At 38.5% G+C, this 136,015-nt stretch overlaps 1 protein-coding gene across 1 annotated transcript; it reads right to left on the reverse strand.

The window, feature by feature from the left end:
• Positions 1-2,846: 2,846 nt before the first annotated feature.
• On the reverse strand, positions 2,847-106,272 carry BLNK (B cell linker). Its single transcript, XM_072869794.1, has 25 exons — positions 106,171-106,272; positions 101,250-101,312; positions 74,409-74,455; positions 34,293-34,358; positions 28,453-28,509; positions 26,352-26,401; positions 25,329-25,369; positions 24,284-24,440; positions 22,886-23,055; positions 22,306-22,387; positions 21,488-21,568; positions 20,012-20,037; positions 19,424-19,452; positions 19,021-19,116; positions 18,196-18,238; positions 15,744-15,771; positions 15,368-15,440; positions 14,738-14,768; positions 13,645-13,687; positions 12,787-12,865; positions 12,300-12,331; positions 9,208-9,287; positions 5,475-5,558; positions 4,301-4,456; positions 2,847-2,984 (listed from the first exon to the last, which is right to left on the reverse strand). Exons 1-25 carry the CDS (start codon positions 106,243-106,245, stop codon positions 2,865-2,867), a joined length of 1,809 nt encoding a protein of 602 aa, XP_072725895.1. The 5' UTR covers positions 106,246-106,272; the 3' UTR covers positions 2,847-2,864.
• Positions 106,273-136,015: the final 29,743 nt, after the last annotated feature.

The raw sequence follows: 136,015 nt of genomic DNA on the forward strand, positions 1-136,015 counted from the left end.
AGGAGAGGTGTGTTGCTATGTCTGTCAGAGGTCAGACTTGACATAAGTGCGACCTGGTGGAAACAGCTGGCAGCATGAAGTAGTGGCAGCTGCTGGCACTGCAACAGTTGTAAGATAAAAGTTTCAGGTATAGGATTGCACCAAGTTACCATTTCCTAGATTCTGTATTGGCTGCTGAATCAATAGAGTCAGGATTTTTAACATAGCATGCTCCATCCTGAGTGCTAATTTATTTTATATCCTTGCAAAATGCAAGCTTGTATTTTCCCTTGGTCAAACCTTTCTCTTCTCCAGCTAAAATTGTGTTTCAAAATGTGTCTATACCACAGTCTGCCCAAGCTATAAAAGATCTAGCTTGGGTATGGAAAGCAGAGTAACTAGTCTGCTTCCTGTATAAAACTGAGTATAGTAAAATAGGTGATCACATACTGGTGTGTTTGGTTTTTTTCCCTTATGGAGCGTTATTTTGTGCCTGGGGTGTTCTCATCTCAGGATGAATGGATTATTTTGTGGAAGGTGGTGTTGCCTATCAAATCCCTGCTTCATTTTGTTGTTGAAACTGTAAGGTACCCCTGTAATGATGTAGAACATGGCTAAAAAGAAAAGGGTTTAGGGATGAAAGTAGTTCAATGTTTATCTAGAGCATATTTGTTATTTGTAGATCAGCCACGAAGTTACATGTAATACTGAGCACTTAGAGCTGAGGGGCAGGAGCAGCAGTGCTTTGAGTATAGAAAGGGCTCAGTATTGCTAATTACCTTAAAAACCTGATACTTAGTCTCTCACATGGAAGCCTATAGCTATGCTTGAGTTTCCCTTTTTCATGCCTTTTTCTTCCCCAGTTCTAGAATGATGGTGATACTACACATTCAACTCAGAAAGAAACGTTTGAAGAACCTACACGCTTTTGTGAGGAGCAACATATAAAGGTTAACAAGAAACAGACAGTTGTGTTAAGAACAAGGTTTAAATACTGTGTAGTACATGAGTGAATAAGGCAAGGACTCTACATGAATGCAAAGAAAGCTAAATACTGAATGGCTGCTTTTTCACGGATTATTTTCCATTGGGAGTATTGCTTGAAATAGTAACCTTCTAGAGTGATGTTTCATGTAACTAAATATCAGAGTACACATATAGGAGTAAATTAAGCTTGCAGAGACTAATAAGTTTTGTGGCCTTGACTTGGCAGTCTTAATGTTCTAAACATTACACTAGTACTAAGCATAGTATCAATACTAATTAATACCAACTGAACAATATATTAATAAACATAGCATTTCTGTAGTACTGTGAACAGTCTGTCATAGGCAGGCTTGTGTAAAGTCTGTATACGTTGTTTCTTACTCGCCAGTGTCTCATTTGCTTCACATCTGGGGTAAGCATTATCTGTGTTGCAGAGGCAAGAAACAGACGCAGCAAGGTAGGTGGTGAACATCATCATATTAGTAAGCAGTTCTTTCTAGAAGACAGGTGCATTACTTGTAGAAGTAATTGATCCAAACCACAAGGATGTAGTTGCAGAATACAGCTACAACATAGCTCTAAGTGACTTGCTGAGACTTTGCAAGTCTTGGCTCAGTCTTGCTGTAAATGCCTTGCAGATAATCCTAGAGAACACTGCCTAATCTGGAACAAAAAGAACAAAGCATGTGTGTGTAGAGTGTCAGTTTTGGAAAAATACCTTTAAGAGGGATTAGTTTTCAGGTCCAGTGGAATCAAACATCTCTAGAACTAATTAACAACTGTTCCTAAAAGCTTTTCATTGGTGCAATTTATACATTCATCAATTTAATTTTCACCACTTTAACCTTTGTGGAAATTACTTTGTTCGCAATAATGCAGTAAGTAAATGACTGTGATAGAACAGGCTTGAAAAAAGAAAGGGTGGGGTTTTTTGGTGTGTCTGTAAACAGTAATTCTGCAAGAATTGAGTGGGTAGTTGGTTTAGCAATGAAGCGACGTGCTTGGGTCACCAACAGTAGGCAATTTGAAGACAAAAGATTTGAGAGCTATTAAGCCAAATACATATGCTAAAGCTGTAAAAAGCAATAGTTTTCGTAACAACAGAACTTGCGAAGGAGCACATACAAAGATATACATTAAAACATCAACAATACTGATTGATGCTTTCTTGCTGGAAGGAATGCTAAGAAATGTGATCCAGCAATGCTTCCATACACTATTGACTTTACAGTATTTTAAATTTTATTTGTACATTTGAAAACACAAATATTAATGAAACAGTAAAGCCGAAGAAAAGGACAACACATGTCCATTAATCTAAAACATTCAGACAGCTTTATTGCCACTAATCACATGAAGTACAGTCCTATTTTCAGCTTGTACACAGCGGTACATTAGGTCGAGTTGCTCTAGCTTCTGGGGCTGTGCACAATTTCACAAAGAAATTGCTGAAAGCAGTGATCTGTGGTAAACATAACAAATGGCAAGAGTGGGTATTCACTGTGAGAATGAATATTCTCTGTGGGAGAATACACTGTGGGTGTTCTCATTTTTAAAGTGAAAATGTCCTACAGGAAATCTATCTTTAAATAGCAATCAAAGGACCAGGCTGTGGTATGCAGTTGTTCTTCATGTGACTTTGAATACCCGTGTTGTCAGAGATGGAAATCGCAGACTAAAGTATATCTGCTTTGGCTTCTTGTGTTAAATACAAGTGCTTTTCTGATAAAAGTGACATGGGGTTGAACTTTATGAACTGCATCTCTTACTACTCAGTAGGTGCTCTTAAAGAGTATTTTCCATCGTTTTGGATTTTCTTCTTTTAATACCCAATCCACATGTTTTGAAATGTTGAAAGAAGTGATTAAAAAAGTCTTCATTTTAGCAGTTTGGTTTGATTAAGAAACTCTTACAATGTGTTTCAGTTTCGTTGAGTCTTTTGTGTTGTTTTGGCTGTCAATTAGAACCAGGGAGGTGTGCTGATGATTCTCCACTATTTCAGCAACACTGTCAAAGCGCTGGATAGAGAAAACAAAAATTAATTAGTGCTGACTTTCTTTAATGCTCTAATATTGACAGTAATCACTGCATCATCTTTTTCTCTTTGCTTCTCCCACCATTGAAGAGGGTGAAGCTATGACTGTTACCAAGTGAGATGCTCTGCTTTTTAGCAAGAGCATTGATCCTGCTCTTAGTCCTGATTCTAGTAATAGACAGATTAAATTTGGGTAGTGGAAGATACTATGGCCACTAGCTGTCTCGTCTCATGCTCCTTTCCATTTGTGATTGCCACCTGCACAAACTGAACCACAGAGGTTGTTACATGGCATTAATACCGCTTTCAGTTTACCTTAATATATACCAGGCTGCAGACTGTGGCAGTTTGGAAGCTGCTTCATCTATGGCTCAGCCACCTCAGTTAGAGGGAAAGCGATCTCCAGCAGTAATATGGTACAGACAGCCAATAAGAACTGTTTTAGTTACGTGATTTTAATGTTTGTCACTGTAAATTAATATCCAGAATCTGCTAGGTCTGTTGCTTTTCCTTTTGGTGTTTGGTCAAATACAGACTTTGGACTATCTTTCTCTTTTTCTCCTGGGGTCATTTTTGACCCTTTGTTGAAGGCCAGATGAGCTCCATGCTATTATTTATTCTGTAACCTCAAAACCATTGCCTGGGAGGCAGATAATTAGGCTAAGGCAAGCCTACTTTTACATCCCTGTAAAGCCTACTCTGTGCAGGGATAACAAACAGTTTTTATTGGTATTTGGGTTCCAAGTTTCTGTTTTGCTGTCAGAATAATTATCTGTGTGGTATAATAGCCAACCAGTGATTTTTGCACCATGGAACTGGAGTTTAACATTTTCTTTATGTGAAAATAGGATTAAAAGTACTGTCATTCTCATTTTTGATAGAGTTTTTTTGTTGGGGTTTTTTTTGTTGTTGGGGTGGTTTTTTTTTTTTTGAGTGTGGCTGTTCTTCCTCTACGATTTTCCAAGAAACTTAACTAGTCTTAGGTAGAAGGTGAATAGAGGACTATAAACAGCTGGAGAATTTATCTAGCAGCTGCAGCTCTGATCCTGATAACTTTTCAAAACAGTTCTATGAGTATGTTTTAAACTTGATCTGTGGTTTTAATTACAGTATGCAGGAGCTGATGTTACACTGGTTTCTCTAGCTTGATAGATCAGTCATTACATAGGGTATACTTTTATCTTGATACATGAAGAATCCTTTCGGTCATAGTGCAGTATATCTTAATCCTTGCTTATTAAAGGTATATTACTGAAAACTGTTAGAAAATGCCCCCCCCCCGCCCCCCTATCATCTCACCTCTTCACCAGTTTTTTCTCTGCCCAGTGCATATTGTCTTGTTGATTCAATAAATCGTATAGGAATGTTGTATACTCTTCTGTTGTAAAACACAACCAGTGTGTATGGTTGCCGTGAATCCTGTCCGGAACTCTTTCTTATTAGAAAAGATCCATCCTAAAGAGAGAATAGTAGTAAGTGTATTCAGCTTATTTTTTCCAACAGCTTAGTTTGGTTTTAGCTTAATGTTTTCATCTATATTAGCATTAAACCCTTTTCTCCCATTAGAAAAACTGTACAGCAGGAGATGGGAAGTACGATGTATTCCTGCTGTCTAACAGTAGCTTACAAAGGTGTCATTTAAGAGTCACCTTTGCTGCTGCCTGTTCTCTCTCAACCAGAGAAAGAAGAAATAAACATGCAGTGGCAGCAGTCTGTTGGGGTCCACAGATTATTAGGAAGTGAAGTTACTATCAGTGGCAGTAGGTAGGCAAGAAAGCAGTGAGAGGTGGAGATACTGTTTGTCCAGAACTGTAAAAAGCACTCTGATAAAGATGAGCACCTACAGCTACTGACACTGTAGCCCAGTGCTTGCTAGCTGGCAGTAGGCTACACTGGTGATAACCCCACTGCTCCGCCCCTTTATCCTGCTTTGTGGAGTTTGGCAAGAGTGGAAATGTACCTGATGCTGAGGATGCAACTCTACGTGTTACTATTCCCTTCTGTGACACTAGCTTTTGTACGCAGAATAGTTGAGAGAACTCAAATCCTCCAAATACCTAAATGCATAGTGTTGCTATTTCAAAATACATAGCAGCATCAGCCTTTCCAAATAGTAGCTGTTTTTACATGAACCATTGGACAGTGGTAGTGATGATGTAAAAAGTCACGGGGCTTTGCCTTCCATTTTAATGGGTGCACATGAGCTATCAGATCTTCCTTAGCTCTCTAGTCTGTAATAGCTTTCTCTGCAGTGCACCAGTCTGAGTTAGACTAATGCAACTTCGTCTTGGGATGGAAACCATAGTTAAATAGTTTCACCACAATAATTTCATGTTTGACAGTATTGCATGGCACAGTATTCTGACCTGTTCAGAATACAACTGATGTTCTTAGATATTTCTGGTTGTCTTTTGATTTTTTTTTTTAATTTGAAGTTTTTTTGTAAAATAGACATTCTTTAAAAGTGACCTACCTTGTTTGATCGGTACAACACATCTTCTGCTGTTTTCCTATCACAGGTAGCAGCATACCATGCTTTACTATGAACACCAGCATCCTAGAAAGAGAGAAACAGTGTTTCACCTGTAAAATAATAATGATAATAATAAAGAATATGGCTATAGGGGAGTTAATACTAAATAATGACAGCTGTGAAGAACTCAAATGCAGAACACTTTAGAAAACACAGAGTTTAGAAAATTCTTTGCCAGGAGCTCACTGTTTTTGTTGGATGGAGGTAGGACAAAGAAAAAGTAGTGTGTCAAAACAGTGGTAACAGATGCGTGATAGGAGGCTGATATATGACAGAAGAGAGAAAGATACCTTGAGGAAAGTAGTCAGGTTCAACTGGAGGACAGTTTGGCATTTTTAAAGCAGGAAGCTATTCTAGTAGAATTTAAAGAGGGTATACAGGAAATGTTGAGGAATAAATTGACCATTAAAATTTAAATGCTGCTCGGCTGTGGGCTAGCCAATGAAATGTCCAGATTTGGTAGGCAGCTAAGCTTTGGGAATGAAGTTTCCCATATACTTAATGCTATTTGTGAACATGATCATGATTGCCTCCATCTGGATAGCATGGAGACTGGATAAGTGCATGTTTTGCTCTTTTTGTTGTTATTAAATAAGGACAAATGGATGGAGTCCTACAAAACAGAGGAATAATTAATGTCTTTCCTCTACTAATACAGCAGTTCAGCCCCTGGTGCTTTCACCTGAGACATGAGATAGGGATTCAGTTCCAGTCCTCTGTTGGACTGAGTCTGAATGTATCCTTACATTTGAAACAGTGCTCTATCTAAAAGGCATAAAACCATGTTTACTGTGGAGAAGGATTACATCTGTGACAGAATACAAGAACGGCTTATATTTTATAATGTATCTCTTTGGTGCCTCCTTTTTGTATGTTATCCCCTGTGAGCACCTCACCAAGATCATCCTTCTTCTCTCCATTCTGTTAAATTCTTGGCAGTGTTCTGTACAGTAAATGAACTTAACCTGTTCTTCCAGTGGAAAACATGGGACAGAGGACTTCATGGATGGGGGCATAGGTGCAGACCCAAAGATACAAGAAAGATTGGCACCTTAAAGATAGGTGGATTCTGTTTTAGAAGATAAAAGCTCTCATAGCAAAGGAAGTGCAAAGATAAAAAGATGTGAGGAGGTGGTGGCAGTTGGGAGTGAGTGGTACGAGACTGTAATTTTAGTAAGAGAAGAAGTGGTAGAAAACTGAGTAGTAAGATGATGCAGGATTGAGCGTACATTTGGGAACAGGAGTGGGGTTTAGGGGAAAGGTATGGGGGATTTTAGAGAAGTATGAAAAGAAGTGATACTCAAGGGAAGGACAGGATGTGGGATTAGAAGCAACATGAGACCTATGCATTATCAGACTTCAATAGCTAGACGATTAACTAGCAGGTTATAAAACCAGCAATCATAAGAAGTGAGCTCTTGCCGAGGAGGTTTATGCAAAAGCTAACTCAAGTGAGTGGAGAGGCTATATAAATAGTGCTGAGAGTATTTCCTAATGAATACTTCTGGGTATTAACCTTCCTGGTAATTTGAACAGTTTTGTTCTAACTTTACAGTAACAACTTTAATGATAAAATTCATTTTCACACAGCTTTGTCACCTCTGTACAAAACAGATTAAAGATGAAGTTGCACGTTATGGCTGAGCTGGTCTGGCTGGCTTATTGCTGCCAAAAAGGGAATGTCTTGGCTTCTCACTTGTGCTCATTTTGTGGCTCATCTGATCCCACAGTGAGATAATTCACTTTAGTAATCTCGCAGAAAAAAATTTGTTATCTTTTTTGTTTTGTCTTGTTTTGTGTTTGACTGACAGGTTGGTTTTCTGTCAGTTTAATGAGGTGGCTCAGCCCACTGCAGGATCAGAGGAACACCAGAGAAGCCTGTGGCTGGGAGGGGAGTTGACAGTGAGGAGAGAGCAGAGCCTCCATTTTAGGGGCATTGCACTAAATTCTTAGATTGGCTCAAGCCATAACATATAGCTTTGCCTCCAAAGTTCTTCCATGTATTTCTCTAGTCACACTGCTCATTGGAAGAAGAAAGGATGACAGGAACTGCAAGTACGCAAGGTACTTGGCCACTTAGAGAATAAGTCCAGTAAACCAATCTTTGTTCAACAAAACAAGGAGTCAACTGCCCCCAGACCTTTCTTCCAGCACTATCTGTGGCCTATAATATGGAAGCAGAGACCTGCTGCCAAAGTTTGGATGGGAACCAAACAAATAATGAACCTATGGGCATGAATCATGTCTGCGAGCCCCTGTATTGTGCAGGATGCTACAGCAAGTGATACCACTGTACATAATTGGTGGGAAAAACAACACTAACAGTTAATATATTGTCTTAAAAAAAACAACAAAAAAACCAAAACAAAACCAAAATGGACGTTTTATTAAGCTCTGGTTTTGCCCGTGGCTGTTACATAAAGGCTGCAAATGTAATTGCTACAAGATGTTTATTTACTGTCTGCTGGATTGTTTATTTGAAAGCAATTTTTATAATAAATATACAGTATGACATACTGTTAAAATGCTTCCAGAACTTCAAATCCTTTGTGTTCTTCACTGTTGTATTATCTTTGTCATGTCAGGCTTTAGAACATTTAATGTTATTGGCTCTGCATAATAGAGCCTTTGTTTTGCACTCAACAGAACTATTTTTACCTTGTTTGTGACTACTAGGCTAATAAGAATGGCTTCCTGCATTTTGTAGTCTCCCTTAATCCAAAATAAGAGTAAGGGGAATAGCACTGAAATGAAAATAACTTTGCATTTGCTTGGATTATTCAAAGCTTAATGTTGCAACAAAACACAGAAAAAAGAATTTGTCATAAAACTGACACCATTAACTGTAATGAGAAGAGGTCTGTTTAAAGGAACAGACAGGAGTAGGACTTGGGAGAGACTAAAACTGATGGGGAGACTAAAACTAAAAGTGTAGGGGGAGGTATCACAGCATCCTCCGAGAGGGGCAGCAGTGACTTTCTTCTCGGTTCTTAAAACTTTGCTGACACCCCAAACTGCAATAAATAGGACAATGTTCATAAAAGTGATTCTACCCTCTGCATCCTGCTGTGTTGCGTCAGTCAGCAGAGCATCCCTGTTTCCTCCTACAAATTTCTAGGATTTCTTGGCACATCACATCAGTGCAGGCTAATGCTAATAGCTGCAGATAGCTTTATTGTATCTTGCTTGGTGCACGTTTTTTTTTTCAGGACACAGTATGTACAGCTGTAAGTTAGAAAAAAGTAGGCAATTAAAAACTCTTTATAGCTATCTATCTCAAAGACTGGACTTAAGTACATCACCACAGATTTCCTTGTTTCAAATGATGTGGAAGTATTATGAACTGGGGAGTCAGGAAGACCTGAAACTAAGAAGCTTTTTCAGGTTTTGTTTAAAGTGACGGGTAGAGTGCCAAGGTTTGGTATAATCCTATTCACATACTTTTCTACAGTTTGTTAAAGCTCTCCTAGACTATATGTTCTAAGCATTTTTTGGTATAAAAGCTAACATTCAGATTATTTGTGCTACGGAAAATCTTCACTGCAAAAGGGGAAATGGATGCCCTCCACAAAAGGAGTATGATTTTTATTTAGAAAGTGGGTAGGGGCAGCAATACTACTTTAAAGTAAAGGATAAGAAGATTTCTGTAATGTGAATTTAGCTAATGTTATACCTGGTCTGCAGTACTTGGCATAGACGAAATGCTGCTGTGAGGGGAAGTACCCAGAGAACGGTTTGCAGCTTCTGGCACTTCTAGAAAAGAGAAAGAACAACATGTGTAAGTTTTCAAAGTATATTTGTTATGCTGTGAGAAATTGATTTGTTACAAGGACTTTGGAAGATCTGGAAACGCATGACCTTTGATATCACTCCAGAAAGCAAGCTACTGTAAATGGATGGGCCCTATATAAGTGCGTGGGACACTTGCCTGCTCAAAAGAGAAGCCTTGCTTATAAAGAGAGAAACAGTTTGCTTAACAACAGTTTGGTTAATAGCCAGAGCTAGACTTAACATGCAAGAAAAAAACCCCACCACCCCCTAAGTGAATCAATGTAGCAATAGATAAAGAAAATGCAGGAACACAATGCAAAAAGCACTAGGTGCCCTGTGAGAAGTAGTCATTTAGGTGAGGGAGTCAGGAAAACAAATGTAGCTCAGAGATAATTTTTCACTAATTTAGTCCAACTGAAATGTTTGTGTATGTGTGCAAGAAGTCTAGGCAGCTAAACAGAGAAGCAGAACTAGTAGGAAAGATTATGAAGCTTAATTATAATTGTAATAACAAAGCATAGTAGAAAATACCTATTGGGGCTGAAATACAGATGTTGAAGAGTTTAAGAAATTAGAAGGGAAATGGTTGAGTAGTGTTGCATAGTAATGATATGATAGTAATACGGGAAATAAGTATAGATAATTGTTTTCTGGTAAAACAATCTTGGTCAAAGATAGTAATAGGTGTCTGCTATAGATACTTGTGATCAGAGTTGGGTACAGATCAATATCATTATACTACAGAAGATGATTGTAGAAAGTTGAGTGTTACTTATTTTGTTATTATGGGAGGTTTTATTTCTTGTTTGCTTTACTTATTGGGGAAAAAAAATGCTACTAGGTTTGTTAGCACTCACCTATTCCTGGACATGATACTTTGCAGACTGCTTTATCAAATCTTCACCAATATAATTCTGATTTAGATTTTGGTTTCAGAAAGCGATAAGAATGTTATAGAGGAGGTCATACAGTGACTCAGAATTAAAAAACTCAATTGGACTGGAGAGCTCAAAGACACCTGTGTGAAGTCGGTTTAGAAGTTCTTTTGTAGTAAAGATGCAGCTGTCTGGAAGCTGCATTCCACGTACAGGGGAGACATTGTAAGGAGCGGTTCCAGCTCTTAATGAATGAATAATCACCTTAAGAAGGCTATTCAATATTAAGAATTTTGGGTTTTCTGTCAAATTTTGACTGACCAGCTGCAAAAGCTACAGCTGAAAAGTATGTTGTATGAATAAAGTAAGAATTGCCAGAATTCAGCCTGAATTAGACTTTACAAACAGAAATTAAAATAAGCAATAAGAGATTCCTTAGCTGTGTAAAAAGGAAAGAGAAATGGGGCTGTCTGCAGTAAGAATTTTATTGATTTTAAAGATAATCTAGGTACTAAACCAATAGTAGTTCTGGTACAGAAATGGAAATTTCCACAACCAAATTGGAAGCAAAACTCAAATAGCTTAGTACAATTGAACTGGTGGGCCCAGATAATCTTTATCCCAGAAATGTTAAAAACTGGCACATGAAATTACAAGGCTGGTAACAATTATTTTAAATAAATGTCAAGTCAGGGTGGTACCACTTGATTAAAGAATACCAAACATAATTGCTACAGTTAAAGTGGAAAAAGTGACCTGAGCAACTACAGGCCTTTTAGTCTGAATCCGCAGAGAATTTGAAGGAAAGAACATTAAGATTTGGAGGCAAAGGTACAACTAGCAAGAGAAAAATCTGAAATTTACCCAAGTAGATAAAATGTTATAGCTCTTTCATAAAATAAGAGAGTTCTACAAAAAGGGAATATGGTCCTGTACTTACTCTGGACTTCAGTAGAGCATTTGATACTGTGCCGTATGGGAAATTAGAACTTTTTATGAAGAAGATGAAAGTTAGCACTAGGCTTGTATGGTGACAAGGAAGAGATGGCAGGTTATGCTGAAAGGACATCAGCGATTGGGACCAACTGTATCTGTAATTAAGTTGTTATTGGACCTGGCACAGAATAAGAGCGTGTTACAGAAAGTTTACTAATCAGAGCATCATTTAGCACCAGATGACCTCGAAGAATAGTTACACTTTAGGGATTAGTAAGAATTTATGCTACAAGTTGAAGCACATCAGTTGTGTGACAGGAGCAGACAAACTTGAGAGCATCAGTCTATCACATGAATATAAACTATTATTATACTTCCACACCACAGGAGATATAATTGCAACATACATCAAGCAAACACTTCCAGGAAATAGAGAGAAGTACTAATAACAGCATATAAAGTTTAAGCTACACCACATGCAGATTTCTATGTTCAATTCTCATCCATTTGCAGTGTGAAAGATATATTCCGACTGAAATATGTGCAGAAAAGGGCTTGTTGGAAGGTCAGACAAGTGTCTGCTAACAAGAGACTAGAAAAATGTTGGATCTAATTTACAATTCTGTGCAAAGAGAGTTCATATACATATTACCTAATTTGTTTTTAACTGTGAACTGAAACAAAGTTCCTCTTTGAAAGTATTACTTACAAAAGAGCTTTAGTGTTTGCCATTATAAAAATACCTCCCCCCCCTGCCCCCCCCCGTAGAGAAAGAATAAATTGCTGGATGCAATAATAATCTGTCTGGCTTCTAGGCAACAGAAGCCTGGAACAGCCCAGAAGTGTCATATTTAGGGTTCTTCTGTGGCAAGGAAGATTGATGGAATCTTTATTATGATAGGAACTGACCCAAACTGCCTTTGGTAGAAATTTCCAGTAGTCACAAATGGGAATGAAGCACCCAGTTTCCATCGATTTATACAATAATTCTGACACACTCCCTTAATTTTACTAGCTGAGCTAAGCCCCTGGATACTTGATTTCCTCTTTGTATGCATTACAGAGACAAATGTTAATTCCAAACTAATGAATATGTATGGCATCTTGAAATAATCTTAATTCAAAGATTAATTTGAAATTACAAGTTAATCACATTTTAATTCAAAATCTGAATTATACTTACTTGGCAGAATGGAGGACTTTTGGAGCAAAGGCCTGAAATAAACATCAAGAGATTACAGAAAGGTCTGAGGAGATCTACCCAGTTCTGAAAATACTAAAATTGTGTATTTGAAGCACGCAGTGGTTGAATGTGTTCCATCTCACCCATTTGTCCATTGCGAAATAAGGGCCAGATACAGGTATTTAAAAAAAAAATCATATCCCACTAGCACTGACAATTAGGAATTTAAACATCTGGTTTAAATCTCCACCACCTAATTAGAGAGTATATCCTCCCATGCTTTTTGGTGGTGGTTATAGTATTTGGACACAGTTGCCATGTTTTATTTTTTGCTACTGTGAGGTCTCAAGAAACATGACTTTCAAAAAGCAACAGAAGGCTACAGAGAAAACAGTGCTCCCCTTTGAACTTCTCACAGCTGTGTTCAGACCAAGCAGTAGGAGCTGGTGCATTGAAATATTCAAGAGATGATGAAAAGAGATTTTACTTTTGGGCACCACTTGGAAGGGGTGGAAGCGGAAGCTCTTGGCTGGAACCTCGTCGTCGTTCTGCTGCTGTAGGTTTTTCTGTAGTTTGGGAAAAGAAATTGTAGCGTCAAGATTTCTTCAGAAATCTATTGTCCAAGATAAGAGAGTCCCAGTAGTTGAAGGAGGGTTTCTTTTATTATTATAACTTTCGGGGTTTTTCCTTACATGGCAGCTTGCCATCCTGCTGCTTTATTAACTAGTGGCATACCACCAACTTTCTAGGCAAATAGCTGCGCTGTGAGTGCCTGCAGGAGCTCAGTGGGAGACTTGCCTTCTGAGAGGCGAGCTGTGGGACACAGGGGAGGACGCTGGGGCAGGCTGCCTACAAGAGCTCAGCCGGAGGAGGTGCGGCTGGCTGGCTGCATCTTACCCTTGCGGTAGACAGCAGCTCCTGCTGAGTTTGTGCCTGGAGGAGCTGCCGCCTCGCACGGAGGCGAGACGCGTTTTCTGCCTGTGCGAGGGACTGGCTCTTGCCAGGAGCCAGCTCCGTGTGAGGTGGTTCTTGCAGAGTTCAGAATGATGCGCTCACGCTTCGCCTCCCTTCTCCCCTTTGAGGGCTCTATGGCGCATTGCTGGTCCATTATGTCGTACGTTACCCTGCCAGTAACCTCAATAGTTTTACTGTGACTGCTTTTAGAGAACAATGATATTCAGTGCAGCTAAGGCTGGCCAGATCCAGTTCGAAACTGCTAAAACCAACCCCCCCTCAAAAACCTAGAATAAGTTGAATGTGGTGTTGTTTGTTTCATGTTTTTAATAAAAAGAAAATTAAATTCTGATAAGTGTTAACTTTTTCCACAGTAGTGGAGATAACTTACCTTCATTTGCAGTTAAGGTCTCTCTGGAGGGTAAACATGGCTTCTGCAATAAAACAGAAGGAAACCAAATACTAAATGGCATGTCACTTGTACAGCAAATGTTTATCTTTTTATACTTTTTGTGAACTAGTTTACATTTAGAATTGACAGCATCCCAGAGGGATTAGGAGGTAGGGACGTGGCCATTCTGTGACGAGCCTCTAGTTGTATGACCTTGAAGCTTGGGATTTTGCAAAGTAGATTTGGAAAGAATCCCAGTTTGTGTGTATAAATAGATGGACAAAAGTAAAATCTAGAGATGCATGCTTTTTTTTTTTTTAACTCCCATCAGTAAGTTTGTGGTGTAAAAATTGGTTCATTTTTATCTCAAGTCCAAAAGTGAAGAGTCCATCCCAAATACTTGCGAATCAAAATTTGAGTATTTTCATCTTTGTCAAGCTATGCTCACAAATGTCTGAACATATTTCTTGTTACTGGAAGTTAAACTGTCAGTTTAGCTCACAGTAAGAACTCGCCCAATCTTCCAGTTTCATTTTTTTTTTTTTTCATTTTGAAACAATGATAATAAACTGTCCGTTTCAAAACATTTTTCAAATTAGTTTCTTTGAAAATTTCAACCAGTTCTCTCACTTTCTCCCACAAGAGGTTTTGGGATATTTTTCTAATGATGAAATACTTACTGAAAAACCTCTGACAAATTCTGGTAAAATCCCGCATCTTTCTTGAGCTATCACTCTTACAATAAAATTCACATTCCCCATATGCAGCCCTGTATATTTCAGGGAATACTTCTGAATGGCCTGCGTTCCCATTTATTTCCTATTTTATTCAGGTCTTGCACTGTGTTTATTGTTACATCCCAGAGTATTGAATCCAAACATCCCTTTAATCAAAATATTTTTCTACTTGAACTTTCTCACTGCTGCTTAGTTCATATAACTGCACCTAAATGTTTCCTTTCTTTATAACTCTTTCCCCTATTCTTTTTATACATTTATGTTGTAGCCAAACTCATGATAAAATTCAGTTTTACAATAAATTAAAAGTCATCTGTAAAATTATAATTTGATTATGCAATTACAAGTCAACTTACTGGTGAACTTACTGCATTAGAAGTTTTCTTTCTGCAGATTGGAGGAAAAAGAAAAAAAAGAGTATGGTTATTTAGCAGATACATGAATTCATTTAGCAACTAAGCATCAGGTTCACTGATTGCAAGAGATTTCTGGCCAAGATGGGATGCATCTCCTTAGTGGATAGCTGCAGCAGTTGGGGGGGAGGGGGATAAAAAAAGAATAAGGGTATCAGATGTAATGTGGGTACTCAGGAAAGGTACTTCCTTCCTGATACGCAAGGAAGCTGCGCTCTGTCCAGTGCTTAAGATGACAACTTGGGTGGGGCAGAAGAATTTTAACACAACTTTCTGCATTTATAGGCATGCACATGCAATTGCTGCAGTATGTGACTAAATTAAGCATGCCAGCCAGCACCTGCCATCAGTGGCAGGCAGTGAAGGGCAGTGGCACTGGCATGCAAGCAGTATTCCTCCAGAAATAATGAAAGAATAGCTTGCCTTTACCTAGTCAGCATATCTTTCATGAACAGCAATAAAAATTACTCCTGAATTCTGATTGCCATAGGCAAGGATAGGAGTTAGCTCCTAATACACCTAGTAATTAACCCCATCCCTATCAAAGAAGTAGTTTTATTATTTTTTACTCACAGGCCCCTTGGTAACGGAGACGGAGCTGCTCCAGTAGGAAATCTGGATTCTTGTGTGTTACTGAAGCTATGATCTAGAGATGCAAACGACATATTTAGTATGCAATATTAGCTGTATCTGAACAGAGGGTTTTCCTCACTGCCATTTCAGTGTTAATGTAATAAAAGTAAAAAATATCCGTTGGTTTAATTTTTGTCTTGACATGTTTTCACTCTGATTATACTAGAAAACAGTTCAGTTCCATTTCTTGCTTATTGCTGACTTACAGATAAAATTTACACTGACACACTCCACTACATACTATATTAAGGTCACCAGTGACATATTGACAATAAATTCCGCTCATATTGCCATGTTTTCAGTACAGAATACTTACTTTCTTCATTATTGTTTGCTTCATGGTCCTGTAATGGAAAAATGTTAGATTTGATGAGAAGCAATTAAAAAAGGAATTATTATTAAATAGGAAGTGCATAAATAATCTGGTCTTGGTAATCTGTATTAATGTTTAAAGACATATTTGTACAAAATGCATTTAATATCCAGGATATTTTTCATCAGCTTTTATTACAGCATTTGAAAAATTTTAGCAAACATCGATCTAATTTTGAACATCGTAAGAACCTTGGGATTGCTTGTAGTATTGAGAAAATCGGCCCTGAATTTTGCAGCAAGACCTTTTGGTTCATGTTTCATTTCCGAGCTGGAAAGCAGAAATTTTGCAGCAGTTTTGAATATATTAAGAACACATTTTCCACTAAACAGAGGATACCGAGTAGATTGTCTTTCCCAGCTTCTTTTGGAGATGCTTTATTTTGGCTCCCACTTCTTGTCTTTTAGGGAATCAGACTTCCATATGATAGGTACCTTTCAAAGAGGCACCAGTTATTAATTTGTCCATCTCCATCTACCAGGTTAATGACTTTTTGCTAATCTTGGTTACAAATGCATCCCTTCTCTGGTTGGAGAGGTGTAATCCCTTATTCAACAGCTGAGGGAATGAGATGTGGAGAAATTTTTCTCCCAGTCAGCCCAGGCCTTTGAGAGGAGCAAGGGTTACAGTTCTGTTAACATGATCGGTGCTGGTGAGTGTTGAGAATGGATTGAACGGGAGCAGTTAACAGATGTTTCAGTTATTGTTTTGCTTTGTCAGTGTGCACAGTCAGGGATGGAAAGGCACAGCACCGGACAAGTATCATGCTTATTACCATGTTCTTCTTTAAAACTGTAAGGGCTGGCCACTTACACAACAAGCAAAGACCCCAAAATTTGGACTACACTGGGCAATTCTTTCCTAGGCTGACTCTTGTGCCAAACTGGGTAACTGCAAGTACCCAGGAGCTGAATACACCCACAGTACAGATGAGTGTTTGGGAGCTCCATCCTTGGTGCTGCAACTAGCTTCATGTGTGGCCCCAGCAAAACAATAGTCTCCCGATTCTCTGCAAAGCTACGATGATATCCATCTTCAAGGTAAGCTCTGAGAATGAATTAGTGGAGAGGTTTCAGCTGCAGTATGGCACTGGAGTATATTCTGAAGCAGGAGTATTCTTGTTAGTGCTGATCAGAGAGTGGAATTTCTGTCCGACATTCTCCGTTCAGAAGGATTTATTTTCTAATCTTATATTGGTAAGAAAAGCTGAGAAATCAAACCATTTCATAAAAGAGAAATCCTGGACTTGACACAACTCAGGAATTGTTCAGCATCTTACAGGATACAGATCTAAATTGGAAGAACATTGTGATGAGGTGGAAGGGAAACCAAAATGCTGTTGCTGCTGTATGTAGAGGTGTGCAGTCGTGTGTGTCCGTCCCGTCCCCCCCCCCAGCAATACTTGGTATATCTAGAAATTTAAGGATTGAAAGTAAGATTATAAGATGTTCTTAAACCACCTGCATTATGTTACCGTAGCATCTAATGGTATGGTATGACCCCAAATTCCTAATTTTACGCATCTAATTTCTCTATGTAGTTATTGGTAGACTGATTATTACTTTAAGGGCAATTCAGAGCACTGGGCTGGGACAGAGTTTGATGCACATAGCTTTTGGCACAGATGCTGATGCAGTTACTGTCACCTTGTTTCTTGGTAGTTTGCTCCTCATGCGCACCCTCTCTTGTGCTGGCACAACTGTTAGTAGAGCTATGGTGCAGAAAAATTTATGGAACTAATCTGGCTGAAAAAGAACATTTTATACATTTGCTTTTGTCCATTTGCTGCAGATAGACAAGTTTCCAAGTAGTTTGCTTCAGAAAACCTTTGTTCCAGCACAGTGGAAGGGACAGACTGGGGACAAGAATAGAGGAAGAAGAGGAATGACTTAAACACAGCCTTAGGAACCCAAAGCTTGTAATTACTCCTTCATGGACTGCACTTTCTAGTGATACTGGTTACTCAGACTACCCAGTCTGACATTTTAGAAGGATTCAATTTTCAGAAAGTATTAATCATTCATTGTCTGAAAGGAATGAGGCTCAAGGAAGGTGTTTCAGATTGGGCAAAATAGCCCATTGCTACTGCAAATAAAGTTCCTGGAGTTCAACTGTGTTTTTTTAGTACAAGAAATTATTTTTGTGGACCGAGACATATATCCCTTAAAACATTTGAAGTTTTTCTTGGATCAGTACAGATTTCCAATGTACCTCTTTTGTCCAAAAGATTAATAGTCACAATTACAATATTAGATCAATCTGACATTCAGAGTTATCTGTTTCTTTTACTTAATCCAGATAATAAAAAGCATCCATCCATCTCTATGTATATATATAAAACACAGAACAGCCGCAGTTTAACACATTATTTTATAGTGGCACATTAATTACTCACTGCTTTTGGATGAAGACGATTTCTGGGAAGAGGCAAAATATTTCTGGAAAATATACACAATAAGTTAAGATGAGTAGGATTTACTTATTTAAATTGCTTGGCTCAGATATGCGTTTCAAGATCTAGAGAGGAGGAAGTCTGCAGTAAATGGATTTAATTGCAGCAATGCACCGCTGCAGCGGTTGTGGTGATGGCCCTCAGTGTGGAAGTATTCTAGAAGAGCTCCTGTCCTGGACCTCAGGTCCCCTGCAGCTGTGCACAGGACCTCACCAAACACCATAACACACACAATGTTGTGGATGCCACCTGCTCTTCCCAGGGCATATGACCTATTTTGTAGAGCGATGTCCTAGAGATGAGACAGTGGTTACGAAGCAACTTCCTACACTTCTGGGGACACAGGAGTGAAACAGGCTGCATACTCAAGTTTCCTTTGCCTCTTTTCCTCCAGAGACTTGGAATATAAATCATGGATTTACTGGGTCCAGCTTCTTTACAAGCAATCCTGTGCTCCATCCCCTGCAAAAACATGTCATTTGCAAGGGTGCAGAGATGGGTAATAGGACTTTAAACTGGCTTGCAGAGATGTTTTACCCCTGCACTGGATCCCTAAAGGGATATTAAAGAAAAAAGTACCCATTTGGCAAACTGGCTTGAATACAGAAGTTCACAGGGAAATTAGAACCTTCATTCTTACCTTGTCCCAGCATCCCTAGCTATTTGTGTGTCCTGGCAATTGCGTATTGTCTGAAGGCTACACAATAGAGAGGAGAAAATTTTGTCTCTGCTAATATTTCCTATTGATATAAGTTGCTGTTGACTTACCTGGAAGTATCCAGCTTAGGTGACTCTCTAGTCATGTTGTGCATGTGGGATTGCTCCGTATTCTGAGCAGGCATAGATGGAAGTGGCTTAGTGAACCTATTAATAAAACATGAATTAAGGAAAATTATATTTAACAACAGTGAATACAAAGGCAAACTCTCTTTCTCCTCCTCTACCCCCTCGAAATTCTAAAAAGTACCCTTAAGAGGTATTTCTTTTAATATGTGTTATTGAAATTAACATAGAAATGGATGACAATCTTTGTGTAGGTAATCTAAACAGAGAGAATTACTATATGTATATCTTCTAGAGAAAGAATTATCAAACATATAATATCTAGATGAGATAATATATTTTCGGACAAGTTTTAAGTAATGCACAAACATTCATAGCAATGGGTTACCTGGTTACCGGTGGTGGTGATGGTTTTTCCTGTAAGAGAAAATGCACTGAATTATTTGGTCACTTTTTGATTTCATAAAATACATTTGTATGGTCCTATTTATGTTATCACAGCAGTATCTTATCTTTGCATTGTGGTATAGATTTCTAGTAGAACTCTGCCTGGTAATCTGCACTAGGATGGGAGAGAAAAGAAGTCACCACCAGTAAATCTGTGAAGCCCTGAGCACACTGCTTTGGCCATATGTCATGTCAGTACCAGCAAGTGGGAAGAAAATGACTGTGTCAGAACTGTCACTGCTCCTTTGCTGCAGTTCTGCTTCTGGAAAGCATTCCCTTAGGCTGCTGCCTCCCAGACCAGATCACTATCGCACATGACTGGGAAATTTCAGCCCCTTCCCATTTACTCTGTTCTGCAGACCTTTTAAATTGGTTTGCCACCTTTTCTGTGAAGAAGCATCAGAAAGTTTTAAGTGCAGACAGAGATTTGTTCCCATTTCTCCCCTTTGAAAGACTGATCATCTTTTTTTACAATCACATTTGTGCCCTACCTGAGGGCAATGCAAGTCAAACTATAGAAAGGCCTTACCTCTTCTTCAGGAACCTCGTAGACTTCTGTAGGGCAGGGAGGAAAAAATGTGTTCTTTGGTTAGCAAAAATGTACTGCATGTTACCAGAAAAACTGATCAGGATTTGTATCAATTGTACTTCTGCCTCTGGAGAAATAACTTGGAGAATCTGCTCAGAGCTTGATTCTGCTTCCAAAACACTGGGGTAGCTACACACCAGTCTTCTAGTGGGAACTTTGGGAAAAGTCCCAGAAGTCTGATGAACAGCCATTGTATTAATGAACCTTCCCCCCCCCCAAATTTTTTGTTGTTCTCCCCGCACCCCCCCCCCCCCTCAAAGCAAGATGAATGCTTGTGTTATGCAAACCTGGGACAGTTTGGAAAAGATGTGTTATCACACCTGCGGTAGCATTTAGCCTTTCCTTGACTCTCAGGGAGGAAGAGATCAGGTGAATCAAATACAAGCTGGCTCATTTGCATGGCCAGTGTCCATCCCTGAGCTCTGTCCCATAGGCATATTTTAATTCACAGATACTAAAAACCAAAACCACCAGCATCCTTATCTATGTTCAGTTTCTTCAATGAAAATTGAATTATATTTCAACAAATTTCGTGTCAGACTTCATTGCTTTTATTGCGCTGAAAAATGTCCGAGTTCCCACCAGGGGGAGATGTTTTATTTTTTTTTTAGTAACATCTGTCAAGGAGCTGGTTGTTGCTTGACACTGATTTACAGAAAGGCTAAGATTGAAAAGGGCGTTTTAAAATGTCTGAAAAGTAAGTCACAAAATCCTAAGTCATAGAGAAAAAAAAACTTTTGTAGTTTACGACTTGAAAGCTAAAGACATTGCTAATGAATATGCAAAGACTTTTAAAGAACTGTGTGATCAATCTGTAAAGGTTACATTCCAAGCAATTAATGACATGACAAGGATGCAAAACAACTCGGAATTAGCACAGCTAAGAAAGATTAAGAAAATGTATGTGCACTTACAAAAGCAAATATGATGATTCTTATTTGCTTCTGCTTTTTTTTCTTTTTCCAAATAAATTGCTCTTTATAGAACTTAAATGGGAACACTGTTATCACAGGACATGCAAAACATCAGCCTATACGGAATTTCTTTAAGGTTCAATCTTGATGTGGTTTTAAAGTATTGAGTCTTGATTCCTGTAGTGAAATGGGATTACTAACATACTGAGTCCTATAATTGTTTTTGCTGTATTGATCCATTTGTGTTCCTCTGCTAGAGCAAAAGACTAAAAATAAATTGGCTTGGAGCAAATAACTTGTTCTAGTTTTATTCATGCTTAAAACATATTTACTATTCAAGCTAGGCAAAACAACTGCCACAGCACAGAAAAACCTAAAGGGGAACACATTTTTGTTTTACTGAAGTATGGCATATCGTTTGTGTTGTGAATACATCAAGCGTAATTTAATATCCCTCAGTCTTAGGTTATTTTATTTTAACAGTGATACAAACTCTACATACCTTGCATATCAGAAGTAAGAGAAGGCTTTGGAGAAGTAGGGGGGGCTGACTTCGTTGTCTTCATAAATCTGTTCACAGGAGCTAAAAACATATTTTATTCATATACATATATGCTTGTGCATGTGTATACACACACACATATTTATAGATATACACACATGTATTAAAAAACTAACAATGTAACATTTATACAGTAAGAATAAATATTAAATAGGTCCAAGTGATAGCCTTTTTGTGTGACCTTGAACAAATCAACTGAGGCAGAAAGCAGCTCTCATTTTAAAAGGGAAACATTATTCAGTGTTCATGCCTTGCTGAATAGGTTTGATAATGTCAGTAATGTCAGAGACCAGAACTACATACTCTTCTCTGTTTACTTTTCACCTTTGGACTGTAATAATTTCACTCTCCAGCTAAATATACTTCAAATAGTGAGGTAAAAAAAAGAATCAAAGTCTGTCTTTATTTGCTGAAAATCTAAAAAGGCTTGTACTTCTCCTGAGGCACTTCAGCAAACAGAGAATTCTAATGCTGTGGCTCCCTTGGATGAGGAGGGAGATCACATACCATGAAAAGCTTCCTGGTCGTACAAGGGCTAGACTTTGAAACAGCTGAGCAAGAGAGGCAGGAATTAAACACGGCTTTCGATAAAGTTAAAAATAATCTTCCTTGGCCTTGTCATGGGCCAAAGGAGCCAATTGCCTTTTTGCAGGCTATTTGCCTTTTTGAACCCTAGAAACAGACATTAAGTTGATCCATTTTTTCCACTGCTGTTCCTAAAAAGGCAATAATTATTAGCTTAAATGACTAAAACTCACATCTTGTAGGTAGTGACATGCTGCTTTCTGTGGGTTCAATATAGTTATCGTCGTCATTGTCCACTGGCACAATGTAGTTATCCTGTGAGAAATGCAGGACAAAAATCTACCAGTTAAACCTCTATCATAACAACAAACTGTTGGGATTGAAGCCCTGGCAGCTGCTTACAATAGTTGCTATTTCACAGTGACTGCTATTTCAGAAATTTATCATCCTGTGCGGATGGGATTCTCCAAGACTGAAAACCCTTTACCAAATTATTCCAGTTCTGGACTGGTGGATAAAAGCCCTCCCTTCCCTTTGGTCCTGGGGTAGCCTTTGAGGTTACGCTCTCCCCACTGCCTGCAGCTTGTTATGGATGAGCAGAAACTATTCTGTGGCCTAAAGAGCCTCCTGAGGTAGGCAGATATCCCCTAGAATCAGCATGGTACTCGCAGGTCACTGCTTGTGATGTACAAATGATTTGTACCATAGAGGCTAAGAAAGAGACCAGGCCATGGCACTGCTGTGTAGCCTTATGATTGGTACGGGGTCATCAGTCATTTAAACTGTCAAAACAAGTATATCTATAAACATTACCTCATCATCACTACACTCCTTAGGCTTCGGTGGTACTTTTGGTTTTGCAGCAGGAGACGGCAAAGGCAGGGAAGGCATGGATGGTTTCTTTGGTCTGGACATGGCTGGACTGGGTGTACTTGGGAGAGGTTTGTTGATGGGAGGAAGCTGCTGGTGACTGGTGCGATTGTCTTTTAATACGGAAGAAAACAACAATTGTAGTAAAAATTACACATTAGCCTCTGGATCGTCTTCAACTACCTGTGCAAACAAGTCTTTACTGTGGCTGCAGCTCAGGTCAAAAGGCAGACCTGAGTATATGCTGATCCTGATCTTGAGACTTGTGTGTAAACTGGTCCTATTTCGTCACTCAAGGTAGCAACCTAGTCCTCTATATCAGGCTGCAGAGGGTGCTTAGACGCTGACTGTTGTACAAACAACTGTTTAACTCCTTGGGGAAAAGGTGGTGGCTGGGTGGGATAGTCCGTTAGTTAGTATGACCTGTACCAGTATGAACTTTGGTGATAGGAAGTGAGAAAGAACATATCTGACGTATGAGAAAAACAACTGTTACAGTACAAAGGGTGGGACTAAAACACAAATTATGCCAGGTCCTCTGGGGTGTCATTTTAAAAATTCCTCCCCTTTTCAAAGAACACGTAGGTGAAGTGCTGATAAAATTCTATGAGTACATATGTGGCATTTTAACACTTTGATGATTATTCTATAACCAGTAACAGTCTCGTATCATACAAAACCGAAAGCAGGCATCATGCCAGTATTTCTTTTCTCCATGGCCCAAATCTTCATCTAACTGAAGCTAACTTTCATTCACTTCAGTGCAATCTGCCCATGGTTGAAGAGGATCAGAACAGGAAGAAAAAACACCTTTATGCTGGACTGATGTAAATAAAAATCTCGATCCTGTCCTGTTTTTCAGGATATTTAATCTCCTCAGTATCAATCTTGAAGGACAATATGAAGTGAATATTTGGGCTACTTTGTCCTCTGTTTTACTGCTTTTTGAATAATGGTTTGAGATACAGAAAAGATTAAGAAGGAATCTGTCTAGTCTTATGTGCTTAATCTTCAATATGAATTCCTGCATGAAATTATGCAGATGAATCTGGAACCAAATTAGTGATATCTCCCATACCTTTGCTTGAATTTTGTAGTTAATGGATTCTATCAAAGTCTCTAGGACACATTATATTAAAATTCTAAACATTGCTAGCAGCAATACTAACCTGCTTCATGCTGTAATAACGAATCATACCCCTGAAAGCTGAAGACCTGATTGTCAGAATTAAAAGCAAACTCTTGAGGAAAGCACAGGTTAGTCCATTTGAGGCCACTTCTTTTTTGGTGCTGATTAATAAGCAATTATCAAGCTGACATAGCCAACTAGTCCATAACTACCTGCGTATTCACCCCTAGAAATAGGGAATGCGGAGGGAATCTTCTTTTTCTCCTGCTCACTTGGAGGCGGCTCATAGCTGTCATCAGGATTCTCTTCACTGGGGACCATGTACATCTCTGAGTCAGAGTGGTCATCCGGATTTTCATAATCACTGTCCTAGAAAGACAGAACTTCCCATTTCTCATCTCATAACATACTTACAGCTTCATAGCAGTGTACAACACAAATATCCTTGCAGGAGTACAATTAACTAAATTACAAGAATGCATCCTTGAAAGGACACGTAACATTCCCTTTCAGTGCTCCCTCTCTAAACAAATAGGCACTCCTGCCTGCCTACCCTTCTGCTCCTCCCAGGAGCTTCCTGCTCCCTGTCTCCTTGCTATCTCCAAGGAGTCTTTTCACATCAAGAGTTCAAGAGTTCAAAAGTTCTTCAAATTATGGACCAACAGCTTGTTTTCCTTCAGAGGACAGTTCCAACTGTGACTCCTGATGTGTCCTGTCACTTCCTCTCCATTTCCTATTAAAAGGGTACTCAGCAGCTAACTCCAGAAGGAAACTAGTCACCTCAGGCTGACGGTTGTACCCTATGGCAATTACTTTACATGGCTGATGACCGCGACTTACGTCATTCTAATGTTCTCTCAAATCTTATCAGAAATTTTTCATTTTTAGGAAGAAGTGGCTTTCCCCTCCTCATCTCTCCCACCCTCCCTCCCCCAAATAGATCTTACTGGTTTCTGAAATTACTATTCAGTTTGAGAAGTCCCTCAAATTGATGCCATGCGCTTACTTATCCAAAAAGCTTAGCATCCATGGCTACCACTAGCAGTGCTTCTGAGTGTACTTCCAAGTTGAATGTAAAAAAAATTGAGGTAGCTAAAAATGAGTGGCTACTTGTAAATAATGCTGATGTAACAAATAAGGTAACATTTCAGTAGTATAAGTTCAACCATAAGTAGATGATTCAAAAATAAACTTCTTATTGCTTGTGCTGAACTTGTTGCTACAGTAACCTCCTACTACCCCAAAATATGTACTTACAAAATCATCTGACCATTGTTCCTCTTCATTGTCTGCATGTTCTAAACCAAACAGAGTTATTTAAGGAGATGGAATAGTGAACATAAATGTTTATCTTAACTATAGATTGAAAAAAAATCTATTATATTCAGTTAAAAAAAGAGTGGTCAAAATTTGCTAAACGGTTCAGAGCAACACATCTGGTTTGGATTGAATAGTAAATTAAATGCTTGCTTGCTTGTTTTTGATAAGTTGTTTCAGAGCTGTTGGAAAAGCATTAGAAAATGGCAAACTGCACATGGTCTGAACAGCAGAGCATGCACTTTACCCAGTGTCCTGCTAATGCATCTAATTTTTAAGTAGGAGTAACAATGTCTATGTAATGGATCTCTCGCTGACCTCTGGGCCTTGCACTTTCTTGTTTCTCAGTTAAAGCTCCAAGACAAGCACACTAATTACAAGTGTTTACGTTAAACGTGTAACAATTATCTGATAACTTCCAAACTCTGTCCTCTTTGCTTCAGTTTTCATATTGCTGTTTTCTTAACAAGATAGCTGTTAACTTGCAAAAATGGGCATGAACTAGTTTGCAGGCAGTGCTGTATCATAAGCAAATATAGTTCTACCTCCAAGATAATTCATGACGTTATCACTGTCACATTACTAGTATTAAGATTCTGAATCTGTGATGATCCATTTGTTCAATTTTTTTCCCCGATTTACTTTCACGTCACAATTTCTGGCAGAGAGGACTGGGTGCGAATTCTCCTCCATTTTTAGAGCAGCCTACATGCAGACCCCTGGTAAATACTGATTTTGAAAGAGTAGCTACTTGCTACTCTTTCTTCATACTGGGACAACTTGCCATGTTTTGCTTGCCTCTCATTTCAGAGGTGTGAACTACCTTCAGAGTTGTTGATAATGGTATACTATTCTCTCATTAAAAACAAATTATGAGGAAAAGTATAGCTGAAATACTGTTAGGCGTATAGGTATCAAATATACACAAACATGCAGTTTAAACTTACATTAATACAGCCTTACCTGAAGCATAATCCCTTTGTGGTAGACTTGGTGGAGGTTTTTTTTTTAGCCTGTAAACGATAATTATTACATTTATGATCTAATAAGTAACATTCACTAGAAGGGAGCATTAGCCAGACACAAAAAAGCTGATAACAAAAAGATACCTGCAGCTGAAGAAATACAGATTACCATCACAGATGCTTAGCAAATAGCTGCAGGAGAATGCTTTGAAAAGCTAGAAACAGATAAGAAATTAGAATCTGATCTGAGGTTTGGTTTTTGGTTTGTTTTTTTTTTTGCTAAGAACATATTTTGAAAGAACAGCTTCCCTGCCCACCCACCCTCCTCTTCATTTCCAATGCAGAAACAGATAACATAGGGGTCAGAGATAAATGCACATTTCTCTGAAGATGAAAATCTGTTCAGTCTCACAGAGACTTTGTTAAGACTATGGCATAAGAAAGTGGTGCAGCATTCTCCAGCGGTATTTTTATAACTATCATTTTGCATGCACTTTATGTTCTGACTAATGTTTAAATGTATACCAGATCTCTTGGGGACAGATTCTGTTCCCACTTACTATTATTTTATGGTGTTATGCCCCTTTTTTGGTAAATACTGTTATAACGGTATTTGTAATATCAAGTGAATCAAAAGAGAATTCGTAGAAATATGGAAAGGATCTTTGTGGCTATACATATGTATATGCATGTATATATATATTTAGCAAACAGGAGTATACATATATGTAATATAAGTGTATACACATATATGTGTGTACTCCTGTTCATACATAAATACATGTGTACTCCTGTTTGCTAAATTGCAGCTGTCCAGAGAAGACACTGAATTACAGTCAGTTGATATATCAATTATTTCATTACCCTGTAAAAAAAGAGAAGAATTTGGGTTTAAAGTCAAAATGAATGGTGCATGTGTGACATCAGAGGCCAGACCGATGGATCTGAAGAGGAAAACACACCTTTGCTTTTTGTAGCCATATAAAACATTAACACAATTTACATTAAAATGACTCTTCAAAGTGACTTTTGAACATTGTCTGACAGCTTGCCTGTGGCACTGATGGGACTTCACCATGGACCTGAACATTTGTCCACTGAATTGATGGCTTTACTGATTCTTCAATCAGGTCCTAACAAATTCATTTGCAAAAATAAGCAAATTATTTACCAAAAAATTGTCCATTATGAATTTAAAAAGTTTTCTTGTGATCTCTGAGCAATAGTGATGTCTACAAATTTTGCTTTACTGCAAGAATTTGACACTTAGTATTTAGGTCCCAAGCATGCTGCTTAGGTATCATTGTTCAGGCACCTATGTAACTCACGGTGGTGGCATGCTGGCATTAACACATCAATTTACAAACTCTTCCCATCTGTTTTGAGAAATGGTTTGGCTACTTTTGAGTTGAATTCATGGAATTCTGTTGTTCAGATAGTCACAAAAAAAAAAGCACATGCATGAATCAATGAATAAATGGTGCAGGCATTCCTAAAGCTCAAAAAAAACCCCAAAAAGCCAAACCAAAACCAATCTAGGCACATTAGTTTTGAAGTGTTTACCTGCTTTGTTCATTACTAACAACACTAATGATGGATAGCTGCCTCCTCTGAGTCTTTAACTTCCTGCAGCGTAATATAACTCAGTGTACAAACAGTAAATTAAAAAGCATTCTCAACAGCCCTGCTGTTGGTTCTGTCCAGGTTAGCACAGGCATGTTAGAAAGAAAAACCCAGGGCCACTGCCAGGGCAGATCTCAGGTCTTAGGAAGGGTAGACCAAAATCTATTAATGTACTTTGCAACATGTCTATCACGAGTTGTTCAGAGATGGTGGAGACTTGGAAAATAGTGGAACTGAGGCAATAGTAAGAGGCTGCCTGGGTCACAGTGTAAAGTATATGGCTTAAGCCACATTATACATTTCGAAGCTACTAAGCAGAAGACTTCAGTACTTTGTCCCAGGCCCTGTAAATCCTGGCAGTGGCCCCGACAGAAAATGTAAATATGTTATGTTATAACGAAAGCATACGAAGCACAGAACAGAGGTCTGTGTCTAAGCAGCCTATCATGCCATTGTGCAGCTCTGAAATAGCATACCGATCCCAAGTATCTTTCCCAGTTTTGCAAATTAAGGCCACTTGTTCATTTTGGAACCTGAATATCAATAGAAGAAAAGAAATAATGTTTCTGTCACAGAGCTGAAACAGTTCATGGCCACATCTATATTTGCTAGAATCTCTTCAAATACGTTATTTATTCTAAAATTCAAATCCACTTAAAAAAATAAGTCTCACTGTACTGGTATGATTTACTGAGTGCCGGAACTGAAATCCAGGCTCTTTTGAAGTCAATTGGAGCTTCACTTTGCAAGAGCCAGAACTTGACCCAATGTGCAAACCACAATGCAAGCTCAAAAGACATAACTCCTGTGCCAAGGAGTGGTTACCTAGCTATTTCAGATTCTGACATAATTATCCACATAGATGCTTGCAGAGGGACAATTGACTCCGTCCTGTTCCCCTGAAGTTAATGAAAAAGGACTGAAAGAATCAAATGCCATCCAACTGAGCATACATATTTCAGTGGAAGACAGAATGATTTCCTAACATATCTTTTAACAGAGTTATATAAAATTATAGCAAATGCAATTTCCAAGTAAAATATTCTAGTGCTACTCTGCTTGGGACTTAAGTTACAGGTGGTGAAGTATCTCTGTGTTAGCTGTGACAGAACACAACTAAATAATTCAAGTTTCCATTTACTTTAATGGGACTAGTATTTTTCTAAAATTTAATAGAAAATAAGTAACATTCTGGACACTTTGAAACATCCCTGAGAAATTTCAGTTCTAAAGGACTCAATAAAATCCAAGTACATTTTTGAGAGTATGTTTACAGGTTTTAAAAGCAACAACACACATCCTACTATATACATTTAGCTTCAACAGATAACCAGGTAGCATTTGAGACATTTCACGTAATGGGGTCTAGATGCTGCTCACACAAGAGCAGAATGCAATGTACAGAAATTCACAATAACTTTTAGGAGAATAAACTATTTCATTTTAAAAAACAATATATTCTCAGATTTCCCCTCTATAGCACGCTGAGGTTGATCCAACAAAGCATTTAGGCACGTGCTTAACTTTTCTCATGTAAGGACTCCTGTAGGAATTGCAATCATTAATCACATGCTTTGAGATCATAGCACATTTTTGTGTTTTCCTGCACTAAATGGAGAATTTTTAAATAAACTGCAGCAGAGGTCTGGGTTTTCTGCTCTAGCGACACTTGTTTACAGGCTACACCCAGAAAAGTAACCAAACATACGTAGCAGTAGCCCTTTACACGTAGCACTTAATTCTCCTACAGATGCGTTTCCTCACTAGTGTTTCTGCTCACTCTCCCAGCATTTAACATGTGTCTAAAACCTCTTTGTTTTCAAGAGTCTTTCACTTTTTCTGTTGTTAATTCTGTACAAAGTCCACTCCTTTCTTAGGAACCATTTTAACTTAATAGGTTTTACAAAAATTATATTGACATCTTTACCGAGTTGAATATTTATAGTATGTATTAGTCCTAAGTGCACTAGATCTTCACACTTGTGATTAAAAGATAATTAATTGAACTTTGCCAAAAACTTTTTCAGAGTTCCAAACAGGTACAATCCATCTGACAGATAAACTTTTCCTGAGCTATATTCTCATGACCTAGTGGAATAGTTTGTTATAGCATTGGAAGTATCTGGCGATTGTACAAAAAATTAATCTGAAACTTTTTTTTTTTAAAGTGTTACTCCTACTCTTTTGCACATTTTCTTTACAATGTGCTGTGGCAGTGAAATGGCATACAGTTGTGATTTATTAATCTTTACTTTGATGAAATATTGTTATATTAGTAAAAATCCTGGCATTCAAAATGTTCAATTCAGCTACATTTTGAAATTCGTGTTTCTTCAGAGCACAGTTAAAATTAGGTATTATTCTTTTCTAGGTATTATACTTTTCCCTGGTTTCTCTTTCTAAGTGTGGTACAGCTTGATTTTAGTACTTTTCTCTCACTGTTTAGTCCATAAAATACCACTTTTCCCTCTGCCAAGGGTTTTATCATGGATGTCTTCTAGTTGCAGCTATGAAGGTTGAAGAGACATTTAGTGACACAACTCCATTTTTCTGCCGGAAGTTACCGCCTAAGTTATAAATAGTATAGGAAAATGGACCAGACAAATCTGAAGTAAAAACTTACCCAACTAAAAAGCTGGGTAAAGCAGATGAGACCAAGATGCATTTTCTTTCAATTTTTCAGGTCACGTGGCAAATGTGATTTCAAGAAATGCACATATATGGATTGTGTGCAGTTAGACGAATAACTACAAGTGCATGATTTTTGACGGCTTTGCAAAGGAAGTTTTGATAGGTTGTTATATTGCAACAAGGTGAGTAACCTGAACTTCTAGTTTCTTATTCAACACAGTAGGTCAGCACATATCAAAACTTTAGGGTGGAATCCTGACTTTGCTGTACATGCAGTATGGCTTTTAGCATCAACTTCAATGGAGCTAGGATTCCACTGAACAAAGCCTAGAGGCTTAAAACTTATGATTTACAGATGAGTGCTATGTCTTTATAGTGTTTTTCAAGCACAGGCAACCATCCTGCAGAGTGAAACCTATGATTTCTCTCTTACTTCCCTGTTCTGTATTACCAAGGATGTGAATATGAAAAAATGCCCCCAGCTCTCATTGTTTATACAACTTTGGCTATACCTATTGCTTCTACACCTGCGTACATAATCCTCTTTGACATCATGAGCTGCACAGCAGCTGGGACTCCAGTATTGTAAACAGTTTTGCATGTGATTAAGGGCAAGCAGGTGAATGGTAGCTTGCAGTGAGCAGTATTTTTACTGTCAGAAAATTTTGAGTCAGAATGGGGAATAAACAGGAACTTTTAAGCAATGAAGAAACCATCTGTAGTTTTCTTTCCTGTTACCACCACTGTTCAGACTGCTTTCTGCAGACCTTCAAGACACACATGGACGGTAGACATATCCCTCCCCACCTGCACCCCACAGATGAACTAGATTGGAGAGCAAGACACTTGATGCAAAAACATCTCTTACTTTTCTGCATAATCAAAAGCCAATCCAGATTTTAGAAGTGTCTTGACAAATACTGTTAAGAAGTCAATGTATTTCATAAGTATTAGATCATTCTTTCAATTTCAGTAGTAGAGGCTTACAGTACACGTGTGACAACTTTAGGCTTGGGATAAGCAAGTACACTATTTGACTTCTCTAAAATTATTTCTAGTTATAATAGGTTTGAATTTGAGCCAAAATGATGGTTTTTTTTCCAGCATATAGACAAATTCCAAATCTGTGCTACATAAAGCCAATTTTAATACAATTTTTCATGCTTCAGTCATGTTTAGATCCTTGACATTTAATAAAATAATCCTATAACTGAAATGGAGGAAGTGATCAACTGGATAACCGCATTTTTTAGAAAAAGCATCTACTAAAATCAAACAAAAAGCCCCCAAAGGGCACATTCAGAGGAATACAGCCAGTTCTAATTCTGCAAAGCTTAGCATCTCTTGTACATATGCTGATCAGTGTTGTCAACTCATGCTTTTATTACAAGTCTCATTATGTACTGGGTTCAAGATTCGAGTTCTGAAGTCATGTGCAAATATGAGAATTTTTTCTTCAATTTTTGAAAAAATAAGAGTTTCTGATCTTCATAATTGCAGAAGAGATTAATATGACTCAGATGAACCACAGAAGTATCAGAAAGATTATAATACATATTTTTTTTTACATCTCAATTTGTATTCTAATAGTTGGGGGAGGTGAAATGTGAGCTTTGTGCTGCAGTCATACATTAAGAGAGGTTTTATGAGCCTGCTCTTTTTTGTGGATTTTTTTTTAATCTTGAGAGAATCAAAGAATTTCAGTGTTATAGCAGCAAACTTGTATCTGACATTTAACAATGGCACCTCTGACCTTCCCAGCTTCAGCTACATTTAGTTCTTGTTATTTTTCCCTTGTCTGTCCTTCGCCTCTTACTCTCAGAGAAGGACACACAGTCAGAGCAATACTGATTAACAGCAGAATTCATGTGCAGGCAACTATGGGAGACAATTTCTTGCCTCAAATTATAAATTTGAGATGCTTCTATTGTTTCTGCCATCTGCATTCCTCTCCAAGGCATTTGAACTGAACCCACTGCAACATTATTAATATTAACTACACTTAAACTACTACTATGAAGTAGGAAGCCACCCTTTATTACAAAGCAACAGCAAAACCCCCCCCCCAATCCCTCTCACCTGCCTCCCCTCCAAAAACCCACCGAAAGCCTTTATAGCCTAGAAGCTCTTCCCTGTAAGCAGGTCCCAGGTGAAACTGAGTTTTTTGCAGACAGATCTCTGAACACAGTGGTGGTCTATTTACATACATACTGTGTTATAAACAAAAACATGCTTAGATTAAATTAAAGATCCAAGTAGTTGAAAGAGTCATTTTAAGGGAAAATTTTCTTTTGTGCTTGTGTGGAAATAACAAGTACATATACCACGTGACTGTGATTTACTGTGAATTGCAGCAGTGCTAGGGTGAAAGAGGATGAGTAAAGGAAAAAAGTGATCTGAAGAATCTATCTGATATATCAGGTGTTACCATCAGAGCCTGCTCAAGGTTTGTGGACAGAAACACAGCTGTGATAAAGAGGCCACAAAGGAGGGCTTGCAACCTAAGGTTACTCCTCCTGCCTGGGGAACGGGTGAGCCAGGTGGTCGCTGCTGCTCCTAGAAGTGTATCCCTCTCCTCTGCCAGGGACAGCAGCTGCCCCACAAACACCAGCCCCACCTGGGCTGGCAGCAGGGGCAGTAGCTGTAGCCAGCCTGGCTTTCTGGAGCCCTTGCATAGCCAAACCATGCAGAGCCCTACCATTTCTCCCAGCAGCCTACTGACCGCTTCGTATATACCTAGAGTTAGCTCTTGTTAAAACCATACTTTTTGTTTTCCTTGCACTGAACCTTCATGGTCGCTCTTTAAGAACAATTTTAAACAATGTTTATACGTGCCTTTTATGTACGAGAGCTGTATTTCTAGAATTTAATATGGTTGTCCTGGAAACACTGCAGATACTGTGTACTAATTAACTTCTAAAAGTACTTAGTACTTTTGTTGTCAGTGACCCGTGTAAAGACAGACATCTGAATGAGAAAATCGCATCCAAATGGAAGTTCAGTGGAAATGAGCTATTGCATAAAGAAAAAGTGTGCTAAATAGCTAATTGGTTTAAATAGATGTTTGACTGGAAACAGTGAATGGTGTATTCATTTGACAAGGATACAGAATTACTGGAATTTCTTTCTGTGTATAAATACACATGAATATTTTATGATACTCATATGCACGTGACATCAATATGCACACTGTTTAGCACTTCTTACTGGAATAAGGATGTTAGGTAATACTGGGGTTTGTTTTATCGGACTGAAACACAGGAGGACTTAGCATTTTTATGGGAATCCTAACTATGATGTCTGACCAGTTGGTTCAAGGTGGAGCTCAAATTAAAACTTAATTGCAGCAGGTAGCCTAAACAGTGGCCTGAGGAGAAAGGCACACACCCAAACAACAAGCAATGACCATTCCCAAAGAACATGTACGAAAAATGCATTTTACCCAAATACTGTTTTTCAAGGCTACAAACACAACCTCCCGTTGGAGGCCAGTTCTGCAACTACTTTGTGATACTCTTAATACTGATGACAAGTCTGCATGTCACAGTCTGGACTGAAGCTCTTTACATACGCTGAAGAATATCCCTCTAAAATAACATGGTCCCATCACTAAAGTACTATACACTATGCTAGCAATCTGAACTTCCCCAAATGGATAAAACTAGGATTGGCATTTCAAACTTACTTTTTGAACTTGTTTATTATCCCACTTTCATTTTTCTTCATGTCATGCACCATCTTTTGAAGCTTCCTGTAAGATATTAAACAAAGCCAGCATTAAAATTACCATGTGGTTGAACACCCATTTATATAAATTAAGAAAAATACAGGAAATGCATTTCCAGTAATATTTCACACATCAAAAATGCTTAATGTATGTTCAGTAAGTAGTTCAGTTGCTAAATCATTTGTGTATGAAGTTTCCCTCCCTTTTTAACAGAGCTCTTTGGCATGATTTGTGTTATCCTTCTCCTTAATACAATTAAGTGCAGTTTAAACAATCAATTTAAGAGTAAGTGCATCAGGAAAGAACATCATTGCCTAAATTAATAGTTTAGAATATTTCAATGTTAACATTTTGTTCAGAACTGACTTTAGAACACTCCACAGCTATAATGGGAATGCCCTCCGATTTCTGACATTCCACGAGTCGTTTTATGAGTGGACAGTTTACCTCATTCCCATAGCATTTGCAGTTATAATAGGAGGTGGAAAAATTACACATTCCCGGGCCCAGGCCATCTAAGAAACCATTAGAGTATCTGTGACTCTGAGCTGTAAAAACTCGTGATCTCAGGACTCCAATTACATGGACTGATATCTGGAACCAAAGATTGTTTTTATTCATCAGCTGCACTGATCTCATTAAAATTTTACTTGTAATCAAGGCAATTTAAGTTCAATATCTCATGTTCCACTTAACAGGTATCATTTTGAATCCCACCTCGCTTCTCATTTAAAAATCCACACCACTAAAGTCAAGTCAGTATCAGGTGAAACCTGTTAGAAGTCTGGTCATGCTAGAAACTTCTATAGAATGCATATATATTTTTAGTTTCTTCTCACAGTGTATGTTCTTCCTGTTCACCTAAACTAAATATCTTTTATTAGACCCGAGCTGAAAATGTTATCACAACCAATAAAATAAATCAATAATTTTTTTCAAAAAGGGCTTATAAAAATTTTGCCTTCCATTCTTCATTGTAAGTTGTCTATGTCATTCCACGTTTTAGTCCTGCCTACCTCATCTCTGATGCATGATCAGGCTACCAAAAGACTCTTGGAAGCTTTGCTTAGAAAGACAAATATAAACAAAATATTATTTCCCTTTTTTAAAGCTTTCTTTAAAATTTAAACCTTATTATGCAGAAGGTTGAGTAACATATAGAGCTTTGCTAAAAAGAACTATCTTCCAGCTTCATCATTAGTAATTACAGCTGCCTCTTAAAATTAAAATAACTTTTTCAAAGGAAATTGGAATTAGATGAAAATTAGCTAAACAAAATCAGGAAATAACTGCACTAACATTATGTGATTATTTGCAGTCTGTAGTTCAGGCTGAGCAGACATGTCGCCACTCAAGGCATCAGGTAGCGGTAGACTATTAGGCTTGTGCTGAGGAACCTTCCTACCTCTGCTACTGATTTTAGAGCAATTGTGGTAGTTGGTGACAATTAATCCCACTTTATGAGACTTGCTTAAAAAGGACAGCTAAATAACCAAGTACTTGTCAGTTTTTGGAATCCTGAAATAAATAACAAAGCTTAATTTTAGTCTTAACAATGTTTATTAACAGAACAGAAAAAGCGGATCCTTTCATTATGTTGGCTGGAATTGAAGGATATTCCACATATTCAGCAGCCCTGTAATACAACATGGAGTATCTTGCTCTGACAGGCTAGAGGTCATGGGTCTGATACTTAAAGAATATTCCTAGAGCCTAAATCTTTGCCCAATTTTACTTAAAAAACAATTCAACCTATTCTTTTCAGGTTCTCAACTCAGCAAAAAAAGAATCATGAGAATAACTGACAAATAATTCACAAGCACATCTTTAACTTTTGCTCAAAACTCATACTATTAATTTGCAGCAAAAGGATAGTGTTACCTGCTGATATAAAAAAAATTACTTATAGATGTAAGAAGCAGGTGCACAGCCAAATGTTTAGAGATTTCCTGCAACAATGCACTACGACTATGAGAATAGCTTGGATTATTATCTAAGATAACCAGATACATTAAATCTGCAAATCTGTGGTGAAGATCTCAGAAGAACTTCTGCTTTTCTGTGGGGTTTGGTTTTTTTTTTTTTTCCCCTAATAGATTCAGCTTCTGGTTATGCTTGAAACATCACAAATAGCCATCTTCTGCAGTTTACTGTTTCTGTCTTGTGCCCCAGCTGGCACCTGCCAGGGTCTATAAATGAAAAGTAATGAGGAATGAAAAGAATGAGAGGAGATTTAAATGGTTTACTTCTAGTTTGGGGAGAATGGTTGTTTGCAAGCGTTTTTGTCCTTTTCAAAAAGGCTTGCCAGCCTTTAATTAGAAATGCATGTAAGTATCAGTTATTTTTCTTCCAGTATTGTTTGATAGAGATAGGACCCAAACAAACAAAAAAAATATAATCTAATTGTAGATTTAGATCTGAATATTGCTTATTGCTCATCTCTGACATTCATATATCTTTACAATGGTAAAATTATGGCTTTATTTTGAAAAAAGGTGTTTCATTTTTCACATGACTGATTTTATTTTATACTGTCACTTTGGTCTCTAACCCCCACTCCACCCCCCAAAACCCACCCCAAAATGAGTAACTATGAGTACCCAGAACAGTTTGCTTTTCATTTGATCATGTTTAGGTGAACTGATTAGACTATCATGGGTGTTCCATGTGCACTGAATAAGGCTATAGTTTAAAAGAGCATTTTAATACATATTTCCATTTAAAAAAAAATGCATTTAGATTAGAGATAATCGCATGTGCCCTCACTGGTGTGATCAGTTATTTTTCCCATGCAGATGAACTGAAATAAAAATATTCCTATTTCTGCATAATCAAATTTCCTAAAAACCTCTGCCTCTTATTCCTCATTCTTTTTCTGAAGCCACTTCATTTTCCAATTACAAATTGTGATAAATTAGGGAGTATCGAATATGTATTTGTGTAAATTTTTTAATTTTTAAAGTTACATAGCTCTTGCAGGAGTTGCTAGAGTATTTAGTTTGTTGCTTCTGGACAACTTAACTTGCATCAAGCCTGTGAGAGTAAGCAGATAACCAATACTGTGTAGTGGTAAGTGCAGGAAGTCATCAAGCATGGATGACCTTCACTTCAAGTGGAATGCCCTTTGACCCATGAAGTTGAACATGCTGCAAAAACCAGTCTGTTCAGTTAGCTAGAGGCTGAGATTTCTTGAGATGCAAGCTGATAGAATAGGCTACAACTGACAAGTTTTACGAAGAGCTGTCTATCTGACTTGTGATTTCAGAGAGACGGTAGACAAGATGAGACAGATAGATCTTTTCAGCAACAGACAGCTATTTTGAGATCCGGTTTAATTGTGACAGGTATAGACTGGATGGGACCCTTTGATCAGGAACTCACTGCACACAGAACAGATTTTCAGACTTCTGCAGATAAGAAGTTCGGAAGTCTTGGCTCTAGGTGCTTCTAAAAAGTTTTTCGTTTCTAACAAATACATTAGAAATTCTACATGTTGGAGGGAATGACAAAAAAAGACTGTTCAGTGAATCCTAAAAGGAAACACTTTCTAGCCCTGTGTTGCTATTTTTCATACGTTATCAATTTTGACCTCCAGCAAATCAGCATTACCGGACCTATTGACAAAGGGGTCACTAGCTGTGATACATATGTAAAGGAAGGCAGAAAGGTTTACCACTGCAAATACAATATACCCTGAAAGAAGGATTTGCTGTGTCACAAAACACCTAGCTGTGCTTCAAGGACTGGCAGGGCTGCCTTGAGATAAAACAAAATGAAACAAAACCACCCTCTCTTTGATCTGGTCACAGCTCAGCGTATGAGGAATGTGTGTCAAGTCAAGGGCGATGGCTGGGCCCGGCCTGTGACACATCCCCACTCCCAAACATCAGCTGGAAGCTTCTGGTGCTTTTGCATACAAGCTATCCCACAAAAGCTTTCCGAAGTTAAAATAATTTTTAAAAAGAGAAAAATATAAATAACGTGAAGAAGAATAAAGTGTGTAATAAGCTTTCAACTCAGATGTCCGATAAGGTACAGAGTCCCCAGACTTGAGAAAGAGGAGTCTGTCTTAATTTCAGACCAATCTGTGTCATAAGGAATTCTCCCACTATTTAGACTAATTTTTGAGAAATTGTATTTATCAGTATTATAAATCTGTGAAGGCATTTACAAATACATATTACGCAAATATGTATATTATGGCTCAGGGCAGGCGGCATGAACGGCTCCTCAGTGGCCACGGCCTCCCCCTGCTCCTGGGAGCAGAGAGGGATCTCCCGTGTGCACGCACAGCGCGGTTCACCAACCTGTGCTCAGCGAATCCAGTACTTTGGACCATCTGCACACGCTCTGCTTACCAGTATTTTAGCTGTACAGCTGCCTACGTCACGTGGCGAGGGCCAGCCCACAGCAAGTGACACTCCTCTGCCGTAAGAATCTATTACATGGTCTCTGGGGTGGGAAGACTGGGCACAGTTGCTTCAGCACATCTGGCTGTGAGCACTGGGCACAGTTGCTTCAGCACATCTGGCTGTGAGCACAGATGTGTGCGCTTGCAGTTGGGAGTGGTGCTGATCATGTTTTTGGAAACAAGGCTGACTGCAGCGTGAGTAGGGAGTGGTGGCAAAACAAAAACCAGTTTTAAATGAATCACAGGAAGTTTTCTGTATTACAAGCATACTTATTTCTGTTTATCTGGAGGACTAGAATTATACCTCCTTAAATTTCTGGTGCTTACAGGACTGTCTGAATTATCTGTTGTGCCTCTTGAAAAACCCCTAGCTGCGCTCTGGGACTGGCTTCTTTAGTAAAAGAAGAGCAGAATTTTGAACAGCATATATTCAGACAGAAGGTCTGCAAGGGAAGCTTTGTAAGCAGTATTGACACATTCAGTATTAAGTGACCTGCATATTCCTTCTCCTCCTCCTAACATCAGTTAGATCTTTTACTGATAAAGTTGAACTGGTTTCAAAATAATAACAATTAAAGAAAAAAATCATCACCCTGTAAATCAGTTAGCTTGCACTCCAGTTTCAGTTCTTACACCTTTTTGGGTACACCTGTTTCTCACTGACAGGGCACCCTGTAGTTCTGTGTCTAGAAAGTCCCATTTTCTGAAGATCATTACTACCTCCATTCACTTAAAGACCGTAGGTAGGTGTAGCCCTCATTTTTGTCTTGAGAAAGGCAGCATAACAGATCATGTAAAAACAAAAAGCAGTTATTTCCTGTTTTTCAGGCAAATTCAAATGCTTAGCATTGGAAACCTAGAATAGGATTTAGTAAGTACAAATTGAGACTTAAAACAAACGCACTTCCCAAAAAACCGACCTGCTTCAGCTATAAAGTTTTACAGAAAAGAACCACAAAAAAGAAAACAAAGTGAGGTACAGTACAATGGAATTTGGAGAATAAAAGCTAAGTTATTAGAAGGTGAAAAACAAAAATTAAAGAGCAGAAAATTAAAAATTACTACAGCTACCTCTGTTATTTAAAAAAAACCACCACACATTAGAACATGAAACTAAAGAAGGAACAGCATGCGCAGCCCCCTCCTTTACTGCTTCTCACAGCACAATTACTCCACCACCTTCTCCCCAGCTGGTCTTTACTTTGTGTTTCTATTAGCTTTTAGTTTTATAAACAGGTGTGCAGGGGACCAAATTAAGAAAGAAAGTTATTGTTTCTGGACAAAGGGGAAGACTCCTGCTTGCTGGGGGGGTTGGGGGGAAACCTGCTCACCTAGAAGGGGATTTGTAAAAGTACCGCTTGAGATTTTGAAAAGCTTGAAGCTCTTATCTTGGACTATCTTCTCAAACTAAATTAACAAACAAGTACCACCTTTCTTATAATAGGCTTCCATTAACACAGTGCTCCTGACACAGTCTTTGTGGAAGAACATGGATCTCAGTGAACGGGGTGAGTGTCTTCATAAGATGTAATTTTGTATTACTTCCCAGTTTTGTGCATCGAAACCAAACCAATTAATTATATACAACAACCCCCCCCACCTTCCACCACCCTTCCAATTGCTCGGTAGAAAGCAAAAGGAAATTCCCACATACAGAAAACACCTAATTCCTCTCGTTAGGCCTCCTTCAGATCTCCACATGCATGCACCCCTAAATCATATGCTACCTGGAACAGTGAGAGTGGAATTCCCTTGCAAGGAAACGCAGGCTGGCATCAGCTGGCTGCATTGGAGCTGGTGTTTCCGATGGCTGTTAGGTGTGTATAACGCATAAAGACATAGCTGAATTCTTGCGGTGCAATCAGATAAACTGCTTCAGTTGCTGCTGGTCTAGGATAGGGGGTTACCGCCCCTCATCCACTCTGGGGGCTTATCGCAGCCCACCCCCTGCAATGCCTTTCATGATGGGAGAGGAAGAAGTTTGGAGCTGGAGGTGGTAACCTGTGACACCAAACCTTCAGTCCAAGGCACTGAGCCTTTGATCTTTATCTGCAAAGCTATCTATCTCAAAGCTGTGAAGAAAAGTTGAAAGATGCTTGCTTATGGGGAGAAGTCAATTATAGACATCTATCTGAGGGGGCAAAGGAACAACGAATTTTCTTCTGCTGCGTTCATGAGATGCACAAGAGGAAATGACTATAAATAGTTTAGTTCTGTCAAGAGTGGTGATTTTTTTAAGTCTGAATAACATCCTATTCTGCTCACTTTTCAATCATCCACTATTTTGTCTAAAGGCAAAACCCATAATTAGAGCAGGTATGTGTTTACATGGTACACACAGAAGCACAGAAAGGCTAAATATTGATTATACTTTTCATCTTCATATGCCCTCTACGTAATCTTCAGAAAGAAGCTGTCAATCTCTCTTGTACTAGTAAGTACTAACATAGACAGAGTAAATGAAAATATGTGTCATGTAAAGGCATACTACATCTTTGATACAAATCAGACCTAACATGAAATTAAACAGTATAATTACTTTGAGGTGACTGGGAACTCTGCGCATTGAAAGAACCTACGCAGATTCGTCGCTGGGGCTGAGACAACTAAAGCCCTATCAATGACACCAACTGCTTGGTGCAACTGCTTCCTCATTTTAGATCAAGGCTGAGGCTTGTTCTGAGTATATGTAGACAGTGTATTGTTACCTAAGATTTCATGTGTTTAAGTTGTACAGTATTTTTTGCCATTACTTTTTTCTTTTATTTAGCAGAAAGGAAGAGTAGGCCTGGTTCCTGTTATCTTTCTCTACTACTATTGGGGACTTCACAGCTGTTTTTGAGTATCAGAAAGCAGTGATGGCCAGACACTTTTTAGTACAACTTTAAAAAATACAGGTATTTAATAACAGCTGAAGGCATTTCAGGTTGGGACACCCCTTCCCTCTCTTCCAGCTTGCTCTTCCCTTTATCCCAACTGAATAATAGTGATACTGTAAGTAGTACAGAAAATAATTAGCTATTATGATATGCTAAGCGAGTATTGCATGTCACTTCTTGACACAAAAAGTTAAAAGATATTTTCTGTTCTGTAACTGACGTGCTCTGTTCTGAGTCTTTTTGGTTAACTGATCCCTTTATGCACCAGCTGTCTGGATATGAGCTGATGCATTAAAAAACAAAAAACCCACACAGAAGCTACATTCACAAGGCTTACTCCATTTTTCTGGAAGGTTTGCAAGCAGCAGAAGGAAACTAAACACATTAGGTTACTCTAAAATACAGTTCCAGTTAAAACTAACTGAGCGCTGTACCTCCCTGAAGGACTAGTACCCTACAGCCTGGTAGGTGAAAGAGAGCAAGGACCAAAATTTAAGAGAGTAAAGTGGTTTTTATATTTCACCAAAAAGAGGAAGCGCAAAGTCATTGCAGGGAAGTAAATGAAGACAGGACTTGGTATGGACCCAGAAAATTACCACCTGTCAGTGGTAACATTACTTTTAATCACAATTCTACAAGCATTTTTTGAAAGGTGAGATAACGTTTGTCATCCCTGCAGGCATGTAGATTGAAAGACTAGTACAGGCACATGAAAAACATGCAAGTGAATGAAAAAGTAAGAAAACTGAGTGAATTGAACACAAAAAGATGAAGGCTTAATTTTGATTTGGTGTTCCAACAGAGCAAGTTCTGCTGGTTTTCCTTCTCTTTTACCTCTTCCACAAATTTCAAATCTGCCATTTTAGTTCTGGTCACCTGTTGAAGGACATTGAAAAAGTCTACGTCTAACTATGTAATGGGCTTGACCAAGATTTAGCCAGATGTTTAAGCACACGTCTAACTTCAACCACCTTAAAGTTGTAAAGTAAGTACTTAAATTTTGTGTTAAGGTCTTGCTAATGTGGGCACGTAAGCACTGACACGAGATGAGTAAGTTTACTTTGTGATCTGAGTGCAGTCTTCATCAGTGTCTTTGTGTCATTGATGATTGCTAATAAAATACATTTCTAATGTAGTGATTTTAATCCAGTAAGTTCATGGACTGTGAAAGGATTAAAAAAAAAAAAAGGTGTGCTTTTTCAATGGGCTGGAAAACTTTGTGGGCTGAACAGTTTGAAGGCAAGGTGCTGCGTGCACTAGAGAAAAGGGAGGCTTTTCTAAACAGCTTCTTAACTCCTCCTTAAACCAAAACTGCATTTATATGCATAACGGTCTGCATTTGCTCTACCAAATAGTGCTCTGACAGCCAAATAAAACAGAGCAGAGCTTCTAGATATGGCATTAAATTTTAAACACTCCCATTAGCCTACTCCTAGAGACAAAATAACCCCAGATATCTTAATGCTGCCCAATATTCACAAGTCACTAAGGCTGGTTCCAAGACAGTAGCTTTTACGTATATAGGTTCTAGATACACTGAGTAGATGTAAGAAGTTAAGAGAATCACTAATTTTAGGACTTTTATAAATGTGCATTGCTTTTTGTAGAGCCAAAATTTGTCTTTAAAAAGTATTGCATTATTGGTTCTGTTCATACTTGCTCAGCATGAATAAGAGTAAAGGAAAAACCCCCATAAATAGACTTTCAGCATGGTTTTTAAACTGTCCTTTATGGCCCAGTACTTCCTTTTCCATTCTCTGACAAGATTTTTCCCTCTCTCAGGCAGTTTCTCTACAGGAATGCCCAAGTTACAAGGAGATGGGAACTCTCTCTTGTTCCTCTCTAAAGCATACCTTTTTTTGACTTTCAATTTTTTTCTTACCTATTAGCAACTGAAGTGCAGCAACTAGTTTCCTCTGTGTATTTTTGCTCAAGTCATGTAATGCTTATAGCAAAAATTGCAGATGTTGTATTTTACGCCTTTAGCATTAAATTATTATAAATTACTAAACTGAATGCTTTTAGCATTAAATTCCCTTTAGCTGAAGTGATTTTACCACCTGTTTAGAATCAAAATGATAGGTGTACAGGGAAATGGACACATTTTTGACACATCTGATGAAGACTAACACTGCTGTACTTGGGCTGAAAGTGTTTTTGCTCAAGTTACAGAAGCATCATATCCACCATAGATGTGGGGTGGCACTGGCAGGGATCTAATAGAGGTTACTTACAGATCTATCAGTTTTGTTTATTTTGTACTGAAGTCTATCAAGTTTTGTTAGAACTTAGAAGTATTTTGGTCCCTATGGTTATACGGCCACTTTAATGGAGCCCACACGGGCTGCCACTGAAAGGGGAAATTCTGCTCTTCTCTGCCCTCACTGCTTACCTATCTATGATGAATCACAGAACTTCCAGATGGGAAGCTAACTTCTTTTTTCTTTTGCCAATTTAGATATCAGCAGGATCAGATCCAGCTTCATCACATGGTCATGGGAACCCCAGTGCCAGCGTGAGGGTGGAGACGAGTGGCAGGGTGAGCAGGGCCATTGGGAGGGTGGAAGAAAGGGACCTACTCATTTGGCAGCAGCTCAGACTTATGCCAAGTTAAATTGGCCATGTAACTACAGCTTCAGTAGCACTTGGCTGGCTCTGTGCCTCTTGCAGAGATGCCTATAGTGTCTATATTTTAAGCCACAAAGGAATCATTTAGCCATATAGTATAGCCACTTTTATTAATAGCCTACTTCACCCAGTTGCCCTTGCATTAAGCCTGAAAAATATATACGCATGTTTTTCATATTATTGCCTCAGGATGCATTATTTTAATTCCTTCTAAAGTATTTACTGTGTAGTATATATTTTATGTTGAGGTCATAAACCTGTAGCATTGCATGTCTGTCTTTGCTTATGTCTGGAAAATGAACTTGTCCAAAATGTATATACTAACAGATTAAGATAAAGATGCTAACAGCATTTCCAAGCTTCTTCTACCCCTCAGTCATTTACTATGGCTGTCAGAAAACAAACTTTTTTTACACAGTATGTGAAGTCCTTTCACAGTCGACCAAAAATCTAAGATGGTTTCCTACAGCTAAATGAGAAAATACTGTCACTTTCAGCCATTGTTTTCCATCAGTTTTCCAATTCTCTTGTCTGCTGAGCACATAAAACCAGTGACATTTGCTTTCTAAAAGAAGTATTTGCTTATCTATCGTATTGTAACAGGCTTTAGGGTACTTAGACTATAAAAGATGTTATATAAAACTAGAATCAGTCCTCTAATGCAGCAGTCATTTTAAAAACCACATGAAATATATAAGAAAAAACCTACATAGTGAGCAGATATGTTCTTTCTTTTCTAATGATAAGGGACTTATAAATCATCTGCAAAAGATGATTTAGCCATCTGAAGATGGCTAAAAATTATTTTTAACTGATTCCTGCAGTCAGCCTCCACCTATGAAAGAAGTAGTGTTGAGGCATTTCCATTAAATACATCAAATAGAATGGGTCACAAATTTCCCTCATTGCAGTGTGCATACAGTAAGTGTACTAGAATGGAGAAGCACAGTTTAATCCTGAACTATACTGGTCCATCAAACTAAAAGGAAACATTCAAATTTTTTAAATGTCAAAAATCTCAGTTAATGTAACATTGTGAATGTTAAGTAAAATGATCTGAACCCTGCAAGTTGTCATTTTTTCAGTTTCTGTTCTGCAGAGAATTGAAATCTTATTTTTTCCTCTAGGTTTGGTCACAATGCTGGAACTGCCTGCAGTGTTGAAACTCCAGATTTCACTCATCCTTTAAACAGAAAGCAAAAACAATGGAATTCTTAGGATATTTTAAAATGTTCCATTTATATCGTCTGGCCTGTCACAACCCTGAAGATGGTTAGTCAGGATTTTTGATCAGGTTAAATGGTTTTCCAAAAGTAAATTCACCAAAAGCAGAACTAAAGCTTGATTCCATTACTCTTGATTAACTTTTCCAACTGTTGACTTACAGGAGCTTTGCTTCCAAAGCCTATCAGACATCTCTCAGAGAGGTAATCAAATAGCAGAGGTATTTTCCAAGGTGAGAAAGGAAGCCACTAAAACCAATACTTATTTTCAAATAAAGAGGCATTTATAGCAATTTCTACCAATGTGGGAACTCTTTTTACCCCTTTTTGATAATCTAATGTTGTTTTCCAACACTGTTATGGCTGACACAAGCCATAACAGTATGGAGGCCTTTTTTTGCAACATTTTATGATTGTTATATTTGCCTTCCAAAAGAAAAGCACCTATTCCATTATAATGTAGTGTGGTGTATGTAGGTTTTGAATGATTCTGTAAAAACCAAAACTATTCTGTTCTGGGATCAACATATCACTGGGTACCTGCAATGTCATATTATTATTTAATATCTAGCATTCTGCACAGCTGCATGTGGTATAGTTTTAAACTAATGGTGAAAAATGGTTATGCCAAGTTTGCTGGAATGTTTTATTTTTTCCATGGCCAAGAAAATTAATTTATTGGGTTATTTGCTTGGCTATTCGTCATTTATTATTTGACTTAAAAAAAAAAAAAAAGGCAAGTCTTTAGATCCAATCTGTATTACCAGCTTTTGCTGAAAAACTGACAGTCACAGGCCCAAGACAATGTCATTTGTGATCGCTATAGTTGGCAAATGCTCCTACTGTGGACAGGTTTTTTGGCAAAACTACAATGTCACTAGAAGACCTAATTTTATTTGGAAGAGTGTGCATACCAGGCAGCGGCGGAATAAGCTATGCCAGTGATTGAACAATTTTGCTAGCACCAGTAGAATGAAACTATAGGTACTATATCAGCATAGCTGATCTTGTGATCAGACGATACACTTACACTGCTACCTACATACAGAGATTAAACCAGGGCTTTTCACCACAGTTTCAATATTACACCACATAATTTTGTTCACATTGCCATATTTTCATTTAAAACATAGGTAGATCACAGTCACACTTTTAACACGTTTTTCTATAAACGGCATCATAGGCAAGAAATTCTGTATAAGAATAATTTATTATGTGGCCATTTAGGTTTTTAAAAAAAAAGTGTTGGGGGTTGTTTTTGTGTTTGTTTGTTTGTTTGAGGTTTTTTTAGGGCAGCTTGGAGATTGGTCCAGGCAGGCTGACATAGCTGGAAAGAAGGATGACAAGAAAAAAAAAAGAAACTTTACAGTGATTGTTAGAATGAAATGCTTGTGCAGAGAGAAGGGAAGAAGGAGGACAAATATAGATGGGGTGGAGGCTATGCTATGCTGAAGCAAGGTCAGAGGGAGAAGCAACAGGAGGATTCGACTGGAGAAGTCACATTGGGGGTGAAAGAAGGGATTTTCACAGCAGTATTTGGGGAAGTTTGCATTTCGTATCTCATTCCATTCCAAAGTCCAGAGGTGAGAGAGATTAATGAACTGTTTAAGCTGACAGAAAGCTAGAGGAAACAGAGATTATACAGCTTTATCATTTAATCACATTCCTGTGCTTTGTATGGCAAACTGGACCTAACAATCCTACAGAAGGAACTTCTGTTTGTACTCAATCAGCATGGCAAATGTAGCTGGTGACCTCCTTTTCCCCCGTGCCTGTGAAATTCAACTGTAAAGAGTGCATGTGACCTTCCATTCAGCCTACATTTTGTTGGGCTAAAATGTGGGTGTGCCACAAAAGCTGCTGTCTTGACAAAGTGTTACTGCGCAGTGGAAAGTTGTCAGGAGAAACTGGGAGCTGAGACAGAAGGCTGCTGGAGGTGGCAATGGGTGGTGTCCCAGAAGACCTTCATGGCTGTTACGTCCTTAGGGCCTGAGCATGGAGGCAGATTAGACTTTTGCTAGAAAGAGGAGAAGAACAGAGCAGGTAGAAGAGCAGAAGTGAAGGGGCCATGACGTGTGAAGAAGAGATAGCGATGAGCAACTAGAAGGGGTTGGTCTGGAAAAGTCTCGTATGTGGAACAGTTCTGATATGGGCCTTTAGACCACTGGGCAGTGTACAAGTAACTGGGCATTTGCATAACCTTTCCTCCAAAGTCTATATAACTAAAAAGGGGAAAAGATGTTAAAGTTGGATGTGGACTTTGGTGCCCAGTTCTGTCATGGGGAGCATTCTCTAGCTTACTTTGAAATTCCAGTTTCTTTCCCGCTTGAGTTTATTTTTGTTCTTTTGTCTTGTTCAAGTCCATTGATGCAATAAACTATGTTAAAATTTGATTTGAAAAAGTAGATTAAGTTTCTAAGTCTGTTTGCTATAATTAACTATTAACAGGAATTAGTAGAACTACTGTAATAAAGTATTTTCTTACAGTGCAAAACTAATGTTCAGATATGCCCCATTCATTTTCTCAAAAAGTAAATATTCCCTATGATAAAACATCCTATATCTAGAAGGTATCAGTTTACAGTTAAATATATTTTCACTCCCAAATGAATTCGTTTTCTGCTTATATACTTTCAAGAGAAAACAGCCCCAGAAAATCCTCTGGTAAATAAAAGACCTAGCAGTTACAGTCAAGCTATCTCTATCAGTAGAAAATTAGTGAAGACCATAAATAGCTTCAAATTTGACAGACATTAACAGACATTCAGGTCTTAAGGAAACTCCTCTTGATTTTAATAGAATCAGGGCTTAAACCCTTCTGTTTAGCAAGGGATGTTAAAACAAAATACTGCAAATAAACTGACACACTTGTCCAACCTGAGAAAAAAAGTCAGTTGCTTTTTTTCACTTGCTTTTCATTTGGGAGTTATGGTTGGAGATAGTGATTTTAAGCTTATATTGTGGGGGAAGAACTGCTGCAAATTAATGAAATAATCTGAAATGAACGTGAAACTGTGCTCTTGGAAAAGTCTGTTTGCAATCTGGAAGTTGCTGGCTGCATGACCTTAGGCAAGTGAAAGCAAGTGGTAGTTTACTTCTGGTTCGTGCCATGGTTTGCCTGTCACTGCAGTGGGGATGGAATGATGCCTTTGAAAAGGACTTTGTGATACACAGCTAAAGACAGCTATGAGCAGAGGGTCATTATTAAGGTTTGTGTTCATAATAAAAAAATGCAGCAAGTCTGAAGAGATGCTGTAACAAGAGTCATATATCGCAGCTAGAAGTTATTTAAAGACCAGGAATCACAGGCTCATAGTCTAAGGAACCTGAACCACAAAAGAGTCTGCAAGTTGAGTGCTGTATCTTTTGAGTTGCTAACTTCCTGTTACCTTTGCTGCCTACCATCCCTGATTATGAGTGCATCTATTTATGTACTCATTTGCACCACAAATTTTTTTCTTGAAGTTCAGGCTGAAATCAAGGCACACTAGAGCCTGCCATGGCAGCATGGCTATTGCTCATGTATTCACTCCACACTTTAGAAAACCATTCAAAGTACCAAATTATTTGTATTCACCACATAAATTAATTTTTCTCATGATAAATAACCAAGCCTTGGAATTAATTTTTCCTGACTATGTGGAAGCAATTAGAACACACAATGTACTCTGAGGGAATACTTGTACAACACTGTGCGTAACTTAAACACTATATAAAAATAATACTGGAATTCCATGAAATTCCAGCATTCCTATCCAACTGATATTAAAGTTAATTGAGTGACTTAACTGCAAACAATGTCCATACCACAACATGGTAGTTAAAGAGGCACATAAGAACACTTATAGTTCCTATTGTTGCAATAATCAAACAAATGGAATATGTTAAGAATTCAGATCTGACATAAGACTTGCTAATGCAACAAAAAGCTAGGTCTGGTAGGCTCAAATATACCCATGGAGAATAGATGAGCTTAGCAAAACCACATAATATCTAGTTTTTCAGGTCTACACTTAAAAAAAATCAAAAGCTCTACTCTCAGACACTGACTCAACAGCAGTGCTACTTTAATTTTTGCTGCTACAAAGCAGAAATTTTAAGAAAGCTGTCTTTAGAAAAATGTGAACTATAATTACACGAATTGAAACTATGTTTGGTAGGAATATTTCTTGGCATTGCATCTTGGCATATGGAGGAAGGTAACATTCAGTACAAACTCTGAACCATCTATGTGTCTTCCGTGTAGATAGGAGGCTATATTAGGCAGTCAACTGCACTGTCAACAAGTCACGTAGCGCAAGGGGGTAGTTGGCTGTTTCAAAGAAGGAAGAAAAGGCTGCCGCCATGTTATGCTGATCTCCTCCTATATTTGCACATCTCTCCTAAATTTATACTATGAATATGTACTCATGGAAAGTTCTGCCTTAAGTTTTTAAAATCCTGATACTGTAGTAAGACCATGTAGCCAAATACCCAGGCTTCTGCCTAAGGACGTATTTTGACATGCTCAAATTGAAGCATGCAAGCACTTCCACTGCGTGTAGTGAAAACACTCACACGTTTGAGAAATGTGTGTGCCTATGTTCCTTGCACAACTAGGGTGAATTGGCCATGAGGAGGAGAGAAAAAGTAGCATTTAATACTTCAAGGTAACACAGGAAAGCAGAGCTACTTCCTCCTCTTCCTTATTTTACAACAATATTAAAACTTTGGACAAGATAAAGCGTGTCAGCCAGTGTAAAAATGCAGCAGGGGTGCGACGGCTGCCTCTCTGGTTTAGGGCTTTTGAATTGGTTCACAAACAAGTTGTGGACCATTATAACCCTCACATGTAGACCCCCTCTGTGTACTTGAAAGTAATCCTGCTTTAATCGTTTGCAAAGGTGCAGAAGATGCATCCCAGCTACAATTTTATCACAGCAGAGTGTGTTTTATTTCTTTATGTACCAGTAACAGTCTTGATGGCATCAAGCCTTCCATCGTATCACTCAGCGTATTATCTGGAGATAGTTAGTGCAGACCAACATCGAGCCTGACAGCATTTAGACCATTTTAGACTATTTAAGGTGATGAATTGCAGACAATGAGGAAATTCACTGTCTTCTTCCCCTTGTCCATTTAACCTTCCACAGAGTTCTTGCCTGGGCTGTAAGGTGCAGCCTGCAGCCTGCTAGGCTTTTATTAGGTGTGCCTGGCTGAGGAATATAAGGGTCACTGCAGCTCTTCAAGTACACCCCCCCCACCTCCCTGCCAATCTTTCAACAGTATGGAAAGAGTAGATATCAAGAAACACCATTCCATCAAAATTAGCTTTACAAGGAATTATTCCGGTTTGCATGAATGCTTCTGGGGAGGGGGAGAGAGACTTGAGAATGGTTTATAAATTAGTATCCGAGTGCTTAAGTATGAGTTATTTTAGGAAAAAATATTTTTCAGTATTTTATTCTTATTTTTCAGGGGAAGAAAAAGTTTCTATGCCACTTGAATCTGAAACAGGACTTCTTTTAACTATTCAGAAAAAAAAAAAAGTCACAATGAAAGAGCCTTGAGGTGCCAACTCCACCAGCACACCAATCGAGTCACACTAAAAATACTTCAGTAATGGTCAGCTTCTGTTTTTTTCCTCTCAAACCCTGTATTTAACATTGTTCTCCTTCACTTAGGAACATTTCCCGTTTTCCAGTTCCCTCTATTCTACCAGTTCTTTCGAAGATTAGGAAATACTACAGAACTTAACTGCAAAAGCCATCTTCATAGGACGCTCTGATTAAGCCATTAAGCAATGAATTAAATTTTTCTCATTTGCATAAGGCTCATACATCTTAGTGAGTCAAAGACTATTTTCTCACAGCTTTGAAAACAGACACTTCAAAAATACTCTTTTCACTGCAGATGAAGCAGACGCATGTTCTGCTTTGAAATCTGTGCCCGATTAATTGCTCCAGACCTGTATTTACCCTCCGCGCTTCCCTGTACCGCCCGGCGAACAGCACTACCCAAACTTCTGCCAGCTTCCTCGTGCCTCCGAGCTTCCCGATCCCCCCAGCGCCAGTGCGGAACGCGGCCCCGTCACCCCTCCCCGCCCCGCTCCCTGCCCGCAGGAGCCCCCGCGCGGCCCCGCTCCCCCCTCGCGGAGGAGACCGAGAGCGGGCCAGACCCTACCTCAACTTCTCCCCGGCCGGCACGGTCAGCTTGTTCAGCCTGTCCATGCTCCGCGCTGCGCCGGCACCCGCCGGGACACGCTGCGCTCCTCCCGCCGCGGCACCTGCGGCGCGGCCGCTTCCTCCCGCCGGGCACGGCACCGCACGGCTCCCTCCCGGTGCCGTGACTCGGAGCGCGGCGGAAGCTTGTCTGCCGGTAATGCCTCCGCTGGGCCCAATCGCGGCCGCTGCCGTGCCGGGCCGTTGACGCCTCTCTCCGTCCCAGCCGCAGGCGCTAGCAGAGGAGGGACCCGGTGCTCGGGGCTCCCGGCCCGGCCCCGCCGCCCGCCCCCGCCCCGCCCGGCGGCGCGCACAGGTGGTTGCGGAACCGGGAGCCGAGGTGGAGCCTTTGGAAATGGAATCGCGAGGCCTCGCTAATCCGCTCCTCCCTTTAGACCTTTCCGAGTGCCTTAGGGAGGCACTGGCTTGGAGAAAGGTGAGCCAGCAGTTCGGATCCCCTGCTTTGCAGCGGGTTAGATTTAGATGAAGCTTCAGTGGGCAGTGGCGGGGCCAGGTAACCCGCTCTCAGCTGCCTGTCCAGCCCCAGGTGACCTCGCAGGCTGCGGGGACCGATGCAGGCGCTTGGCTCCCTGCTCCTCTGCGCTTCCTGGTGAAGATGTGCCAGGTAGCAACGTGCTGCCGTGGGAACTTTTCCCTTCCCAGAGGTTCTCCAGCAAAGCTAGAGAAAACTATCCTCCTATCCTCATCCTTCTGAATATAACTGTATGGAAAACAAGTTTCCTCACCCTGTTTCTTAAACTAAGGCAGGAGCAAACCCTGATCCTTCCAGGGACCTGGGATGAGGCCATTCCCACCCAAGATGTAGGCAGCTGATCTGTGTTTTATGGCTTGGATATGTCTGAGCCTGGGATCTTTTTGCTTAGTCTTGGGGTCAACCATTTTTTCCTCTTTAAAAATAAACTTTATAGGCAGCTGGTTGCTTCTGAGGGGCAATGGAAGCAGATATTCATGTTCAGCCTTTATCTTGAAGTGCTGATTAATTTGAATTCTGCACCTTTGGAGGATGACTCATGTTTCTCTCTTTCTGTATCTTTGGCCTGTCTGCAGCTTAGTTTATAAGCTAAGGCTGCCCTAGGCAGAAAACCTACTCATTCTTTTTTAAAAAATGTATGTCTGCATCATGTTAATATGTTTTGATAAATACAGTATGTTTTGAGGACACCCAAAGTTATTTCTTGGGGAGATTCTCATTGCCACTTAGACTAGATTTTCACGTGGATGTGTCTCCTCCCCAGATTGTACCGACTGTAGTTTTTTCTTGTGAAAAATGTATGAAACAGATTTTCCTGGTTAGTGCAGGTGACTGCGGAAACAGCCTGCCATGAGATTTGTGGCTTTGATAACAGTATTGCTCTGATCTTGGCATGGCTGGTGTTTTTGGTCTCTGAGCTGTCAACATGGAAATCACTTGATATTTGCATACAGTATTTCTCTATGGAGGGCCCATAGTGAACAAATTGCCTTTTTTGGGATATCTTACAAAGTTTGTGGACTTTAAGGAATAACATAATAATGTTGAATGTCATTTACTACACAAAACTTTGGAGTTCGACCCTGCATTGTATCAGGTTATGAACTGGACACCTTTGCAATTTTACTCCCTAAAAGTTATTTTAAAAATTAAATTAATTTTGAATTAGTTAAAATTAACACTCTGGCAATCTGAAGAAGCGGGTGTAAATAAACCACAGTGTTGCTTTACTTTTTGCTTATGTAATCTTCCCGCTACATCTAAACATGTATCAGAATACGGGATTTGCTCAGTAGGGTCATGCAGTGATTTCTCTTACGCAACAACTGCCTCTTGCCTGACCGTCGCAGAAATCCCAGACCATTTCCCTTTGAGATCTTTGGTGGCAGCCTGTCATTTGCACTGCTGTTCTGGTTTCGCCTTGTTTCTTCCTGACTCAACAGCTTACAGGTTTAGTTGTAATGCTCTGCAGTGCCTGGTGCGGAGGGCTTTCACACCTGTCCTCCCAGCGCTGTCACCTTGCTGCTCCCAGGAAGGGGCCGCTGCTGATGCCTTGTGCTCAGGGCAGTCCCTGAGTCCCCTGCACTCAGGGCTTGGTGACAGTGCGGCTCACGCAGGCTCTCTCATCCCTGTGATCTGCTGGCCCACGTGTTTGTGTAGCCGTGCAGTGAAATGGATTGGGAAAGGTGTCCACTACAAACGATCTAGCAAAAAGTCACAAAAAAGGAGGTTTTAACTGCATCGGTTCCTTGACTTGATTTGGCATACAGATGTTTGTGAGGGTGCAGCACTGGGTGGGAGGGCTAGGGTGTGTGACTGCTTAGGCTGGTACTGCTGCCAATAAGTTACTCCTAAGAAAGTCTCCATTGCACAAGACCTGTTCATGAGATTTTTGTGGCATCTGCTGTGGGGTCTGTCCACGGGTCACACCTCAGCCTGCTTGCTTCTTCCATGCACACACATGGCCGAATACATAGCCCTGCTTCACTTGAATATCTACAAGCAGTTTGTAGCTTGTAGATATTCAAAACCCAAAAAACCCCAAACCCTTTCCTACTACTCCATTAGGGCTTGTTTTTACCTGTCTGGAAAGCAGTACAGGCAAAGGAGGTAAATGCTCGTCCTCATAGCCCTGGCCCTCTGAATGCTTACACAGGGCATATCTTACTTCCCTTTATATCCACTCCTACCAAGACACACTAGCACTGGGAATTTTGCTTGGGGAGAAAAGAATCCTGGCCTAGAATTAGCAGAGGTCACTAGTACCAGGGGATGTGGCCTAGGCTGGCTCTCTTTGCTCATGCAGAACATGGGCAAAGAATAAATGAGCCCCTTCCTCCCCCAAAAGCACATACAGGACCCAGTATCCCACAGTTACTTAAACCCAAGGCATCTGAGAGAGTGGTTTCTCCTGGCCACCTTTGAATATGATGTTCCTGGGAAACTAATGGGGAGTCAAGCGCAGGCAAAGTCCTGAAATTAAAAGAAGGAAGCCACCCTCCCCCAAATGTCAAACAAAGCTTTCTAGTTACAGTGAAATTCCTCCTCTTCCCCATTTTAAATCTGTACGTGCATCAAAAGCATCTGGATCTAAACACTGTAGCCTCGCCAGAAAATAACTACAGCCTGCTTAGCTCTTCCTGGTCTGCCTCCAAATCAGCCTATCTGGCCATCTACCCTGGTGTTGAGAAAGCTTGGTTGGGTGCAACAAGATAGGACAACCACTAGAGAAAAACCTTAAATGAAGAAGAACATGCCCAGGCCACTCCAAACAGCCCTAGGCCTCTTTTTTTTGCCCAGTAGGTGGTTTCAGAGTCCAAACTTCTGGCTTGTATTGGGACTGATCCTGTCTGTGGTTGAGAGGTTTTTGTCCATAGGGAGAGGAGCAAACCACAGTTTGCAGCTGGCGAGGAGGCCCTGCAGACCTGCACCAGGGACGAGGCAGTTGAGTGGCAGCAGTTCTTCCATCCCTCCAGCATCACTCATCACCCCAAAACGGTGTCTCTGGGGGCCCGGGCTGGAGGTGGGGCCAGGGCCTCGCTAACCCCCGCTCCAGGAAACACGCTGCCTTCCTCTTCAGGAGCCCCAGGAGGGCCTGGAGGCGGTGGCATGTTTGAGCCATGCAGTGAACATAATGTCATGCTATTTTTGTAGTTGTAAGCCCAGCAACTGTCCCTCTTTGACCTAATATGCTCATTTGGAAAATGCCAGAAGAGGAACCGGGATTTGTTTCACCACATGGGTGTCATCTTGACCATAGTGGTGGTTAACGCGAAGCCCTCCTCCTCAGCCACGAGTGCCATTCTTAGCAGAGGGGGATTTGTTTCGAGGGATGCCTGTGCCACCTCCATGCTCCCTGGCACATGTGGGGCCAACGGGGACAGTGTGGGATGCACGGTCACCGGCTGGCAAGTGCTGCTGCCCGCTGAGACGTGGCCTGGCAGCCTGGACCAGCCTGCGCTGCCCAGCTGAGGGACAGGTCCCAGCGGTCTGGGGCGTAATGGTGTCCCAGGAGAATATATCTTGATGCCTTGGATGAGGCTTTTTGCAGAGGTGTTCCCACAGTACTGGTCTTCTGGAGCATCATAATTCAAGCCCTTAACCTAAATGGTATTTTCTTATCTAATGTTTTAAGAACCCACATTCACACAGACTCTGCCATTTCTGTGATTATGTAGATAGTCACTAACTTTATTTTCCTGTATATGGCTACAAAAGATACAGGATAAATTCCTGGATAGGAATCCTGGATAGGATAAGGATAAATACTTAACACAGGTAACACAGGATTTGCCATCCTTGGCAGAATGGTTCACAGAATATGCATGCTTTTTTATTTTTATTTTTGGTGCTCAAAATGCCATTGGTATTTTGGAAAAGACCTGCTAAATGCTTGGACAGATTTTCTCAATGCCACTGACTGTTGCAACATAATTTCCTCATCACTGCAAGTGTTGTGGCTTAGTCTCGGTTTGTCTCTCTGATCCTCTCCCAATATGACTGTGTAATTCTCCATTTATGCTCATAAATAAAAAGATTTTAAAAAGCAACTTCTTTATCTTGTATGTTCAGAAACTAAAATTATTTTTTACCCCCTCTGCTATTTTCTGCTGTTTATTTCCTGCAGGCTCATTCCTTGCATATGCTGCCTCACTCTGGCAGCGTGTTCTGGTTTCTATTTAAGAGCTGTGAGGTCATCGAGACATGGTCAAAACCAAACTTGGTGGAACAAACTCTGCCCAAGACTGTGAGTATTCTACCTTCATTTGGTCAAAATTTGCTGTGAATTGCCAGATATTTCCTGTTTATTCAGGGCTCCAGTTTTCTATACCCTGTTGTTAAGATCATTTATGGTTTGACTTTGCTCCTCTGAGTAGATAGAAAACTCCTGTAGCACAGAAACAAGGGATCGGAAGATTTGTCTGAAGCGTTTTAGTCCTTGGTAAGTGGTGTTCCTAGATTGGAACAAGCATCTTCATACAGAGCCAGTCGTTGTAGAGGAACCATTAGGCAAAATCCAGAGTTTGACTGCTATCACTGACAAGACTGATGGTTTTTCTTGGCTGAAGGTTTCTCTCGGACTCCTTTGATGACTGCTTTTTCCATTTTCCACTGAAGTTAATGCGCTCTAGTTTAATACCTTCAGTACATGGTTTGTATGATGATTTTTGGGTTTGTCAGGGTGAAGCTACTAATATCACTAATATTCGTATTACAATGTTAAATATTATATAAAATATCAGCTGTACATATCTTCCTTTTAAATTCATAAGCTTTGATGCTAACACCTCTTTATGGAGACCATTCATGCCATTGTGTTAATGTGGATTACAGATAATGACTATGTTCAGTCTAGGGAACCTAGGGGCCTGTTTCAGTTCCTGATCTGGCTTGGCAGCCGAAGCCACATCCTGACTGCATAGCGGGGTGAGGCTCAGCGATGCAACAGCATCTGCGCATAGCCTCCTCTGCATGACAAGAGACCCTGGGAATGTGTCCCAGGCAGGAGCTGTGGCACGCAGGAGAGGCGGGCAACCAAGCTGCAGGAAAGAGTGTGAAAAGGCCAAGCCAGTGTGTAGGTACAGCCTTGGCTCTCAGTTGCCATTTCTGAACTTCTAGGATCTCACATAGTTGAAATAAAAAGCAGAGAATTGTAGACTGTATCATGTAGCATAAAAATTTAGCAATGAGAAGGTGAATAAAAAGAACTGTAAATAGCTTAGTTTAAAACATCAATTTACAGTAAATCTTTTTAATGTTTATTTTCATTTTTAATGCTTTGAGGAGACAGTGCTGCATCAAAGGATCTCAATGAACTATGCATGACTATTTCAAGAGGAAGCTATTTTTTACAGATTACATTAATGCTCATAGATACAGTCTAGTGCCTTCAATGTATATAAAACAGCTGAGAAACCTGATTTGAAGTAAGCAATCGGTTTGCTAACCAGGTTTCAATTTTATTCATAACATGACCATATAAGACTTACTTTTTCTCTCAGTCATGCTACCCATTTCTTAACCCCTTCTCAATTAGCAAAATTTTGTCTCCAACATTTATAGAGAAGATTGTGCCAAAATTTTTTCTTAGAAGTACTCAGGAGTCAAGGATGCAACTGTTCTTTATAGGAAAGAATTCTTCAAGTGGCTTTTATGTACAACCTGCCTTGCCAAGTAGCTAGCGTATTTTTTCATTTTGACTTCCCCACTTCTGGGAAATGTGGGGAACCACAAGATATTGCACATTCAAAAGATAGCTTTGTGAGCTTTTGCTTGGCTTTTCCTTCAGGAAGTCATGACAAAAGAGCAGCAAAGTAAGCTCTCCTGAGCAATGTGTAAAATGATTGAACATTCACTTCAAAATATCTGATTTTGCAGTCTGATTTTACTGTCTGGAGGTTATAGTATGTCACCTAGCTCAGAGGTACTTCTTCTCCCTGCCTATATCTACATGGTGTCTTAAATCTCTCTCAGACTCTGATAATTGCTTCAAAGAGAGTATTTATTCATACGTAGAGGTCTCTCTTTAAAATTTGAGTCTACTGCTTGAGCTCTGACTTCGTGCTACTGCTGGGATAGCGGTAAAGGTGAGAGCTCCAACCATGGAAGCAGTGTAATGTGAATGTAAATGTAGCCGGTCAGTAGCAGGAATTTGGCTTGATCAGTCTGTGTTCGCATGAAAGTCAGTAAATGATTGCTACAGTTCTGTTTTTCAAGGCTGTGGAAGTCTACTGAAAATAGCCCAAATTGATTCCACCTACATCTGAATTGGGAAACAGCCCAAATTCATACTACCTGAATCTGAACTGGAATCTGTATCCATGTTGCAGGCTTGAATTTTTTCCTAAAGGCCTGCTATGTTAAAGTATTTTGTATATATTTGATCTCTTCTGCTTTCAGAATATCCGTAGGAAGACGTGCCAGCAAGAAGCTGTGGGGATGAAGAGCGGAGGGGAAACAGAGGGTTAGCAGTAGACTGTCACATGCTGTCCGGGAGGGTTTTGTGCTTGATCATATGGGTCTGAATGCAAATTTGCGGGACTTGGTACCAGGCCAAAAGAACACTCAAACTCTATTGTTTAAAACTATGCCGATTTAGACATAGTTTTGTTTCCCCTTGATTTCTATTTCGGTTGACACACTGCCTACTTAACTTACCATTCAGTGTCCCATAGCTGGTATTTGGAAACCATGAGTTTATGGAACATGATTTCTCATGACATTCTCTGTATTTGCTACTTACTGGTTGCTATAAAGAGGTGAAACACTGCTGCTTCATGTTTAAAATAATACATCTCTGTTTTTTCCAAGCATTGCTCTCAGACTCTCATTAACTAGTCTATTTGAATGGGTTTTTTCCATTTCCAGGATGCATATAAGCTGTTTTAAACTAGAAAACACTATTTGTACAGGAAAAGTTACATGTGGGCATTTAGTTGTATCTTAGCAGATGAGAGGAAGGTACTTTTCTGTCCCAAGTATTTTTAAATAATACTAATTTTTAGAAGTTTTAGTCTCCTCACTGTGGGTCTAATGGCTCAATGCCACAGTGTTAATTTTGGAAGACTCCTAGCAACTGCCCTAGAAATCTTAAAGCTTTAATCTGTTATTACTTTGGATACTAAATGGCATATTTAAAGTTGTTCATATAGTAGTAATAGTAGGAGATACATTTGAAAATGCAACTCTAAATTTAGTTGAATGGGATTTGGGTTTGTCTTTAGACTCACTGGAGGAAACAGGCCGTATGTGTAGGTACTGCAGGGTAGGCAAAGATGTGAAAACAGTAAATTTAGTAGGATTTTCTCATGAAGGGGCTTCTGAGCAAACTCATTTTAGCACCTGCAGAGAAAACGTGTTTTATTTCTCTGGGGACAAACCCACTGTGTAAAAAGCTGCACTTCTGCTTTTCAGTTTTACTGTCATCTGTTCCACATGCACACAGAAACACAAAATTTGCTCCTTCAGACAGACGAATTATTTAATGTTAAACTGAAAGCGTTTGAGGTCAGATTGCCTTGGAGGCAGTCACCTGTGTTGGAGCCAACCGACAGCTACAGTGACTCTGAAGAACAGTGCTGCTGCTCGGTCTGCAAATCTTATCCCCTTCCAGCAGTCAAGAGTGACTGCGACAGAGATACTTGTAACTGGCCAGCTTTAATCTAGCTCTGATCCTAACCACGGAAGGGAGGGACAGGGGCACAGGCTTCTTTGCAGGCTGGCAAGCCACTCTTGTTTCTGACTTTTCTCTGGGGCTTGTATACCCTGCTCTCCATCCTCCTCATCTCTTGCTGCAACTGGATTAAATCTTGGACAAGTTTGCTTCCCTGTCCATCCTCCTGTTTGGGGTGTGGATTTACCCTGGAGGGTACCCAAGAGGCCTTAGTGGGAGTGCTTAGCAGAGTGGGTTATTCGGCTCTGGCCCTGAGAATGACACTTGCACGGGGCAGGGGAGGGTGGGGGGGGGAAGCATTTTGTGTCCTTCCTTTCTGCGTGTGCCTGCTGAGCATCCATCAGAATTCAGACGCAGATAGCGAGTGGTCTAAATATGTTTGTGTCCCTGCTGACAAAATCGCTGTGTATACTTAGACAAAAGGTTGCACAAAGTTTTGAAATTTCAAAATTAAAGGGATGTCGTAAAAGGAGGTTATTTTTGTATAGCCCTGATAATGTTTACAGTTATCATGATGCCTTCAGTACCTGGAAAATGCTGAAAAAACAGTCATTTTTAAACCACTTCTTTTCTCCACTGGCCTGTTATGTATGACAGGAACCAAGGAAAATGGTTGGTGCATCTTTTCTCTGGCACAATTTGATAATCTACACTGCTTCACTGACCATAATAATTGCTGTCTGAGCATTTTCCTGTTCCTGCTTAGGAACAGGGAAATACTTTTGTCTGTAGTCTTTTCTGTTTTCATGTGTTTCCAGCTTCTTAAGACTGCTCTATTCTGTTTCTTGGATAACTGGAATTGCCTAACGCTATGTTCTGGGAGCAGAAATGTCACTGAACAGAAAAAGTTCCAAATGTCCTTCTCACCCAGAAGTATAGCGGATTTGAAATATCACCTTCAGAAAAAGACAGTGAAGTGATCAAGGAGATGGGGGACTTTCTAAAGAAAGAAATTATTATCTTATTAATTAAAAAAGTAGCAAACTACTATTTGAAATAATAACAAGATAACATTTTATGACCAAAGGTGCTATATGGCTGTGAAATGAGGTAAAGAGTTTCATGGAATACTCTCTTCTGTGGAGAAAAATTGCTCAGACTTGTAACTATAGCCATGAAATTTTTCTGTTGTCTAAGACTGCAATTTTTGTGAATTGTTGCAAAGAATATGTTTACACAGTCAGTAACTTTAATTGCATTAAGACTACAAAACTGTAACAGATGAATAGGAGTGCCACACTATATCAGAGTGGGTTATTATTTTTTATATATCCTATTTTGAAGCATTTATTGCTGTAGTACAGCATTTTAAAAAGTTATTTCATGAGTTTGTGGTCATAAGAGCCTGCATCTTTCTACTCTCAGAGTATATTGGGAGAAAAAAATTCTACATTTACAGAATCACAGAATCACAGAATCGTATAGGTTGGAAAAGACCTTTAAGATCATTGAGTCCAACCGTAAACCTAACACTACCAAGACCACCACTACACCATGTCCCTAAGCACCTCATCCAAACGTCTTTTAAATACCTCCAGGGATGGTGACTCAACCACTTCCCTGGGCAGCCTGTTCCAATGCTTGATAACCCTTTCAGTGAAGTAAAATTTCCTAATATCCAGTCTAAACCTCCGCTGGCGCAACTTGAGGCCATTTCCTCTCATCCTATCACTAGTTACCTGGGAGAAGAGACTGACACCCACCTCGCTACAACCTCCTTTTAGTATCAAGCACTGGGTTTCAGAATAACTATTTCTACTTTTTTTTGTAATCCCTTCAGATTTAAAATATAAAGGGAACTCAGGGAGAAGAGAAAGAAGAAAGAAAATTTGATAGAAGTCTACATGTAAAGAAACGCATATATGTAAATTTGAATATTCATTGTATTGCAGTAGCACATAGTAGTCCTATTCATAAACAATTATCCCTTTTCATTATATGTTGTTCTAATAGAATACAAGAAGAAGGTCACTGCATTGAGGAAATTACAATCTAAAATATTTTGTCATTAAAGAAAGTTTCTGACTGGTAGTTTAGGATTAATATACATAGATGATAGTCTTATGAGATTTTTAATTTCTGGACGCTAGTGGGTTTTACCAACATCCGCAGCATGGACTTTGATACTTAAACCTTCTCTGTGTTGTAGAGATCTGCCTGGGGTTATGTTATACATTTGAAATTGTCCTGTTTGTTATTGCCACAATAATGTTGAGTCAGGAATATGTTGATAAACAGACTGATGAGTGAAGACTAGATTGCTATGTTCTATTTGTAATTTGAAACTGTTGACAAGGTATATATTATTTGTATAGCTTTTGCTATAAAATGTTCATATTAGTTAGCAAATAGGAAGACAATAGGGATACAATAGAGTCTTCCAGGGAGAAATTATTGGTTTTTAAGGTATCTCTTCCTTAAGGGTTTTGATTTCTTTCAAGCTTAAGCCTTCCTTGAGGTCAGTTAACTCATCATTCTGTTCACAGGAGAATTTCCCCTTTGATGAAGAAGACTCCTCAAAGTATCATGAACTTCTAAAGAAATTGTAGATTTCTATTAATATTCTCATTCCTGGTGGAACTGATACCACCAACACTTTCCTGAAACAAAGTTCACAGCGTAAATTTATTTGTTTCAGCATGGTCCAGTGGGGTGTTGTACCAGCTCAGCGCGTGATGTACTGTTCATACGCATGCATACGGAGGCACCCACCCACACCCATTTGCTCATTTTTGTCTTCCTTAGGCACCTGATGCAGGCTAATGTCACAAATGTCATGTGAATTAGACCTTTGATCTGACCCAGGATTGCTTTACTTTAAGTAAGACAATCCTCAGGAATATTAGAGTAGAAAGAAATGCCATAATAAAGGAGCAAAATTTTGAGCTTGGTATAGAATAAATTCTAAGCCTGCCCAGGTATCTGCTGGAGCTACACCATGGGGCTGTGTTTCAAAATGTTCTTGGGTCATTGGTTGTGAATGAACAACACTTCAAATCTGTACAGAAAACGGGGCTTTCCCAGAAACTGGTGTTCCATCCTGTGGATTCTGCAAGGTACATGATAGGTATAGATAGATACTGATATGTTGGTTTTGACTTAGGCTGGTTCTGGACCATTTACGTCTTTAATCCTGAAGAATTTATTCCCGTTATTCATTGTGGTTAACAGAGGATCTGATACTATATTCACCTTGATGATGGTAGAGAACTGTTGCTGGAAAGACGTCATCTGTAAGGGCTCTGGTCTGTGATCTGAAATTAGCTACATTTGTTATTTTCAGTGTTTTCTTAGAGCCACTTCTGTTGTTGTTGTTGTTAAAGCTAAAAACCAATAAAGTACCAATGTGATGAAGGTGTATCATACATGTTTAGTACTGCTTTTGGCTAAAAGCTGAAATTGTTGAAATTTTGGTTTTATCTGTAATTTTCAATAAATCCCTGGAAAAGGATTAGCTAGCAGAGAATACCTGTAAGACTATACATGTGAATCATACTTCTATTTCTTTAAAAAGACAAAATAATGACAGGAAATATTTGACTTCAGATTTTTTTTTCAGAGTATATCTAAATCTATCTATTTGTGGGCTATATGTGAACAAAACCCATCTAGTTATGAATAATTTCTTAAACATTATTTGTACCAGCAATATAAAAGGAATATAGCTGGTAGTTCATGCTGACATTTCAAGCAATACAGACAATGCTTTTACTTCTGTAATCTTGAACTGTAATATCTATTCATTAAAGCGACAGCATGGATATGCTTTATATTCCCCTGTATTTCTTCAGAATATTATTGCTTGAGCCAGAGGAATGAGATAAGGAAGATAAATACTGATAAAGATAATTAATTATATCAGCCAGATCAGGGATTTAGAAAAGGATCTGATTACTTTTATGAAATGTATGGTAAGGCAAATTAACTGAAATGGTAAGATATTTTTAGGTTATTGTCTGTATTCTGAGAGCTTTGTAAATAATAAAAAGCCATGAAACTGGGCAGTGAGGAACTAAATAGGAGAAATGACAGAGCTGTGGTAGCAGGTGTCTGGGGAAACTGAAGTGCCAGAACTGTGAAGAAGAAACTGAGACTTAATGCTCTGTCAAGAATATCGTTGGAGAGTACCTAAAATGTGCAATGGCAGTGGGTGGAGGAGAATGGAAAACAGGAAAGCTAGTATAAGAACTATAAAATACATAAAAGCTCTTTTTTTCCCCTCAGAACTCTTGACTATTGGGAACAGAAGGAGGTTGTCAGACTTTGAAAAATCAGGCATTGCTTGTGGAATAATAAAGTAAAATATTTTTTAAAACAGCTCAGGCAATACTGTGCCATTATAGTTTTTAACCGCAGTCTCAGCCCAGACCAAGACAGCTTTGGGCAGGGAGACTGAACTGCCTCCCTGCTCTGGAGAATGTCCTTTCATCCCTCTGTCCTCCAGAAGGTTGATAAAGTAACCTGCGAGAGGTGGTCTGAGTAGTCCTAAACTGTAACATGCTGCAAGGAAGCTGCATATACTGCTGTTAGCGTGGCAAGAGATTGTCTGGCCTGAAAACACGTCACCTCTTCAAGAATTCAGAGCATATCTGAATTTTACTTCTAAGAATTGTACGCAAACATCAAGATTGTAAAGTCAAAGTGTGTTTACACTGTGCGGTGGAGCACGGTGCCAGAGCTGGTGACAACTGAGCAGTCTCTGGAACAAGATGTAGCAGAGCTGCACCTCGAGACAAGGCATTTCAGATCACGTGCAGCATCCAGTAGTGGAGCTTTCCTGCTTCTGGCAGCTGAGCAGCTCCCGTGCTTGGTGCTAGCTCCTCAGTCCCTATGCTGCACCCACTGCAAGTGTACAGATGCACTGAAGCACTGAAAATGAGAGAAAGCTAGCACGGAGGTTGCCTGTGACTCTTGATTTCATAAATATGTGGATTATGATATGGTCTGTATTTAGGTGGTTACAGATGATCTACCCGGAGAGGCTCTCTGATGCTCTGAATCATGTGTTGATGAGCATTAATACCATCCGTCATGTAGATATGCACGAGTACCATCATGCCAGTGTCCGTGGTGTTACTAAGGTAGTTCTACATTCCTCACATTGGTGTTGCTCTTGGGAAGGGAGTTTATGAGGAAGGAGCTAGTAGAGAGGTATTTATTTGCATGCTGAATGCAATTTCTGCGTTTGTTTGGGGCAAATCTTTGAAATACGTATTTTTGGCAAATTTATTAATTCAATGGGTTGCCACCTGTAGCTGTGCAGGCTGTTGGGTTTCAGGTCTTGAATTCTGTTGCACAAAGGGCTGCTGTGGCATTCCTACCAACTGCACTTCATCTTTTGCCAGGCCAGCTGTGCTGAACAGCCTCTCCTGAAGCTGTTTCAAGTGACTGGTTGCTACAGCACCAACTGTCTGGCTTGCAGCTGCAACAGGCCCTCCTGCCACAGTCCCTTAACTTCTCCTTGCAGCTCATCTTGTAACTTCTCTACCCTGCTTGTCGAGCTGACCCCATTTTTAAGCACTGCAGTTTTCATGGCTTAGTATCTTATCTCAGCCATTTACCTGTTCTCATTTCTGAATTCAAGAAAGTCTGAATGAAAGGGTTTAATACTTTCCTTCATTATCTTAGAAACACTGCATAGACCACCTCCCATCACAGCACAAATGTATGAACTAATGAATGAAGCTCTGCGTGCTTATACAAAAGCAAAAAGAGGTTATGTTTTCACTTGTTTTCACAGAAGCTAGACTAAAGTGAGAAGAATGAAATGTCTCTCCTGCAGAGAGCATAAATATGTGTTGATAACACGCTGTAAATTAAATATTGTATTTCTTTCAAAAACTGAGAGGACTCCACTTCAGAGACTTGGAGCAAAATGAGCCAAGACATCTGCTCTGTTTTCTGCCCAGTGTGTACTTGAGCTGGGGCACATCTGGAATTCTGCTAAAATGAGATTATAAATTAATAGTCCTTCACACTTCATTGCTTGAATGAGCCAGAAGTTATTTTCTTCTGAGTTTTGAGTCACAAGTGCAGCACCTTCTGACTACCAAATATGATTTTCTAAAAGGGAAGAAAGACCAGTGAATCGAAACTATAACAAGCTCTTCTCTGTGGTCTGAGTACAGCCATGAAACAGAGAAAAGGAAAGCACGTCAACTGACAGGGTGGAGGAAAAAGATCCTGTCCAGACCTATGATGGTGAAGAACTGGTTTGTGATTTGGGCAACAGCTTCCGTTTCTGGTTCTGCTTCTGGCTTTGTGTACAAACATAAGCAGGTCATTTGGGTCTGTGTCTTAAAAAGGTGACTTGTTTCGTTGATTTTTGGTACCCAACTTGAGTTGCTCTGTGACTGATATTCTATTGCTATTTAGGCTGGTCTAGAGTACTAACAAAGATAAATATTTCTACTTTCACTAAAACTTAGTGAGATTAAGCTGACTGTTACAGACCTGGCTCTCCCTACAGCTGGACCAGCATATGCTTTTTTCTCAGAGGCTGATCCACTCTTGCTCTTCAAAGAGGGTTAATAGACATCTAGTATTACTTAGCACTAGTCTGTTACACTGTTATCAGAAAGAGTCTGTGATTTATCTTGCTTAACGTCCCTAAAAATGAGCATAGTGTTTCCAGTATTAAAGAAACACTTCTGTAACTATACTGTTAACCTCTCCCCCCCCTCACCATGGCATTCCGTAGATGACTGAGCATGGTAGGGTACCATGAAAGGAGATTGGGCAAGGTGACTAATTCTAAAATTTTCTAATTTAGAAGTTGCCCTGAACAGGCTCCAGAACAAAGAATAATGGAAAATCATGGGGCTGAAGAAGAGGAGGAGACTCTGGAGACAGTTCCAGGCTTGTACGGATTTATGTATTATATATACAGACATAAGCCAGCTAAGACTGCAACCTCTGCGCCTCTCTCTGTATTTTCCTAACTGGGATAGGGAGGATCAAATGTGCCTTGGAAGATACTCAGGCAACTTGAAACTGGTTTCCATCTCAGGGATCAAGGGTGTTGGGAAGAAAAATTGGGATTTCCTCTGACATCTTCATATGCTATCAGTTCTTTGGTGACCTCCAGATAATATCAACTGGTATTTCAACTGACAATGGGATTATTTTCAGTAGGAAAGGATGGGAAAAAGGACAAAATTCTTTTATTTCACTGGAGTTTCTGGATGCGATTTTCATTAAAATGGAAAAAAACCCTCCAACTCTGACAATATATCTGTAACCCTGAGGCATTCCTCATCATTGCAGTAGTGATAATTCAGACTAACAGTAGTATGTGCATAAAGAAAGCCTTTTGTTGTATATTCTTTCTATTCAGCCCAGGGGCAGGAATATAGTCCACAGAACCACAAGAACTAAAACACTGCCCAGTTACTTTCTGCTTTAACCACAGCTGCAATGCTGTAGTGTGGTAACATCTGAACCGCCACCATTGTTATTTGGAAAGTAGTAAGACCCCAGCAAATATCTGGATATCGGGACTTGATCAGAAAATACAAACTTGTATATTTTGTGTATTTTTGTATATTTTCAACTTTTGAGAGAACTGTATTGCTACTATTTGTAGTATCTTTTTCAAAGATTGAATGCTGTTTTATTTACAATCTCTAGTGACTTCCAATGATTCTTGTATACAGGTGTCTGTTTTCTCTCTATAAGCTCTGCCAAATGTAGTTTCTAGCTACATCTTTATTTTTGGTAACAAGGACAGGCTTGTAATCATGGTTATTTCCTGTCAACTTTACTTAGTATCTTTATACAACTGCAGTTGAAGAAATTGTTTAGTGAGAAAGGCCACTGAAGTAGGGGCTTTTTAGACATTGTGTTTGCTTAAAATATCCTTCATTTAAAATTTTAAGGGATGCTGCAAGACAGGTAAGGCTGTTGCCTAAGTACTGCATCTCTGAGTTTGTCTTAATTGTGATCTATAAGCAGATGGAGGTGAGTCGCTCATGATCTAAAAGCCATACTGCACAGGACTGAACATAAGGTGATATACATAGCTCTTCAGCTGAACATATTGCTAGCTTGAATGGCTTCCGTATTGGGTTGGATTTTCATCCCATCTAGAACACCATTAATATAATTCCACCTTGCATCTCCATGTCCAGTTTAGAAAGATAGTTTGTTTGAAAATGTCTTCTGTGTGGTTGCAGTGGTAGAAGAATGTGATGTACAGAAATAGTTTCTCCCTTGTACAATTTTCTTTATGCATTATTTTCAATATGAAACAATGCATAAAATACAAATTCACTGTTTATCTATGGAAAAGTATCAAATATTATTGGACTTAAATAGTGGACAGCATATTTTGCCAAGATAGACTATCATAAATTTTTGGCAAATCTCAAAAATATGGCAAAGCTTGGTTAGAAGATTGGATTGGATTTCCTTAGTACTAAGAAAAATGCCCAGTTATAGATTCGTAGTATTGGAATGTGTCAGTCTGTGTTTGCCTGACTAGGTACTTCTTTTGACATGGAGCTGAGATGGGGAAGGTGCTATGATTAAACTGTGGTCTGAGGTTCAAATCTACGCAGTCTCTGGTGGTGCCACGAGGCTTTTAATGCTGTGATCTTTCCGTTCTTTCATAGTTAAGCTTTGGCAAAACACTTCAAAAATTATTTCAGAATACCACTTTTGCCTGGCTTTAGATCCAAGATAGCATGGTGAACAATCTAATTACAAGAGCAGAAGTGAGCTTCCTAGAAGAACTTGGAACATAACATGCTCCTGAGCTGTCAGGGGGTCTTTCCTCCTTCTCAAGTAACTGGTGTCATTACAAAAATCTCGATTGCTCATGGCAGGATGGAAGAGAAACGGCTGTAATGCAAGTGTCTGTTGCCCCCTTTCTGCTGCAGGAGTGTAATATTCTCTGCTGGTGTAAAAGGAGGCAGGATGGTGTTGCTTTGCTGAACAAATATTTCCTAGATCCTCCTGTGAACAGGAGAATATCCAGAATTAATTCCAATCAGCAGGCAATGGCTGCCTCTGTAAATATTTGATGCCTGAGTAGACTTTTGTCATAGTCTTTCTATGCTAAAAATGAGTAAATAATATATAAAAATGTGATTTAAAGTCAAATTCAGATACATTTTTTTTTCTTTGGAGTGTATATAGCTACCAAGGAAGTGTCCTGTAGTATGTTTCTGTGACACTAGAGTGGTTATGTACTGGAAACCTCTTCTGGTCTCTTTTAGGTATCATTTTTATTGGGAGGTCACTGTATGAAGAGGTATCTTCTGAATTTGCAGCCCTGGCCTTTTCCAGTTATGGGAATAAGTGGAGATTTTTAAAGTGGCATTTAAGCTACATCAAAAACTAAGGAAAGCCAGGAACTAAATCTACATATTTAGACATAAAACATTCAACCTGAGTCAGCACTGGTATTTAAAGGATATAGGGTAATTGAAAATCCATTATGGTATATCCCAAGGAGAGGGGAAAACCTTTCCTGCTTACTAAGTATTGGAATAGAAGTCATCTACCACCTTTGTTTTTTCAGCTTGGAGTTTTCACTGGAGTGGGGAAAGTCCAAATGCAGATTGTCACAAGATTTCTGTACTGCTGCATCTTGCTTAAAGAGACAGCAAAAGCTCTTGGTCTCTATTATTTCTTAAGGAAACAGTCTAATTCTTATAGAATCTCAGTGATTTTATTGGTATTTTTATTAGGATTTGTCTTTGATTAGGCAAAGTAATCCACTGAAATATAGGAGTAAGAAATCAAAATATTTTAAAGTGAAACTGAAAGTATCATGTTGCACACCCTACATTTATTAACTAAGAATAAATTTAATAATAATGCCTATGTAATCCCCCCCTCCAAACAGGATTAGAAAATTCTCTACATGTGAAATCTGAATGTCATTGTAGTCTGTTAGAAGTCTACTGATTTATTTCTTCACTTCTCTTTTATTTTATTCTTAATTTTATCGATTGTCTTAATGTTTATGCCTTCAATTTTCCTGTCTTTTTAATGAGAAGTAAAAATGTAATGGAAGAAAATGCATTATGCATGCAAGCATTTGAAACAGTGATTCTTGCTAGAAGCATGGACAATCAGTTAAAATGCACTGAAGTGTCTGACTAAATTGTTGAGAAAAGATGGGTGTAAATCTCCATCACGAGTAGACTAGAAGTAATTTTGCCAGCGGAGGCCTGTTTGCCCTTTGAACCATCATCCTCTTTTGTTGCCTGCAAGCCTGGGGTGGCCCCTGGCAGCACAGAGGTCTGTCTGGCAGCTGCAGCCATGGCAGTATTGGCCACTGCTTGGCCAGTAATCCCCACAATACACAGATGTCCCCAATGTACGTAACTCCTGTGGCCCTGTGGCATCCCAGCTGGTGAATGGGACCTTGGGAAGCAAGTTACGGCTTTCACCTGCAGTGCAGTTGTACAGTTTTCCTTACTATTAGTAAGGACATCACAATTCCTGATGCTTTTCCGTTATAGCACCCCTGTGAGACAGGGAAATGCTATTATTTCCACACTGCAGGTGGAAAAGGAAGCTAAAGGAATGCTAAAATAATTTAGCTGAGTTTACTTAGGCAAAGCAAGGTCTCGAATGCACATTTATGAAATTCAGGTTTAGTGATTGTTGGACGCCATCACTCCAAAAGATTTTGTCTTACGGACTCTCTCCTGACCCAGCTACAAAAGGGCTAAGAGGGGATCCAGGCCTTTGCATCTGGTGTATGGAGAACTTGTCTGTGGACTTAAATGTTGATAGCTGTGAAAAAGCTGAAAAGTGAATTTTCCACATTAGGTTTTTTACCTTCCTTAATGAAGAAATAAAAGAAAAAATGCGAGTGGAGGGGGGCGGACAGAAAAGGAGTTAATGTGTAATGTTTCTAGTTCTTGCAGTTTGACTTATGCAAGTGCAGACATTTCAAGTGGAACATCTCAGCATTACAAAGGTACTTTCCTTATATGTAACATCTCTTACAACTGACAATTTATTCATATATCTCAGGAAGAGACATCTCCTTTGCTTGGAAGGCAAGGATGAAAAATTTCAGTTTGGAGTTATTAAAAATTATGAACAAATGAAAAACAGATGTTAGAAACTAATCTAGAAATCAATCTTAATTACAGAACACTTACTTGATTTATAAATAGCAATTTTTTCTGTATATACTATAAATTCCTGGTAAAATAAAGTAGTAACATTTTTCACAGCACTGAAAATTGGTGGATGTTTACTTCAAGAAAAGGAGATCAGATGCTGCCCACACCATAATTAAACAAAGCTTATAATTATGTGTTCCTTATCACAGCTCACTTATTATCCAGGATCTTCCACAACTGCCTGTTGCTATATACAAATGGTAAACTCAAGACTTGACATCTCATACCTGATTTGCAGATGAAGATTTCTCATTTACCTAGCAATCCAACACAGCCAGAACAGGCTTCTGAATTTGCACATGTGATAGAGAGCACTGATTTTGTGATGAAAGATTCCAGTCCTGATTTTGGAAAACAGTCCCCAGACCTCATGAGTGGAGAGCAAAATTCATTCTGAGTTTGATCTGGGATGAATTTCTAATCACATTAGCTATAAAGAAGGCCTTTTAATTTCATGGTCCCTGGGAAAGTAAAACTTGAGTAAGCTGAAAGCATTGTGAAACAACTTCTGCATAAACATCTGATACTGTAAGTCTTGGACTATCTACACGGAGGTGATTGAGCTCTAATTACATTTATTTCTCAAGATGTGCTTCCAAATTACGGATGTTTATAATTGAGTTATAGCTTATATGCCAGTTTTGCTGAATACAGTTATAAATACCAATCTTATTTGCACTGCTTATTAAAATGTTAAGTAAAGATAGCTAGACAGCATGTTTGGAAAGCACTTAAGTTCCAGTATTCTGAAATATCTGTGGTATGAGGCTGATTTTTGATATCTGTGCTCTCTTAAAGAGTGCTCCTGAATGTAGTGTGAAGTTCTATATAGTGTCCTTCCTGGCATAAATTTTACCACTGAATAAATGAGCCCATGACTGTAGTCAGTGGGATGTTTGAGACCTCTCCGATGGGAAGTATCTGGAAAGTGCTGTTGTACTGCCATGCTTGAGAGCGAACTTGTTCCGTGTTTTGGGTGACCCCAGGCTTTCAGGGTGAGAGTGCATCAGCTGAGTCTGCTGTGTGGAGTGAAAAATACAATGGTGCTTCTGCAGGAGGAGAGGCTTTAAGCAAAGCTCAAGATTTCAACATGATGTCAGGACTGTTGAAAACATAGAAACCTGTGAGAGCAGTTTGTTGCACAACCCTGGCAGCCAGCTCCAGAGAGCATTTGGACTAGTGCCTCAGTACTCCGCTGTCCCGTGTTTGAAAGCAGCACCTCTCTTCTGTTATTGTTTTAGGAAGCGGGGAAGGAAATCTTTCATTTTTGTATTTCAGGGATAGGATAGGACACTAGTAGCGATAGTACCGTGATAATTTCACTACTATATTCAGTAGCTGCTCAGAAGCAATCTAGGTAGACCTGTGACTTTAAGTGTTGATGAGAACTAGTTTACATCAGGCTGTCATTCAGCTGTCAAAGCCAATGCTAATTGAATTTACAGAATATAATAAAAATGAAAAGTGTAGTGCAAAAAAAGTTTATTTCAGAGTATCGAAACAGAATTACTACGATAAACTGTTCCCTGAGAAAACATTTTGTCTTTTTTGCCCCTGTTATCTTTTCCCCCTTAGAGAACAGGTATAGTATTGACTAGAGGGAAAAGAGCCTTCCATTGAGTTAGTGAAGGTATTTGGTGCAGAAGTCAGGGAAGTATACCTACGCACGGCTGCAGATTGCTCCTGGTACATCTGTGATGGGATTTCCTAGAGAATGTAGAATAACTGCGTGGTTTAGATCACAGAGCATTTATAGCCTTCTAGACTCAAAATCTTTCTTATAGAAAAGAAGAACACTGAGTGTTGCACGAGTGAGAACTAGAGTGGGAAAGGCAAAGTAGCTTTTGATGGTGGCATGTCAGAGGACCTAGCTTCTGCCTAATGAAGCCCCATAAAGAAACTTTCATAACAGGCAGAGACCTGAAGCACTGGCCACTGACAGGAGAAACACAGGGTTTTGGTCTCACCTTGTCTGGCAATTCCTATTTTTCTGTTTATCTATCCTTAGTGTTTTGGTCCACTGCTGTATGAACAGACTTGAACAGGCCTGTTCATCTGGCTTAGGTGGATCAATATAGACCTTTCTCAGTTAAAACATGCAAACTATTCAAGTGCTAGAAACTCAGGCAGTTTTTGCAATAGCAAGTAGTAAGATGTAAGAGCAACACATTTTAGAGTGAAAGTTGGTGCTAGGGACGTGACATCCACACTGTGCATTTCAGGAGTTTTATTACTTTGGACTTGATCTACTCTGGTCTCTTGTTTTATACTTGACAACAGGATTCATATTACAAAACACCTTTGTTATTCCAATTTACAATTTGAGAATCCAAAGCTTGAATGCCCACATCAGTAGAAGTGCAACACTTGGTCTCAGTTCAGTAGATTTCTGTTTGCCCCAATATTGTAGTAGATCAGATTCACGTATATCACAGAAACAGCGATCACACGCTTGGTTAACTTTATATTCATGCTCTCTAAATTTTCTCTGAAAATGATGTCCCATTAGACTTAATTACTTTGACAAGAAAGTCCTTTGATATTTTCCTTACTCATCTAGTTAATTATTTAAACAAATGCAGAAGAATATTAACTTATGCTCTCATCAAATTCTTATCAATAGGAATAGCATTTTAATGGGTAAAAACGCCTCCAAATTCCTCCAGTTTCTTACCAATAAAGTGGGATTTGAAAAACAATTCTGGTTTCATAAATAGACATAATGTTTTCCCAGCTAGGGGAAAAAAAATGTTACATGGAGTAATAACAACCATTAGGTGAAGTAGAGCGCCTCCATAATAATAACTCATATTGAACTGAACTCTTCTTGGTTTCATTGGCTCATAGAGAAAACACATAATATTATTTTTGTGCAGTAATACGAGAGAAATAATATACTTGAACATTAAGGATATCCTTCTAAATGAACTTGATTTGTCACAAATTACATGAAGGCATTTCCTAACTGTTATACCAGTATTTGCTTATTCAGTACTCTATTTAAATTACTTTCAACATAGCACTTTGTTAATCGGATAACTTAAATTGATTCCTAAGCAGCAGGTAAACCAATTCTGAAAATTTGGCCTCATACACTTTATAAGTAAAGAGCTTTTGTATTCTGGAAGAAGTTGAACTTGTACTTTTCCTAATATTAAGGTTGTCCCTGTCTGTTCTGAGGAAGAATATCACCCAGCAGCTGATGCAGAAGAGACTTTCTTGTCAGCTGATGTGAACCACAGTTCTTGTAAACCTTCCAGGGTCCTAATCCTGAGGAAGTTCCACCCCCATCAATTAATGCCCTTCACAGGAGTAGGAGGTTTCAATTCCTATTTTTCCTTATTTATTAACAGAGAAAATGTCAGAGCACAACAGAGTATTAGTCATTTAATGGGGAAGCAGAAAATAATGAGAAACTTACGGCTGGTGCATTATTTTGAATTGGCTCAGCTCATAATCTGATATATTCTGAAAAGAGAGAAAACAGGTTTTGTATTTTAAAGAAAGATCAATTTAATCAAGACCAATCCATTAAGTGAATTGCATGACATTTTAAATAGTGAACTAAGCAAAGACCTAAAAAATAGTTTTTAGTTTTGTAGCTACATGATTGTCTCATCTTGGTTAATGCTTAACTTTTTATTACTGGTCTGTTGTAACATTTCTGGAAAGCTGGTAGCACACACTACATTGTTAAACTGGAATTTCACTGGGCATGTGGCAGATTAAATTACGCTGGTTAATGAATCATTCAAAAAGCGATACGCAAGCCATTTTATATAGTCTCTTTCCAGCTCCACCACAGAATTTCTTTGGGGTTTTTTACTGAAATCAGCAGATAAGCATAACAGTGGCTGAGTGGAAGATTACTTTAACAATGGTTGGGAGACTATTAAGTCCCAGTTTGGTCTGTTCTTGTGCTAGACTTCTGCGTGACACCTCAGCCCATGAAAAACTGAGGATGAAAAAGAAATAGAATTTTTAGTGTGCCACCTTCGCACATACAGTGCCCATTGTAGTGCTGTATAAGCTAATTTGGGTACTGGAAACAGTTTAGCCAAATCATTTCAATAGTTTATGTAGCTTCTTATACCTTTCACCTCAACGTGCCAAAGAGTCCATGCACCGCACTAAAGCAGCAGAAGTACTTCCTATGTTAAAGCTAGTGCGCAGCTTGCAGCCAAACTTCTTAAGTCAGTGTTTTAAGCCAGTCTAAATTAAACCTTTTTTTACCAATGGATTTTCCTTTAGTGCAAAATTTCCAGTAAAATCTCTGGATTGCACCCAGACCAAGTGTGTGATTGCATAATTTCAGCCAGAAATCTGCTACTGCTAAAATGCCCTCTTTCTCAGCATAGATTTCAACAGGGGATAGGTCAGTCTGAAAACATGTCCATTTAATAGCTGCAATTCTAACTCTCCTTATTTTTGTGTCAGGAAGAGGAAATTAATTTGCTTTTTTCCTGAGACTTCCTAGGCACACCTATGATGGATGTGAAATCTCCAAAACGGATACTTTCCAGTGACTTCAGTGATACTGAGTTCATTGTAATACAATTGATGTTTGCCCAGATCTATCTGTTTTTCTGAATAACCCCTCAGCCATCAGTCCCATTCCAAACTGTTTTGCCTTTTCTCTCACCTTCTCATCAGCATGATAGATGAGTTTGTATCAGGCATACAAAATGAGACACTAATAACAAGTGTATGAGACAAGGAGATCAAGTGGAGAACATGTAAGATCTCAGAGAAAACTTATTTCCTCAGTCTGTATTTAAATTCAAGTGAATCTCTGCATTTCTTCAAGTTCTTTGATATATTTGTTGTGAAAATATGCCATTTCAGACACTAGAGAACCCCTTACATTTAATACTTAGCCTGTAATTATACTGTAACAAAAAGCAGCTGCATATCTACATGTAGTGCATATGGTAATTAGCAGATGATCTAGCAGATCTAGAAATCACCAAATTCCTGAGGAAATTTAAAACTATATTGAGCTGTCCGATTGACATACAGGCCCATCTGGGCTTGTTCAGCTGTAATGATGACTCACCAAACTGCCTCTGCAGATCAATGACCAGCAATATTAGGGCTATTTCCTCCCCTGTTATTGCACCTTCTAAATAAGGGGAGGAAGCAGCTATGCTTTCTGTTGTCAGGATTTGATTTTTGTTCACTCCCTTTTCTTTGCAAAGTAGACTATTTAAAGCTTTTCTTGAGTGTATTAAGATTGCTACGGTATAATTGCTTGGTGATTGCAGCCAAATAGCCTGTGTAATTCCCACTGCCCTTCCAAGCTGATGTTTGCTGTAATCTGCTATTTAAGCAGTACTCCGCTGTAGGCAGCTCTTTCCACACAGGCAAGTGCTGCGTGTATGGTCAGATCAAGCACTTTTTTAACTAGCAATTGAGCTTGATAGAGGAGGAAGCTATGGATCTAAGCAATTCCTATACTGGTGAATGTTTTATATAGAGGGTTTTAACTTGATTCCTTTTTTTTTTCTGAGACAGTCTTCAACAAGGGGATTAAGCTATGAGCCTCCCTGAAGTTTGAGGGGATTGGCATGTATGGGTCCAGCTGAAAGCTATCTTTTCTTATTTTCTATGTTTGGGGTTTGGGTTTTTTTTTGCAGTAAATTGCACCATTGATTGCAACTAGGAGCTGCTGCTGCATTTTAGCAACAAAATTCTGGTCGGAGGAAAGAGTACAAAAATATCTTGCAAACTCAACATTTTTGAAATTACATGGTAGCTTCTGTAAGTAGATGACTAATTCTTCCAGGTTTTAATCATCCATTGCTCCTGTTGTTGCTTATGATATATATCGTTAGCGATTCATATTGGCAGGTATAGAATATATTGCAAAGGAATATGTGTGATAAAGAAGAAGTTAAAGTAGTTTCTTTCCTAGAGGGGTATGAGTCGCCAAATATACAATGAGGAACTAAAGGGACAGATTTGGGTTTTTTGCATTTACAGTTTCATGTTAGAGCACAATTTAGAAAGCATATAAAAATTATGTTCTCTTCAAACCCGCTATTGATTTCCTCTTTTTTACTGGCTGCTTCATTCACCTGACATCAACTTTCTCAGTAGCTCACTTAGCTCAGTAGCTAAGAGTAACCAAAACTCTTAGCTTGCAGATCAAGCTAGCCAGCTTTGTTCTGCAGATAGCATCATGGAAGGGGAGAAACGCTGCAGTGGTGGAAGTGTTTGAGGTGTGTCTCTCACTCCTTTACTTGCAGAGGCATGTCTTGGATCTGAGCCTATCCTGCTGTAGCGTCTTGCCAGCATGGGTGCTGAGGAAGGGGAAGCCTTACATCAAAAACAAAGAGAAGCTAAATTTCTGTGCAATCTGGAGCTGCAGACACCTAAGTAGGTTTTATGCATTTTTGTCTGGAAAAGTTTAGACCAACTCATGCACGTGGACTGTACAGTACAGGCAGAGTGAACCAGCATGTCTGAGGTGCTCTGGTTCTGTGTGTGTGCTTCGCAAATAGCCAGCACGTGCATGTGGCTTACGTGCCTGGGCTGGGTGGCACTTACGGCATTTTGCAGACTTGGGGACATGTAAAGGATGACTGGTAGGTGGATAAGGGGTAGTTAGCATGGAAATGGAGTCCTGCTTTGAGGAAACTGAGTAAGTGTGGTAGGAAGGTAAAGGGAATGGAGCTCTTGCATGGGATAAAATGTTGTAACACAGTGTGTAGCGTATATGGCACCTTCACCTGCCCCAGGTTTAGCACTTCTCTAAGGAAGGCTTCTAAGTCACAAAACACAACTGTCAGAAGTCATGGGACCTGACATGTTTTGGCCTCCAGGTTTGCTTTGGAGACTTTTTGTCATGCTTTCACAGTTCCTAGCTGAGGTTGTGCTAAGGGATATTTTAATAGAGTTATTGCCTCTAAAAAGTTTTTAGATGTCTTTGAAGAAGGTTGTTGATATTGTTGATTGTATGATACAGTCTTTTCAACTATATTTTGAAGTTCATATAAGCACATCTCTTTCTCCTTTCTTACTTTTCAGCCCCTCCTTGTAATAAGCACCTGTATAAGATGGTTATGGCTGCAGGTGCAAATAATACCTGAACAATCCAGGAGAGCTCTGAAGGATCAGTAAGAGTCCGAAAAGGTCAAATTTTGATGTGAATGACGATGAGGGGATTCCCTTGACTTTATTATAAACATACTGTGTTGCTAGGTAAGCTCTCAATATCTGAGCAGTAAAGCTGTATGTAAGGTGACAGTCTTGTCATTACCTTACAGTAATGCTGAGTTACATTCCGTAACATTGCCAGTTCTGAGCATGGACCAGTTTGGAGAGGTTTGCTGTGAAATGAGTTTGTTGCTTTTTGTGTGTGTCTGTGGGTATATACCTTTCTATAAAGGTATATCTGAATATGATATTGCATAATGACTTTGACTTCCTCCTAATTTCTTCCTTTTTTTGGAGGGGAAGTAAAGTAAAGGCCCAGATTCATTTCATATAAAGCAATTTCATGTTGTTATGGCAAAGTAAATGCATAATATATTACAAAAGCTCTGTATTCAGTATGATCAGCTTCCTTATGTTAAGACCTGTTTATGTTTATGGAATCTGTTTGGTATTGACAAAAAGACCTGCAAGAAGCCAGGATTAGGAGGAATCTACAGCTACATTTTTCATTTCTGAGAGACAGAAATTTGGAGTGTAAGTAAGTGATCTACGTATAAACAGTCAATACGAGTAAAAATCTGAAAAATCATAGAATTGTAATAATACATGTTAATGATATCCTTTATTAACTGGCATAGTAGACTATCTGTAATTAGTCAGAGAAGATATGGCATTTCTTAGTAAAAATGTCCTTATGGAATATAAAAATATCCTTATGGAATAAGAATAAGATCTCAGTGCTATCCTCTAGAAATACAGCCTGAGCTATAGACTTTTGCCAGTGATATCTGGCAAAAACTGTCAGAGTGTCTCAGACTGAGTAGATCATGGAATAAATGCATAGTGGAAATTTTTTACGTCTCTCTTTCTTAGATAAAGGAGAACTGTGCCCCACAGGAGGAGAAAAGCAGAAGAGAAGAAGGTAAATAAAATGTGGAATCCTTAAAATTAAAAGTCAGTCCAGAAAGAATGGCATAATAAAGAAATATGTTTCTGTTGTGAATGGAGAATTACTATTAAGGTATTTATCCACTTTAAAGTGTGTAAAACTGACATCTAGTGGTAGCAAGAGCACCTTGTGTGCAAAGAGGCTTTATAGTGAGACCAGTTTGCATTAGCAGATTAACAGGTTGTAACTATATTACATATTGAAATTACAATTCCCTGTACTTCAGCCTAATTCAAATCCTGTTTCTTTATGTTACGGAGCCTTTCAAATTAAATCTTGCTCCTTTTGGTAATATCTCATTTATGTGAAGCAAGGTGGTGGTGTCTGTTCATCTTTATGAATGCATGGACTCCTACAACAGAAGTGTCATCCTGATGAACAGTTTCATGAGAGAAGAAAAGGTTGGAAGGGGCGTTAGGATTAAAATATTCCCATCCAAAAAGCTGAGGATAAGGGTTAAAGAATCTCAGCGGGGTCACTGAGGAAATTGTTCAGCAGCTACCAATTTTAGACCTGTTATGAATAAACAGAAGTCAGGCTTCAGAGCTGTGATGCATGTCTCAGGTGTGGCATTACTCACAAGTGTAAGCATCTTTGGGAGGGGAAACAGGTCTTTATGGCCAAGGCTCAGATCTCACATGAATTCAGGCAAGATGTGTGGGGTCTGAATCAATAGAGCATATAGGCATGTGCTTAAATCATTCTCATTGAAGACAAGAGGATATGTTTGTTTCCTGGGGTCTGTGCTTAAAGCGTTTTGCTGAGTCATAGTTGATATCCTCATTTCTCATTCATAATTTTATTCAAATAGAATTTTAAAAAATATTTTTCTATTTTCTGTTTTCCTCCACATTTTCTCTAGCTTATTCAGATTTTAGTGTCTTTGAAGAAAAAACCCTTGCTAAAACTCTGTGTGACACCTACCCCGTGAGGCTTTAATTTAGCTTTGCCTCTAGTGGTATTATATACATAATGGATAAATTACTAATAAAGAGGGAAAAAAAGAGCAAAGTTATGCAAAAATGAAATATTAATTATTTTAAAAATTATTTAAAAATATGGCTTAGGGGTGCCATATCTATAGTCAAAGGATGCAATTTAATAAACGTAGAAAAATTTAAAAGCACCGTTCAAATCTGTCTTCCAGATAATAAAATGAAAGATCAGCAAAAGAAGGCTGGGTAAAGACAGAGACAAATCTGAAGGAAGAAGGAAAGGAAATGTGCTTCAGTGAAAGTTTGATTAGAAGTGGGCAAAAATAAGAAAAAAAAAATAATCATAGTTTATTTTTTCAGGGTTGGCACTTTGTGGCAAGAATTGTCAAACTATATTGGTCAATTTTTGGATGTAGATGTTTATTTTACAGTCTTCTCAGTTCATAATAACAGTTGCAAATATCTCAGAGGTAAAAAATGCTGGTAGCATAATTCTAGTGAAATAGCTCCGTGCAGTTTCAAGGCTGAGGTGACTCATGCTATGCTGCCTCTATCATTCCATCTCTCTTACTTTCAAAACACAGTGAATCATATTTGTTGAACACAAATGTTGATATTCTGCAATGAAACTAAAGTCACAGTTATAGAAGTGGTACAAGAAACAGCTGCTGTCATTTCAGATAGGCAAGCCTACTGCTTTAACGTGAAAGCAGAGACGCGCAGCAATCCTGTTTGTTGCAGAGCTGCTCTGTAAGGACAAGATTAGTTGTTAACAGTCATGCCAGCCAGACCTAGGCGATACAGTGTTATCTATCCTGAGCTGGTAATCCAGCACAGGTGCTTAACAGTTCTAATATACTTTTGACCTTTCAGGTCTGAGTGTGGGAGTGGTTGCAATGACACGAGGCCAATTGCTACGTGCAGAGTCCGTCTGGCTTTGTCTGCACTCACTGGGGCTTCTCCTTACTGCTTAGACACTGATGCTCTTCCAAAGTAGTGAAAGCATAATGATAAGTCACACTAGTAGTGCCAGAATTGTTGATATACATGGTATCTCTAAGATTTCACAGCAGCCATCTCTGCATTTGGCTTATATAAGACCTCACATAGTACAAACGAAGTTGTGTTGGTAGCAGTGTTAATAGCAAGGGAATATATTCAGGAAATGCTTGGTGTAAATAGGACTGTTGGGGATGGGTTTCTTGGTCCACTGTGGATTTGTCAGCCATCAGGAAGTGCTGCTGGTATTTTGTCCTCAGGCATGGTTTTAGTTAAACAAAACTGCTCATCTAATTTTGTGTTACTAAGAGCTGTGTTCAACATGTTATGGGAGTTTGAGGTCTATGTGTCTATCATGCTGGAAGGAACAGTAGAGTATTTTACATTTTTTAGGACAATCAGGATTACTTTAGCACCATTGATGGAGATCTGTTTGTAGTGTTGCTGCTCTATCATTTCAGGTGAAAAGCAAGTTTTTTTATGAATAATTTGATTACATTTAGTATGCATTGAATTACTGTATGGCTTTTCCAGAACTCCAAGGCTGAGGAGTCTACACTGCATACCCTGCCACCTTTATTTAACTGTTGAGATGCTAGAAAGTTGTTTTTTTCTTAGAGAAAGATATTTTCCTGCAATAGTAGCTCAGTGAATCCCTGTGGTTTACATTGTTTTGAGGAAACTGCCTTTTGCAGTAGTACCTAAAGTGCACACATTTAAGGTTAACCATTTTTGCTTTGAAAGAGCTCCAATGAAAGATTAAACTAGTTGATCTTTTCTTCTCATATATGCTATGAGTGGGTTCGCTTATGATTTATTTGTTTATGACCTAGGGTTTCCAGCCCATTCTATACCCCAGGAGCTGCTTGCTCACAGTTGGCTATCCAAGACTTTTTATTCAGTTTCACATGCTGAATGAATGGTCCCCTCCCTGAAAGCTGGCTGCAGAAATAGCCTTGGTCTAAGACAGTAAAGCTTGATCTGCAACATAAATCTGTCTTTTTAGTGCATGCAATGGGAAAGTTCATGTTATTTTTCCTAGAACATGGGTGCCCCATTAGTCTTAGGCTGACCTGATGGAGAGATAAGAGGTTTCCAAGGTTCTTTCAAAAATTATAGTCTTCCTCACTGACAGCGTAATGCTCTGCAGGCTGAGTTCTATATTTGCATGTCCTTATTGAAAGGACACTTACTGGAACATAGAAAATAAAACCACTTCCCATATCTTTATAGTAATGCACTGCTATATGCTTAAGCAAATTAAAATGGGGTTTAGGGTTTGAAAAAGGAAGCAAGTCACCACATACAGAAATAACAACTGTGACCACTAGAAATTTAGCCTCAGCAAAAACTAGCAGAGCCCGCTGCTGATGTGGGCTGCAAGATTAGGAAGTCTGATTTTTTTTTTTTTTTTTTTGAGAAAAGAGAATTCGGAAGAGCCAGCTGAAAGTCTTCTAGCAGAACTGTTTATCTCTAAAAATGCCTCATCAATTAAAATAACTTGTTTTGCAGGACTCCTTTCACTTAATCAAGGATTAAGAATGTATAAAAAAATTTTGGCAAAGTTGAATAAACTTATTTTGATGTTTTTAATATAAGGTAAAAGGCCCAAATGAGGCATGTCAATAATACTGCTTTAGTAGTTCCAAAACATTTTATTTTTATGGGAAAAAACATTTTTACTTTTATGGGAAACTTGCAACTATTCATTCCGATTCAGAACAGAGAGAAATATCGAAGTGTCAGAAGTCCCATTGTGGGCCACATCTAAGAATAATGGCCTGGAAAGTATTTCTAGTCTGTAGTCAAGATACCAGTGACCTGAGATCTCCAAGAAACAGGACATGCTGTGGAAATCTCCTCGGCATGGGGCTCTTCTGGAAGCAGAACTGGTGCTTTAGGAATTTACCTTTCCCCAGGACTCAGACTGAGGTGGGAGTGCACTAGGCTATTGCCCAGTTTTGGACCCAGTTTAATAGTGACATCTAACAGGATTTACACTGTCAGCTTCTTTTAATAATCTTGCCCTTCAACGGGGCTGAACCATGTCTGAGGCCAGCTGCTGCTTCCAGCTACCTGAGTCCCCTTCCAATAACTGCATGAAGGTGATCTGAGTCAAGTGGTGCCCCTCTGAGTCTAGCTTATTAAAAAAACACTGTTGTGAAAACAAGACTCTCCCTTGGCCATGTGGTTACATGCAATTTCTTTCTAGTTCATCTTTTCCTACCTAAACAATCTGGTTTTGCTATCTGGTATATCCTTACGTGAGCAGACCTCTCCATCATGGCCTGTGTACCAGGCTCTTGCTGAGGTGGGAGTAGAGGGGCTCTTCCAGGATCCTCTGACAGAGTCTCTTGCCCCTAGATAACCTGAGCAAGTTTTATTGTAATTACCTCATATCCTATTTCTGGGAGGGGTGTTTGATAAAACGCAGCTAGCATGGGGCCCTTCTGGTGCTCGCTCCCTGAGGCCAGCAGGGTGCCACCAGGCAGGGCTGGGGGGAAGCTGTACGAGGCATCTGAATGTCCCAGTGGCTTGTGGCTGCCAAAGGGCCAGCCCTGCTCCCTCCCTTCTCCCTCAACTGCTGTCATGGAGGAATGTCTCCCTTCCCAGTGCTGTCTCTGGTGCTTCTCTGACCCTTTTGTGAGTTGAACCAGCTGCAAATGAAACAAGGGAAGCGTGTTGTTCTTCTGCAAGTGAAACAAGGGGCGGCAGGTGGGGAGAGAAAATTGTTGGTGAGGAGACCCACCGCCGTCCCTGGCAGCAGCCTCTTCAGTTGTCTGGGTATGTGTGAAATCTCTCACTGCAGCGGTGTTTTTCACAGCTGCTTTAAACCTTCTGGAGAGGTGTATTCTCTGGGCACTGTGCTGCTTCTACCTCCTCCATGCTGTCACCAGCATTTGTGTGGTGAGCTGGATTAGGGAAGTGGTCTGGCTGAAAAATAACCCTAAAAAAAAGTTTCCATCTGGTTAAAACCTTGATGCACTGCCTTTGTGGCCAAGTCAGAGCCAGTGCTAGCAAAAGTGCATGCGTGTGTGTGTGTGTAATGGGAGCACGTGGCAAAGGTGGAAGTGGGAGCATTGCCCCTTTAACCAGATATGAAACTGTTCCTTCACATAATCTAATGTGCTTACTGAGGAAACTGAGGGAGGCAGGAGCTAAAATGGTTGTGGTGGTGGCATTTTCAGTATTTGAATATTGACTTAGTAGGAAGAGTATTGTCTTGGAACGGCAGCAGAGGCTGTCTCGGTGGAAGACGCTCTGTGCACTACACTGAAAAACAAAAGTTCTCCCTATTTTCTGGGTATTAAGAGTTTCCATCCTGCTCTCAAGAGGGAGACTGAAAATGAGAACAGGAAATAGCACAGCAGGAATCAATTCTCAGGTCACTGATAGGTGAGACTGGCAAGGAGCCTTGTTACTTGGGGAAAGTTAAGTCATAATCCTACTTAAATGCTGCTATACAGGACAAATAATTGAATAGAGAGGCTCCACAGGTCTCTCAGGCTGTTGGGAGCAATGGGATCAATCTTGGAGCATCTCAGAAAGTGGGGGACTTTGGGCCTTCAGCTCTCCCCTGCTGGCCAAGGGCCTGGGAACTGTGCAGAAGTGCTCCCTGCTGACACTGCCTGCAGAAGCAGCTGCCTTCCGCTTTCCTGCATCTGGACACAAACAATAATTATAACAAGAAGTGCTGGGAAATAGCTGAGCCTGAAAAGGCTGTACAGAAGCGGTGTGAGAATCATCTCGCTTCTCAGAGCAAATACTGTGGCAGAAGCGGTCAGCAATCTTAAAACTGCAACAGCAGTCTTAAAAGCAAAACTTATACGTGAGAGTATTCTCGAAAGATTAAGATCATATGCATAATTGTAAGCACATTACATTTCATCAAGGGAACAAGAAGTAGCTAATCTTAATGATAAGAATAAATGCCCTTGCTGAATCGGAAACCAAATGTGACTTTGTACGTGCCTGGCAGCTCCAAATGCTCCGATGGCTGGCCACCTTCGGTTTGGAAATAAACCACAGCATAAGCTCCTTGTGCATTTAAATTGAAGAAACAATTTTACGTGCCCACCCAGAAATCTGCTGAGCTACTTAACTTTGAAAGTACCCCTTGGATAGTGGGACAGATTTGCTGTACCTTCTTTGATACTGCTTTATATTCTTGAGGTAGTGCTTTAGTTCCACTGTTTAGCTTCATTTTAATAATCACAGTGGTTATAGTTATCTGGTACAGATACTCTTTAATTCATACAGTCATGAAAATGTTATGTATGTATTTCTGTAGGTGTCTTGAAAATGAGCAGTTTATTTGCTTGAATTGTTACCTCAGCCACAGTAAGCAACATCACTAATAGCGGGTAATCACTGAGTCCATCAGCAAGATCATGACTGCTGCATATCAATGGCTGAAATAACTTTGCGAAAAGATAGACTTTAAGCTGCTGACAGTTCATTGCAAGTAGGAGAAGGAACACCATATACAGTTGTGGTAATTTAGGTAAGCAGCAGTATTATCAAGATTCAATACAATGAAGTTCCCTTACTGTAAAGCATACACGCTAAATCTAGGTTGTTGTAAGAACTCAGCCTTCGTGACTGTTTTGTGTTGAAGGGACCAGTTGCCAATACTGCATGCAGCCTGTGGCACTGACTTAAAAGAGAAGAAGCTATTTCTGCCACTGGAAAAAGGCACATGTGGTTGTTTATATCAGTAGATGTCTTCATTCAAAGCATGAACCTCATCTGTGATGGGTCACAGCATGGTGAGTTAGATGAGGACTTCTAAGATGGGGTGGAAGGCACGTATAGCATGGAGCAGTGACTTCTCTCCTGCTCCTTGATGCTGTGCAGAGTGCTGCTTAGTGGTTTATGGCCAGGGCAGCCCCAAATTATGAGAGCCACCTCTTGAAGGGGCAAAGCCAAAGACTAGTACAGTATTAATCAATGTTTACAGTGATGCAAAGAGCTTTAGAAATTTTCTTGGTAAGTGCTTAGCTACAAAGAGGTTAAGGACATTTGATTTAAACATCTGCTTTATTTTTCCCAATTTGGAAATTTGAAAGAAAGCCTGTAAACATAACACTCCCTTCTCCACATCCCAACATCTCCTGCTTTTCTGGGATGCCATTAGATTTGTTAGTGTGCTTAAATGGTTTAATTAAAATCTTTTCTGGTCCAATGCAATATACAATGTCTTCTGTCAGTGCAACGTGTCTGATGCTAGTGATGCTTCTGGATGATAGATTGTGGTGAGGACAGCTACAAAGGTAAAGAGTAACTTAATTTGAGAGGTTTGATTTTTTACTTTTACTTTATCTGTTCAGCTCATCATAGCTAATGCCAGTTAGAAAGAAGCAAAGGAAAAGGTACTTTGAAAGTTTCTCATCTCCTTTGTTCTTATATGGAAATTTAACAGTATAACGACCCATTTGTCAAATGATGTATATCTATCTAGTACATGTTAAACTATTAGTTGCATTTCAGTAGGAAAAAGGAGATCTAGTTTTGAATACAGGACTCATTATGTTAGGTTAAACAAAGTTGCTGGTGTTTGTGTGTATATGTATTTCTCTGCAGAATATCGGTTCATAAACTATATAGTATTTGTGTGTTTTCTACTTCTGTAGTGCTGCTTGGTCTTTATACACAAACATTTATTTCTTTGGATTTCATGCTGGATCTGAGTACTTACTCAAGGTCCTGGGGCACCCAGTGTGTACCTGGGTGTGTACCTCATTCCCTTCCCCCTCAGCACTATGAATCTTCAAAAATGTAAATATCAGTCTTTTCTCTTTGACACTTGATGTTAGCCAATGAAGTCCATATCTACATCTGAAGTTCTCAAAGCTTCTAAATATTCAGCCTGTATAATCCTGCTTTTAGTATGTTCTGCATTGATTTTATAGCATTAGATGCTGTTCGGGAATGGTTGTGAAACAGACTTTCTTTAGGCTGTGTCTTGAAGTGACCTGAATTATTTGTGAAAAAGGCAATTAAAAAGTGGGTTATAAAAATGATGCCAAATGTAATTGAAATTACTGTTCCGCTATATATAAGCACACATTAATCTTTTAGAAAAAAACTGTTTCTACCAATTTTTGAAATTTAAATTACAGTAGTTAGCAAGTGTGGTTCTTGCAGTGAAAGAAATAGTAAGATATATATTTAAAATGTCTAAAAATAAATATCTTTGTTTTAAGGTTTTACAAGTCAATGACCCAACATCTTGTTGACAACCATGATTAAACACTTACAAGAAATCCCAGATTTCCACTGAGATACAGACACTGCTTCCTTTCCCTGCAGTTCATGAAACATTAACATTTGAATTTCAGTCTGGTACCATCTGACCATTTTGGAGCAGTATATCTTTAAATCTATTAGCAAGCTTGTGCTAATAGAGTGGGAGGAGAAAGGAAAACCAGCATGTTTTCTTTGAGAAAAGTTGAGCTTTGAAAGCTACTGAAAGTTTTTGAATGTTAAAAGACAAACCAGCTGAGATATATTAATGGGCAAAGAGCAAGAGAAGAGGTCAAAACTGTACATGCAAATGTCCTTTCACATCCTAGTAATTTCTGAAGATTCACATGGCTTCAAAAATAAGCTCATTCCAGGGATACAATACACATATTTGCAACCAGTTCTAATATTAGTCTGTCATTATGATGATATCTGAAAGCCAATTATATTTATGCTAGCATAAAAGAGACTAATACGTTAATTTTAAATTAGTCTCCCAAACCCAGCTGCCTTGTGTGTGGGAGTAGATTCTTTGTAGGAAAAATTCACTGCTGGTTGACTTTTTCTCTCCCTTTCTCAGCCCTCAACCATTGACTAATACCAAAATTTAAATTACAGTGAATATTTCCTTTTTTGCCTATGTGCCATTTAAAAATGCTTTAATCAAGGCTTTAAACCAATTTGTAGCGCAGAGTGACTGTCATGTACTATTGTCTACATGCAGAAGCAAACTAGTAATTGAATGAACATTGAGCACTAATGTAAAAATCATATGCTACTCTCTAAATGATTTGATGGATTCATGAAAGTCAACTGGCAATAATGGACAGTGATCATACATTATATAACAACCGTCCTTATGACTGGGCACATACACTTGTAAAACAGGAGAAGAACACAAAAAGAGACAAACATTTGAGTTTTGATATGGGTCAATTAATTAAATATCGAATGTTGACAAATTTTGCATGTATATTAGAAGTTAATCTACCACTGTGTTAAAAGGTTGGTAATGAGTCCCATATCAATATGAATCCAGTCCTTTAAGTGACCACAGCCAAAATAAAATAACTTTATTGGATAAAACTGGTCAATTTTGATTACATTAATTTCCTTCATATTTCAATAAATATTGAAAGTACTATTTTTCAGCATGGCTTTCTAAATCCACTTTAGTGACTAAAGCTACTAGCAATGATCAGATCACTTCAGTTATAGGATACAACTACTTGTAGCTATTTCTGGTGCAATTAAAATGTAAAAATGTAAAAACTCATCTCCTTAATAAATTAAGATGGCCACAGAATGGGTGGTGTTGCTAAATCTGTATTTTATATTAACTTATTTTTCTCAGTATTGGGGGGGAAGGGGGAGAATGGGTTTTAAACTTCAGACATGCAGACTTAGATAAACAAAATCCATTTAGAAATTTCTCCTTATAAATTAATGAAATAATCCGTAATGGTGTATACCTCCTACATAAACCTAAACAAAAGTGTGGTATTTCTACTCCAGAAGAATAAAGCATTAAGTAAAAAGAAGGCCATATTATTTTCCTGTAGTACTCTTTAACCCTACTTTTTTTTCACATGTGACTGTAATCACCCAGCCATGTAACATACCTGCATAGTATGACTAGATGCCATCTAAAGTAATTAGAAGTATTACTTGTTTTTCCCCATTTTCTTGTATTGCATCACCTGCCAAGTAAAAGAACCTGACATTTCCCATCCTTACATGTTTGTAAAATGAATGCTGCTTCCCACTATCTGTATGTGAGAGAGTGAATCTGCAGCTCATTCAGATGTGTATGTGAGCATGCACACAGTTGGATGATTGGTGTTTGGATAGTTGTTGACCTTCTGACTGATGGCCATGCTTATGTGGAGTATCTGTGGATCTGAGTACCATTTAGCAAGACAAAAGTGGCTCTATTTGGCTTTAGCTGATTAAAATTAATATCCAATATTTCATGAATATGAGTTACTTCAAACTGAAGCTCAACAAAGGCAAAATCATATTCCAGAAATTCTTGGCCTTGGAACTATATTTCATGTTACACTGTGGAAATCCAGCCATTGTCTGCAAATGTCAGATTATACCCACTTTATCTGTGCTGCCCAAATGGATATTTCTCCCATTTGGAACCAAAGTGGTGCTTTGGATTATGATGAAAAACATAGGAAAACATAAAAAAAAATCTCCTATGACCTAATTGTTGAGTTCCTCAGTTTCTTATGTTCGTGAATTTATTCATGAGTACAGTCACAAAATCCTTCAAGACCCAACAGAAAATGTAGTGCTACACTGTAAAGTTCAAGAATACTTAATTGGACAGGGAAAAGGAAGAAATAACACCAGAGATAATGCATGGCACAGTTCTAAAAAAGGCTGAAAATTTGTTGGTAGAAGACTTTCTCTTGGGGGAGTGTATATGCTATGACCAAATATAACCCAAGGCTTTGGGGATGATACCCTTATTCTTACAGATTTTATTTGCTTTACTTCTATTGCCTCTTTAAAATTCAGTCCTGTGCTTGTACAGATGCATTTCAGATACTCTGTGAACCACCTGAATCAAAAGCATTCAAGTAAGAGGTTGGGGTTTTGAGGGTTTTTTTGTTTGTTTCAGTGAAGAGTCTCCTTCCCTTGCAATGTGATGCTAGCATATATGTGCTAGCACATATCTGCTTTTGTCTGGGTCCTGTAGTATACAGATCTAATGCACAAATGAAGTGTTGCATTTTCCCCTTCACAGGAAACTAAGGATTCGGGGCAAATGTCGACATCTTCCTTGGGTAGTTCTAAGCAAGTAAAATAGGCTGTCAGCTATACATATGAAATACACATTTGTAATCTAGTGTCTGTATATTTTTTTTAACGAAAAATTCATACAACCTGTATAGTTATTTATTTCTACCTTATCCTACATTCAGATGGTTAAGCACCCTGCCTACTCGTATTATGGTGATCAGATCTTGTTTTACTATACTGGGACTTTTAACTACGTTTAATGGAAAATCAAGTTTTTACTCTATCAGGGTCCTACCATGACAAATCAACTTAGGGCCTTTGTAAGGCCCTGGTTATTTTTAATAGTTCTCAATATTACGCTTTTCAAGGACTACGTTGCAATGGATACAGACAATAACACCTTTTAAAAATGTAGATTGCATTCAAGTACCAAGGGGCAAAATAGTTAAACTCTTAAGCCAAAAAGCCCAGCTAGACAGGAACAGTGGAGGGGAAAAAAAAAAAAAAAAAAAAAAAAAAAAAGTAGTGCAGAAACAAAACAAAAGCATTCTACAACAGGTCTCAAAAACATGAATTAGCAATTTAAAATATCTTTCATGGGAATTTTGTGCTTATTTGTTTACTAATGCAAACTTAAATACTACAGGTAATAGTACCTACAGAAAACCAAGTACCCTCAAGTAGAAGCTGTGCTTCTGGATTTGATACAGTAATGTGAATTTTGCATAGATTTTGCCCTTCAGTATTCCAGAGGCCTTAAATATATGAAATGATTGAAATTCTTACTCTTCTAAGCACTGGTTTTGTAGGACCTCTGGGAATTCTAATTTCTTTCCAGCATGCCTCTTTCTGAGCACCAGTGTGTTGTGGTTTTTCAGCAATGCAACCCAAACTTCAAGCCAGATTCCCTAATGCTAAAGTCTGTGCTTATGCACAGAATTGGCACTGGGAAAACTCACTAATGAAAGATCTCTGCAATTGTATTTGTATGTTGGTTTCTTTTTTTTTTTAATGTGGGCAAATTCCATGAGTTTTTAGACATGGAAAGATTGATAAATATTTTAATAGTGTCCTTTGAGCCTTTCAAGGAATGGATGCAAGCTTTCGTTGCTCTTAACAGTATGTTGATAACTGACAGGTTGTGCAAGCCATCTGCTGATCATTTTAAATTAAAGACAATATTACACTGAAATTTAGTAGTCACTACATTTGTAGCAATCTACAGGTTTGCTGTTCCTGTTTTGTTTGCTTTCTCCCCCCTCTCCCCTAGCATCATGCTTATTCAGAACAGATGGCATCATGTAAAAGAAAACCGGATGGCTTCATTTTACTAAGGGAAACCCCCTGACGCTTGGTACGTCAGATAAAGTCAGTCTTTATCTGACTCTGTGTTTCTTGTTTTTATAAATTTGCATGGCAGACTTCATGGATTTTCATTTTAGCTGTGTTAAGCCTTTTAATACAGCTATAACAGCTCAGTCAGCATTAGCAAAATGTGGTCAGGTTATTGTGGGTTACATCTAGCTCTTAGGCTACAAGCGCCCTTCTATGTGAGAAATTTACCAGCAGAACCATCCTGGCATAATCATCGTCATGTAACACCCCTGTGGATGTCTTGCTGGGAATAAGAGTGTACTTTTTTTGCTTTAGTTTATGTCACTTTACATTTAGTAGCTTTATAGTAGCAGACAGTATCGAGACAGAGTTAGAAGGTGTTTCAACAAAAATGTGCTTCTTTCTCTGCTCTTTTGGGAAATTCAAGTTGCTTTATTTATTTTTTTAAAATTATTTCTAGCCATCTTTCATTTCTGCAATCAGGACTCCAATTAGTTCTGCTTTGATTCAACACGAGCAGCAGCTCGAAATGTATCTCCTTGGAAATTTTTTACCTCATTTTGGCACTAGCATTGCCCATTGGTCCAAGCAGCATGTTAATATTTGGGGCCTTTCCAGATCCCCTCTATTTGGAATAGAAACTTATGCTAAAGCCAGATATTTTGTCTGATGCAATCCTGTATTTACACAGAAAATTGATTAAGTCTTCCCTTCCTGAACCCAATGGAAATAAACAACTTGCATCTTCAGGCTCTCACTGGTCTGTTCCCAGGAAGCTATATTGTCTGGTTCTCACAGGATTTCCTTGTTTTCAGTGGAATTGTATGTATTCACCTTTCCAAACCAACAGAGCCCTAAGAGTTGTCCCTGTCTTAGAAAAACTCCTTTACAACATTGATTTTTAACCTTGTTTATGCTTTCTCATGAGAAGCAATAATATTCAGCTGGTGTTAGTCTTTGCTGCAGGAAGAAGTATTTTCCCAGAAACCTTCAGAAATATCTTCCAGGCGAAGAGCACCATGGTCCCCCTCATCAAGAAGACAGTTAAATCAGTGCGAGTGCATTATCCTTGGGAACTCCTGGTTTAATCAGGTTGAGATTGCGTCTACTTTGACTTTATTGCCAACTTTTTTTCATTTTCATGATGTTAAGGGACAATAGAGTTATGAGTTTAGCCTGATCAGCAAGATCCATACATGTATAACCTAATGTCCTCACTGCTATTCTTCTGTTACATGATTACTAGATTTCCAGTATTTCTTAAAAATGGTACCATCTATGGAAACTCTACAGCCATTATAAACTGATGTTGTAAGAGTAGAGTTTCTTATAAATTAAAATTTCTAATAATAAAAAAGGTTCCTGAGAAAGAAATGGAACCCCAAAATAACATAAGATTTTTACTGTTTCCCTCACTGTATTATAGATATATGTGAAATGTCATATAGATGTGACACCAGAAAAATCAAATGGGCTTAGGCTTTCCCTGCTTATGGACACATCTGTTACCTGATTTATTTTCAGCTTTGCTTTCTTGTACCTGCAATTTTTGATGTAACACACCCTTTCACAGAACCAGCATAGGCTCTGTTGTTGATAAAATGGCTTGTACACATAACTGCTGTGGACGTACAGTAGGAGCAAAAGACTTTTTTTTTTTTTCTTTTTTAATTCTCTAATCTCTTTCAGTCATTTTGGGTGAAGTGACTGAATGAGGAATAGGAAACAATAGGAAACAATATTTACAGAAGGAAATGCTACTTGCAAATTGATTAATGTTTCCACCAGTTAGTTCAGGTCTTTCTCATTCTTTTTTAAAAAAGGTCTTTTAACTTTTAAAAGCCAAGTGCTCCTGCAAAGCTTGCGTTCCTGAGCTTTATTTTCTTCCACTCTGCCAGAAGGGTAGAGTACCTGTCTTATAAATGTGGCCTTGTCTAAGTCTGTACCTTTGGGAAATTCTCACTGATTGTTGCAGTTTAGCTCTTCGTTAATAGAAAAGCATGAAGTATAACTTCCTCAAATGCTTCTACAAGCCACAGTTGGCTAATGCTTTCCAACTGCTCTCTGTCTTGAGTGACGTTCAGACAAACAGACAAGACTGCCTATCATTGTCTAGTTTGGTAGCTTTGCATTGCTACAGCTGCAGCTATCAGTATGTAATGACAAATTTGGTCCACTCATACATGCATATATAAGTCCTTTTAATAAGAAAAGTACGTATTGGGAGAAGAGAAAACCTGCTGTCTTCTCTGCTTGAGATATTTTGCTGACTTCCTGTGGAACTTGTGAACCGAAACTTACAATTACTTCATTATAATCTTTATGTAACTTACAATGTGCCTTTGCCTACTGATCTTTTTTTATCTTTTTTTTTTTTTTTGGTAAGATCAGTCTTGTACAGAAGATAGTAAAATGGCGAGTTCATTTTTTCATTGTTTATCAGCTTCCCACATTCACCTGCCTCTTCAGGCATAAAATAAAGAGCAGAGAATTAGGAATTTATAGCCCTGTATTGGAAACACCTAATATGAAAGCAGGACTAAATTGTGACATTTTAGGGACTCTAGAAGATTTCTGAAATGGTTAGCAGCTGGTATTTAACAATGGGAGAGTGATTATAGTTTCTGGCTAGATTTTTAAAAATGACTAATGATTTTAGGCATTAGTGTTCTGAAGTTCCAACTTGTATGCATTGTAAAAGCTCCTGATTTTCAGGAAGGAAGGAGTACAAAAGCACCCAAAATGAAGATTCTTCAAATCCTAAATTGTCTCTAAAGACAATTTCCTAAAATGATCTCAGAGGGGGTGCATTTATATAACCAGGATGTTTGAATAAAGCAGAAACAGGAGGAAGTTCAAAATTGGAAACCCTGAGACTGTGTGGCGTTTTTCTATTTTTCAGCTCAGGGCTTACAGAGTCAATGTTGAAAACTATGACACAATGGCTTAAAAATTTCCACAACTTCTCGTATTCTTTTTCATGTTCCTTGAATTTGAAAGGTCCACAAAACTTGAAGGATATTTTTAATAACATTTAAAATTATCAGTAAACTTTAAGAACAAAGAATCCTGCATCAAAAGATATTCCTTTTAATCCATATTTAATGTAATTATGAATAATTTGACATTTAGAATTTTATTGGATTGTTGTGTGCCAGAGCTTAAAGAGTGGAAAGCAGACAAGCACTTCCCATCAGTTGCAGCTACTGCATAAAACAAACAAATTTATGTTCAAATCATTTCTGGCAGCAGCATTTGGAATATGAATAGAAATGTTCTTCTGTCACAGAAAAAATTAAGGGGCCGCTCCTGCAATGAATACTTTTGCACTGGCTCAGGATTTCTTACTACAGGATTACATTGCTAGATCATGGCATTAAACAGCTTTATTAAATTGCTTTTGAGATATTTGAAAGTACTTAGCAGGAAAATAATTCAAAATGATTGGATACAAATTCAGTTTCTAAGCTAGCATTCATGGGAATCTGGTGATAATGATGTTTGACTTTGTATCTTAGTCTAATATTTTCTTTTGAGTGTTTTCTTTACTAATGATAATATGTTTTGAAAGTAATAAACTGATAGCTAAAATCACTTGTGGTCTTAAGCGTCAGATAATGATGCATAACTTCATGGTGCCCTAGATTTCAGAAATTACATCTACATTCAGTAACCTATCTTCATATTTAGCTTTTGTTTTGTTTTTGAAGAATAAGGATAAATATGCAATTTTTGCTTTTACTTTACAGATGCCTTATGCTTTGTTGAAGATGCATGAATATGTAATGTCCTTGTACCTTACTACTTAATTGAAGATGATTGATAAGCAGCAGATGTGCTAAGCCGTAAAATATCTCCCTTTTAGCCTGCGTCTCTTTAAGGTCACTCTTTGATTCTAGTTACTTTATATGTTTAACAACATTTGCCTCCTTTCTATGGTACGTTCTTATCATTTTCCTCTTTTTGAAATGACTGTAAGTACCTGCGGTTCTGCTTTTAGAAACAGTTTCCAGTTTGGTTAGAAACAGCAAGAAACAGAACCAAACCCCTCCCTCCTTGACAGTTGATGATGTTCAGGGTGACCTAGGACGCTGTTGCTAGCTGTCCCTTCGCTGGCAGCCCCCCTGCATTGCTCTGCAAGAACTGCTAAGGGGCGAAGATCGCGCTTATCTGCTCTTTGTTACATTTTCTGCCCTCTGTTTTAATGCTTTGCATCCATCTCCCCTGAGGAGAAACTATTTTCAGTTTCCACCTGCCCTGAGAAACTTTCACTTTAAACAGTTTTATTTTAACAGTGTTTTCAAAGTCTGTAAAGCACTTGCTATAGGGATACATGCCAAGATCGCTTGTCTTTGCACAAAGGCGTTCAAGCTCTTAAGGGCCTGGCTCCTACCACGATCTAGGCCCTTCATCGAGAAGGTGAGCCCAGAGCCTGTAGAAATACCTGGAAATGAAGGTGTTTCTGAAAAAATACCTTTCGTATCTGAGGCAGCTCAGCTGCTTCTAACGGGGAACCTCTACAGCTGAGAAGGAGGGAAATGAGGAAAGCCCGTAGGACTGCAAATCAATGAGAAATGTCACCAGGAGAAATTTCCTTTCATGAACAATAGGACCTAATTGAGGAGAAAAGGGAAGGAGGAGCCTGGCTAAAAGCCAAGCAGAAGTAAAGCGCTAGGTGCTGGAAGGCACCGAAGGCAAGGCAGGGATGTGTAAAGCGGGGGAGACAGAGGGGCTCAGCGCCTGCAAAGTCTATTGGGGAAAGGAGGGGGGGTGTCAGAGGGTAGATAAATGTGAAGAGGAGAAAGGAATGTCAGAGGAACAGAAATTGTGCAAAAAGGTAATTAAATTAATGCAGCTACATGGCCTAACCATGTTTTGCAGCTGAAAATACATATTTTTGTAACATCACTTTTCTGTGGTGAACAATTGTTGGTTTTTGCCATGGGGACCTTGCGTGCTTGCCAAAGGCAGGACAAACAGTGCCTACATCACTTCTACTCACACAAAACACTTGGGTACCCCAAAATGTTAGTACTGAGGTTTTGTGTGATTGTAAAAAAGCTCTTTTTTTTTTTAATGGCTTTCTGAGATAAGCAGTATACTGCTAAACCCTGGCTATGGAATTGTGGTGTTTAGCTGTCAACAGCCAGCCTGAGAGTGTGACTCAACAGTACCTGCAGCTTGCATCATGTTTCTCTGGACCTCGCCCATATGCAAGCTTTCTATGCTTACTCAATACCTGGGGAAAACACTGCAAGAGTTTTTTGGCCCTTTCCCAGAGGAATTAGGTTATAAAGAAGTACTTAGGAAGCTTCTTATTTCTGTTGCTTAAGTTTCTAATTTCTGTTGTTTAATTTTCTTCTTTCTGTTGTTTATGTAGGACCTAGAAAACATTTTTTTTCCCTCTGGAAACTCCAGGCATTCATGGTCCAAATTTTATTTGTAAAACTAAGTATACAGGGATGGATGTCAGATCCAATTGAACAGAACCTGATGCTGGTTAGCTCTTTCCTAACAGCCAAAACCAATTTTAATCTGTCCTTCCACCTATTCCCCTACCCCATGCTGCTAAAATATCACTGGCAGTTTTGGGAAACACTCTCTTAGCTGAAACTGGGGAAGTGATTTAGGTCTTGTGGGACTCTGCAGCATTCACATAGCAGCAGAGGAGCTCTAGGTGTGCTGTGTTTGGCTGTTGTGGTCACTAGAGAAAGCAGATACGGTTCCTGTCCTTTCCTGTCTGCTGTTTCTGCATTGCAAGGAAGGAGCATCCAAGTGGGACGATAGTTGCTTTTTCTCAGTAGCAGTGCTGGCATAAATGGATGTCAAAGTACAGCCTTGGTGAGTTGAACCTGGCAAGCTCTGGCAGTGTTTTGCACTGGCAGGGAGGCACAAATCTCCCACAGGAAGACACAGGTTCCATTCTCTAAATATTACTCAAAAATCCCCAATAGTGTCTTGGTGAGGAAAACGGGTCTGGTTTTCTCCAAGGCACTCATATTCCAGCCATGCGATTCAAAGCACATTTTGAAATAGCAAGAAAGAGCAGAAATACATGAAAGTTGTTTAGAATCAATGTCTGACCATTTTGCTATGTTTGAGATTTCTTTTAGTAAATTTCTATGTACAAATCCAATAAGAAAGTCTACCTTTTTTCAGTTCTGAATTTCAAGTCAAAATTCACTGTTTTTTATATCTTTTTCAATCTGTCACTGGGAATTCAAAACAGAATTTAAAAAAACACATCAAACAAGCAACCTACTCTTAGAGGGAACTGAAAAGCAGAGTACAGTGTAGCAAGTTCAGATATTAAAAAGCAAGAGAGAATATAATATGCTGTGTGCAATGCAGCTGTGGCTAAATGCTGATTTGCACATTAGGACTAGATTAGCGTCATTCAGATGTGACCTGCATATTGAATAACTATCACAAGTATAGAACTATTGATAAAAAATGAAACTGTGTGGTACACTTCAGATCTAATATACCACCACTCTTTGGCATTCTTAGATTCTACAGAAGTGTAAAGGAAGAGCTACTACTTCTAAATTTTTATAAAATGCATGTAATTTTGTTTCCTATAAAAGATCAGTTTGATACTCAGTATGTTTATAAAACAGAATATAATATTACGATAAAAGTGATTGTTTTTTAGCCAGTCAAAGACAAGAAATATTCAAAGAAACGACCATATAAATGTTGATTACTCTATTTCTATTCTGAAACCAGTCAAAATTGATTTTTGGTATTGTGGTCAACTTGTATATTATGTGGCTACAGTGCCTGTATGACTCAACTTTGAACATTTTAAACTTCAAAAAGACCTTAGTATTGATAAATCCATCTGATTCACTTTCAAATAAAATGTAATTTGCATTTGACATGAGGGGCACGTTGTGCAGGAAGTCCCCCTAAGAAGTTTTGTATTAGTTAAGTGGTGGGCTTTAGGATAATTATTTTCTGCAGGATAATTATTTTCCCCAACTTTTGACAACATACTTTCTTTGGAAAAATTAAAAAGATGAGTATCCTCACTGAAACCACACAGGAAACAGAGGCACATCTGGTGTGTTGGTGGTTATATCCTGTGATAAACATGCAGCACACTGGCTGCAGGCATTGCTTTCCAGGAAAGGTACCTTCCAGCAAGGCCCGCCAGCATGCTGCCCGCCCCAGAGGGGCATTGCCTCTCCGAATTTTGGCATATCTCACTAATAAAAAAAGCCTGTGCTGCATATGCTTAAGGTGTCAGTGCCATGGCAGGGAAGCAGAGGTTTGGGGCAGGCTGGAGGAGTTTTACGGTGAGAAGAAGGGCTTGTCTGAGAAACGTGAAGGGCTGCTGGTAGGCATCGAGTTGGCTCTGCTCATGCTGCACTCAGCCTTCACAGGCACTCTTACGTGCTTCCTGCAGCAATGCCTAAGGACAGAGGACAGTTTTTTTCAGACTGTGCAAAGGTAAAACAGACAATTGCATGAATGTGCGGTGGGGGAAAGTTCACTAAATTCACATAGAAGACACCACAGAGAGTTGCTTTTTTCTTTACCTGCCAGACTAGAAGGAATTTTCTGTCCAGTGATACCTAACAGATCTCATAGGGAAAAACAGATCTGTATCTAAATATCCACCTAACGTCAGGTAGACACATAGAAATGCTGCACATATGTCATAAGCGATCTACACATGTGTATAATGTCTCTATGCGCTCATGTATTAGTGGTAAACTTGTATTTGCTTTTTAGAAATTATTAATATGTGAAGGTGAATCTGCCACTCCTACCTAGTAGATGGCATCAGGCTTGCTCAAGTGTTTCCTGTTTTATGGTGGTGTGGTTTTTTTTGTTCATTGCTGTCTAGGGATAGATGGCCAGCTTTTCTCTAATGACTTTTACCTCAATGTCCAAAGGTGATATTGAACTTCTGCTAAGACTTTGCAGAGTGTAGTGAAGTAAATCGTATGCCCCTTATAACTGAATGATAAAGTAAGGTGCAAAACCTAAGGTTCTTGCCAAAGGTAATAAACAGACACAACAAGAGAATCAGAATTTTGGATTTGCAGACACCGCCACACAAACCAGTAGATCCAGTTAGGGAATCATGCTTTAAGTGGTGTAGACAGAAAGTCAGATTTTCTGAGTAGAAGTGTGTACCATCTGGTTACTCCATCAGATATTGTTAAGGTGGATTTACTAAAGGTGTGCTTTCTAAATCAGACACCTTGTAACAGAGAAGGAACTTTTCATTCCTGGAATAGTATGGATTTCTTGTATACTAGGCTAGGAGCTCGGAATAAGAAAGTGGGCTATTGATTTAATTACTTACAAGTTAATAAACATATTAGCTTGTACATAGGAGAACAGCATCTTGTAGTTACTCAAATATTGCTACTAATGATAGCAAAATATAGGTTCTTGAATAATTTTTTTTTTTTAGTATTGTCATAATTAATTCTGTTTCAAGCATACCTTATTACAGATTTATCATGTTGACAATGCTGCTGAACAATTCAATTAAAGAACACATGAAAGCTGTAGGGAGGTTACTACTGGTGTGCGAGACCCATCTCATTTTCTCTACAATGCTATCAAAAATGGATCTTGCTCATTGTATCACACATATACTGCCACACTTTCTGCAGTGCAAAATAATCTTTAAAGATGTGTTAAAAAGAATACATAGTTTGGAGAACATTCTAGCAAATGGTTTCACTTTTAATTATATTGCTTTTTAAAAATTTTGTACTGCAGACCATCACCAAAGATCATCCATTGTTCCCCTTGCTTTTTTCACTTGTGTTTTGATTTGGTTACCACTAATGTCTGAAAATATTTCTCATATCCTTTTCCACTGCTGCTGTACAGCTTTACTTGCAGCAGGCACAAGGAGCCAACACATTCGCCCTTAGCTTTAACTTCACTCCCTCTTATCCAGCAATGGAGATTACAGCACCTTTAGCGATTTAATTTATAATGTGCGAATGGGACAGGAATCAGTCTGTATCTGACAGCTTTGTTAGCCCTACTATGCTAGCATGAATTGTTAGTAAAAAACAATTTTACTCTGTGGCCATGCAGTTTTAAACAAAGTAAACCTGCATGCACCTGAGTAGCTGTGGTCTAATGAATCACTTTGCAGGATTGGAGCCCTTGTTAACAAAAACAGCAGATATAACTCCTGATGCATCCAGGAAACAGCTTTGTTGAACAATGAAGTGCCAAGCAAACATAATTTCTCTGCAGTGCATAAATACATAACAATTATTTTACCTTTAAAATAGATCTTAAAGGTCTTTTACTTCAATAGCTACACAACTGGAATTAGTGGTAGAGGAATAACCCCAGTTCAAGGAGTTATTCTATTCCTGTCTTCTAATTAGTTGCAATCAATTAACCATACTCTTATGCAAAAAATTCCACAGAGGTCAACAAAAGAAGTTATCAGAATTTTTCAGACATTGTTCCTGGTATCTGTAAAATTTTATTGTAAAATTAATGTAGAATTCTATACTAGTAAATGTTCTTAATCATGCAAGTTTTATGAAAAAGCTTTTACATAAACGATGGTTTTAAAATGTATCTTTTCTTAAAAAAAACCCCAAACCCCTCTAAGTCATATTTCATGAGACATTCCCTGCCACAGTTGTGTGCTAATGGCTGATTCTACATATCTGCATCTTCTCTGGAGGAGGAGAAGGACTGGCTGGGATTTATGTTGTGTAGGGGCGTTCCTCGAGTCAGAGATGTAAATCAACACACTAAAATGGGAAATCAGAGCTGAAGAAGTGTGTACAAAGAAGGAAAATGTCAGATTATTTCCTGGCACTGTAAGGAATACAAGCCTTATGCTGAAATATGCTTGAATGATACCTCTTATGAAATATATGCTTACCAAGAAATGAGATCCATTCATGCCCAGTTTTTCTACAACCACAGCAGATTCAGGCATTCCAAACTAAGGTGAGAAAAAATAGAATTATTACAATAGTATGAAACTTGACATTTATAAACAAACTAATTGATATTTCCATGCTCAAATACTTGGGGTGGTGGAAATCTTTATACTATTTGACATGGATAATTGGAAAAAAGAATATTGGACAGAATAACAGTAATTCTAAGAAATAGGTAGTGAGTTCCACATAAGAGATAAGACACAGTATTACCTCTTTCTTAGGAAGAAGGATTACAGGGGATAAGGACTGATAAAATCGTGAATGGAGTAGACAAGATGAAATTATGAAGCATCAAATGTAACAGAAATAGAACAAGGACCCCAACGGAAATAAACTGTGGAACTTTAATTGCTATGGGATAAGAGGAGGCTAGCAATAGAAACAGGTTAAAAGGGCTTATGCCACAGGCTGCCATCAGTAGCTGTGCCATCACCTCAGGAAATGGTTATATCACTGACTGCTGGAAAATGAAGGCTATATAAGAGAAAGCTCTCTTGTTACATGCCTGTTTACCAACCCTCTGTATGCACTGGTGCTGCTTGGCTTCAGCACCAGATGATTGGGCTAAGTGTGTCTTGCAGTTCCCATGATAGATGGACATTGCTGGAAAGAATTCAGGTTCAGAAACAGCATTTCTTTTCTGTAACATGGTTGTGGTGGTGGTGTTTTTTAAGAAAGCTGGTGTTGATTATAATTTAAAATGAAACAGGAATGGCCAGAAGTAGTATCTCTTTATGACAGAAACTAAATTGTAATTTGGAAGAAAAAGGGACACGTTGGAGTTCCTTTATTAAAAAGCAGTAAAGAATGGAGCAGGGCTGAAGAAGTCCTAAAAGTTTCACTGATGTTTTAGCCTGGCTTTTTGAAGAAACTGCACTGCTATGCATGGAAAGTGGGAAAAAAAAAATCTAGAAATTCTATGGTTTAGTTTTAGGTAGTCCTGTGAGGAGCAGGGAGTTGGACTCAATGAGTCTTATGGGTCCTTTCCAACTTGAGATATTCTATGATTCTATGAAATCTTTTCTTTAATAATGTACCACTCTCAAAATGAGTTTTAGTATTTGTAATGCTTAGCTGTAAATTTCTGTATCAGTAATGACCAACTCGGACACTAACAAAGGAATATTAGTGAAAATAAATTATTGTCAGAGAAATATTTATGTGGATTTTCTAATGTAATTCTTTATTTCTAGAATACTTAAAACTGATCACACTTAGAAATGTTGAAAGTGTATTTTATCTACTTTTTTGATATGAAAATTTCATACATAGACATATATTCAGACAGTTTGTTTGGCCTATAAGCCAATCTTTCTATGTTTGAGTTTATAAGTTGTTCTTTTATACTATGATTGGGAGAGTGCTGCTTGTTTGCAATACAGAATAGATCACAATTCAAAGGAGAGGGTTGCTGTAGGTGTTGGACCAATGGGTATTTGTGGGATGTATTAATTTGCCATCAGTTGCACTGATGTTGCTGGAGAGGCAAAGAATCAAGGTAATGCACAGTTTCTGCTCTTGGCTTTTTCCTATCTATTTCTAGTTATTGGCTCTATCTCCAGTTATTGGCTCTGATGAGCTGCTTTTGTGCTTTGCCTTATACTATTAATAAAGCATGTAACTTTTGTGTAAGGGAAAATTTGATCTTTTTACATTGTTAGCTTGTCAGACAAGCAGATGACAAGCAGACGTCTCACTACTGGTGTTTAGTGATGAGCACTGAACCTTTCATTTTCTTACAAATACATTAACTTCATAGTATTAAGGTCAGTACTGAGGAGGGGGACTAGGCTACATGGCAAATGGAGACTGAGTAGATAAACTCTGAATGCACCATGGAATATCTTAGTGTTGTTGCAATTATAGTGTAGATGCAAGGTAACAGGGGAGTAAGTACATGTGCATGACTAGCAGGCTTCCATTATTATCTTTACTTATTTATGAGGAAAAAAGCAAAATCAATAGGGTTAATTCTTTTTTAGTAGTGAAGTTATTGATTTTATACAAAATGCCTTTCATGAGTTTGGAAACACTTTGCAAAATGGCTAGTTAGTAATTTCTGTACTTACGACACACCCAAATCTGTTTTGGAAACATCATTAAGTCTACAAAGTTAAGGAAATGCCAAAATTGCACTGTACATATGTACATACGCCTTGTGCATATATATTATGGCCCCAATCTCAGTATACCTCTTCTAGAAGACCCAGCCTCAGTCACAGCACATAAAAGCTGATGTGAATTTCCTGAACTGCTGTTCAATATATCACATTATGTTCAGTGCTCAGTGCTCATCTGCTATCTTGTACACCTGTACTGCACAGTATTCAAACCTTCTCTGAACCCAGAATGATTTTTTGTTGTTGTTCTGAGCTGTTCTACAGTACTCTTTTTATTGCCCGAGTGCTTCAGAAACATTAATTAACTGCGTTTTCTAAGACCACCCTGTGAGATGAAAACTCTATTAGTAAGGGGAGTTGAGGTGCACGGGAAATAAAACTCACACAGTATCCAGTGGTTTTGGATGCCTAACTAGAGCTGTTTAGGATCTGTGAGATATACATGTATTTTGCATATTCAATATTTTGGCATTTTTACCTTCTGAGCAGAGCTTCCACTGTGGGTACAACTCTCACCGCTTCTGCAGATCAGAGCCTGGAATTTCAAGTCAAGCACTCAAGAAATGTCATGTTTTTTCTGGGTGACTTACATGGCTTCAGGTAAAATGCTGAGCTGGGGCAGTGACACAATCTGATATTTCAAGGCAGAATTGAACTGACATTACCATGAATTCATCCTGTGTCTTTCAGCAAGCCCTGGCGTTGCGTACCTTACAATTTCTGTAGTGGCCCAGAGTAGTGCACAAAACACACATGTTTCTCTGCATTGAAAGAGGCAGTTTTTTGTGAAGGGAAAAGATAGCACACAAAGAAGCAATTGCAGACTATCATAATGTGTATGTAAAAGGGGGCAAATTCAGGTTATAGAGGTAATCCCACTTCTGGCACTTTTAACATTGAGCACTTGTTTCTGCAACCTTAACAGCATTTTAGGGTTCATGTATGTGTACAGCCAGTCTCTGGAGGGGGGGATCCAGCACAGCCCCCCAGCCTGTTGGCTAGCTGGAAAGGATGGCAGTACCTGGTGCTCAGGCTCTGGTAGCAGGAGCTGAACAGCTCTGTACATGGTGGCCGCAGGCAAATGGCTGGTACTCCCCAGTGCTAGTCTGTGATATGCAGAATGGCCAAGCACTTAATGCTGGTTATACTGTAGTAATTAGATCACTTAGCTGCTTTAATCAGTGATGTGAGTGTAAGCATAGGCATTAACAGCTTTTTATAAAGTTGGAAGAGTCTCTCTTAATGAGTATGAAGCCAGTAGTTATGATATGCCTGCTGAAATTCCACTGGAAGCCTGAGTTGTTGAACAATTGTTATTAATTTTCTGTCTTGTATTCTGCTGTAGAATTAGAGGGTACTTTAAAATCATTATATCTTCTATTAATTAGTCTGATTTCCTTTAAGCTGAAAGGCTTTGAGGTAATTAATTTTCTGAGTAGCTGTTCACAGTAATAAGTTTGCAGTTTAGCTGATATATTATCGCTATGGTATGAATTAATTCCATGGAACAGGTTAGGTTTCTCAATGTGGGGACAGTGGTCCATCTGTGATACATCTGCACTGTAAAGCTATTGTGGTTTTTTTTTAAATTGTACATGCATGAGCATATATATTTATGCACAAGGCAAAATGGAAAAATAATAATAAAAAATAAACATTTTAAACTTTGGTCTACTTCTTACTTGGCTACAAATGGAACTCTTCTAGAAACACTTCATAACACTGTATTATTTTCCTTGAAAAAGATTGTATGGTCCTTCAATTGAAAAGGATGAGAAACCTTAATGATAATAAATTCTCACTGTTGGTGTAAACCAGGTACTGGAAAAGATTGTGGCTTCTACAGTTAGAAGTAGCATGAACACAGACAAAAAAATCCTATATAAAAAAATTATATAGAGAAACTTGCATTAAAAGAAAACCAAAAGGAATGTAAAATGAGACTATATGTCAAAATGCAGTAAATGGACTTTATTGTGTAAGTAAGTTACAGGTAGAAGTCTAAAACCTGAGTCATAATATTCAGTAAGTGACAAGGAAAAATCCGATATCAAAAAAAGGATATATCATGGAGGATATATTTTATATATCTTGGAGGAGATTATTCAAGTAGCGAAAGGATGACTGAAGACAACTTTGGAATATTTTGTGCAGTTCAGGTTATTATACATATACTAGAAAGGACATTGCAGAACTAGGAAAGGTACAAGCAGACAAAGGAATGATTAAAAAAAAAAAAGCTCAAGTACCTTAAACTTAAGCAACAACTAGCAACTACTGTGGGTATATACGCATTGGGAAGAAAAGATGAACAGTAGATTCTTATTGACAATCTGTAAATTTTAAAGTGATATTCAAATATAAAATCCAGACCCACTTTCAGTGAAATGGTTATTTCTTCCCAGCAGGAAATAAATTGGGGCATGAAATACCTTTTCTATTATAAGAAATATCCCTGTGAGCAAACATTTTTATGTGATTTGCCACATAGGACATCTTAGCTAGCAGCTTCTACCATGAATTAAATTCCTATAAAAAACAGCAGAGCACCAAGAAACTCACATAATATTAATAAGTGATTGGGGGTGACAATTGCTGACTGATCTATTTTCAGTACTTTGAATATCTGTGCTAGATTTAGGATAAGGTATCTGTTTTTCAAAGATAAATCCAGTAAGAGTTTCTGCTAGCTGAATATAGACTGGACTGTCTAAAGTGTTACATATACATTCAGTACCTGTCTTAGGAGATCTGCGACTTGAAAAGCTGTCCAGTTCTCAAATTCCTCTTGAGATGGTAGTTTTGTGGCCATGTTGCTATCCAGTGAGGAAGGCTTGATCTGTATGAGTAACACTGAACTGTTGCTTCACTGCTCTTTACTGAGCTGCTCTAGAAGTCCGAGGAGGAAGTCCTTTTTGCAACTTTTTTCCTGCTTGTTCACTTAAAGTGAACGCCTATAAAGGGTGATTTAGGAAGTACCAATATTCTTCTATGAGTGACTATTTCCAGTATAAGGAAACTGTAAGTTATTATATCAACATATGCAAATATCTGTCATTACTGAAATCAGTTAAACAAATTCTGCTGAAAATCAGTATATAAAATAATTCTGAGTCATCAGCATCTTAGAGGTTTAAATGGAAACTATTTTTCATATCTACTACAAAAACAGTTAGTGATAGCTGTCTCTTGCCTACCTTGAACTCCTTGATCCAGCCGCTTGGATCTGCCTTCAGATTGCATTTAACTTGCTTGTGGGTTTTGACATGTTGTGCTGTGGTGTTCAGACAGAAAAAATAGAGCTCAGCTGCAGAACTTTTACTTCCATATTGTCACATCATGTAATCTCATTCTTTATGTCAAGTCTAGGCATCATACTTTTGAGCTTAAATAAGTCACGCAATTACTCTAAGGTGATGTATGATCTAGAGTTTTAGGGGGTTTTTTTGTTTTGTTTGGTTTTTTCCCACTGTCATTATTATTACTGCTAAAGAACAAATTGTCAATAAATTCATTCCAGTGCTACATTATCTTTTCAAAAGGTAGGGCTAACATAAAATGGTTGTACTGAGTCAGACCATAAGCTCATCCAGCCCAGCATCTTCTTTTCTGACTGTGGTCAGAAGTGAGCTACCTAGGAAACTGTACAGAAACAGGGCAAGCATGTAAGACTTCCCTAGTATTCTCCTAGTCTCCAACCGTTTTGAACTCAGGGACTTACTGGTCTGGATATGGTTTCTACATATGCTGCATACGTATATATCACATATGTTGCACCAATGATTCCCAAATTTGGAGCCATGACCGTTACCCTTTAAGGAGGGAGATGCACAATGGACTGGGCCGGCACAGCCAGGAATTGCTCCTCGGCTGCAGGAGGAGGAAGACAGATGTTTTTAGCGGAGGCTAGGGCTCAGATGGAGTCAAGAAGGAGCAGAGCCAAGGAGGCTCAGCGTGGGCACTTCTGCCCCTTCCCACCCGTGTCCCTGTCCAGCCATCTCCCCTGAGCTGCATCCCTGCCCCACTCACAGCCCTTCTCTGCCTCTTCACCTCTAACACAGAATACACTTCCAGTTTGAGAGGAGCGGCATGCACAGTTCTTAAATTGGAGAAGGGGGCGGGGTGCATATTCTAAAATGGAGCAAGGGGGGAAAGTTTGAGAGCCGTTGCTTTATAGAATGGGCAATAAAATTGCAAAGATGCAGCTGCAGCTGCTGAAACAAACCCAGATTATTTTGCTCAGCAGTTCTGAGTCACCACAACAGGAGAAATATGAAAGCTTCCATAAAAGGCCGGAGACCAAGGAATGTTATATTCTGCTTTCCAATTACTCTTCCTGTTTTATTTCCCAGTGCAAAATGGATTTGGGGCACATGTTCAAAGATTAAAATGGATTTCAGCTAAGTTGAAATGTCTCATCTGCTATCCTTCAAATTTTCCTGCATGTATTTTTGCTGTTAAGAGTGACTGACAGGTCAGTTGTTGCCAGTGAATACTCTTAACTCTTTACTATCTTGTGACTTTGCAGAACATTGAATCTGACAAAACTCAGCTCCTGGAATTTCAGAAATGCAGAATTGAGACAGAAGCCTTTGCAACTTAAACTTTGCCTCCTCAGAAAAATCTCCAAGTGCCTGGCTGTGCACACTATAAGAAAAATTATGTTGACTTTCATAGTGTTTTGGCTGTGAGTTGTTCCAAGGGGGGCAACATCTCCCTGGATGACAAGGGAGAGCGATACTCTCTTCCACTGTGTGCAGGACCAGAAGACAGAGGTGCATGTATTCCTTAAGAAATTTTGCTCGCCTAGTTTGAGTGCAGGAGTAATTGTGTAAGTAGTAGGGTCTTCATGTATGGTGGAGGTGGGAAGCAGGTGGGTGGGAGATATGTGTGTTACAGGTTTAATGGTTGCTTGGAGGAAGCAACAAAATAACAGATGGCATCAAGTGTGAAACATGAATAAAGTGAAACACAGCAATGCTGTTATTTCTGCAGTACAGGCTGAGTTTGGTTACTGAGTAGGTGTAAGCAGTTCCAGTTCAGAACATCGCAAAGGCGGATTAAAAATAGTGTTTTAAGGATTTTGCAATTCAGTGCATGCTGCCAGCAGTACCTGCTCTTCTTCTCACCATGGCCCAGTAGGTCACCAGCGTTTTCAGAAATACCGACATGCAAGGAGCTGCTCCTAGCTGCTTGCTGCCATCCGCTGTTATGTCCCTACACGCGTGGTAGTCCGCAGTGTGATCTGAAGCTCTGCACTGCCAGCTTGCCCACCTTGCTGTGCCCAGGCCTCCCTCGTCTCCCACCTGGCTTCTCTCTTACTGCTCTCCCCCAGCACTAACTTTTGGCTAATTCTCCTGTCATTGCCTGTGTTGACATTGCCTTAATTTTGTATTCTGGGTTCTCAGGAGAGTACTCTCAAGAGGCCAGTGTTTATGCAGTTCACCTCTCTCCACTGAGTGAGACAGAAATCTATTAGGGAAGGTCATGTTCAGCTTTGTGTTCCCAAAGGGGCTGTAGCAGAGGTGGTTGAACCACAGGGACCATAGCTTGCAAGAAATATTTTGCCATTTGTGTTTTAGTCAGATTAAAAATGATGACAACAACAAAAAATAAAAAAAACAGGGACATGGAGAGGCCTATCTAGGATCCTGCAACTTGTCTCTTGATGTTGATATTGATGTTGGCTTGATCAGTGCTGTGGTTTTCTTTCCTCAAGTGCACGCAACAAAAATGGAGAATATCATCATGCATTTCCCTTTGCTTTCCACTACCCTCATGGGGATTATTTCAAGTATTGTTGGCTAGGAGGACCCCAGATTTCATTACCAATTGTACTTACTACTCTCGTACTCCTAGTTAGTCTATGCACTGTATCACCTTTCATGGCAATCCAAGTAAATATGTGCACTTGAACACACCTTAGCTGTGCAGGCTGCGGTGGGGGGATCCTTGAGCAGAATATTGAGGCTTCCAGAATCCACCAGATAAAGACAGGCCACAGGCACTGTTTCTTTCCAAACAGCCAGGTGCCTACACGTAACTTTCAAGCAAATTGTAGAGACTTGAATGAGAACCAGCACTAGCCCTGGGCAGGTCATGCTCACTCGCTACTGAATATTCCCTAGAGCCTCTTGATTTGGCATGGACACTGGCAGACTTAAAAATGTGTTTGGGTACACGTGCAGAGTGTAATCTGTTATTTTATGCTTGTATCTAACTGGAGACATTAACACTTTTCATCCGTACTGTTTACCATTTCACTCCTCAAAAAAAGGTGGAAATCTGATTCTGTATATTAAGAAATTTCATTTTTCTGGCCCCCTTAGCAAAAATGACATCTAGTACTTGAGAACTACCAAATTTCAGAGGAATCTTAGTTAACGTGTGCGTTTTATACACCAGGTAATTTGACCTCTAAACAGAAGGTCATTCTCATACAGAACTTGTACGTAAAGCAGAGCTAACACATCATTACAGTATATATTTGAATGATTTTTTTTCCTACAGTCTGGAATGTGCAAGACACATAGGAGGCATGTTTTTACAGGCTACAGCTCCTTGGAGTTTCATAAAGTAAGTTCTCAATTTGCAATTTCATAGAAATGGTTAATAAGCAGTATAAAAACTGACTCCTAGATCATACCACTGGCATTTCTTACTAAATACAACTATATATTTTCATGAACATAAGCACTAAACATGTTAAATTATTTCAAAACTTTCAAAGTCAAGTTCTGCTTTGCAAAAGCCCATAGCAGCTGCATGCAACTTATTTTACTGGATATAACACTGGAATACTGCTCTCGGGAAAATGTACTTGAGCAAAATAGCTCAATGAAGTATTACTGTGTATAAAATATGAGCCATTGTCACTGAATTTTTTTGCCCATTTTATACAAAAATAATGAAAGGAACATGACTTACCATATACTAATTTTTCTTCTCCCGGGCACACATGTTGGAGTTGATTCCAAATAAGTTAAAGGAGCAGTTTCTCATGTCTGCTCTTCCCCCTTAAACTGTCCCGTATGTATTTTGTTGTTAGTGTGATTGACAGGCTTGGCATTCATGGTGGGTGGGAGAAAAACATTCTTAAAGTAAAAAGCTGGAATAGTGTTGTAGTCTGAATAAGCTCACAGAGAACATCAGAAAATGAAGGATTACTTACAGTTATCTGTCTAGAAGTTTGATAAAATTTTGCTAATTGGTTTTGTCTTTTTTTTATTTAACAGGAAATAAAAATAACAGTATCAACAGAAATCATAGCGTCTGGAAGGGACCTTGGGAGGTCTAGGCAGGGCTTCAGCAGAGAGGCAGGATCAAATACAACTAGAGTAAATCGGCTCAGTCTTGGAAATCAGTTTGGTAACCCCTTTTTCTAACTGTGCGTTCTTGGGGTTAGCATCAGGTTCACCATGTCCTTGGGTGGCACAGCAGGAGGAAGAACTAATAATTCTGTGCTATACTGCTGGAGGATGCAAGAGAAAGTGCCCTTGGTAAAGATAATTGCTGTCTAAGCACCAGAGGGGCTGAGCCTAGACCTCCTCTCTTTCCTGAGGAAGCAAACCCAGTTTCCTTAGCATTTCTTCGTAAGTAATGATTGTCTTGTTTAATCTTTTTGTTCTCAGCATTCTCTTCAGTTTGGCTCCATCTTGACTGAAAAATAGGGTGGCCAAACTGTTCCCAGTATGCTATTCTTCATTCCGTGGTAACTGCTTCTGTCTTGGCGATATCCCAATGTACTTTAGAAGTGTGCTTGTTATTCAACATCCATGTTATTAACAAAATACTGAATACAATTAAGGCCAGAACAAATTCCTGTGGGACCCTACTTGAAATACCCACTGAGTTTGAAAGTGATTCGCAGATATCTTCTCAATGTAAGTCAGATGAGCACTTACAATATATGGTACTTTTATCACATTTCTCTAGTTTGTGTGTGGTGATTTTTATATGGGACCATGTCAAAAGCCTTAATGATAATATGTACTTTGGGCCCCTTATCTACTAGGTAGCTATCATATCGAGGAAGGAAATGAGACTGATGTGACACAGTTTGTTCCTGACAAGTCAGTTTTTACTGCAGTATTAAAGAAAAAATTTATAAGTGTATAGAGGCCCAACGTTTGCTTTAGTATATTTGTAAGAAATGAAGTTGGGCTGACTGTTCTGTAGTTCCCTGTCCTCCTTCCCCTCCTCATCTTAAAAGATGGATGTTTGCCCTTCTTTAGCTACTGTCATTTTACTGACCTACTTTATACGCTGAATTCATAGCACTCAGAGTTCAAGGGTAATGCTTTGGCTAGTTCTTTACATAATCTGTATTGAGAATATCATTATGCCATTCTTATTTAAATTTCTAATCCACCTTAATATTGGTAATAAATATTCTGATCCTGCTGTGGCTGCTATCAAAATTAAGCATCTGGTCACAATCTTTTCTGTGAAGACTAATTAAATACTTCAGTTTTCTCTCATATTTGTTATTTATTATCTTTTTCCCCACTAAGGTGTGGATCTGTAATTACCTCTGTTTTTTTCTTACTAATATTTCAGGAGCCACAGTGACTTGAATGGACTTTGGATGAACCTATGAGCAAGGGAAGTGTCACAGGCTTTTCTGATGGTGCCACAGGTAAGTCCTTAGGGAAGGAGTTTCTTACAAAATTACTTTCTGCAGAAACATTTTTGTACTTAGGACAGTTTAGCTTAATTGCATTCTGGCACGTGCCTTTATCATTAAATTGCTTTTTGGTTTTCAGCATTTGTTTTTTGGAAGTTCTTGTTGAAATTTGAAAAACCATGCAACAAGAAGGTATTCAAAATCACTTCTTTTTATACAGCAATGCTGTATTGCTTAAACTGACATCTGTCTTACAATAATAAAACCATAATGCCCAATTCATAACAACTTTTGTAATGGTGTCACCTATCTCAAAGCTTGATTTTAACTCAGAACGTGGCAGACTCAACAAAATTTTCCTGGTTTTGCAGAAGTGGAGTTTAGGAGATATTACTGGTTCCATACGACAACACATACTCTAACAGTGGCAACATGTAGTATTGTTTTTTGAGTTGTCATTGCATTTTAAATATTTTTTTCTTCCTATGCCAGCCAATTATATAAGGCATGGAAATGGAGTTCAAGAGTCTTGGGTTCCCTTTGTGACTGATTTAGATTATTTTTTATGATTTAGTTAAGTAAATTAGGGAGTCTTTCAGAGGCCAAAGGGAACTCTGCCTGCCTAAATACTTCATGGGTCTTTGCAAATCTCCTTATTTTCTGTCCTGGTGTTTTCTTCTATCCTTGTTTCTGTGAGAGGATTTAGTACTGTAGCAGGGAGAACCATAGGGAGCCTTAATATATCAATGATTTCCCAAATGTTATGAAAGCTTTCATTTTATAAAATGAGCATGTGGGTTTTGTAGATGTCTGTTCTGTTTTGGGTTTTATTTTTCAGTAAATGGTATCTTTTCAGTTTTACTAACTGCACGTTGTATTCATTTTGTGTACTGTTTGTTTTAAGTTGTAATACAGAGCAATAATCTGTAGAACTTCTTTGAGCAGCTATCTCACAAGTCAACATAAAATTTATTGGAGGATTCTGGCATCTAGACTATGTTACTGAAAAATAATTAACTGTTCATGGCAAAGAACGAAAAACATCTATTTGCATTACTTAATCAAAGTATCTCTCTGTGTAGCCCTAAACAGTAACTCTAAAATGCATTTCCTTCTTGTGATTGCAAAAGACCCACACTCACAGAAGCCTCAAATAGAAGAGAACAAAAACCACAAAAACCAAACCCCAGACCCAAAAAACCTTGCTAAGAGCGGTTAGCACCATTGCTATACCAAGGAGACTATGGTTGTATGGTGATTTGAAACCTGCCGCCTTTAAATCACTTCCTCTAAATTCAGTTTGCTGCATGTATGTATGTGCCCTCTTTCTTTATTTCACTTGTTCTTCAACCCATTCCTAGGGCATGTAGTTTCAGCCGAATTTTAATTATTGCCAAATGCTAGGGGTTTTTTGTCTGCTTCTTTTGTGTCACAGAGGCTGGATACACAGCATAAAACCCATTGTCTTAAGGACAGTTGCTCTTTGTGTTATCACTCAGCCTTCTAAGATCTTTTTATGTGGCTTTTGGTTGTTAGTTTGACCTTCTCTTTGAGTCTAGCAACAGATTCAGCCATTACTCTAGAGAGATTTTCCCACATGTAACATGCATTAAAAATGTACTTATTCTCATATGTATTTGTTTGTAACCTGAATTTTGCACCTAGTTTTCTTTATCTGTTCAAAAATTCATGTTTTAACTAGTACAATAAAATACAACAGTAATAAAAATGCAACCTGCTACAAAAGTGACATTGTTCATTAGAAATTCTCCTTGATTTTTTTTGAAGGCTGGAATTGATGCCGTAGTGCTTGGTTGTGATATCCTTCGCAAGTACTCAGTATTCTTTGCAGTTTAACTGAGCCACTTCTTTGATTTTTGTTTGTTTGAACACCTTGGCAGAACTTGCTGTCTATTCCTCTAGATTCATATGCTGGCTTGTATAGTTTGCACTTACATTTTATATTGTTTCCTTATAGAACCTCTCCTTCTTTGAAAGTCATCTGTGTGTTGACTATTCTGACAAAATATAGGAAAATGTGTATGAACAGATTTCCGTCTGGCAACACTTATATGCATTAAAATCTGGTGAGTAAATTTCAAAACAGAAAAATAATATTATTTTAGTGTCTTGCCTTATAATTTAAATAACATTCCTAGGCAGCTTAAATTTGAAAAGCTGTGACTGATGCTTATTTTAAGTTATTTTGTTTATGTTCTTTTGATGGATTTTCTTAGTGTAACGAATTCTTAGTTAAACACTATTGATTTCTTTGAGGCTTGTACATTGATATGTGTAGAAGGTCTTTTCACTATGCACATGACCCTTGATATGAGATAAATGGAAAAATGTTAAATTAGTACTTCAACTCCCAGTGGGCATACTAATACATCATTGCATGGTATTTACAGTGAAAGATCTCAACAAAAGGTTGACCCTGTAGCCGTTGAAGACTGCCATGAAATTAGTATAAGAACCAGAGTGGTGGGGGTTTCTTGCTGCATCTGCTTCCCGGGTCCAGAGTTCTCTTGTCATTGCAATGAATTTGGCCAACTCCAGCTAACTGTAGTTAGAGAAAATTCCAAATGATGTTTCTAAGAAATCTGCCTCAGTATGACTTCCAAAAGAGGGCTAGATTTGAATAAAAATACACAAAGATGTGCATTTATTTCAAGCGTTATGGATACCACTCATTTCTTTGAGGTACAGGCACAGAGGTACGTCTCCATTCCTCACTTGCCCCACACTTCCACTGTACTCCTTACAGTGCTTGTAACCTTTGAACAGCCTTTGATATTTCAGTACATCCAGCTACCAAGCAGCAGTTATGCTGATTTCCACAGTGAACTAGTATTACTCGAGTTCACTGGATTGATAGAGGCTTGAACCAGGAAAACTTCAGTCACAACAGACTTTGGAGTTATAACAAGTATTTGTTGTTAGGATACATTGCTAACAAGAAATGTAAGGTACACCATGGAAAACAGAGTTGCTTCTGTTTTGAAGAGGTATTTCTTCCTGCTTAACATACAGGTTCGGAGAAGAAGGATGGTATTTCTCCCATGCTCTTCCTGAGCTGGGGAACTTAGACGCATCAAAACAATAGTGAAGCATTAGTGTACCATTGTTATAGTGTCATCAGTATCATAGTGTATACATAGTATATAGTATATATAGTACATATATACTATATAGTATAGTACTATAGCATAGTATTATAGCACTGTAGTATAGTATTATGATACAGTGTTTCTGTGCTACTGACATGCAGGTTTCATTCAAAAACGTGTACCAGGTGAATTCACAAAGGTCATAGCTTTAGTTCTTCTATTAGAACGATTGAGAGAAAACTGGACAGGGAAAATAACTGGATGGGGGAATAGGCACTGCAAAATCTAGGACCTTTCTGTAGGACAGCAGAAGGTCTGAGGGAAACTGGGGTCAGTTGTCATATGAAGGAAGGAAGATCTGGGAACGGAATCTGAGATATAGAGTTGTTTGGACAAGGTGTTTATTGCTTGTTGTCATAAAGAGAGCATGAGGAAAGAAGGAAACAAAAGTGATGGTTTTGGGGAGCCCAAAGAGTTCAGAGAAGCACGTTATTCACTTTTATGGATAAGAGGAATTGGGTGGAGCATATGTGTCAGCTGGCCAGCATCCAGATGTTGTTTGGACCAAAAATAAGCAGACCTCCTCCCTACTTCCAGTCAACAGAGCCCTGAAAATGAAGTTGGAAAAATGAACTTCTGAGCCTGTTAAATAAAGACAGAAGAAAGGAAAGAATTCAAAAGGGGAAGGGGGGCTTAGAAGATGGATAAAGAAATTGAAGAGATTGACAAAGGGAGGGGGTGTAGAAGTGGAAAGGTACAAAAAGTAAAGAAAATGAGAAAGGAGGTGATGGGGAGACAATCTGTATAAATGGGGAATGTTTCTCAAGGTTTCTGGACTCATAAATAGAGCTTTTACATGTCTTGTGTCCTCAGCCTGCTGACATAGATAAAATTTTACGAGCAGAGTTTATTTGACAGTCAACAGACAGAGAATATGATAAAATCTCAATAAATAAGAAAGACCTTAAGAGCTGAGAGATCTATAGGTTTGGGTTTTTTTTTAATTCTGACTGCAGTATTTGGGGAGATCTCAAAAAGATATTTCAAGAGATACTATGTTTATGACAATAAATGTTAAATGAAAGAACTATCAAGCAAAAAAATGACAAAAAGCACTTTTTAATTTTTCTCATTTGAGTCACTACTTAAACTCAATAATTTCATAACCTTTTACTCTAACTCGCTTTTATTAGTTTGTTTTTGTTTATCATTTAGGTAATGGTAATGTCATCAAACATTTCCATCAGCATGGTATTAAGTGAAATTAGATCTACATAAAATGATCTTATGATAACAAGAAAGGTATGGAAGGAACAAACATTCAGTGACAGATTCTTCCCCACACCAAATCTATCGTTATATGCTGAATACAGTCAGAATTTAGTATGGTCGTGTCCATTCTCTTTACATTTTTCTTGTGAACTAGCTTTTGCTTTTGTCACCCTTTCTTCCATAGGTTTAGCATCTCCAGTTCAATTGTCATAGCGATACTCAAGGAAAGCTGTGAATATTCTCAAAGGTATTTTCTTTGCACAGTGCCAAAGTCGCCTGTGGCAGTATGAATTGATGACAATACAGAGTTGTTTCAGTTTATTCTTCTTTCCTCTCTTCCAAAGGCAGAAGCCATGCTAATCTTGTTAGTTTATTTCCAAGGAAGTATGTGTTGCATATTGGAAGAATGCTGGGGCTTCTAAATATAATTAGGTAGAGGGTGAATAGTGACGTGGGATGTACCAAAGGGCAGTTTTGTGGTACCAGTTGGAATTAGAGGGAATGAGAGTAGTAGCTGACTGCTGCTTGCGTGTGTCTTGCATGACAAACAGTACCATTAAAGTATATCTCAAGATTTTTGCTGTTTCTAGGGAATATACTAGGGAATGCTGTGCTCAATACCCATGCATATTGCAACCTAATGGAGAAACCTCCAGTAACAGCTGCTCTTGTGTGTCATAAACATTCCTCTGATAAGCTTTTTAAGGATCTAGATATGAGGTGTTCAGTATGCATCTGTCTACTGACAGTATTATAAATATTGTATTTCTGACCTTCAGATTTTCCCTCTTGATCTCTGGTTAAACGATATATTTGCCAGTTTGACACTACTGACATTCTGTCTGCCTGGTCTAACATTGTTATACCATGATTCCTTGTGATCCCATTCTTATGGGAATGATATATCTCAAATGATGAATATACGTTGAAGCAATGTGGGAAATAAACACACTGGCTAAACTTCATTTACAAGAAGACATTTTGTTGCAAAATGCCATCTTTAGTGTCCAGTATAATTGATTTATGTAATGTTCATGTATTTAAGAACATTGCTGGTAATGTAAAGGAGGATGTATCAGGTAATGTAAAGGAGGATGAGCTACTATTCAGGTGGATACTGAGTATCTCAGTTATGGTTTTAGTCAGATTTCCCCTTGCTTTTGTTTCCCCATGCACTGCGTTACTGGGCTTTGCAACACAATGAACTGAACAGTAGTGGAAATAGAAGCTTCCTGTTTTCCTTCAGTGATGAATGCTTCACTTCTCTAGAAAAGTTCTCTTCTCTAGAACTGGTGAAAGTTAACTTCTCGTCACTTCTAGAGAAGTGAACCATAAACAATATGAGGTGAGAAAGAGAAGAAATAAAGACATAAAAATTTTGCACTCTGGTATAATTTTTTTTCATATGCTTGTTTTACGTTTTTGAACACACCTCAAAAGCAGCCCTACCTTAGAATTCCATCCCTGTTTTCAAAAGTTGATTGGATGTATGATGTGAATGAGACCTTGATAATGTTACCTACATTCCTGATAAACTGAAGTCTGTTTTGATTCAAGTATTTTATGAAAAGTCAGTGGGAGTTGTTTATGCATAACCTTCATGTCCTCATTCCTTTGTTATTAAAAAGAAATGAAATGAGAACTTAAACATCAAAAAAAAATTGTCGACAATAAATGTCAGGCTGATAAAAACCTCGCCATTGACCTTCAGAACAGTGAGATTTGACTGTGATGTGATTATCCTCTGAGGTCAGAAGTTACAAATCAGATGAAGCAGTGATGACTTTAGTCCTCTGCAACCTACACATTCTGCATAACATCCCATGCCTCATTTGCCACATCTTTTCCACTGTCCAAAGCACGATCCATTATTTCTGTTTGCAGTTTTGCATCTCTCCATTATTGGCGGACTACAGCAGACAATTGAATTCTCTGGTAATTCTCACCTCTTGGCCAGCTGTGCCCCAGTTCATAACCAAAGCACTTAATATGTGCTGTATATATGACTGGTGCACGTGAATGCAAAAGCTATGGGAGCATACACTGGCCCTGATCTACTTGTATCAGCAAAATGAAATGGAATGGCCCAAAGCTTAGAAATTATTATAGATTATTTAATGTCATTGTAAAATTGGTCTTAACTGTAGTTCCTCCCTCCTCTTTCCTGTTGACTTGGGTGGCTGACCTTAGTTTAGTTTGATTTACAGGCACAGAAACGATTTTATTGTTTAGAGTTAACACTCTAGCACAGCATGTGCTGGAGGCATTCTGATCCAGTGTCCCTATCACATCACTGGGATGATGCCATCAGCGTTGCTTAGCCTGCCAGCCCAGCTTTTGGATTTCTACTGACAGTTTGCAAACTGCTTACATCAACTTCTAGAGTCATGTTTTTGTTTCTGTCTTTAAAGAAAGCTCAAGAACATGTAAGGGACAATAACTACCAAGTAGTTTTGAGATTACATCTGGAAGCCACACAATCACTTACTCATTAAACAGTTTCTTTCCTTACTGGGGATCTTACTTTTTTCTCCATAACTTCATCTAGCAAGACTTGATAAATAAATGCAGGTCCAAGCAATGCTTGAATTGAGGTATTGGAAGACTTAAATGCTGAAAAATACTTTGCATAGAGAAGGAGTCAGTAGAGGTTCTGCTCTGGATGGACTGAACTCAGGAAGTTCATGATGCTATAAATAATTTTTTTCATTTTCCTTCTCATTCTCACTATAGATGAATTGTACTCAGCTCTCTTACCTCTTGCTGTCTCTCTCACAGCACGTAAAACCCTGTGAGTCAACACTCTCTGAAAGAGCAGAACAGCAGGATAGCGAGGCTAGAAAGAATGCAATATTTTTGTGGGGGTTTTCTTAGATTAGTCTCCTTCAGATTTCTTATCCGTATCCCAGGAAACTTGAGAACACAGGTACTTGCTTGTCAAGAGGTGCTCTGAAATAAAAGTAGGCTGAAAGACATCACTCCTGTGCAAATGTGGTTATGAATCTCTGAGAGGGCAAGGAATATCCTAGGAGGCATGTGGTGGCCAACTTTGGCTGGCTTTCTGAAAGACTAGCTTCCACCCTGCTACTGATAGAAAGCTGGCTGAAAAAAAAGAGACCCCTCTGTTTGATGTGAGGCAATATATTCATAAGGATTGCCTTTCTGCTTCCCTTTTTTCTGTCAATTTGTCTGCCTTCAGATTGCAAACTGCCTGTGGGAGTTGGGTGTTGTCCCCATCTTTAGAGATTAGAACTGTCTCAACAATAAGGTGATTCTATTGTGGACAAGCTGCTAAGGAGAGGAGGGAGGGAAAAGGTGCTTTCTGTGTTTGCTCACCCCATCTGAAAGACAGAGCCTTTGTATTTACGGCATTTAATCCTCTAACAGCCACCCTTGCCTGTACTACCTATAACTAGTAAGGAAATCCTTTTACAATTAGGTTCTACTATTAACCCCAGTTTTAGAAATTCTTAAAAGTATTTCTGTGCAACTGCATATAGAAGAATTCTAGAGCATCCATCCTACAAAAGTAGATTCTGTCCACATACAATCAATCTCAGAAAGAGCAAAGTTGAAATGTAGCATTTCATATAAAATGTCTCAGTGATATTTGATAGCTTCATAACAGTATGTGCTGGTTTTGGCTGGGATAGAGTTAATTTCCTTCTTAGTAGCTAGCATGGGGCTATGGTTTGGATTTGTGCTGAAAACAGTGTTGATAACACAGGGATGTTTTCGTTACTGCTGAGCAGTGCTTACACAGAGTCAAGGCCTTTTCTGCATCTCACATCACCCCACCAGCGAGGAGGCCGGGGGTGCACAAGAAGTTGGGAGGGGACACAGCGGGGACAGCTGACCCCAGCTGACCAAAGGGCTATTCCATACCATATGACATCATCCTCAGCATATAAAGCTGGGAGATGAAGAAGGAAGGGGGGGATGTTTGGAGTGATGGCATTTTGTCTTCCCAAGTAACCGTTATGCGTGATGGAGCCCTGCTTTCCTGGAGATGGCTGAACACCTGCCTGCCGATGGGAAGAAGTGAATGAATTTCTTTGAATTCCTTGTTTTGCTTTGCTTGTGTGCACAGTTTTTGCTTTACCTATTAAACTGTCTTTATCTCAACCCACATGTTTTCTCACTTTTACTCTTCCGATTCTCTCCCCCATCCCACCGGCGGGGAGTAAGCGAGTGGCTGGGTGGTGCTTAGTTGCTGGCTGAGTTTAAGCCACGACACAGTTGAATAATTTAGGAGAAAAGTTGGCAGGAATAACCTTCCCTGCTTCAGAAGGTAGCCACCTTCTTTAAGACCTAGTTGTAAAATTTTTACCTAATAGAAGAATTTGTTTTGCGGGTATGACTTTGTTTGGAAACTTGGAAAGCCAAATCAAGTGAGCTTCTTGAATGGAGCTGACCCCCCACTGTTGGATTTTTGTGCATCCTTTAATGCGCTTGTAGAGAATAGATCTTTAGATTCTCACTTATGTTCACAGAGGAGATTAAAATAGTACTGGAAACTACTTATCAAATGTTATATGGGAATGTCAGTATTGAGGCTTAATTTTTGGTGAGGGGATTTTAGTAGGCTTTTGCCTAATTCCCCAGTGGTTTGTGTCCATTGGGCTGTTTGCACGCTGAGTGTTATAATAAATGTTCTAAACCTTTTTTTACATTCACTCTCACAAAATATACTGCAGAAGATTGTTACTCTGATTATTTTGTTTAGAGATCTAAATTGCAAATCCATCACAGATAAACCCACTCATTTTTATAAACGGAGTAAGCAAAGATAAAAGCGCTATCAGAAAGGATGCCTTTTAGCAAACTGTTTTATCAAAATGACCCCAGAACTATTCAGTTAAAGTTCAGGGAGAATAACTTGAATCAAATGAAGTGCTGTTTATTTCCAGAGAGGATCTTAATCCTTAATGTGCTTTGCTTAACATTACAGGATCTTCTGGGAGAAGTTAGTGCTTGCTTTTCTTTGAAGTTACCAACTGAATTCTGAAGACTTTGCAAGAGAGCAGAGCACTTTGCTGGACTGACGCAGCACAAAGGTGGTGAAATCACATCACTGCTAATCAATGTTTTTCAGTACATTTTGAGAAAATGTCTTGGAGCTAAAAAGCAGTGGATTGATGGTAACTATGCATTTCACTGTTTGAATAATGTTTTGGGTAAAAATATCAACATACTTCCCCCCCCTGCTCCTGAAACATGATGAGGAAATGGTAGAACAGGGAATGTACAGTAGCGCAAACTGCACTGAGGAATAAGATATTGCAGTTGGTTATAGCAGGTGAGATACCCTGTGTGTTTTCAGTCAGCACTGGGGTGAAGATAGGAACAGCAGAAGACTTTCTGAATGGTGAAAAGCATTTTATGTTGAACAGCTTTTAATCTAGCGCAGCTAATCTTATATAATGTCTAACCAGTAAAGCTTTCCTGTAAAAGAGTAGTACAGTGAAGTTGCAAATCTATTCTGTACGTTATGAAATGAGTATTTTGAAATAGACTGCTTGATTTGAGGAAAGAGTAGTGAACCGAGAGGTAGAAATTATTCTCATCAAATATACTCTTTCATGCAACAGAGTGAAAGTGACCGTGGCCACCTATACATACTGGGCAGTTTTTTTCCACTTCTTTGGGAAAATTTATTGAATACGATTTTAATGATATTTCAATATCACATTTAATGATATTTCATGTATATGCTACATTTGTTTCTTACACGATTAACAAATGTAATTTCAAATAATTAACTTCAGTAGCAAATCTCCTATCAACAATGCATAGATGTATTTATAGTCCAGAGTAAATCCCAATAAGAGCAAGACACTAGTCAGCCAACCCTGATTTAATCAATTATTTTTCTATACATTTGTTCTATATATTTATTCTGAAATGTAATAAAGATGATCAAAAACACATTTCAAAGCAAAACAATGAACAATTATTTGCAGACAATCTGCAATTGCAAATATCTGTTATCACAGATTTATTCAATGAAACATTTTCTAATATGAGTTTCAAGGCTAAAGGACTAGCTTAACTCTTATTATATTTACAGTGCATATATGTGATGCTAGCATTTGATCAAGAGAAATACATCATAATGCCATGTTGTAACAGACCATAAGGGGGAGTACTTAACAACTACATCGAATCATTACAGCTCAGGAATAGAGAGACTGAAAGCAGGAGCTTTAATGCAAGGCAGCTGAACATAGGTAATCTCTTCAACTCTTGTTGGCAACGAAAATCAATTTCCTGAAAGAAGACTTCTTCAGATCTTTAGACTCAAAAAAATTGTTACTCCGTGCATACATAAAATCAAATGGTAAATGCCTTACTGAATCAGAACCATTGTAATTAGTTTTCAAAAATGGAGTGGTGGTTTTTGGTCACTTGGAAAGAAGTTTGAAAGTTTCTTCATTTATTTGACTGGATGGTTAATTTATTAAGTTTAAAATTGGGAATAGTTAAATATATAAAATTACTGTTTAATTTTCTTTCCTATATTAATTCACTAAACACAGGTTCCATCTGTAATTTTACCATAGATAGTTGATGCACTTCTTTTATATTGATGTTGTTTACTAAGAGACCTTTTATTGTTACTCTTGTAACTGAGATAGGAATCTAGCCCACAGTAGACATTCATGCAGGAGACATTTGCAGCTGTCAGATAGTTGGCAGCTCATTGGCTTGTTTTGAGATCTGTGGATAAAAAAACAGTGCAGATTAAAGACAAGATATAGGATTGTATTTTTTTTGCTAACTGACACGTGGTATCAAGGGAGCTTAACATGATAGTTGACTGTTAGTTTATCCTGGCAAATTCTATGTGGAAGACAATAGTAGAGTAATGCCACACTATTGAAAGACAATTTTATACTTTGCCTTCTATTTGGGAATCTTCGTGTTCTTCTTAAATGCTATTCACACAATTTAAGCAGTCATAATTACAAAAGTTAGGCAGAATTCTTAACATTCCCCAATTTGTCAGCAGTGGAAATACAACAAATAAGATGTCAGGGCTTTGCTCTGTACAGGTGTGCAATAGCCTCTCACTGTACCTTCATATGTTGTGGTAACTCTAGAAGATATTTTCAAAATCTGCTCTTTATTGCAACCAACATATGAAAGGGAGAGAAGTACTAAAGTGCTCAGTTTCCCCTTCACATCTGTCTGCCAGGGCTGATATTCCCAATGTGCTTATATCACCTTGTAAATAGAAACTATATTATGATATGCCAAATTCTGGCTTTGATACACTTTCTGGTGTATAGATGTTGGCTGATGATATCATTTCAGGACTTAATGTTTGTTCAATTTGAAATGAGGTCTTAAATGAAGGCTTTATTTGAAGATGATATACTACCATTGATTGTAAGCCTAATGGATTCTCTTTCTGCTTTTGGATTGATTAAACAGTGATTTCTGAGCTAGAGAATTGGGAATAAGTGATATTGAACACAGATATTCCATGTACCTTTTCATTCTTCATTAAGTCAAGTTCAAAGACGCGTGTCAACAATATATTGGAAACAATACCTTAATCTCCATCAAACCATCTCTGAAAATGATCAAAACCTTGAAAGAAATTTCTTTCTTAACAATGAGCCAAAGACAATTGTTACATTTTTTTAAAGGATTACTTGTTCTTGCCAGTGAGTTTGTGTTTAGGGGAAACAGGGAGTGTGTTCTCAGTCAGGGGCAGTAGTTCACACTCCTTTCTGAAGTGAACTATTTGATGTTCCTTCCCTTTCCCACCAAAACCAATGATCACAAAAATGTGGGAACTTGATGAGCTGTTCTTAGCACAGAATTATCCTCATGTAGGAACATCATCCTTTTGTGTTGAAGTAATTGATCCAAATCATTCATTGAACAGTTCTTCCTCCATTTCAGTTTACTGTTCAAACATTTGCTGGATAAAATATTGCTAGATCTAACACTGGAATCTGGCTTAAAGAAGTCTTTTGCTTGATTTATTTCTATCTTATGGACAGAATGACTTGGTCTACAAGCTTCAAGATACATAAGAAGTGTGAGATTAGTTTCAGAAGTATTTACATCTAGAACAAATCCCATGAAGAAAGAAATTAAACATATATGAATAATACCAACATTTCTGTGACGCACATAAGGGTCATACGAGTAATCAGACTGGAATTTAATTAAGTGTCATGTCTTAAAAAAGCATGGAACATGTTCAGCCATTATGGAAGATATTATGGTATAATATTCTTGCCTGGGTAGTATAGTAATAAATAGTTGGATAGAAAGCAAAATGTGCCCCAGATTAACATAACTCTTCAATCTCTGAATCCTTCAGGAAAAAGTTGCTGTCCTGAATCTTCGGTGATATAGGACTGCTGTCTCCAATGAAGTAGTACCAACTGAATCGTAAATGTTTTCAACTTCAAGCATTTGACCTACCCAATACAGACAAAATGTTTTTAACATTCATAGAAGCGAAATGTGCATACACATGTGTACACACCGGTATGCCGGTACAAAGCACATTTGTTCTGCACCAGTTAACAGACTAAAGGGCACCACTCTTCCCTAGCTCTTACTGAACTCTTGTTTACTTATTTAGACTTCTGAAAATCTTAAATGAATCCCTTATTGAAACACAAGGTTTTTTGTCATCTGTTCGAGTTATAGTTATACTAGCTGAAGCAGAAATAATCCAGAAGCTGGCCTTAAACCAGGAATGAAAATGGAAACTGCTCAGTGTAGAAATCATAGTACTCATCTTAGTTTTCTTTTTCATGAAGTCCTCAAATAGAGATTCATAAATTCATAGATGTTAAGGTTACCAGTGACTAACAGTCATTATAGAGTGTGACCTTCTGCACGACAGAAATTATGATTTATGTAAATAAATTCTTGCTTTATAACCTATGAGTGTGATTGAACTAAAGCATATAGTTCATAAAAATATCCAGCTTTGATAAAAAGTTTCCACTGTTTGAAGATTTGCCATAATCCAGCTGCACAGAAATTGATGAAGGTGAATGGATCACATCTGCCATGTATTTCTGGTGAGAGCTTGAATTTATCAAGATAGCTAGATATTACACCATATTGGTCTAAATACATCTAAGTCTAAGTATATCCCATTATGGCTAGTCTCGATATGCCAAAATAGGACTATTAAAAGTCAAGATCATAGTTAAAGAAATGGTTGCAACTTCTTTAAGCAATAGCATATGTTAAAAAAAAACATAAAACCCACAAACAATCCTCTCCCCAATGCTGTTCAGTGCTGTTATGAAAATCTAACAAAAGCCAGAGATCCAACATATAATATATGTGGATACCTTCTGATTGCTTCCCCAGTTTACCAGTGTTTCTTTCTGTCTCACTGGTTGTTCTGAGGTTCATGTTGCTGATGACCATTTTAGGACTCCGTGTTTACAAAACTTAGATAAACCAGTTAATGTCACCAGCAGAATGAGGTGAAATAAAGCGGTGGTGTCATGTCCTTATTGGCATTGCATCTAACTAATGTTTCTCTAACAGTGCTACTGTTCTGCTAAATTCAGCAGTGTTGCCTCCAAGTTGTTTAATTAAGGCAGGGACTTCTATGTTGACTTAAGTCTTTTAATCACCCTTTGGAGAATGGAGGCATTTCTTTTTAGTGAATTCTAACTACATAATAACACCACCTTCTGCAGAGCAGAGCAACCAGTGCTGTATTACAGAAAAATCTGGAAAAAAGTTCTGGGAGAGGAAAAAAACAGAAATAGATTAAATGCTTTGTTTTAAGATTTGTGATTTTTTTACTTCTCATTTAAAAATGATATTTTAAAATAAAAATAACCCTAAATTTAAATAAAATAAGGAATTAGGAAAACAAGTATTCTGAAATTGTTTTGGGTTGTCTGGCTTCACATCAAACGAAACACTTTGTTCAACCTAAACTGAATGTGGATATTTTTTGATAATTGATACAAGGAGTTTCATTTTTTTGTTGGATGGACACTTTCAATTGTAGAGAAACATTTTGGTTTCATTTCATGGAAAACATCCTGCCTTTTCCAATCAAACAAATATTTCCTTCAACAATTGTTCAGCAAATGAATTGAAAACATTTTCTTCACCTGCTTGCGTTCCTATGCCACGTGTGCTCCTCTGCATTCAGTATAAAGCACTTGCCAACATGAATGCACTAATTTGCCCAAGAAATATATTTAATTTGTGGCTCAACAGGGTCACTTCACAGGATGAAGAAAAGGGGTAGAGTTAGATTAAATAGAGAAGAGGTGCAAAAGGTGAGCTGTGAGTTCTGCAGGGGAAATTATTGCTTGTATGACCACAAAACCAAGCCAGGTGGCTTCTGAGTCAGGTCTGACTCTGTCAGACACTGTTAGCCTAAACACAGCTGTTATCTCCCCACACCTAACACACTTATAAAAACAGAAAGATTCTTTATTTGCATAGGAATTAATTAGCCATAAACCCATTTGGCAATGTGGATAAACAACCCCAGCAATCCTGACCCCTGCTACCCCAATATTTTCCGCATGTCCAGAATTGTAGCCCAATAATCCTTTTAGACATAGGCTGTGGGATCCTATTGAATTAAACTCTAACTCTACTGAACTCTGAACTCTAAAGATGTAACCTGTTCATTAGTATAAAAAAATGATTCCTTTTAGCCAAAATCCAAGCACCGGTTTCAGACCCTTGCTTGCATCAGCACTAAATCAAGTTGCTCATTTCTAGACTGAGTCTAAAACAGAGGTAAATGATCTCTGTTTTTGCAAAACCTAACAATTATCCTAACCTGGTTGTTAATATGGATATATTGCATCTCTTCACCCATAATAAATGGAGGCTGCTGGCCCAGACTAAATCTAGTCTGGTGGCCCTTTTGATACTGATATCTAAATATACGTTAATATGACCTTGTTGATCTGGGCCCTGGCCCTTATGCCAAATTTAGGCTTTCTTATCTTAGCTACCCTAAGTCCAAGGTTATTCTTACTGCCCTTGTTTGTAGCCATATTGGACACCTCTTCTGGGTAAGTGCAAACTACCCTTTAACCCTGAACCTACCTCAACACCTTTCTCTTCTCTCTTGTGTCTTTCAGCTATAGCCGTAAGCTTTATCCAAAACATCATCCTATTCTGTTAACGTGCAAAAGCAATATCTATTATTGAAAATATGATTTTACCTCCTAGGCCATGATGTTAAGAGCACTGAATTTGGCCTAAGTACAGTCCTAACCTTACCTTATCAGATCCTGCAGAAGCCATTGCCCTTGATTTCAGGTTCACACTGGTTTGGTCATTCCCCTGTAATTAGAGTGGGAATAAAAGCGATTCCTCAGTTCAAGGTTTGTGTACAAATAGCTGAGGTTTACGTTTCAGGCACAGAATTATGACAGTATTTTCAAAAGACTGTAGGGCCAGATACTTATATCTAGGGGTCACAGGATTGCTGCTTAGTAATTTGCAACATTGGTTTTCTGAAATGTGTAGGGATTAAGCTTGCTGTATTTGAGTCCTAGGACTGCACTGGAAAACTGTTATGTGTTCTCACAGCTGAAACAGATGGAGAAGCAGTGATCTAAATGGAAGGTGAATGAGTCTGGAGCTTCTAGTCACTTGTGAAAATAAACGCCCTGAAGAATGCTTAGTATGCCACTTAAATTTACATATGTGCCTATTTTGAAATGTAAGGAATGGGGAGAGCATCGACTAATTTGCAAGTATATTCAGCATGAATTAGTGTGAGAAGTGATATACAACTGTTCAGGTGTATCCAGTTTATTTGCAGTACTGAAGCAGTCTTAACAAGGTTGAGCATTTTTAATGTATCCATTTAAATGGATACCTATAAAATGTGGCTGGCCTGGTAAGGAACATGGAGGAAATTTGTCATGATGCATTATTGATACAGTCATTGCTGAAAAATAAACAGAAAAATCATGGTGTTAATTTTAAACTTACTACAGCCTTATTGTTCTCATGTATTAATGATGGACCAAACCAACGGAGAGCTGGACACTGATGCACAGATACTGTCACAACCCTGGAAACAATATGCAAGAACCTGGCACTTTGAATCTGGGGTTTAACGTATAACAGATGTAATACCAGCTGGATGGACTAAGATGGATTCTCAAGAAAGAAAGCAACAGGACAGACATATTGCTGTAATGAGAAAATATTCTCAAATTTAACAAGATAAGAAAACCTGAGCAATCACTGTTTTAATATATTGCTAAAATCTTTCTTGCCTGCTCTGGAGATGATCGAGGAGGCTGTATAGCCTTTTCTAAAAAGTAAGTCATAAAGCAACTGGCTCTACCATCATAATAATGAAGTGCCTTCTCAGCTGATTCTTCAAACCTCAGATTGCTCAGGCTTTGCAAGAGCAAGGTTTTTCAAGTTTTCCTTGGTGGTTTACAGGGTCAGGTGCAGCGGTTGACTTCTTTTGGCTCAGACATTTTACAGAGAGGCTGAGTTGTAAGTTTTCATGTCAAATGTACAGTATTGGGTTCTGAGTGACAAGGTGGTAACAAATTGTAACTTCAGCTGATGTATGTACTACATATTTAGAGTAGTTTAATTTTAGGAGTTTAATGCTCCATTATTTTCGTAATCATTTTTACTCAATGCATCGGCTAAATTGCTGTGCCAAGCAATGTAAAATAGCCTTGAGAACATCTTATGAATCCAAACATATACAGTAGGACTGAGTAGACTAAAAAAATACTGTCAGTTACTTTTTCTTTGCCACTTAGTCCTTTAAAACAAACAGTTATCCTCAATTTCTGGCCCTCACATTCACCCTTCTATGTTGTACTGCAGTTTTTTTACACTGGTGTTTGTGCTGTAGCCTGCTTGTGGGTAACACAGCTGCAGAGGTAGAATGAGGTGATCCTGCGGTGGTTTGCTGTGGAGCAGCGGGGAGTGTGCACCACAACTTCGTATATCACCACAAAGGCTGGTGGGGTTTGTGTTTTGTTGTCTGTTGGTTTTGACCAGTGATTAGTGAAGACAATATGTATAAATGGTTGCTAAAGTTAGAGAGTTACTTTTACTCAACAATTACTACATCTAACTGTTAGAACTGTAACTTTAATACTTTGGCAAAACAATTTTATATGGAACTAAGAGATAAGAAATTATGTGTGTATATATATATAGTGTATATGTATACATACATAATTTACAATTAAATGCAAATGCTCTATAGATATTTTTGATACCTTTCAACTTTTATTTGACAATGTCTATAAAAGAATAGCTATTTAGGGTATGTGTTAATGGCCTGTGTCATATGCCCTTGATATATGCCTACATCCTTGCTGTCATCAAATCCTTCCTACTCAGAAACCTTTCTCCTGGACAGAGCGATCTTTTTCCATTCACTGCAGCAAAGTGAAGAATATTATTTCCTGTAATGTTCTCTCCCTCAAATGTGAAAACTTTTATTCCCTCTCAGAAACATCCACTCTTACAGTCTGATTTTAGGTAGTTCCTTTAACTTCCTTCTATCAGTATTCATCAAGAAATATTTATGTTTGGTTTCCTTTCACAATGCTGTATGCGACCAGAACAGTAAGGGCTGTTGCAAAGTTAGTCTGAACCTTTTCTTCCAGTCTTCTAAGCTGAGCTCTATAACCCACAGTTGTCCTCCCCACCCCCTTGAGTTTTCAACACCTGCACAATGTGGAAGAAAGGATCAAGAAGACATTTTAACTCACATAACCTATATAACAGTGAAATAAGTAACCAGGAAGCCATTGAGCCTGCATAAAGGGGAAGATATACACCACATATAATTACATGTGACAGAGAATTTTCTGGATTGACTGATGTATGAAAATATACATGGATTTTCCCTCTGCAGATTGTGCAATATGGTGCATTTTGTAACTTATTGGATGCCTACACAAGATAATGGACAGACTGACCAAATTTTCTGTAGATAGAAAACCATACTGTTAGCAAATTATAATTTTATCAATGTTACCTGCATGGTTCAGTGATTATGACATTTATATACACAACTTATAATTCTTTAGTCAAAGCTGTATATATGGTTTCTCTATTGTGTCCCATTTTGTTTATGTAAGTAAGATTTTACTCACTCGTAACCTAGGAGACATCTTGGACTACTTTCCCATACATTTAAAAGCACGACTACATCTTGTGTCATTATTTTCATCTTAGTAGTTCACTGCTATTGAAGTATCTTCCTTCACAGACATTTTCTTCCTGACACGATTTTGATATGCATTCACTTACAGCAGTCAAAGCTGTAGTCTGTGTATGTTGTTATACCCATGACTTCCTCATTCTTTGAGGGCCATTGTGCCATTGCCATGCATGTTATGTTGAGATATTCAGGTGTTCTGTGCCATGAGTCTGAACGGCACAGACCAGTGGGTAAGACTACAAGAGAGGAAAAAGCACTATTTTCCTCAGTGCCTCATATAGGTGAATTAGTGGTGTGGCCTGGCCTAACTATCAGAATCTACAGGAGATTTTCTCTAAATCCTCCTACTTGACTCATTTGCTTTGGACAGCAAAAACTGGTAATAGAAAGCACTTCCATCGTGCTTGAATCAACCTTGTAGAAGAGCAGCCTAGAATAGCTGGAAATGAGCTGGCTGGGTCTTGAAAACACGTATGTAGTATATCGTGAAAATAATTGTTCTTGACTATATGATAACTTTGGGTTCTACTGGTACCTGCTCTCCGTAACCATTAGCACAGTCTCAGGATTTAGGCCTTTCTCTTCTCTAACTTGGCCTGATTTTATGTCTTTGTAATTCTACGTATTTCAACACAGTTAAACAAAACAGAGGCTAAATTTGTGTATCATGCTTGTATTCACGATATTTTGAGTTCCAGGCATTGTAAGCCTCATAACAATCTCCCAACAGCAAAAGAAAACTATGATATTGAATTGTGTTCTTAATAACATCACGAAGTGCAAAGTGACTAAATTAAAATGTCTTTAAATTATAAACAGCAAGTATTTTTAGTAGAGTTTTGAGTAAGCTATTGTAACAGAACAACATTCACAAATAGATTTACCTGCTTTATATCCTTCCTGCTGCCGTGCTTCATAATATATGATAATAATTAGTTTAGCATAGGAATAGAAACCCAGAAGGATATAGGAAATCTTAGTGGAAGAAAGAAGTTGAAGCTTGCTGGCAGAACGATCTTCAGTACGGTGTGGTCTTCTGATTTGTCACTCAACTATTGAATTACCAGCTCCATTCATAGTTCTGTGATAGTACGTTGAGTCTGATTTTTCACGTAGCAGAAAATTAGCTTTCATTTCTTAAAACTGAATCCTCTCTACAGCAATAAACACAGGAAAGAGGAGTAAAGCTCATAATACAAATACATCAATTAGATGGAGTTATACTGTCTCTTTGAATAGTATAAAAATGTGTCAAAACTTGTGATGGAATTTCCTAATAAGCAGGTGTGCGTCATAAAATAATGGCATGAGATTTACATCTGTGATTTAAGGAGTTGGAAAGATGGCTCTAAAATCTATCATCTCAAAAATATCTAGGGATAATGTGGTTTTCTTATAAAGATCGATCAACATATGTTCACAGCTAAGTAAGTATGCAATGCTACACTGGGACAGGGCTTGCAGGGGCTGTTGCAACTTTGAATTGACTTAGTAATATTGAACTTTCTGCAAGATGAAACGAGGGAGCAAATTTTGAGGTAGCCTGGAAAAGGAATTGCCAGTGGCTTTGAGAAGTAAATTTTTATGCAGTTGAAAAAAATTAGCTTCCATTGTAGTGAAAGGTAGAGCCATCAAATCCACACTGCAAAATAAAAAATGTTTAAGTATTTTGTGATACTTTAGGCAGCTGCGAAACTATAGGTGAAGTCAGTAAGAAATGGAAAGAACACTTTTGTGGAAACTGTGTCAAGAGTGGCTTTGGATTAAAAAAATCCAGCTGGATAAGCAAACTCTTTCCTGCTATGAATTAATCACCCAGCTAGGTTACTTCTGTTGTAATTAGTTCTGCATTAGTGGAACTCAGAACCTCAATAAATCAAAGCGGTGAGACTTCTGCCCCCATTTGACTCTGCTTTCTGGCTTTCTTCAGCTCAGATTTCTAGAATAAAAAAGGGCATCTAATTGATTTTTCCTTTACCTCCAAAATTCACAACACGTCACTCAGATGAACATCTGTTTTGTTTTCTCTCTGGAGATAACACAAAGGTATGTGTAATCCTCATCAGCAATTCTTTCAGCTTCTCTGATGCTGGCTCTGACTTTTTTCTACAGCTTATTTCATCGGAGTGTGCAGAAAGAGCTCTGTCAGGACTTACCGTACTGTTAGCCATTACCTGTTGCTTTTGCTCAATAGCCAGAAAGTGAGATAAACTTTCTTATCTTGATGTGATTCGCATAAACTTTTGAGAGGACAAGGGGACATACCGCATAATATTATTCATAAGTTTTTCTTCCTTCTGCAACAACATTATCTATGGTACTTACCCTTACTTACTCCTCTCTTTTATATTACCTGGTCTGATTGTCTGCTCAGCTTGATGATGTGGGAACTGCAAGCCAAAGAAGCTTTCCTGTACTACTGAAAATTGAGTGTATAGTTGAAAGCTTTATGTGAAACATGGCAATAGCCTTTTCCCATTTTTCATTATTTTGGCTTAAGTACATCTATATTTATTAAATGCATCATGCTTTACTATCTGTAAGTGTAGAAGGCATAAATCTCACACATACTGCTGTTTGTATATTCTGTAATCTAAATAGGTCTAGAACTGCATTTGCAGTGTTACTGCAAGATGCATCAATTCTACCAGCTAGTAACTATTGTAACAACTAATTAAAAGAAGATACATGGTCAATTTAGCTGTTGTATTAGCAGTGTCCTACTAGAGGAGAGGGGGAGGAAATAAGGATTCTTTATGAGAGAATGAAGCTGGCAGGGTAAGAATTTTTGTACAGCAATGTATTAATTTCTATTATCTTTTTATACAATAAGTTTCTGAAATGTCCACAGAAACGTTATTTGGTAATCACTGAGAGAAATAATCTTTTCAGCTGCCTAAATACAGGCCATGCAACACCATTTGTGTAGCTCCTCATCTCTGAAAGGTTGTTTGGTATTCGTTAATTAATGGAAATGTCCTTAATACTGGCAATGAGATGAATGTGAGAGTCTAAATAAATGATACTCAATATCCAGAGACCTCTACCTTTGTAAACTGTGTTTGGAAGAGATGCGTAACTGTCAAAGGACTGCCTGACCATGTATATTGATGGGATTATGCAGATATGTCTCTGCTTGTTGCTGAGAGGTTCACGAGGCTCTCATGAGACTACTCATGAGTTCAGTATAAAGAAAACCATTGACGCACCAGCACAAAAAAAAATCAAAGAATTGTCCAATAACAATCACAACAAGGAGCAGCAGCTATCATTATCAGAGTAACCAAAGAGAGCAATTGTAAGCCTTGTTACTGAACAGAGAGACTGAAGGAAGAATGAAAATAATAGTTTCCAGGGAATATAGGCATATTGATGTGGGTAGGAAGTAGCTCCTGCCAGGATTTGTCACCAATTACTTTTCCCCAAGCTGTAAGGGGGAGCCCTATTGTCCTATTTTATTATTCAGCGCTGTGATACTGCTCTTCCCTAGTTTCCTCAGAAAGTGCTTAGAAGAACAAACCCTTTCTTAATAGCTGTGTATACAATCTGTTAAAGAAGCTGTCAGCTCTTGGTGTGATTTCTACATGGGCAGTTGTTGAGAGGTGTTGCTAAATACATTCTTATTCAGGTTTTCATCTCCAATTTGGGGAAAAAAAAAAAAAAAAGAAAAAGATAAGCAGCTATTCTGACCAGATACATCAGAAATGTTGTACATTTGATGACAGCAACTACAAGATTTTGTGTCCTCTCTAAGCCTGCTTTATCTTGCATGCCAAATACTATGATACAGCCAAGTAAGCACATTCAAAGCATACTATCAGTTCATCAGGTTTTGAAAATTCTTGGTCATCTGGGTATTTTATGGAGTTTATAATCTTCGATGTGAATAACTCAAGCATGTATACTTCAAAGTTGCCCCCTGAAAATGTTCTAGTAGTTCAAAGAATATAAACACCAAAGGGGAGGAGGGAGAATTGATTTTTAAATGTATCTGAACATTTCCAGAATATACTTTTCAACATTTCCTTATCTTTAATAATAGTACATTTATTCAAAACACTGGAATCAACTGTAACAGCATGATGTTCTGTTTATTTATTTTGTAGGGTAGCCAGATTGGTTTACCATGCTCATTTTGTAAGAATTTATATATTAGTATATGGGAAAAAAATAGGGACTAAAGAAATAGATGAACATATGTTCAAACAAGGTTTACTGGTGCAGGTAGCAGTGTCCAGGAATTCCAGGTACTGACCCCTTTTGTCCAATAGAATTGTAAGATGTTGTTAAGTTTGTTGATTACCTACTAAACAATAATGAGAACTTCCCACATAATGTGGAATTAAGGACAGAAGCTGGAGGCCATCATGAGTCCATAAAGCTCCCTGGTGACAAGTGAAGCAGAAGATTGAAGTAAAACAAATAAATAAAAATATGAAAACAAAGCCTGTGCTTGTTTGTAAGAGATAAAACTTCACAAAAAAAGTTCTTAAATATTTTGTATTTTGGTATATGTGCATCCTTGAAGTTTGTGCATTGTCTAAGTGTAAGTGGTACAAATATAGAAAAGTTCTATGTAATAACTTCATTTAAAAATATAATTGGATTCCACAAAATTTTTACTAAAACCAGGAAAAACACCTGCCATACTATTTTTAGGCATTGAGAGATTGGTCGAAAAGGTATGAACAGCAAAGGGAATGCTTAGCAGCCAAGAAGGCCAGAATTTAAACAAAAGCAAAGTCGTGGCAATATCTGGACAAAAACAAACATCAGAAGGATTTTAAAATTACCATGAAATTGTTCATTGGAAAATGCTGAATTACCAAAGACTTTAAAATGAAAAAGCTAAGAAAAGTTAATCCTTGTGAAACAATACTGCATGAAACACTGTTAAGCCTACATGAAATCAAAAAACAGTATCCAGACAATCACTTCTCTAGTTTTTATTGATGGTGCTTAAGAGATGCTTTTTCTGAAGGTTACCATACTGCAGCTGTGTATTAAAAGCAGCTTTCACCACTCTTCACTCTTCACAGGCAAGCTTATAAAAGGGGCAAGTAACATTTTATAAAATATTTACAATGCCGTTCACATGAAAGCAGGGCACTAAAAGGCTATCTGACAATAATCAGGAAGGTGCAGTGAAAGCATGTGTGAACACTGAAATTCAGAGGAGCTGCACTGTGCTTTCCAGAAATTTTGTGTTCCTGCACGTTTCCTCCCAAGGAAACCCCCTTTGAAGCCAGATCAGTACTCTGGGCTTCAGGCTGAGGTCTGTACTACACACTGCTGGAGGACTGCTTGGGATGCTGTTGGCACAGACAGACATCACAAGTGATGGAAGTTGTTTACTTAAATGCCCATCAACATTTGTGTACAT

The sequence above is a fragment of the Ciconia boyciana genome, chromosome 8 (assembly GCF_034638445.1).
Source record: "Ciconia boyciana chromosome 8, ASM3463844v1, whole genome shotgun sequence".
Classification (NCBI taxonomy): Eukaryota; Metazoa; Chordata; class Aves; order Ciconiiformes; family Ciconiidae; genus Ciconia; species Ciconia boyciana.

Bases quoted from the DNA above. Each gene is read 5' to 3' on its own strand.
- BLNK (XM_072869794.1), bottom strand. From the start codon at position 106,245: ATGGCCACAAAACTACCATCTCAAGAGGAATTTGAGAACTGGACAGCT. The intron at 101,313-106,170 runs GTACTGAATGTA...TTCTCACCTTAG, and splicing joins TCGCAGATCTCCTAAGACAG to TTTGGAATGCCTGAATCTGC. The intron at 12,332-12,786 runs GTAAAATCTCTT...TGTTTATTTCAG, and splicing joins CTTCCAAGTGGTGCCCAAAA to GCCTTTGCTCCAAAAGTCCT.